Below are 130,447 nucleotides of genomic sequence, written 5' to 3'. Positions count from 1 at the left end.
CTATCAAAAATAAATAAATAAAATAGGTAAAATCAAGTAAACCTATAAACATATGAAAAACTTGAAAATGAACGGTCTAAATATGTGTTGCAAGATGCATTATTTTTTAGGATTCAAAAAAAAAAAATTTTTCATATTCATACATCTCGATGTCGAGATGATGAATTAGAAGGTTTTTCAACATTAGAACAATATTTTTGATAGATTTTTTAAATGCACCTGTAATTCTACATTTTAAGGTTGCAACTTTATATAAACTTTTTCCTGCACTGTATAAGCCAAGCTTATCATAAATATAAAAAAAAAAAACTAAATTTTGAATGGTGTTTTTGTTGGGGATATTTTTGGCACCATCCATATCTAATTTGACACCATGCGCTTTTCACAATGCCCATCTCAAAGAGTACACGGGCCCTGCACCCGCTCACTTATAGAACAAGTTAAAATGAGAGAAGGCCACATCTAACATCTTTAGTTACGGAAAATTGTTTCTACAAAATTTCTACATATACAGTTCAGAAGTATAAAGCATTCATCTTTGCAATTAGGTGGTTCATCTAATACCAATGGAAACTAACGATCTAAATATTTTTTTAATATAATTATTATTTTTAGTTTTATAAAATGTATTTATTTTTTCACATTCATGATCTCTATGTTAGAAATTACATGTCCTTAACAATTAAGTTCAGAAATCCATCGCAGCCATAGATTTTTAAGAGGTGTCACAATTTTATGTGTTCGGGCTTGGCCCGCATGCTAACCGTGTGCTTTAGTGATAAAACTCGGAGCCACAAGTACTTTTGGAGGGGCGTGTTTACAATACTCACGCATGAGCATGTTATAGACATATTCCCTCGAGTAGAAGACTAAGATGATTTTATATGCAAAATTTTGGGAATTACCTAAAAATCTTTAAAGAAAGAAATTATCTCAAAAAAAATTTAGAAATAGAAATTATCTCAAATTTTATGTTTTGGATAGATAAAGTATCTTAAAATTTTGGAGAGAGAAATTATATCAAATTTTAAAAAGAGAAACTAGAAAAAATTTAAGAGAGAAACTATCTAAAAATTTCAAGTTTTAGAGACGGAAAGTATCTTAAAATTTTTTAGAGAAAAACTCTATCAAATTTTTTATAGAGAAACTATCTAAAAAAATTTAGAGAAAGATTATCTCAAAATTTAGAAAAATAAATTACTTTAATTTTTAGATGGAGAAACTATCTCAAAAATTTTAGAATCTCAAATTTTAAGTGTTAGAGATAGAGTATCATAAAAATTTTGAGAGAGAAATTACCTAAAAAAATTTTGAGATAAACTATCTCAAAATTTTTAAAAAGAGAAACTATATCAAATTTTAAGTTTTCGAGAGGGAAACTATTTCAAAATTTAGATAGGGAAATAACCTAGAATTTTTTAGAGAGATAACTATCTCAAAAATTTTAGAGATAAACTATATCAAATTTCAAGTTTTAGATAGAGAAAGTATCTTATAATTTTAGAAAGTGAAACTATATCAAAATTTAGAGACTGAAATTACCTAAAACTTGATAGAGAGAAAAACTATCTCAAATTTTAAATTTTAAATTTTAGAGAGGGAAAGTATCTTAAAATTTTAATGAGAGAAACCCTATCAAATTTTAGGGCGAGAAACTACCTAAAACTTTTTAGAGAGAGAAACTATGTCAAAAATTTTGGAGAGGGAAATTATATCATATATTAAAGAGAGAACTCTCTCCAAATTTCAAGTTTGATATGCTCTATCTCTCTCTCTCTGGCTGTATCCAATTGTGTTTGCCAAACATGGAAAAAACATGCTTAAGTATTATTTTCCTATGAATTGTTTGCATATCTGAATATTTTTTATATAAATATTTTCATGTCAAACTTTCACGTGCACCAAATGACCTCTAAAAGCAAATCAAGTTATAAAAAAAAAGAAAAAAAAGATGGTCCAAATATGAGATTTGCATATCTTGAGTATCATTCAAAGCCATCCAAACCAAGGTTTTAACATAATCAAAGTTTGATATAATAAGGTTTTGATTCAGGTTTATTAACACATGGAGCCAAACGAGCCTTAACTTTTCCAGCATTTTCCATTACATTGTATTGTGTCCTCAATCAAAATGACCATCTTGCTTTTAATTAACCCAAAAAAAAAAAATGGCCTTCTAAACCCATATTTTCATCCACATATTACTCATAGGAAAAGCGTTACTATGACCTTAAGATAGAATCATGGGCTTATTCGCAAATAAAACAAATAGAAACCATCACGAATTGCTTAAAGAATGATAGAAAGGGATCCTTGAATCATAAAAAAACCTTCTATATTGCCTTTTTATTTTATCATTTTTTATAGCTTTGAGCAAATTCATATGAAATTCTTAAAACATGTCAGAATTTTAATTGATGTACAACTCATGTGATGAGTTGAACAAAGAAAAGACTTGGGCCATTAAGTTGTGAGAGATAATGAGCATAGAGGAGACTAGGGCTATTTAATTAAGAGCGAGATGAATGGATCATTAATCTAGTAATACATTAAAAAAAACTATGTTCAAATAAATAAATCTAAGATTTACGAGAGAGTGAGATAGAGAGAGAAAGAGAAATAGTCCAAATTTTTAACTATGGATACCCCATCTATCTAAAAAATTGCATTAATTTTGTGGATGTTAGGATTTAATAACCTTATTAGATGCGAAAACAAGAATCTCAAAAGTTGGATCCCACCAAGATCGTGTACTTATCAGGTTAGAAACAAAATAAAAGAGACCACGAGTCATAATACAAGAAATAAAGCATGAAACACATACACTGCATGAACACAAAGATTTACATAGTTCACCCCAAGAGGGCTATATCTACGAGCACAGCAAACTGAAATCTACTATACCAGTGAAAATTACATCAATGATTTTAAAACATAAAGTTACTTCTCTAGCCGTCGACAAATGCAGTCGAGTAAACCTTTTTAGAACCGTTCTCCCCGATTGCCACGATCCCACCGATCTCTCATCTTTATTCTACAGTTAAACCACTGTCCAAAAAAAGACTCATCTCCATTCCATGGCTAAATTGTTTTTTGAAAAAGACCCTGAGAGAAATCGAGACTTTTTTCCCTCTAATAGGGGAAACCGCCAAAAATTTTCATTGGAACAACTTCTATACAAGAAACCAACCTCTCAATCTGTAAGAGGCACATCATGTTGTTCTCTCCATATGAAGCTCTCTTCTCTCTAAGGGGAGGCCTTGCCTCTGATGCAGAAAAGATTATGCCTCTCTTTGTAGAGGAAGCCACATTTCCAATATGGGGACCTAAATAGGTCACACTTATTCTTTCATCTTTGATCCCATATATATGAACTCATGAGTCCAAACTAAGTAGGAAACTTTTTATAGATATTACATATATCTCAAGAACTAAGAAATATGTCACACAATCCTAATCCTTTTGGATTTTCTATGTCATTTAAAAATCTAATCAATATCAATCCCAATCCCACATAATATGAAAATTCTTTATGTGGGTGATTTTGGATAATCAACATATCCAACAATTTTCATCTTGATATCAAATTACCTGCTCACCATGCCAATGGACAGCTTTATGAATTCATCATCTTTTGCCAAATAAATTCTTTCACCATTCTTACCGGAAAGATTGTGCTTGCCATAATATTTCTCCACCTCAAATAAAACAATTGCATATTTTGTCATGTGTTTTTTTTAAGCTGAATACACAAATACTAGCCTTGTACTGAACCATGCACTCTGATACCACTTGTTAAGATTTAAGAACCCTCTTATATGCGTAAATAAGAATCATAAAATTAGATCCCACAAGATCGTGTACTTATCCAACTAGAAACAAAATAGAAGAGAGCACAAGTCATAATATGAGAAATACAGTATGAACCATATACACTACAAGAACACAAAGATTTACATGATTCACCCCAAAAGGGCTACATCCACGGGTACAACAAACTAAAATCCATTATATTAATGAAAGTTACATCAAAGATTTTGAGACAGAGAGTTACCTCTCTAACCCTCGACAAAACACAATCGAGCAAACCCTTTTAGACCTGCTCTCTCGACTGTCTCCACCCCCAATCTCTCATTTCTAATCCACAGCTAAACTAATGTCCAAGAAGAGACACATCTCTATTCCATAGCTAAATTGTTGTCCAAAAAGATATCTTTAAGAGCAACCGAGATTTTCTCTCACTAAAGGGAAAACCACCCAAAATCTTCATGGAACCGCTTATCTATATGAAATCGGCCTCTCAATCTACAACAGGCACATCCGTGACATTTCTCTTCGTAGGAATCACTCCTCTCTCTAAGGAAGGCCTTGGCACTAATGTAGAGGAAGCCCTACCTCTCTCTTTAAACGAAGTCACATTTCTCATATGGTGACCCAAATAGGGCATACAAATCAAAAACCCCAAATCTTAAATCCAACATTTCATATCACCTAGTATATGACTTTGATTAAATTATGATTTATTTTTAACATAGGAAACAAAGCATCCTAACATAATATAATTCAAACTAGGAAATACTCGATTATTGCAAATAATTCAAACAAATAAGCGAGGAATGATCCTAAGCCTCTCTGATTTGTAGATTTTATAGGCAATCAAAGAAATAAGTTCAAATTAACTCATATACAGTTAACCCAAATCCAAATCTTGCATGAAAACAACGCCCAAGAGTATAGGAGAGCTAAAAAGAAAACGTAACAACAAGAAACACCAAACATAAAACAAAATTAAATATTTAGGAATAGGAAGAAATACAGGCCATAATAGATTTCGGCTATTTGGATAGTTCAAGGATGCATAACATTTGCATGTTTTTTTTTTCTTTTTTTTGTTAAATATTTTTTAGTGTATTATTCATTATAATGTCATTTTTTTTGTTAAATTTGAGATAGTTTCTCTTTCTAAAAATTTTGAGATAATTTCTCTCTAAAAATTTTCAAATAGTTTCTCTCTCTAAAATTTGATATAGTTTCTCTCTAAAATTTTAAAATATTTTTTGTCTCTAAACTTTAAAATTTGATATAGTTTCTCCCTCTAAAATTTTGAAAAAAATTTTATAGTTTCTCTCTCTAATTCATAGGGGTGTTTTTATGGAATTAATTGCATTTTGTAAAGTGGACGTCTCCGTAATGGGGAAATCTGGCAAGAAATCAATTTCAAATGGTAAAACAATTACTGGCATAAATGAGGAAATGAGGAAAACAATTATTGACAGAAATGAGGAAAACAATTACTGGCAGAAATATTTTTCAATCCCAAAATTTCGATCCAAACGTCATAAATGTGTCCATCTCAAACGTTTCTGGAAATATATTTCCAAGTATCCAAACGTCCCGATAGTGCTTGAGTTCGCAACTACTAAGGCTTCTCTTCCAACGAACTATATCTCTCTTTTAAGGGTGGCAACGGTACGGGCTTGGGCCAGGCCAGGCCAGCCTTGGCCCTATTGCAGCCTATGTCCCCATAGGGCTGGCCCAGGCATGGTTGTGGCCTTGTGAGGGCTGGGCAACAACAAACGAAGAAGAAAAAAAGAGCGTAAGTCTGGCTGGGCCGTTCAGCCCTTTGCTAGTCCTACTCTTTTTACTGGCTTTGCGGATACTTTCTAACTCCAAGAAGTCGTCTCTTGTTGTAGGGATCATTTGGATCCATGTAAAAAGATTACCTCGAGAAATCAATTTCCTTTGAAATATATTTCGAGAAAAGTATTTTTTATAAAAATACATTAGGGCTGATTGAATGGTATGTGGATGCATGACATTTTCTTTTTTTTCTTTTTTTAAAAAATTTTTTGTTAAATATTTTTATTGTATTATTTATTATGATGTTATTTTTTATTAAATTTGACATAGTTTCTCTCTCTCTAAAAATTTCGAGAGAATTTCTCGCTAAAAAATTTCAAGTAGTTTCTCTCTCTAAAATTTGAATAGTTTCACTCTCTAAAATTTGTTATAGTTTCTCTCTCTAAAATTTTATGATATTTTATCTCCCTAAACTTAAAATTTGAGATGGTTTCTCTTTCTAAAATTTTTGAGATAGTTTCTATCTCTAAACATTTTAAGTACTTTCTTTTTCTAAAATTTGATATAGTATGTCTCTCTAATGTATTAAGATACTTTTCTCTCTAAAACTTAAAATATGAGATAGTTTCTCTCTCTAAAATTTTTGAGATAGTTTCTCTCTATTTTAGGTAGTTTTTCTCTCCAAAACTTTAAGATATTTTCTCTTTATAAAACTTAAAATTTGATATAGTTTCTCTCTCTAAAAAATTTCAAATACTTTCACTCTCTAAAACTTAAAATTTGAGATAGTTTCTCTATCTAGAATTTTTGAGATATTTTCTCTCTCTACAAATTTTTAGGTACTCGCACTCTTTAAACCTTAAAATTTGAGATAGTTTATCTCTCAAATTTTTGATATAGTTTTTCTCTCTAAATTTTAAGAAACTTTCTCTCTCAAAAACTTAAAATTTGATAGAGTTTCTCGCTCTAAAAATTTTGAGATATTTTCTCTCTTTAAAAAATTTTCAGTACTTTTCTCTCTAAAACTTAAAATTTGAGATAATTTCTCTCTCTAAATATTTTGAGATAGTTTCTCTCTAAAAACTTTGAAGTAGTTTCTCTCTCTAAGACTTAAAATTTAAGATAGTTTTTCTTTTAAAATTTTTGCAAGAATTTCTCTCTCTAAATATTTTCAAGTACTTTCTTTTTCTAAAATTTAAAATTTGAGATAGTTTTTCTCTCTAAATTTCTTGAAATAGTTTCTCTCTCTAAAATTTAAAATTTGAGATGGTTCTTCTCTCTAAAAAATTTTAGATTGTTTCTCTCCCAAAAAAAATTTGAGTCCTATTCTCTCTTTAAAACTTGAAATTTGAAATAGGTTATCCCTTTAAAAAATTTGAGATAGTTTCTCTCTTTAAAAATTTTGAGATAGTTTCTCTATTTAAAAATGTTGAGATAGTCTCTCTTAAAGTTTTGAGATGGTTTGTCTCTTAAAAAATTTAGGTATTTGTCTCTCTAAAATTTAAAATATAGGATAGTTTCTCTCTCTAAAACTTTAATTTTAATATACCTTTTCTCTCTAAAACTTAAAATGTGAGATAGTTTCTTAATCTAAAAATTTTCAGGTACTTCTCATTATAAACTTTAAATTTCAGATAGTTTCTCTCTATATAATTTTCAGGTACTTTCTCTTTATAAAACTTAAAATTTGATAAAATTTAACTCTCTAAAAATTTTAGGAAAATTTGAGATAGTTTCTCTCTCTACAAATTTTCAAGTACTTTCTCTCTCTAAAACTTAAAATTTAATATAGTTTCTCTCTCTAAAATTTTGGAGCTAGTTTCTCTCTCAAATTTGATATAGTTTATCTCTTTAAAATTTTAAGATATTTTCTTTCTCTAAAACTTGTAATTGAAACAGTTTCTCTCTATAAAAACTTTGAGATAATTGCTCTCTCTAAAAAATCTTGATAGTTTCTCTCTAAAATTAGAAATAGTCTCTTGTTAAAATTTTAAAATATTTTCTCTCTAAAACATAAAATTTGATATAGTTTCTCTCTCTAATTTGTGGGGGTGTTTTTTTGTGGAATTGCAAAAGTAAAGACAATGATACATATTTCTTTTTTTTTTGCTTGAAATGAAGAAAATAATTACTGGCCAAAGTACTTTTCAGTCCCAAATGTTCGATTCAAACACCAGATACATGTCATCTCCACTAAAACATATTTTTGGAAATGTATTTCTAGATATCCAAACGGCATTGTTGTGTTTTGAGATCCCCGTAACTCTAGCTCACAAAGAATGGATCCTTAATAGAGGAAGAATTAAAAGGGAGTTTAGGGCATAAGCAAAGCATGATAAATGGAAAAAGGATCAAATTAAATGGGTGTAGTAAATTCAAGAGAAAATTACGCTAATATCCGTTATAATATGAGTTATTACGGATCCACCTTTTAGTTTCCGTTATTACCAAGATGTTTGTTTTTTCCCTTTCACAAAGAAATTTTTAAAAAAAAAACGTCTTTACCCTTTTTTGGGTGTTGAACATCCGAATTCAAAAACATTTCGATTGTTCAACAACCGAAAACAGGAATAGCTTATTTAACCTTCCCGCTCTAGTTTCGGTTTTTCAACAACCAAAATTAGAGTTTTCGGGTATTATAAACCGAAAGCCTAATTTCGGTTGTTGAACAACCGAAACAGTGGATTTTTGGTTTTGCAGCACCGGAAAACGGGAGTTGCTCTCCCGCTATGGTTTCGGTTGTTCGACAACCGAAATTAATTTTTTCGGTTATTCAAAAACCGAAAATTTGATTTCAGTTTTTGAACATATGAAATTTTGTCGATTTCGGTTTTTGATTAACCGAAAATATGTGCGTCAATATTTTCCACGTTTTAGTGTAACATTTTTATTTATTTATTATATAAAGTTGGGGGAAAACAAGCCAAATACAATATCATACATGGATCATACTTTTTTTAATTTCCCCCAATACAGTATCCTATGAGATTGGCTCACGGTCGTGATTCGTACCGTTTTGACTCTTATCTTATATTGTTGATTATTTTTTGTTAATTTTTTCACAATTAATAGAATATTTTATTTTTATATTTGTAATTTTTATGTATTGTTGATTAATAAATAATATTTATTAAAATATTGTTGAAGTTGTTTCTTTGTATAGTTATTTGTTGTTTGTATAAATATTTACTGTTCGTATTATGATGATACATTGTATTTATTGTTTTGGTTAAATATTGTTCAACTTGTTCGTTTGTATTAATATTTGTTATTTATTTGGTGTTTGTTTGAGTATTTGTTATTTTTGTTGTTTATTGATTATTTATCTTTTTTATAGTAGTACATTATTTAAATTTGTTATGTAATACTCGCATTTTATGAACCCTAAAGTAGTTAGAAATATCCAAAGTTTTTGTATTCTTTATTGTATCAATTTATTGTAACACAAATTTTGCTATTCATTTAATATAGTAACATTGACAATGGTTATTGAGGGAGTGCAACTGGTATTCCGATATGGGGGGTCATTTGAGACAAATGCAGATGACGAATGTATATTTTACAAAGGGGAAAAATTGAATGTTACAAAGTATAATGGAAATATTTCTTTGGTGGAACTAAAAAGTCATTTTAGTAATTTAACAATGTATGATTTAAACAAATTAGCTATTATGTACCACAACACAAGTCTTTTTAGCGGGCTTGATTTGATTGATGTAAGTGATGGTGTAGATGTATTTTTTATGTTGGGAGGGGAATCTTCGAAAGTTATTGTATATATTGCCTTGACAATGGAGCCAGAACGGGAATCTATTGGTGATGGTTCATCTTCAAGAAAAAAGTATATCTACAATTTACTTTTTCATCTGTAATTTGTTGTATTTCACTCTTTTATTTATAGAAATTGTTGCTTCATCTTACACTTTATCTTTTGTCAACATTCGGTGTAACACTTTACTTGATCAAGATCAAAACATTGCAGTAGCACCTAACCTTGAGCTTGTACCAGAGCGTTATGTGGAGCATATTGAACCACTAAAGAGCCCATGTAGAGGAGTCGGTAACGAGGTTCAATTGAATATAGGACAATATTTTGAAAGTGTCAATGAATGCCGACGTCATCTTGTGAATTTTGCAATCCACAATAATTTTGTTCTGAAGTTTGACAAAAGTGAATTGGGACGGGTGTGGGCGAGTTGTAAGGCAGAGAGATGCACATGGCAAGTGTGGTACTTACGAGTTGGCAATACGGCATACTTCAAAGTGAAATCTATGGTTAAGGAGCACACATGCAATGGTCTAATGGGGAAGGTCCATCAGCCACTAGCTCATAGTGATTGAGTGGCAAAAAAAATTAAAGCCCACCTTAGTGATCAACTAAAAATTAAAGTTAAAGATATTGTAAATGATGTCCAACGCGATCACGGTGTCAGGTTTTCCTACATGCAAGCTTGGCGAGGAAAGAGGTTCCTAGAGAGATGACAGATGGATCGCATGAACAACAATACCATGACCTCCCCTTGTATGTGGAGAAGCTCTGAAGAACCAACCCAAGAACCAAAGTTCGCATCGACACAGATGAATGCAGGTTCAAACGATTATTCATTGCTTATCGTTCATGCATCATGGGTTTTGCTAATGGATGCAAGCCACTAATTGGTATTGATGGGACATTCTTAAAAGGAAAGTATCAAGGCATATTATTGTGCATCATTTCTATAGATGCAAATAATGGGCTCTTTCCATTGGTATTTGCAGTGGTTGAGAAAGAGAACTACCAGAGTTGGTATTGGCTCTTAAATATACTGAGTGAGCTATTATATGAGTTTTCTAATATGTCTGTCTTAACAATTATATCAGATCGACAAAAAAGCTTGTCAAAAGCAATAAAAAAATGACTTCTCACGTATTTTCCAGCATTCTGCATGTGACATATGAGAGAGAACTTCAAAGGCTTTATGAAGAAGTCAACAAATACCGAAGTATTGTTGATGTTGTTTTGGAAGGCTACGCGTAAAGCGACCATTAGTGGGTTTGAAAAAATTATATTTGACATATAGTGTGACGAATCAGAAGCATATGAGTGGATTAAGTATATCCCTCCCAAATATTGGGTAGATACCTATTTTCCAATGACAATATACAATCATCTTACCTCTAACATAGCTGAGTTATGCAATGCTTGGATAATGGCGGCTCGAGAGAAGCTGATCCTTATAATGTGTGAAGAAATAAGGGTATAGTTGATGATCAGGTTTGAAGAGAAGAGAGAGTTAAGTAATAGTTGAAGCGGCATGTTAGTATCAAAAGCCCAAGAATTACTGGACTTGCGAAAGATGAAAGCTAGATTTTTACACACAGTTATATCCGCCATGGATACACAATCTGAGATCCACTATCTTGGGAAGAAGTATGATGTTGATTTAACTCATTGGACATGTAGTTGTAGAAAATGGTAACTTCGTGGCATACCATGTACTCAAGCGATTGCGACTATTAACCATATGCATTTGGATCCCATTGCATATTGCCTTCAGTATTTCACAGTGGAAACATTTAAAAGGGCATGTAAAACTCCCTTTGGGTCTGTCCCGAATGATATTGAGTTGATAAGTATGTTTAACCGGACAGTGTTGCCACCAAGGATGATACGCCTTCCCAAGTCATTATAGGAGGACATGCAGAAAACCGATAAAGTGAATTATTTATTGTCAATCTTGTGTTTTTGTATGGAATTAATAATTCGATGAATTAATGAAATGAGTGATTTAGGTGCCGTCAATCTTGTATTGTAGTTGTTGTTAGTGTGAATTGAGTGATTTAGGTGTTGATTTGAATCTGATATATAAAAGTTAGTAATATGCTGAAAAAATTCGGGCAAAGAAAGTCTATAGAAATCAAGATGTAGAAATAAGAGATTCAATATGCACTACACATTGTAGAGCATGGAAACATAAGGTAGTATTCGACCTTTAATAAGAAGGAAATCCCAGTAATATAATGTTTAAAACTATGGAAATCGATGACAAGGTAATGTAGTTTCAAGCAATGGAAGTAGAAATCAATGAAAAGAGCATTGAAACAAAAGTATGATTTAATGACAAATTATTGTATTATAAGATTTACAACAAGCAATGGAAGAAGAAATCAAGTTTTAATGGCAACCATAACGCAATTCATTCAATGTACAATATTGGTACGTTAAAGGAAATTACAACCGAAATTATGATTTCGGTTGTTCAACAATCGAAAATGTTCTTCCAATTTTGGTTGTTCAACAACCGAAATTCTTCTAATTTCAGTTGTTCGACAACCAAATTGTTGACTGTGAAAATTCAGGGACTTTGGAATTTGCAATCAATAATTTGGTTGTTAAACAATCGAAACTGGCATAATTTCTGTTGTTGAACAATCGAAATGGTCTTTGCGAACAACAGAAGGTCCTTGGATGTTCACAGAGACCATTTCGGTTGTTGCACAATCGAAATGGAATGGTCTATGCGAAAATCTAGGGAAGAGACCATTTCGGTTGTTGAACAACTGAAAATGTTCAATTTCAGTTGTTAACAACTGAAATGTTTATGATTTCATTCTTTCCATGATTTTTTTTGAATCATACATGATTGTATCGTAATTCGGCTCCTACTTTTATCATTTGAGTTGGATCCAGTTTAAAGTTTTTTGTTCTTGTGGTTACTACGCCATGTACTTATTGGTTGCATTCAATATGTTAATTGAGTTGGTCATTTTCAGTCATGTGCATAGGGTAGAAGCTGCTCATGGGCTTCTTAATGTTGTTTTCGTCACATTTAGTTTATAAATTTGTTGCTTTAGATTGTTCGCAACATATGTAGAATGCTAAAATGTCAAAACCTATCAATGTCTTGGCTCTAGTTGGGGCACCCTAATAATGAACTACATAAATTAATTTCAGCACAAGTATGAAAGTCACCTTGGAATGAAATTTTGAAGTATATTTAGCAATGCTGGTGCAAACTCCTTCAATTACTTATGAACATGATCTCAAGGAATCATGAAACAGTCCAAAATGGATTACCAAATGTATTCAATACATTACAAATGTATTCAATGACCATTACATTTAATGACCAATACATTATCCTTTCATAACATTACAAATGTATTCAATACATTACAAATGTATTCAATGGCCATTACATTGCCAAATAAGACATTTACACTAGTCGCTTTCCCTTCGCCTAATACTGCTTCTTTCGTGTGTTATGTCTTCTGAGCTCTTCAACTGTAGGTTGTGTGGATGGAGCTAAGTCTTCTGAAGGCTGTCTACTGTCACCCATTACATCTTGTCCGCCCTCTTCTTATACAACTTCATTATTAACTTGACGTAAAATTTCCATCCTGGCTTCAATATCAACTATGTCGACAGGCACAAACTTAGACAGCATTTCAAACGCGTTGTTAACGTGATTATAAACTTCAAGAAACCACTTTTGTCTAAGTGTAAGTGCCTCTGCTAACATGGTTGTACTAGCCTGATCTGCACTAACCTGCAAAAACAATTTGTAGGTTAATATAAACATAACAATTGATAAGCAAGTACAAAACGAAAACAAGTTATCGGTTAATATAAAGATACCAACTGATCCTCATATCCTCGAGGTCTCATTATATACTGTGGTTCATGTTCAAGAACCACCTCTTCTTCTTCTTGGTTCTAAGGTTGCAATATGTCTTTTGGTGGATTAAAGACATTATGTATTATAGGATAGGACACTTGGTTGTACCAGACTTTGTACTCCTCTGAGGGCAACCCATTGGCAATATCGATTTCAATGTCTGCTATCATGTGATCATGACGAGACAAATAATTATGGATTTTATCTGAATTGACATTTCGCTAATCTCGCTGCCCAACATGTCTGCTAAATCTCTTACCAACAGATGTGGGATTTCTTAGAATGTCGTGTTTAGCTCCAAATTGCCGGCAAACACGATCTGGCATGTACGGCTCGACAATATCGTCAAAGATAAGCGTCGTTATTCATATTGCAGTTTCGAATGTCTGATGCCTATCTTCTGAAATGGCATCATCAAGCTTGAAATAGGGATTCCATATTACCTATTATATTATATGCAATCACACATACGGTAATCAGTCAACAATAAAAACTATAGATACTTTAATGCAATTGAAAGTAATTAATATCAAAGTACACACTAACCTCATTAGGTTGGAGGCTATCCAATTCTTGTCTAATGGGAGGCATCATGTTATGTGGATTGCCATAATAGTTCTTTAGTGGCTCCCATCTCTTTGCCCTAGGCATATTTGGAGAGATACTATGTGGTATGAGCCTCATATGCATAATATACTCATAAGACCAGCACTGCATTAGATCAAGATATGATAAATAATAAATATTATTTCTAAGTAATCTAACTATTCTGCTTGTGTCAATACAAAAATTAAATTTACCTGAATAAGAGTGGCTGAGCCACTAAAATGTCTTCGCTTGAATGTACAAGCTTTTCCAAGGGATTGATAAAGAAATACGAGGGTTGCAGCACCCCAAGCATATCCCCCAGCTTCCTCAATATCTTCAAAGAATTGCAAGCATCTCGTTAGCACTGGTGCAACTGACGCATCAACGAAAATGGTAACGCTAATGAGGAAGTGCAGATAGGCTCAAGTATATCTGAGTACTTCCACAGGGGTTGCATCAGGTGGAATTGCCTAAAATTTTTCTTTAACCATGAATGCTTAATGGTTGTCAGGTTGCCTCCAGTGGGGACTATACCCAAATTGTTTTCTATGAACTCCCGGAGGTCACTAATAGGACGACATGTAACAGACTCACCATCCACAGTCAGTCTTAGAATCTCGTATACATCAAATAAAGTTGGTATCATCTCACCAATTTGAATGTTGTAATGGAATGAATTTGTCTTGGAACGCCACCTCTCTACATTGGCTGCGACCAAAGGATGATTAATTCGACCTGATTGGATGATAGATAGAGCACCCAATCCAAACGCATTCACTAATTGAACTTGGTCATCGGTTAGATGCCAATCGTTCAATTGAAAAGTCTTCTCATCGATTCTAATTTCTTGTTTTTCCTGAAATACAACAAATAGAAAACATATGAGTCATAATAAATATACACATGTATTTACCATATGATGTTGAAACAAACTACAATTTATTAAAAAATAACAAACTAATGGAAAGAGCCAATGAATATATGCAGATACATGTCCTTCTCATATGAAATATGATGAACGTTCTGGGTGAAGCTATAGCAAACTAGGGTCTTGAGGACCTCCTGGATGGACACGACTCATATTCACTAAAATCGAGACAAAAATAACTCATCATGCATTTTAAAATAGCATCATGCATTTGCATATAGAATACTACTCTAACAAAAGAATATGATAATAAATTTACATATCAAATACGCCTCGTATTTATATATATATATATATATATATATATATATATATATATATATATATATATGTACTCTTAAACCCACAAGCATTTGCAAAATATTCAAGGTAAATAACAAGCCAAACTATAAATGGAGTTACTAACACATTTGCAACTCATATGTAATCCATATATCAGTAAATCATATATCACTAACAATAGAATAGGCATGAAGTAATGAATGCAAAAATTTTGTTCTTATATGATAACCAAAACAGTGTTCTATACTATCTCTGTACCTATTCATCTTTGTACCATCTATGTACCTATTCAAAATATAGGCTATAAGAAATTTCAACTTACAAAACCCACACCCATTCATTTATAAGCCCATATAGCTATGAGAAATCAAAGAAATCAGCAACTGAGGCACCGTTTCAGACAACTAAGATATTGGTTCAAAGGGAAAGAAATAAAGACAACTATTGTTTTTTGCATTATTATAACTCAAATGTTAATTACAACAAAATACAAATAACAACATTCAACAACACAAAGTAACATCCAACCATATGTATTAAGCTACTCATTTCAAATTACAAGTCCAACATCGCATAACTCATACATTTTCAAAGACAAATGCAACATCCAATAACATAAGGTGCTATATAAAGCTACATATTTCAAATTACAGATGGATTCATTTATATACAGTCACAAAACACAAACCCATTCAACTACAGATAAACCCCAAAATTTTCAGTTATATACGACTCAATTCAAATTGCAAATTGCAAACCCAATATAGCATAAATTATACATTTTCAAATACAAGGCAACATCCAACAACACATTTAGCTATCTTAAGCTATTGATTTCAAATTGCAGGTTATTTCATTTCGAGTTATAATAAAACCCCAAAATTTGTAGTTCTCAGTAACACCAAATTTAGAAATTCTTAAACAATAAATAAAGAATAAACATAACTCAATAACTAATGTATAACATTCAAGACACTAAAAATAACCACAAATTTACAGTTATTACAAACCCCTAATAATTGCACTTCTTAAAAATCCCAACTATCACTAAAAGAAATTGTCATCAAAGAATCTGTAAAATCTATTAAATAATCCCTAAATCGACCGCTTCTACTCAAGTATGAAATCCTAAATCATAATCTTATACAATGTTAGCTTCTAAAAATCGAACAAGAAATGAGATTATCCATACCCTCACTACATATTAGAAATTTGTCAAATGCCCTCAAAATACGTCAAATGCAGTTATGATCCATCCAAATACTTGTATCCAAATCTAAATATGTTATTTTGATTATCACAAAGGTAAGAGACAGTTAGAAATGGGGGGAATGAGAAATACCTAGAACGACAAAGCAAAAGAAACAGATCCAGGAACTTTAAACGAGCCCCGCACAATTTCGATTGTTAAACAACTGAAAATTGTAAATTCGGTTGTTCAACAACCGGAAATTGTAATTTCGGTTGTTGAAAACCTGAATTCAAATATATTTCGATAAAACCATAGCGAGAAGTTTAAACAAGCTAATCCCTTTTTCGGTTGTTGAACAACCTAAAAACCCTTGAATTCGATTCTTCAATACCCGAAAAAAGGTAAAGTCATCTTTTTTAAAAAATTCCGTTATGAGATGAAAAAAATGGACAGGGATGTAATAACGAAAACTATTTAGTGTAACCGTAATAATGGAAACTATAACGGATATTACCATAATTTTCTCTAAATTCAATTCCATAAATTTACAGAGCAATATTTTTTGTCGTAAATTAGATAGTATTGTAAGACAAAACTGGATCATTACATAGAGTGGATCAGTGCTTTGGAAGCAGTCCTAGAGTTGCAAAATGTTAGGGTGAAAAGAGATGTCCTTCACTCTGGTCAATTGATGTTCGAGTTGGTATGAAGCTCGATCTTGTAGTTGCAGGATGATGAGTGTTGTTGGGAGTGAGTTTCAAAAAGACCAGGAAAGAGAGAATTGGGGTAAATGGCATTTTGCAAAATGAAGGGACAAAAAGAATACAATACACTGCAAGTCAGTAATATTTAAAATACACATGATCATTCCCCTTACTACAATATCTGACATATGTATGGACAACATGTTGAGGCTTAAAATACACATGATCGTTCCCCAACCACAATATCTGACACATATATGGACAACATGTTGAGACCATGTCATCACTGTTATACAGGTAAAAACGCGACACAATAAGAATGTTGAAGTACTCATGTAACTCTGCCAACTAGGTAAGTCTTACAACAAAACAAATGTTTCCAAGATTTATGTTGTTAAGCTCATCAATGCAGTTAATACCAGTTTACACATTCATATTTGTATGCCTTCCTATAATTCAATGGCCTCTTGAAAACCCGTGGTGGCAACTTCTAAGGACAAATTGGACTGTGGTTGAGCAATATAGTGGGCTGCGCCCACGAGAGTCGACTCCACTCTCTTCATCATCTCTCATCATTTCAATGGGCTGTGATGACCCAATGGACCAGAGTTTTGCATTGTTTACAATTAATATGCAGTCCCATGCATGAGGGAAAAGGCAGCCACAGTCAGTTAGGGGAGAGCCAAAGTTCGGATGGTCAGGAACATTGTCATTGCTGATTGAACTAATGCACTAATGGTAACTGTGTGTCCATGACTAGTTCATCATTTTGGAGGACCACAATGACGTTTTTCCCACAGTCCATAATCCATACAATTTCAATATAGTTTCTAATTGTAAAAGCTCCCATTCTTCTAAGAGTCTCTAATGGTAGGAGCATGTTGGGTGTGGCACCCCTTGTTGATGGTAAAATTGATGATGGGCAAATTGGTAAGACATTATTCTCATTGAGGTCTCAAAAACCAGACATATTTCAATGAAAATTGGTGGTAGATAGCAGAGAGAGTTCTTATTGGTTTTGCAATAATCCTATGGTTCACCTTCCATCTGTAAAAGCGTGACCCTTGGTCCAAACAGCTACAGAGTATACCAAAGTCCCCAAAGCAAATGACAATCCAATACTAAAAATCGAATACCCAAAAGCTCTCCAAACATGGCCGCTCTCAACCAAGGAATAAAATTCTGCAACAAATGTCGAGACTGTGCTCATACAGCCCAAGAACCCAAGCTGTAGCACCTCTATAACAGTCTGATAATGTTCAGTTTTTTTCTGCAAAATGCATGCACAATTTACCAACCCTGAAAATAAATTGCACATTTATAAGATTCAAAAACATCGATCTCTAGCGCATTTCAGCCAAAGAAAGAGAGTTGGACTCAAACTTCTCATGCAAAACCCAGTTGAATAAAACAGGAAGTATACCATAAATCAACAGGCCCTGAAAGAAAGAGGCATAGCCCATTGGGTAATCACCATCCATCGAAATGACGGATGGTTATAGAGAGAGTGAGACGCCTAGAATAAGGTACGCCCCAGCTACTGAGTACCACTCTCTCACTTACCATTTCAATGGGCAGTTATAATACAGGATTTTTTTTTTTTCACCGTCCATTGAGTTACAGCATACTTCCCCTGGAGCAGAAAATGGCAACTGCTTGGCCATGAGAAAACAGGTCTCAGTATCAAGAAAATCAATGACTTTCAAAACACAGCATTTTTTGGTAGGAACTTTTCTCACAATCCCAATTATTCTGGAAACCTCATAATATAGGCAAAGAATGACTGATGAACAATAAGTGGTCAACCTCAAAGACTTACAGCTATGTTCAATGCGGATAAGGGCACCATAATCCCCGCAGCAACTACATTAGCAAGTAAAGTCCCCCATGGAATCCACATTAGGCGCTGATTAGGCCCAAAGCCTCTACCGTTAAACCGAGTAAGAAACCATCTAGTCCATACATCAAGTGGGCCAAACAACAAGCCAACCCTAATTTCTTGGACCTATGACAAGTAAGGAAAATGCTTACCCCTATGCCAAAGGCTACCATCTTATCCCTACAGCTCTTAACCCAACATTTCCCATCAAAGCAAGAGGTTTTGTAATGGCCTTCATGGTCCATGAATTGCCCCAATTTCTTTCCAGTCGCTATGCCAAACCATATTGCATCCATGAATTGCCTATATCTTTCCAGTCGCTATGCCAAACCATAGTGCATCAATCGTGATCCACATGCCTGTTGAATGTGATGGTACTTTCCAATCATAAAACAAATATTACAGTACGTTTTATCTTCAAAATGCACTGCAAGGCAAAATAGTTCTACTTTATTCTAAGTTTCATCTCTGATCAGCAAAGCATGTGATGGTACTTTCCAATCTTAACCTAAACAGACAATAAAATATGTTACCTCCCCATATATAAAAGCACTCTTCATCAAATTGCCAGAATATTATGGAGAGAAAAGGTATATCTAGATGGTTTCAAGTGGATATGTCTTTTAAACTTTGCATCAGTCGCAGAAAATAAATATGAATTTCTTTCTCGTATTCAACTGGTTACCTAATGGAAGGCCCACAAGACCATACACCCATTGCCCCTGGGTTGTTAAAGTGAGCATTTTCCGGATCCAACCGCTGAAGGTGGGTGAGGCTTCCCAAGAACCCCGTAGTAAGCCCGAGGGCTAACTCCTCCGAGAATTCCAAGATGGTGGGTTTAAACACAAACCCAAACCATCCCATAAGGAAAGATCCAAGTATATTAGCTGGGAAGTCACTATAAAATAGAGAAAAAAGATCATTTGTAAACCTTGCAACATCGGGCCCTAATAACACTTGCAAACCATACCTCAATAATACCTGAAAATTGAAAAGAAAGGGAAGAAATACAAAGGAAGAGAGAAAGGCAACGAGAGAGAGGGAGAAAGTAGGGGTACAAAGCTATGACGGAGAAGGGGAGAGAGAGGGTACAATGCTCCCATATCGGTTGGGCTAGAGAGAGAGGAAGATTGTGAAGCTAGAGAGAGAAAAAGTTGGCAAGGAGAGAGAAAGATGGCGAGGAGAGAGAGGAAGCAAAGATGCGGTGCGCGGTAGTCCACGCAATTTGAATAGAAAGAAAGTACTAAACTACCCCTACATATTGAATGACAGACGGTGGCAATTTTGTCATTTGGCGACCATGCGCGTTGCTTGGTAATAGAGGGGATCGGTCACTGTTTTTTCTGATAAAATTGCATAAACCTCCCAAAATAGACACTCCCGTCAATTTACTTCGGACCTAATTTTTTCTGGCAACTTCCCCTTAAAAACCATGTTTTTTTAGCAAATGTCCTTCCATTACAAAAGCTATTTTTTTAAAAAAAAAATACTCTTCCCTTCCATAACAAATCATTTTCGCATAAGAGGCGGTTCGGCATTTGGAAGAGGCGGTCCGACGATTATTTTGCTGGAATAGACGGTCCGGCGTTTCATTGTGACGGTTCGAGGATTATGCCATTGGAAAAATGTGCATTCCGACATTTTGAAAAAGCACTCAATCATTTTGAAGGGGCAGTTCGGCATTTTAAAGTGGCGGTCTAGTATTTTGAAGGGGCAATTCGGTATTTTAAACTGGCGGTATGGCTTTTTGAAATGATCAAGTGTTGTACAATTTCGGTGCGATGTTTCCTTCTATTAGGATCTTAATACGATTTGTTATATGCGGAAATGGTATTTTTATAAAAGTAAAAAATAAATTTTTTGTATTGGGGTATTTGTTAGAAAATATGGCTTTTAGGGGGAAGTTGCTAAAAACATTAAGAGGGGTAAATTGATTAGAAAGTTATTTTTTAAGGGTTTTATGCAATTTACTCTTGTTTTTTTTTTACCAAAGGGTCGGTCGGATGACATGCATTCATGATATCACCTTCTTAATAATTCACAGGTAGATAAATTGATCCCTTTGTTTTTTTCTTTTGAGAGAAGGTCGGTGAGATGACATGCATTCATGACATCACTTTCTTAATGATTCACAGGAAGATAAGTAACATGGATGATTGACCATCGGATATGTATGTTTATCGCCGTCCAACCAACGGCTGGACGGAGATGGAAAAAGTGTACCACTTCTGTCTATTCTTTTGGTAGGATGGCGTTTCTACGAGTCAGCTTGCTCATATGTATACATGCGGCCTCCCTTTAGAATTCCCCACAAGATAAGGATGGACTCTTGATCCAATATTTTAAGGATTCACGGACGGGTGTGTTTCCGTAAGTTTTGCAACTTCAAACAATCCAATTAAGGCCCATGTCCAAATTTTATCAAATTTTGTTATTAAAAAATCTTAGGATTATTTTAAAAGTAATGATCATATGAGACCTTCCCACACACATCACCATTAAATTTGATAAAGATTTTTAAAAAAAGTCAAGTCTTACATCTATGTGACAATGTTTTTAGACATATGTGTTGAATTTAATAGTGATCTTTTGAAATCTTATACACATAAGTGAAAAAAGAAAATCTCATAAGATCATTATTTATTTTAAATTTTAAAATCTATTTTTATATCTAATTAGAAAATTTTAAACTTAAAAAATGCTTAAAATTGAGAATGGGGTTGAGGTCATGGTGACAGCATCACTTGAACCTCAGTTATCGATTTAGGTTTCCATTCCCACTAAGGCATTCGAAAACCGTTAATTATTTCTAAAATCGCTTCTCCAAAATTTTATTCCCAACCATCTAATGAGTTTTGCATAAAAAATCTGTGAACATGTTATACACATATTTCGACTTACCGGCAGAAAACTTATTTCTACCAGTTAGAGCATGATATACACATATTCCCAAAACATCTTCTAATTATTCCCACTGAACGGTTGAAACAAATTGGGAATATTTAGGCCGTGAGTTTTGCATAATTTTGAAGGAGCGTGGTTGGAGATAAGAATTTTTGGAGGAGCGTGTTTACATAAAAAAAAAAAATCTAATTATTCCCCCTGCCAGTAAAAAAATCATCTAATTATTCCCACAAAAATGAGAGCCACAAGTATTTTGGAGGAGCGTGCTTACCATGCTGAGGCATGAGCATGTTGTACACATATTCCCTCGAGTAGAAGACTAAGAAGATTACTTATGCAAAATTTTGGGAATTACCTGAGGGCCCGTTTGCATTGGAGAAAATTAGGAAGATTAAGAAAATTATTTATGTAAAATTTTGGTAATTACTTAAAAATCTTAAGAGAAAGAAATTATCTCAAAATTTTTATAAAGAAAAACTATCTCAAATTTTAAGTTTTAGATAGAGAAAGTATCTTAAATTTTTGGAGAGAGAAAATATATCAAATTTTAGAGAGAGAAACTATCTCAAAAATTTTAGAGGGAGAAACTATTTCAAAAATTTTAGAGAGAGAAACTATCTAAAAATTTCAAATTTTAGAGACGGAAAGTATCGTAAATATTTTGAGAGAAAAACTGTATCAATTTTTTTATAAAGAAACTATCAAAAAAATTTTAGAGAAAGATTATCTTAAAATTTTAGAGAAAGAAATTACTTGAATTTTTGGAGATAAATCTCAAAAATTTTAGAGAGACAATTTATCTCAAATTTTAAATGTTAGAGAGAGACTATCATAAAATTTTAGAGAGAGAAATTACCTAATTTTTTTTTTAGGGAAACTATATAAAAAATTAGATAGAGAACCAACCTGAAATTTTTTAGAGAGAGAACTATCTCAAAATTGTTAGAGATAAACTATATCAAATTTCAAGTTTTAAAGAAATAAAGTATCTTATAATTTTAGAGAGTGAAACTATATCAAATTTTAGAGACAGAAATTACCTAAAAAATTTTAGAGAGAGAAACTATCTAATTTTTTTTAGAGAAACTATCTCAAATTTTAAGTTTTAGATAGAGAAAGTATCTTACAACTTTAATGAGAGAAACCATATCAAATTTTTGAGAGAGAAACTACCTAAATATTTTCAAAGACAAAAACTATCTCAAATTTTGGAGAGAGAAATTGTCAATATACGAAATTTCAAATTTTTAGAGAGAGAAACAATCTCAAATTTTTTGGAAAGAGAAATTATATTAAATTTTAATTTTTTAGAGAGAGAGCTCGCACAAAATTTTAAGTTTGATGTGCACTCTCTCTCTCTCTCTCTCTCTCTGCCTGTTTCCAATTGTGTTTGTCAAACATGGAAAATGCATACTTAAGTATTCTTTTCCTATGAATTGTTTGTATATCCAAATATTTTTCTTTCAAACTTTCACGTCTACCAAACGACCCCTAAAAGCAAACTAAGTTATAAAAACAAGCTTATCCAAATATGAGATTTGCATAACTTGGGTACCATTCAAAGCCATCCAAACATGTCCTACTTGAGTAACCAGGTTTTAACATAACCAATGTTTGACATAATAAGGTTTTGATTCGGGTTTATTAACACATGGAGGCAAACGAGCCCTAACTTTTCCAGCATTTTCTATTACATTGTGTTATATCCTCAATCAAAATGACAATCTAGCATTTAATTACCCAAAAGAAAAAGACCTTCTAGACCCATATTTCCATCCACATATTACTCATAGGAAAAACATTACTATGACTTTAAGAGAGAATCATGGGCTTACTTGTAAAGAAAACAAATAGAGACCAACACGAATTGCTTAAAGGATGATAGAAAGGGATCCTTGAATCATAAGAATACCTTTTATATTGCCTTTTTATTTTATCATTTTTTATAGCTCTAAGCAAATTCATATAAAATTCCTAAAACATGCCAGAAATTTAATTGATGTACAACTTGTGTGAAGAATTTAACAGAGAAAAGACTTAGGCCATTAAGTTGTGAGACTAGGGCTTTTAAATTGAGAGAGGAATGGATCATTAATCTAGTAGTACATTAGAAAAAACTACACTCAAATAAAAAAAATCTAAGAAATGCAAGAGATAGAAAGAGAGAGAGTCCAAATTTTTAACTATGGATTACCCCATCTATCTAAAAAATTGGATTAATTTTGTGGATGTTAGGATTTAATATCCTATTAGATGCGGAAATAAGAATCTCAAAAGTTGGATCCCACCAAGATCGTGTACTTATCAGGCTAGAAACAAAATAGAAAAAAGCATGAGTCATAATATAAGAAATAAAGCATGAAATACATACGTCACAAGAACACAAAGATTTATATGGTTCACCCCAAGAGGGCTACATCCACGAGCACGACAAACAAAAATCCATTATTCCAATTAAAGTTACATCAAATATTTTGGAATATAGAGTTACCTCTCCAGCCCTCGACAAAACCCAATCGCGTAAATCCTTTTAGACTCGATCTCTTGATCGCCACGACCCCTTCGATCTCTCATCTCTATTCTACAACTAAAGCATTGTCTAAGAAGCGACCCATCTCCATTCCACGGCTAAATCGCTGTCCTGGAAGTGACCCTTGAGAACAACAGAGATTGTTTTATCTAAAAAGGGAAACCACCCAAAACCTTCATGGGAACCGCTTCTCTTCAAAAAACTAACATCTCAATCTGCAGGAGACACAACGTGGTGTTTGTCTCCATAGGAAGCTCCCTTTCTCTCTAAAGGGAGGCATTGCCTCTAATGCAGAAAATGTTATGCCTCTCTCTTTAGAGGAAGTCATATTTCCAGTATGGTGGCCTAAATAGGGTACATTTATTCTTTTATCTTTCATCCCATATAAATAAAGTCAAGAGTCTAAAGTAAATAGGAAACTTTCTATAGATGTTACATATATCTCAAAAACTAAGAGATATGTCACATAATTATAATCATTTTGGATTTTATTCCCTTTAGAAATCTTATCAATATCAGTCCCTCATTATATGGGTGATTTTGGATAATCACCATATCCAACAATCTCCACTTTGATATCAAAATCACCTGCTCACCATGTCAACATCCAATAGATAGCTTTATGAATTCATCATATTTTGCCAAATAATTCATGTTACATATACCTCAAAAACTAAGAGATATGTCATATAATCATAATCCTCTTGGATTTTTATTTCCTTTAGAAATCGTATCAATAACAATCCCTCCTTATATGGGTGATTTTGGATAATGACCATATCAAACAATCTTCACTTTGATATCAAAATCACCTGCTCGCCATGCCAACATCCAATAGATAGCTTTATGAATTCATTATATTTTGCCAAATAAATTATTTCACCATTTTTGTTGGAAAGATTGTGCTTGTTATCATATTTCTCCACCTCAAATAAAACGCTCGCATATTTTGTCATATGCTTTTCTTCAATCGAATACACAAACACTAGCCTTGTACTGAACCATGCACTCGGATACCACTTGTTAGGATTTAAGAACCCTGTCATTTGCATAAACAAGAATCTCAAAGTTGGATACCACAAGATAGTGTACTTATCCAACTAGAAACAAAATAAAAGAGGGCATAAGCCATAATACGAGAAATAAAGCATGAAACACATACACTACAAAAACATAAAGATTTACATAGTTCACCCCAAGAGGGCTACATCCACGGGCACAACAAACTAAAATCCATTATATCAATGAAAATTACATCAAAGATTTTCAGACAGAGAGTTACTTCTCTAACCCTCGACAAAACACAGTCAAGCAAACCCTTTTAGACCTGTTCTTTCGACCGACACCATCCCCAATCTCTCATCTCTATTCAACAGCTAAACCAATGTCCAGGAAGAGACCCTCTATTCCACAGCTAAACCAATGTCCAGGAAGAGACCCTCTATTCCACAGCTAAACCAATGTCCAGGAAGAGACCCTCTATTCCACAGCTAAACTGTTGTCTACGAAGAGATCCTTGAGAGCAACCGAGATTTTCTTTTACTAAAAGAGAAACCATTCAAAATCTTCATGAGAACCGCTTCTCTACAAGAAATCGGCCTCTCAATCTACATGAGGTACATCTGTGGCATTTCTCTTCGTGGGAAGCTCTCTTCTCTCTAAGGGAGGCCTTGACACTAATGCAGATGAAGCATTACCTCTCTCTTTAAAGAAAGCCACATTTCCCATATGGTGACCCAAATAGGGCACACAAATTCTCAGCTATTTTATCCCATATATATGTAAAGTTAGGAATCCACATCAAATAGGAAACTTCTCATGGAAGTTACTGTTGATACGTGTGAGTGGTCATGGGGCCTCACATGTCTCATATTCTCTCTCTTATCATTTATCTTAATGTTTTAATATTTATCACTTTAAAGGCTTCTTAGAGAGAGAAGATGCCTTTATCCAATGGGTAGATGATAACTACTCACCTCCCAAGATTATAGGGCTACGTTTCTCAGAGATTCTAAGAAGAAATTGAACGTTGGAGAACGGTCTCCTCCATCCCTCTATAACTAGGCTTTTCATGGCCATGAAGATGTACATATATATAATTATTTTTGAGTTCTCAGTTGTTCTGGTAAAGCCAGATCTCTGCGATCCCTAAACTCATGACACTGTCATTAATCCTGGGAGCTTGGTGTTTTTCATCTTTTCCCATCAAAAGCTCAACATTGGTATCAAAGTAGTGTGAATATAGACTTTTTGAGAGAATTCTTCATCAAAGTCACTACCCATACAAAGTTGATAACGTATTGATTTAACTAGCAAACAACCATGTTCTTAAACACAATTAAATTTTTTAACCTTTAGGTATTATCTAAAATTTAAAATGGCATCTAGGCTATTTATGTTAGAACTATCAAAACTTGAAAAACTCAGTGGAACCAATTTTTCTATGTGGAAAAGAAAAATTGGCTATATTCTATTCCAAGATAGGGTGGACTCTGTTCTAGATCCAGAACACCAAGTTTGGAACCTAATGCCAATGATGAAACCAAAAGGCGACTTGAAAAATAGTTAGAAGATGAAAAAGTAGTTAAGACTACTATGTTGAGTTTTATGGAAGGTGATTTAATTAAAGTTTTTGAGGATCACACTACAGCTCAAAGAATGATAGGTGCCCTATCTGAAAACTATGGGACCACTTCTGAGACCCATGTGCAATTGTTACTAGTAAAATATAATTCTTCTAAAATGAAAGAATCAGACTCTGTGAGCGAGCATGTCAATAAAATGACAATGCTTGCAAAAGACCTTGTTGTGGCGGGGAATCCAGTCCCCGATCACATGCAAGTGTCCATTATCCTTAATAGTCTCCCTCTATCTTGGAAGCTTGTTGTAATTGCATTAAGCCGTTCTGCACAAGGGATAACTATGTTGAATCTTCTCACGCACCTCAGTATTGAAGTTGAGAGGAGAATGAGAAAGAAAACAAATAAGCTCCACTTTGCCCAAAGTTCATTTTCTCAGATCATCAAAAAACCTTACAATAATCAGAACAATCATAAATATAAGGGAAATGGAAGAAATTTTAAAAATCAAAAGAATAAGGTTGAAAAAACATGTTTTTATTGTAAGGAATTGGGCACATCAAGTGTAATTGTCATAAGCTGAAAAACAAAAATAGGCACCAAAATAACAACCATGCTCGAAATAATCAAAATAAAATAAATGACTTGATTTGTGTAGTCCTAGAATCTTTAGTTGCTGACCATGATATGAGGAATTGGTGGGTCGACTCAGCCTTCACTCGACATGTCTCGAGGACTAAAGACGGATTCACAGAGTTGAAAGAGATTGCAGTTGGTAATCAACGGATTTATATAGGGAATGACACCTACTGTAATGTACTTTGTGTCGGTGCTTTCAAGCTGTGTTTACCAAAATGAACACATCTCCTTTGTATGCGCCCAATATGAGACGCAATTTGATTTCTGTCCCTAGGCTAGATGATAAGGGTTATGAAATAAGGTTTTAGGCTAATCACGTCATCATTGGGAAGCATTCTAGAGCATTGGTGTATGGTACTAAAGTTTACTGATTGAATATTAATAAAAGTTCATCTTTTTCTGGTTATTTTGATGCCTCTTTTGATGCTTTTGTGTGTGCGTGAATGATTCATATTTATGGCACTTAAGATTAGGACATATAAATAAAAACAAAATGAATCAAATGGTTAAAAGATGCTTACTCCACAATTCAGGAGAAATTGTGTTCAAAACATGCAAGTCATGTATTTCTGGTAAATTAACTAAGAAACCTTTCCCTAAAGAGAAAAAGTCTAGTGAACTACTGAGTATTGTTCACTCTGATATATGATATGGAATATTTCATAATATTTATAGATGATTATTCATGTTATGAATATGTATACCTAATTAGTAAAAAATCAGATGATTTAGAAACTTTTAAATAATATAAAGCTGAGGTAAACAATCAGTTAGGTAAACACATTAAAATTCTTCGAACATATAGGGGAGGTGAATATTGCTCCACCTTATTTACCGAATTTTCTAAGGAGCATGATATAATTCACCAAACAACCATGCCATATACACCACAACAAAATTATGTAGCTGAAAGAAGGAATATAACTCTAATGGACATGGTTAGATCCATGATGAGTCATTCAAACTTACCACCTATTGTTTGGGATGAGGCTCTCAACACTGCAATGTATATTATTAATCATGTTCCAACTAAATCTATAGACTTTATCCCATATGAATTATGGAGAGGATTCAATAGATGAACCTCTAAGCTACAATGAAACTATTATTAGTTCACCTGACTCAACTGAGTGGACTCAAGCTATGGATGATGAACTTGATTCTATTAAAAGAAATCAAGTTTGGGAGTTAGTTGACATCCCTAAAGATACAAAAGTTATTGGTTGCAAATGGCTCTTAAAGAAAAAACTTAATACAAATGAATCCATTGATAAATATAAAGCTAGGTTGGTAGCAAAACGATTCACCCAAAGGGACGGTATAAGATTATGTAGAGACTTATTCTCCAATAACAAAATTTTTATCTATTAGGATCATTCTAGCATTAGATGCATATTAAGATCTAGAATTATTTCAAATAGATGTCAAAACATCAAAACAACTTTCTTAAATGGAGAATTAAAAGAAGATATATACATGAAACAACCAAAAGGATATGTAATTAAAGGCCAAGAAGACAAAGTATACAAATTTAAGAAATCTTTATATGGTCTAAAATAGTGTTTTAGGCAGTGGTACATTACTTTTCATAATGCAATCACTGAAATTGGTTACGTAGTCTATATGTTAGATCGTTGTATATATGTCTGGGATAATGGGAGCAATTTTGTTATATTGTCACTATATGTAGATGATATTTTGATAGCTAGTAATGATATTGACATGATAAACCATACCAAATCATGGCTAAGTTCCCATTTTGAGATGAAAGATATGGGAGAGGCCTCAGATGTATTAGGCATTAAGATAATAAGAGATAAAAGTTCAAGAATTTTATGTTTATCTCAAGAAAACTATTTAGAAAGTATTTTAAAGAAATTTAAGATGAAAAATTGCATGCCCATAGATACACTCGTTTGCTAAAACTTGAACTTGTCAAAGAAAATGTGTCAATTAAATGATAATGACAAAGCTGAAATGGAAAGAATTCTATATGCTCAAGCTGTAGGATGCATAAATTATGTCATGTTGTGTACAAAACTTGATTTGAGTCATGCATATGATCTTGTAAGTAGATTTCAGAGTAAGCCTGATATGGCTTATTGGCAAGCCATAAAAATGATACTCAGATATATTCAAAAAACTAAAAATTATCAGTTGTGCTTACAAACTGACAACTTAAACTTTATTAGGTACTCTGATGTTGACTTTCTAAGAGACCGAAATGATAGAAAATCAATCTCAGAATTTGTATTCATCTTTGGAGATGGATGTGTTTCTTGATCTAGCAAGAAACAAGGTTACGTAGCTTGGTATACTATGGAATCCAAGTATATTGCTTGTAGCATTGCTACAATTTATGTCGTTTGGATTAAATGCTTCACAAATGATTTGAAGTTGGATATAGCCGACGAACCTGTTAAATTTTTTTGTGATAATTATGCTGCTATCTCATCAATTAGAAATGAAGTTTATAGTTCCAAGGATATGCACATTGAAATTGATTATCAATATATTTATGATATTATTGAAAAGAATGAAATAACTGTAAGTTATTTGTTATCGTCAGATATGATTGCAGACCCTTTAACAAAGGGCTTAAGTTCAGAAATATTATCAAAGCATGTGGCTTTGATGGGACTTAGTAATATCTAAATTATGAACTTCCAAATGAGATATTTTTTCTTTGATGGTCATGAGAAGAAAAGCCGCATTAGCGTAAAAAACCGCATAACATAACTTTTGATATTTGTTATGATATAAGATGCATAACCGCATTAGCGTGAAAAACCTCATGAAAAGCATATGCTCATAAATGTTAAACCCACTAAGTGGTATAAACTTTATGATATTTTAATGTATCTGGCCCTCATGACTAAATGGGAGATGTTGGTACGTTTGAGTGGCCATGGAACTTCACATGTCTCATATTTCTCTCTCTTATCATTTATCTTAATGTTTTAATATTTATCGCTTAAAAGGCTTCTTAGAGAGATAATATGCCTTTATCCAATAGATAGATGATACCTACCCTCCTCTTAGGATTAGAGGGCCACGTTTCTCAGAAATTTCAGGAAGAAGCCGAACATTAGACTGCGGTCTCCTCCATCCCTCAATAACTATGTTTTTCATGGCCATGGAGATGTACATACAGATAATTATTTTTGAGTTCTTAGTTGTTCCGGTAAAGTCTGATCTCTACGATCTCCAATCTCACGATACTGCCATTAATCCTGGGAGCTTGGTGTTTTTCATCTCTTCCCATCAAAAGTCCAACAATTACATATATTTCAAAATCAAGAGATATATCACAAGAGTCCTAATCTTTTTGTATTTCTATTTCTTTTAGGGAACTTATCAATATCAATCCCAAACCCACATAATATGGGATTTCCATATATGGGTGATTTTGGATATCACCATATCCAACAGTTGTGCTCTCTCTGTGTGCGCCTGTTTCTAACTGTATTTGCCAAACATGGGAAAAAGCATGCTTAAGTATTCTTTTCCTATAAATTTTTTTCATATCTAAATATTTTCCTATCAAACTTTCACACATACCAGACGACACCTAAAAGCAAACCAAGTTATACAAAAAAGATTATCCAAACATGAGATTTGTATAACATGGGTACCATTCAAAGCCATCCAAACAAGTCCTATTTGAGTAACCAGATTTTAACATAACCAAGGTTTGACATAATAAGGTTTTGATTCGGATGTATTAACACAGAGAGCCAAACGAGCCATAATTATTCGAGCATTTTCCATTGCATTGTATTATATCCTCAATCGAAATGACCATCTAGCCCCTATTTCCATCCACATATTATGCATAGGAAAAGCATTACTATGGCCTTAAGAGAGAGCCATGGGCTTACTTGCACATAAAACAAATAGTGACTATCACGAATTATTTAAAGAATGATAGAAAAGGATCCTTGAATCATAAGAAAACTTTCTATATTGCTTTTTTTAATTTTATTTTTTTTATTTTTAGTTTTTATCATTTTTTTACAGCTTTGAGTAAATTCATTTGAAATTCATAAAACATGCTAGAAATTTAATTGATTTACAACTTGTGTATAGATTTGACAGAGAAAAGACTTGGGCCATTAAGTTGTGAGAGAATGAGCAGAGAGGAGACTAAGGCAATTAAATTGAGAGAGAGAGGAATGAATCATTAATCTAGTAATACATTAGAAAAACTACGTTCAAATAAAAAATCTAAAAAATTAGAAAGAGAGAGAGAAAGAGTCCAATATGGATTAACCCATCTAGCTAAAAAATTGGACTAATTTTGTGGAGATCTCTGATTGAAATCATTATGCGGAAGGGCATTAAATTGAGAGAAGAAGAATTGATCACTAATCGAGTATTACATTAGAAAGAACTACATTCAAATAAAAAAATATAATAAATTAGAGAGAGAGAGAGAGTCTAATTTTTTAATTATTGATTCCCCCATCTATCTAAAAAATTGGATTAATTTTGTGGAGATCTCTAATTGTAATCATTATGTGGAACTTATGGAGAGAACGAAACAAAAATAGTTTTGGATGTTCTGGCATAGATATAGGTGATTTAAAATCAAATTTCGACCCATGAGTGTAGAATGTGCTTCTAAACATAAGGAACACAAGTGTGTCTCAAAGGAGCAAATTATTAACTTCAGGGAAGTAGTTGAGCTCAATCATATTGTTCAAAGGACATCGTATATTTGGAATCTTCTACTGTAGAATTAGATTAAACTCAATTTTGATGAAAGACGGTTATGAAATTCTGGCATTGTAAGGATTGGTGGATCAATAAGAGATCGAATGGGTACAATTCTACTTAGTTTGCTCGATGTGGTGACTTTTACAACAAATAAAGTAATAGCGAGAGCTTTACTGGTTAAAAACTAGCAGAGTAGAATTGCCTTTTAATGGTTAAAAACTAGCAGAGTAGAATTGCATGGAGCACATGGTAGGTGGGGCCCCCTCCAAAATTAATTCTTCATTTGGATGAAATAAAAGATATTATATCCAAAGATGGCATACAACTACTATAGCATTGCTTCTTACATGCAAATAAGGAAACTAATGTTTTAGTAAAACGGTTTGCATATTAGGAATCTTTGGTGACGAATAGATTCTTTATGCTTTGTTCTTATCAATGGAGAGGCCTATGTAACTATGGCCAGCTAAGGTACAGACTTTTATTTTCACCTAATACATTAAAAAACCATTAACGATTTCAGAAAATGGGTAGGAGCCCGTCATCCCCATTGAATTACCCAAAAAAAAAATGACATATGTAACTATGTGTGAGAGAGTTGTCATCAATGAAAAGGCATATATAATTGAGAGAGAGAGAGGGAGGGAAGAGGATATTCTACCAAGAAGAAGCCAACCAAAGAGCAAGAAAAATAGGGGATGCATTTACCCAAAGATGGAATCTCTTTCCCAACATCAAGAAACCAAAAACTCACTCAAAAGGAGATGAGAAAATTTAGGCATTTAAAATGTTCATAGATGAGGTGATACTTCATATTTCACATGTTGAGAAATAAAGAGAATTTGCGACACTAATAAAGGACTCGATTAGCATGCGGCTAACCCGGATGTTGTAGAAATACTGGCTTGGCAATAAATATATTTTTAAATATAATTTGATCCTAATTTTTTAATAATATGTAATATTTAACATAGAGATCATGAATATAATTTTTTTTTTTGAAAATTAGAAATAATAATTATATAAAAAAAAACATTTGGATCATTGGTTACAATTGTTTTTAGATGGACCACCTATTTGCATCATCTTTAATATGGATGATTTATACCTCTAGACCCCAGCCCACATGAAACAATTGTTCATATCCTTAACATGTTTAGGAAATATCTCAAAAGTTACTTAAATTATTCTCACTCAAAGTTGGGAACATCAATGAGAATAAGTAATTTGGTCCACCATTGAGCTTTACTATTTGGCCGGATCTTATGTGGGTGAAATTGCTAAAAATTTACCCAGCTTGTTTGTGGTTCCAACCTAAAATAGAATAAATTAAGTTACTTTTAATGGAAAAAGTTTATATAAGGTTGCAACCTTAAAATGTAGAATTAAAGATGCGCCCAGAAAATCCATCCAAAAATGTTGTTTTAATGTTGAAAAACCATCGAATTGATCATCTCGACATCGAGATGTATGAATATGAAGAAACCAAAGATTTTAAATCTCAAAAATAGTGTATCTTGCAACCCATTATCTAGATCGTCCATTTTCAAGATTTTCATATGTTTATAGATCTACTTGATTTTAGTTATGTTTAGAGTTTAAAATTTTATAATTAGATATGAAATAGATTTTTAGATAATCCTAAGAGTTTTTTACACCAAAATTACATGTTACCATAAAATTTGGAGGTGTGCGTTAATTGGACTGTTTAAGGTTGCAACCTTATAGAAACCACACCCTTTTTTAATATAGCTTTTTATGATGTCTTATTCAAATATGAAAACAATAAAGTAAACTAATAATGTTATTGGAGTGGTTGCATGGAGCTTTCTTGAGAAAGGGGAGAGACGTGATAGCCATATTTAACACTTATATCACTAGAGCATGTGTCATAATTTAATTTAATTTTCCTATGAATCGGATTAAGCTCAAATTTTGGGTGTCCATACTTCTCACGATAATATACTTGCAATTTTGAATATATTAAATGACTAAAATAACCAAAATACTCCTAAAATTTGTATGGATATTATATATATATATATATATATATATATATATATATATATATATATATATATATATTGACATATGTATGATATTGATAGGTATGAATATGCAAAATTCAATCTCAACCCAATGTACATAAATAGATAATAAAATTGAATACTATATATGCTCTTAAAAAAGGAGATATAACTGTAAAATATAAGATGCTAAAGATGTTTTTAAAATTTTAAAAATATATGACGTAATTATATAAAGGAAAATTGTTTCATGCAGGCTGGACCTCATTTCTATTTATGCGGTCCATAAATTATAAAGCATCTATCTTAAAGATGGATGCAAGTAGGTATTCCATCTAAAAATAATAGAAACTAACCGTCCAAAAGTTTTCTTATTAGAATTATTATTTTTAGTTTCTAAAATTTGTTTATTTTTCATAGTCATGACTTTCATGTTAGAGATTACATGTCCTTAAAACATAAGTCTTAAAATCCATCTCAAAAATAGATTTATTAAGAAGCCCGCATTTCTACATGTACGGGCTTGGCTTCGTAGAAACCAGGTTCTTATATAAAGGGTGAGTCAACCCACTCATCTATTATTGTGAGTCTCCTTATGCATAAAACGTCAATGCCGTCGCCGAAAGGCAAAGTGGATCGTTGAAACAAACATTTAAGAAACATCATTTTTTACATTTTAGAAAAAAAAATTCATACTATCGTCATCATAATTGACATTAGTAAATCCTAAATTTTGAGCATAAAATCCATTAATTTTAGAAGGAGATCACGTATAAATTTTAGAAGGAGATCACGTATAAATTTTAGAAGGAGATCACTTATAAATTTCCCTAGATTTTTTAGGAGGACAATTTTTAGAAATCCTAGGACTCTTATGTACATATGCATCCCCTCTTCAAATTCTATTTTTGACAAGGAATATATAAAAAAAATAATTTTGGAAACTAACAAACGATAATTTTTTGAAAAACATTTATGGACCATAGGTTTTTATCATTTCTTAGGGACACATATAAATGTAGATATGCCCCGACTCATAGAAAACTCTTCCTTGTTTCGTGAGTTGGGGGATTCATTTCTACATTTATGTCCTCCGAGGTCTAAAGCATCTATTTTAAAAAGAGAAATGTTCATATAGTATGCTCTCCTACCGACGTGTATAGAACCCCAAAAGATCACTATTAAAATTGGTACGGATCTCTAAAAAAGTCAAAATCCCATACTCATGTGATAACGTTTATAGATATCTGCTCCAACTTTAATGGCCAGCCCATCTAAAAACATAAAACTAACTGTCCAAATTATTTTTTTATAAAATTATTATTTTTAATTTAAAAAAATTATTTATTTTTAATTTAAAAAAATTATCTATATTTTCATATCCATGATCTCCATGTTGGAAATTATAGATTATTAAAAATTAAGTCAAAAAATCCGTCTTAAAATTTTTCCTAAAGAGGGGACTCATTTCTACAGGACTCGTAGAAATCGTGTACTAACGTAAATTCCCATGCTTTTTAAAGGAGTTAGGGAGGGAGCGGGAAAAGGGGGACGGACAAGCGGTTAAAATTCTCCGGGGTTCCTACGCCAACCGGTCCCTCCCACCACGTGGTCCATTTCCTCCTTCTCGCCCCCGTCTTGCTGACCTGGCCCAATCACATCACTCCACATCACACTCCACCACCGCCCTTCCTCTCGCTTCCGGAGGCAAACATTGTTTCTGTGAAGATTGAAATGAAAGCGTGGACCGTGGCGCATCGTTTCTTTTAAAGATTGAAATGAACGCGTGATGCATTGCAAAATCTCTCTCTTGGTTGTTTCTTTTCTGAATGTTTCTCTCTCTAGATTTTGTTGCTAAGTGGAGGAATAATATGTTGCAAGCAGCGTTGGGCTTCATTCTCTTACTGTTAACCCATGGATTATAGGTATTCTTCTCTCATCGTGTTTTGTGCCGGCTCCCGTTTCTACCTACATTTGTATGCTTTTGTTTTGTTATTGATTTGAATCTTTTTCTTTTGTGTTTATTTATACAATCTCGATCGTGGATTCATCCTCTTGTGGAGGTTATGTGGAAGTATTGGCAATTTTATTTGGGGAGAGAGAAAATTGTTTAATTTTACTAAGAGTCTTCGGGGCATTGAGACTTTTCGATGGATTGAGTCTATTGCAACAAAGTTTCGATGAGGTGGCATATGATAAATATGTAATAACTGTGTTTTTGTTCACTGGTTATGTGGATGGATCTCCTATCTTTTAGTTCTTTACAGTTTGAAATCATTTCATAGCTGCCCTGGTCTTTGGAAGCTTCTTTATTTTAACTTATGTAGTTTCTAATGATTTAAAGAATATGGAACATATATAGTCATAACGACTCTGGTTTTATTCAAAGGGTTGTCGTCCAAAAAAGTGTTTGAGGAGAAAAGGTAAAATCGATTTTTTTCAAGGAGTTGAAACAGGAATTATTGTTATCACGCTCTGATTACTTTATATGTGAAGAAACTTTAGTCTCATATGTACTCTGAAGTCCCAAAAGTAGCATATATTTTTTGTTCTTGGCAGTGTTTCTGGGTGGTAGCATTACAGTTTTGGTTTCTTCTTACAGAATTATTAGTTGGTGTGAGTAAAACACTGTTCATTACATGTATAATACAGGTTTTAAAACTTGGCTAAGTCGACATGGGCTCGGCTGAGTTACTCAGGCTCGGAACCTTGCAGAGCCGAGTTCTTAGCTACAAACTTGGTAATATAAAAAAAGATATAAAAATAAATGCTAGGCAGGTTTTTGTTCAACCATAACCCAAATTTGGCTAGAAAGCTTGTTTCTGTTTGATTAGGAAACAATTTCCATCTGATGTAGTAATGTTTATACACCCTTTCGTTATCAATCAGAAGTGAGTTTCTGCGTGACTATAACCAAAATTTGGCTAGAAACATGAGTTTCTTCAGTAGAAGCCAATGTTGGCGAGTTTCAAGTTTTCCTATCCTAGTAAGGTGCCCATCTCATACCAATCTTGTACCCGTGCTGTACCAGTGTAGGACCCATATTGTACTAATGCCCTTACCAATACCATATGTAGGTTTTACAGGTACTATTATTGCACACGTATCGACCCAATTTTGTACATCATGATGTAACAAATAAAAGATACCTAATATTCAAACATAATTGTAGCATTCTCACAAAGTAGTACAACTAACAGTACTCTGTAAGCCCATACCTACACTAGATGACTATGGTTCGACTTCCTGTTTCAGTGTTCTGCAGAGATATTCTGCAATAGTTTCAGCATAATCATGGATGTTTTCAGGGCAATCTACTGATCCTTGGTGCATGTAGGGAGCCTTTGGCCTCCTCTCCATTGTTTGCAGCCATAAATTAGTTTGAAGCTCCATTTCCTGTTAAAGAAATTCTTCTTATCTCTTTCCTCATATGCCCATAGTAGCTGCTCTCTCCAGAATCCAAAGTTCATTCCTTTCTGAATGTCAATGAAGGTTGGTTTTCGAATGTGTGTATGCATGTGCATGTGTTTGGTTTATTGAAGACTTTGATCCTTGGTATCCAAGTTGATTTCTAGGATCTTATCTGGAATATTTATCTCAACTATGAGACTTTAGATATGGCCTTAGCTTGATACTTCATCAGAACGTTGCTTCGATACAATTGTTGCCTAATGTGCTTACAATAATGGCATGAGACCATGAGTCAAAGAGGGCTTGAACAACACACACACACACATAATAATAATAATTAAAAAAAAGACTACACAAGGAGTTCGTGTGAACGATTCCATTTTCTTGTTGTTACAAGTGATTCATCATAATTTTCAGTTCTTGTTGAAAAAATACTTCATGTATTGGTACTGATGGGCTTGGTCCTTTGGGGGACCTGCATCCTATCTATGCTTGGGAAAATGGAAAATATATATTTCTTAGGGGATGGGTTTCCATTGCATTTAGGTCATTGAGTTTCCAAAGGGAACACTGTTAATTATTATTGAGAGACCAACCTTTGTGACAACATTGACAAATTAGTTGGGATATGGATGATATCGATCAAGGACTCTGAACCAGTCTTTGTTTCCAACATCTTTGCCCTTCAAGGGTTTTTCAGAGTAAATTTTATGAGAGAACTAATGAATTGGTGGGGCCTATGGCCTTTAAAAGTCATGAGAGCATGTAATTACCTTTTTTATAGTGGATTATACACGTTAATGGGAGTATGTGATGTTTGACTGACCAAGGGTTAGGCGGTCTATGGTTCTGGCCGTGTCCAAAACCCCGACCCATGGGCATGTGACACTACTAAAAAGGGTTTACAAAGGGTCATCCCTTATTGTGGTCGGAAAAATGTGAAGGGTTAGTTTGTAGGCTAGGAGAGCTGTGTGGTCTTTTGCGTGAGGATGCGAGCCTGTAAGAGTAGGAGTTAAATCTTCAACAAACTTCTACATGTCTTGTACATATGACAGCCACACTACTGGGAAGCAACCTTGAAAAGGGATACTTGTACATGTGCATAGAGAGAGTCCCTCTTTGCACTATAGTGACATGTGCTTTGCTTGGGGGGGGGGAAGGGGGTATAATTTACATTCTGAGACTGTAGTTCCATTGTAATTGGTTTGAGAAAACAGTTGTGACATGGTCACTAGGTCAGGTGGAGGGCGCTTATAGACACTTTGTTTTGATCCATTGGTACTACTCCACTTCTAGGTATTTCGTTTTCGGTATTTGTTTTGTTTCTATGAACTATAGAAAATTTTTCAGAATTTGTAAAATATTTATGCGGTAATTTCCTTAAAGAATGGTATTTTTGAAATTATATGAGTAAGGAAGGGCGCATGTGGGCCCTTGAATCTAGCATGTGCCACACCATGTGTTTGGGGCATGGGGTCCATAGGGGCCCCTGTCACCCAGCACGCCCACCCTTCTTTATTTTTTTAATTCTTGTTTTAATTAAAATTGTTTTAAATATGCTAGTTGGATATTCTTTTAAAGAGAAAAGAAAAGATTATATGTGCCTATTTTCATGGGAGTTAGTTTTGACCAAGAAATATTATTTTGACTTCCTACAATTTTAAAGATAACAAAATGAAGTTCTAGAAGGTTTTCAAATTAGTTTAATCCTAATTAGAATAGAAGTGGATATGGGTCTACTATTGAGGGATAATATTTCTAATATGCCTCTCTAGATCATGATGGCTGATTTGTGGAATGGATGTCTCACATTTGTTTCTCTCTTACCTCACAGAATTTCCTAAATCTCTTTTGGTCGAGGTGAGCTAATAGATAGGCATACCTAGGGGGTCTTGAGGCCTATATACCCTTCCCATGCTCTACAATGCTCTAGCCTCTCTTTCTCTCCTATTTCTCTCTCTCCCACGCCCTAAGTCTTCTCTTTCCTCTCTCTCTCTCTCTATCTCTCTCTCTCTCCACAAAGGCACGCTACCCATAAGAGAGTTAAAGGGTCATACAAACCCTAATTGTGTTTTAATGCTCTCTAGAAGTCTAGATTAAGAGGTATTGCCTAAGGAAGTTTCCTAACTCGAAAAAAGGATTGAAGTGTACGTGTACTAAGTCCTATAGGGGCGACCCTAAGCATAATTAGTAAGTCTTCCCTGCTATTTCCATTTATTTTTTTAGTCAAATTTGCATGGTTATTGTGAATTTCCAGGAACATTGGTTGTACTTAAATTGATGGTAGAAGTTTGATTTTTATTCCTGGATTGTTTGTTCAATATGGCAATAAAAGGAAAGGTCCTAGGTTGTATTTAGGGTTCTAATTTTTGTTTACAGCTGTATGTTGTGGTACTTGTAAGTGGAATTCATATTTAATAACAAAGAACAAAAGAATTTTTTTTGATTTTATAGCCTTGAATTCCACATAGCTACGTCCTTCATTAGTGTCAGAGCTTTTGTATTTTACTACTGTAGTCTAGTTGTTTCTCTTTTATATTTGAGTCGAGGACTATGGCAGCCAAAAGTTTTATGGCTGAGCTCATTAAGTTTGAAAAATTTGATGGGAAGAGCTATGTTAGTTGGAAGAAAAAATTGGCTTATGTTAGTTGGAAGAGAAAAATTGGCTATGTCCTCTTCGAAGAGAGACGTAGCCAGATGCTTACTAAGAACCCTCCACCTGCGTCGAGAGGAAATGTTTATGAAAGAAGTACATCCGAGATACTTATGCTCAGTGGGAGCGTAAAAACACCCTACCTAAACATCTCCTTCTTATGGCCATGGATGACTTCCATGCCCTGGAGTATGAGCCCTTGAAGATTGTAAGAGAAATTCGATAGAGACTCAAGGCTGATCCACTCCTTTCTTCACTAGAAAATCCATGACAATGAAACAATACTCAGATTTAAAGATGAAAGGAGGCAAATCAGCTGATCACATCCAGCAATTCAGAGCTCTAATTCATGAACATGAGGCGGCACAAGTAAATCTGGATGACATGCCAGTGTGCTACTTGATGAATTCAATGCTAAGCTTAGGGGAAGCCTTTATTTCATCCTTATTACAAGAGAGAGCACACTGAATCTGGGCGAGATCATCGCCAATCTCAAAGCTGAAGAAGAAAGAATGATGACTCGCGACCCTTTAGCCATAACTGAATCTGTAAACCTGGTAAATCTAAAACCCAATTTTGGTTCATTCAAGAAAAAGAAGGGCAAGGGCAAGAATAAGAATAGGACTACTACGAATCAAAAGGGGGATAATGGGCTTAAGAAAAGGAAAGATTTAAAGAATACCCAATGCTATAATTGTGAGAAATTCGTCCACATTGCGAATTACTGTAAAGCACCAAAAAATACGAATCTCAAGGGCGATAGGGAGCATGCTTGTGTATTCCTTGAGACTCTACTAGCGGACCCTAAGGAAGGGTCATGGTGTTTCGACATAGGGTCCATCGCCCATGTGTTTAACACCAAGAACGGTTTCAAAACTTTCAAGCCTGTTACCATTGAGGATAAACATATCTTTATGGTGGGAACCAAGAAACTAAGATTTTGGGTATTGGAGATTATGTCCTTTAGTTGGAAAATGGAAAGAGCATGGTCGTAAAGCAAACTCTTTATGCTTTGATATGAGGAAGAGTATGGTTTCGGTTCTAGATTGGCTAAGGCTAGACATTCCGCTGTTTTCACTGGCAATAAAGTGGAGGTAATCTTTGTGGATGAATTGGTTATGAATGGTTTTCTTGTGGACGGTTTCTTTTCAGTTATAATAAAGAATTTCATTTCTTATGTCTCATGTTACAATGATGATGATGTTGCAGTCATTTGGCATATGACATTGCGACATATAAATCGTAAAAGAATGGAGAGATTACAGAAATGATTGTTAAAAAATCTCTATGGAGAGTTAACCAGAGTATGTGAACCATGTGTTCAAGAAAAGTTGGTTAAGAAATCCTTTGCAAAAGCTCAGAGAGCTACTGATGTTTTAAAAGTCGTTTATAGTGATATTTGTGGTCCCAAGAGGTATTTTATTGCTTTCATTGATGACGACTCTTGTTCTGGCCATGTATACCTATTATGAGAAAAGTCAGAAGCCCTTTAACCGTTTCAAAGAACACAAAGCCCAGGTAGAAATCCAAACAAATAAAAAAAATTAAAGTGCTGAGAACTAACAGGGATGGAGAATATTCCTCATGATTATTCAATGAATTCTATATCGAGCATGGTATTATACACCAATATACCATATTGTACATTCAGCAAAATGGGGCATCTGAGATATGGAATATGAAGTTGGCGGAAATAGTAAGAAGCATGATGGGACATGCTAAACTCTCCCTAGATTTATGGGGAGAAGCAGTTTTGACAGGCAGTTATATTCTTAATTGAACTCCCACCAAGTTTGTCCCACTAACTCCTCATGAGATTTTCATTGGTTGGGCTCCATCTATTGATCACCTAAGAGTGTGGGGATGCTCTGCCCATGTTCTAATACCCAATCAAAATAGGACAAAAACTAGAACCCGAAATTGTTAAGTCCATCTTTATAGGATACCCACCACATGGTAAGGGATACTAGTTTTACAATCCTGACATAGGGGTTGCCCTTCAGAGCAAGGATGCCCATTTCCTTGAGGAAGAGTTCATTGAGGGTCATGCCTCTCATCAACAAGCTAATCGTTATAAGATATTGAGTGACATGCGTTAGGCTTAGGATCTTGAACCACCTCGGCGTAGTAAAAGTAACTAATTAGAAGAAAACTTGAATTGTTGACCTACCTAGGAGAATTTTATGAGAGGATTGAAGAAAAATCCCTACATGAACCTTCTTCCTATCAAGAAGCCATAACCTGTCATTAAAAGGCACAATGGGAAGAGCCTTGATTGATAAACTTAACTCGATCAAACAAAACCTTGTTTCAGACTTAGTAAACCTACCTCCTGATAGAAACCCAGAGGGTACAAGTGGATCTATAAGAAGAAGTTGAACTCGGAAGGAAAATTAGAAATATACAAAGTTAGACTGGTAGCTAAAGGGTTTATCTAGAAAGAAGGAGTATATTATGATGAGACTTTCTCTCTCGTATTTAAGATCCCCTTCATTAAGATCCTAATAGCTATAGCGACCCATTTCAATTTCGAGCTTCATAGATGTATTTTAAGACTGCATTGGGGGAGCTAGAAGAAGAAATTTACATGAAACAACCAGGGGCTTCATAGAAAAGGGAAAACCTGGTTTGTAAACTTAATAAATCCCTTTATGAATTTAAACAAGCATCAAGACATTGATACATTAAGTTTCAGGAGACATTGTCAAAAACTGGTTTTTTACCCAACCAGGAAGATTATTTTATATATGTCATGGTTCGTGGGAGTTATGTTGTATTCATTTCTCTATATATGGACGTCATTTATTGCTAGTAGTTTGATAACTCTCATATTGCAAACAAAAGATTTCTCGTCACATCATTTTGATATGTAAGATCTCGAAAAGGCATCCAATGTTTTGGGAATCAAGATCACCAAAAAAAGAAGAGAGAGAACAATTCAGTTATCTCAAGAGACATACTGTAAGAAAATTCTGGAAAGATTCTACATGGAAAATTGTCGGTCCGTATTATTAAGAAGACCAAGCTAAGTCTAGCCATGTGTCCCATGACTCCAGAAAAAAAAGAGGCCATTCAAAAAATCCCATATAAAAGTGCAATTGAGTCACTAATGTACGTTATGTCAGGGATAAGATTGGACTTATCAATCGCTATGAGTATGATTAGCAGTTTCCAAAGTAATCCAGGCATGGAGCACTGGAAGGCCGACAAAAGAGTTTTGTGATATTTAAGGAGAATAATTAGTCAAGCACTCACTTATGGAGGAGGTTTGGATACACAGATACATGGATATGCATATGTGGATTATGATGGTGATCCTGATGAGATGAAGTCTACATCTAGGTATATCATCACGCTTGCTGGTGTAGCTATTTTTTTGTGCTCAAGGAATCAAGATGTCATTGCACTCTCGACTATGGAGTTAGAGTATGTGGCTTGTTGTCTCGCAACTAAATTAACAGTTTGGTTAGAGAAGTTCCTAAATCAATTCAAATTTGATCAAGTGAAGTACATGCATATAAGAATCTTCTACGACAACCAGACAATTTGTCTGACCAAAGAACCATGGTTTCACAAGAAATCAAGCGACGTTAAGGCAGACTACTACCACATTTGCAACGAGATCCGAAATGGAGTGACCGAGGTTGCTTATCTCCCAACAAAAGCTATGTTGACAGATCCTTTGACAAAAGGATTAGTGGCAAATGAATTTTCCTAGCATGTGCATAGGATGGGCTTGAGAGAGCCTGAGAGGGAGTGATTGTACGGCCTTTAAAGGCCAAGTGGGAGATGTTGGTGCTTGTGGCCTTTAAGGTTGTGAGAGCCTGTAATTACCTTTTTATAACATATCATACACCTCAATGGCGTGTGTGATGTTTGACTGACGAAGAGTTAGACAATTTATAGCCCTGATAATGTCAAAAACCCTTACCCTTGGGCATGTGGCACTGCTGAAAAGGGTTTACAGAGAGTCATCCCTTGTTGAAGTTAGAGAAACGCCAATGGTTGGTTGTTGGTCAAGAGAGCTGTGTGGTCTCTTGTGTGCTAATGTGGGCCTGTAAGAGCAATGGTTAAATCCTCAACAAACTTCTATACAACATGTAGATATGACAACTACATTACCAGAAGCAACCCTGAAAAGGGGTATGTGTACATGTGCATGTAGAGCCACCCTTTGCACTACATTGACATGTGCTTAGCTTGCTCTTAAAAGGGGAGAGCTGTAATCCACATTCCGATTATGTGGTTCCACTATTTATTGCCCAACTTTGATGAGCCAATTATGAGCCACTGCATGAGACTGTGGGTCATGGGTTTTGTTAGGTCGGTTTGACAAGATACTTATGGATCATGGTCACTAAGTTGGGTGGAGTGCCCTTAAAGTCATTTGATTTTGATCTCTTTGTACCAGTCCACTTCTAGATATTTTATTTTTTGTATTTGTTTTGTTTTTGTGAATTATAGATATGTTTTCAGAATTTTTAAGTTATTTTGGCTGTAATTTTCTTAAAAAGGGCATTCTCAAAATTATATGAGTAAGGAAGAGCACATGTGGGGCCCTTGGATCTTGCCCCACATGTGTGCCACACCCCATAGTTGGGGTGTGGGCCGGTAGGGGCCACCTGTCACCCATAAGTGTGGCACTCCCCCGTACATTTTAAGAAAAAATTTCAAAAAACACCTGGGCGCTAGTTAGGCAGAACTACTAGGCATCCTGTGTTTAGGCGCCCAACTAGGAATTCAAGGCGCCACCTACGTGCTACAATCTAGGCGGTCGCCTCATGACAGTTTGTCAAATCGCAGAAAAATCCCTCGGTGAGGGTACTCCCAAAACCAGAACCATGCCTTTTAGAGAGAAAAACATTCAAAAACCTCTCTTTTGTGCTTTATTGAGTGATCAATAAATTTTTGATTTTTTCAATTTCTTCCCAAAACATAGGCAATATGTTCGTGGCTATTTTTGAAGCTTCTAGTAGTCGATTTTTTAGGACTTTTGATGACCCAATAGATGAGGTTTGCATCGATATCAATTTGATTTTGATATTTTTAAAGCATTATCATATTTGAATAAGGGTTTTGATTTGATTTTGCTATAATGTATTATGTTGTGAATCATTTGTTTTTTCTTTTAGTTTAATTTTATTTTATTTTAAAATATATTTACATGTTTGTAGTTGAATGATTGAAGCTTTTTGTGATTTATTGAATTTTTCCTCCTTTGGACGACGAAATTAGGCTTTTGTGAATAGTCATAAACTTTGGATGAAATTGATATTTTGTGAATATTGATATCCAAAACCAAATCTTATGAATATTAATTAATAAATAATAATTACAATATAACTTTCATCTTAATTAATAGTCCACCAACCCCTGTTCCTGGGTGGCCGAGTACCTTTGCCTTTTTGAACATTGGGCATGCCTTAGATGTTCTAAAAGGGTTACTACAAACCTTAGTTGTGTTTTGATGCTCTCTAAGGCCTTAAATTTAGAGGTATTGGCTAAGGATGTACTTAACTTAATAGTGGAGGTTATTTGGTTTTTATTTCTTGGTCTAATAAGAGTGAGGGCCTTAAACATTCCCTTAACCTATCTCAAGCCTGGGTAAAGGAGGTGGGTTGTGTTAGGTAGGCAGCCAACATAAAACTTTGCTAAAACTTTCTATGAGTCCTGAATCTACTTTATCTGCTTATGCGAGAGCTTTCTTCGTAAGCGATACACTGTACCGAAATTTGGGTGCAGTGAAAAATGAACAAGGATTAGCTAGGGCGTTCCTTAGAAGTGATGTGCTGTAGCCTGCGCTGGTTACAGTGACATAGATAGACAAGGATTCCGTCGACATTCTGGATGAGCGCAGATAACGAAACTAGTCCACGAGATTAAGATTCATCTAGCCACGTAGAATGTAGGAATGCTTACAGATAAGAGTATGGAGCTAGTGGATGCAATAAGATCAGGAGTAAACATAGCTTGTCTATAGAAAACTAAGAGGAAAGGGAAAAAAACTAAAATAGATGGGTATAAACTTTAGTATATAGGAAAGGATAATAGAAGAAATGATGTAGTATAATATTAAACAAAGATTTAAAAAATAAAGTAGTTAATGTCAAGAGAGTAGGTAATAAACTCTGATTAATTGAACTTGTGCTAGGAGAAGAGATAATTACCATAATTAGTGCCTATGCATCACAAGTAAGATTAAAGGATAGAATTAAGATACAATTTTGGAAGGACTTGGATGGATTAGTCTAAGACATACAAAATTGAGAGAGGACTTTTTTAGGAGGGGACTTAAATGGTCATGTATCAAAGGATAGTAAAGGATATGTAGGGGAACATGTGGGATACTGATTCAGTGAAAGAAATGAGTGGGTGAGGCCATTCTAGATTTTGCTATGCTCTACGACCAAGCAATAACAAACACTTACTTTAAAAAGTGAGATGAACATTTAATAAACTATAAAATCAGATCATATAAAAGCCAGATAGACTTCTTCCTAGTTAAGAAGGTAGATCGACCATCATGTGGAGATTGTAAGGTTATCCCAGAAGAGAGTTTGACTATGCAACATAGGCTCATGCTTAGGACATTTGCATAAAAACATGGAAGAGAAGGGGTGAAAATATGTGTCCAAGAGCTAGGTGGTGGAATTTTAAAAAGTGAAAATAGACTTATTTATGGGTAAATTAGTTAAAGAAGGAAAATGGAACTCTAAACATGATGTTAATATTATGTGGAATGAGATGGATGACTGTATTAAGAAAGTAGAAAAAAAAGTTTTAAGACGGACTAGAGAGAAAATAAATTCTGATAAGAAAATTTGGTGGTGCAATGATGAGGTTTAGAAGGCCATTAGCGAAAAAAGATCATGTTATAAAACTTGGCAATGTAATAGAAATGATCAAAACTTAGAAGAATATAAAAATGATAAAGAATAACATTGAAAAATACAAAAATGCTAAGAGTAACGTTGAACAAATCGTAAGGCTAAATTTAAGGCATAAGGCATAAGGCATATGATAATCTATACTGTAAACTGGGAACATAAAAGGTGAAAAAGGTGTCTTCAAGTTATCAAAAATGAGAGAGAAAAAGTGTAGGGATCTAGACCATTTTAAATGCATTAAGATGGAGGATTAAAGGGTTATGGTGAAGGATGAAGATCTCAACAAAAAGTGGAGGTTACTTTAAAAAATTATTAAATGATGAACACAATGGGTGCATAGTAGTAGAAGGAAACATTAGCATAAATAAAGGCGGAGGTCAGAGATACATTTGTAAGATTAGGATATCGGAAGTGAAGAATTTTTGAAGAGGATGAAAATAAGAAAATCTTTAGGACTAAATGGTATCTTGATAGAGGTTTGGAAGTGCATGGGGTTGGAAGTGCATGGGGAGATCAACATTGATTGGATGTCCAAGCTGTTCAACAAGGTATTCATAACAAAGAGAATAGCAGATGAATGGAGGAAAAGTACTGTGTGGGGTTTTGTGGCCATTTAAATGGCTTCTCAGAGCATGTAATATGACTATAGTGATGAGATAGCTCTAGTGGAAGCATAGTCTGAATGGATTGTGTGGCATGGTCCAGGGTGAACTGTGAGGCATCTCTGATGTCGTGACTCACCTAAGTTTTGATGGGCTATAGCTCAAGTTGTTGTCAAAAAAAACTTGTAGCCCTAGGAATTTGCGAACAACCGATAAGGGTTTTACTGTAGGGTCATCCCTTTATGAGATCGGAGTTGTGCCTATGGTAGTTGGCCAAAGAGGACAACGACCAAATCCTCATTATTACGATTGCAGGACATGTACACTAGATAGCCGTCCGGGAAGCTAGTGTTGTCGTCTACATGTGCTGAAAAGATGTCTTCCTGCAACACTTTCCTGCAACACTGGACTGTATTGTAAGGACCTATGTATATTATGCTCGAATGGTGTCTGGACTTGTCCATAGGGAGGAACCTGTAATCCATGAGCTAGGATCGTATCTCTGGCTGACTTTGATAATTCAAACATGAACCCCTGCGAAGGGTTGTGGGTCATCGAAACTGTTGAGTTAGTTTGAGAAGATGACATTGAGATGCGGTTTCTAGAAGGGATGGAGTCCTCAGTATATTTGTGATGTTCCTAACTTTTTGGATCCAATTCCTATCAATTTTTTTTAAATATGCTTACTTATGTTTTAATTATATTTTAGATAATTAAAAATGAATTTTTGGATCTCTCGGGATATTTAATTTAATGAAAAAGGATTTTTTTATGAGGAAAAATTAATTTTATGGATTTATTTAATTCAGAGAGAACAATATTTGCTGGTTTTCTAAAATTATTGTTATTTATCTAAAAGTTTTTTTGGGGTGCGAGGGCCCCTTGGGACTTTGGGCCCACCACATTTGAGCCCATTAGGTAGGGTTGTGGGGCCCTCCTAGCTCACTATGTATAGGACACCCCACATATTCCATTCTTTCTTTTTGTGTGTAGCTTGTGATGGAAGCCACCAAGATTGTATTACGGTATATTTGTGAATAAAGTTGTAGTTTTGGACACCTATAAGTGTTCTAGCCGATATGAATAAAAAAAAGAAACAAAAAATTTTAACTGTATATACTTGGCTAGATCATATTGTCCTACTTTCACTATGGTACCTATTTACAAGAACAAAAGAGATATACATAATTGTACGAACTATCGAGGGATCAAACTTATGAGCCACACTATGAAGTTATGGGAGCGAGTGATTCAGCAACGATTAAGCCATGAAATGAGTATATCAAAAAACCAATTCGGTTTTATGCCAGGGAGGTCAACAATTGAGGTTATTTTCCTACTTAGGCAACTGATTGAGAAGCTTAGCGTGAAGGGAAAAGACCTCCACATAGTCGTTATTGATATGGAAAAAGCTTATGATAGAGTGCCTTGAGATTTATTTTGGTTGGTGTTGAAAAAGAAAAGAGTCTCCAAATACTACATCGACTTGGTGAGCGATATGTATGAGGGACCGCAAACTAGTGTGTGAACAACTAATGGAGAGACGAGTGAGTTTCTAGCGAAAAGAGGTCTACATCAGGGGTCTGCATTGAGCCCATACCTCTGTCTTAGTCATGGATGACTTAACTAGGCACCTACAAGATGAGGTATGGTGGTGTATATTGATAGCAAACAAAATAATTTTGATTGATGAGACCTGAAGCGGTGTCAACACAAAGTTAGAAATTTGGAGGGACGTCTAGAATCTAAAGATTTTAAAATTAGCCGGACTAAGATAGAGTATATGGAATGCAATTTTAATAATAATAATAGTACAGATAAGAAAGTAGTTAAGATTGGTGACCAAGAAATACTAAAAAGAGCGCACTTTCGATATTTTGGGTCGATAATCCAGAAAAAATGGAGAGATTGAGGTAGATGTTGCACATAGAATTAGAGCTGGGTGAGTGAAGTGGAGATATGCAAGCAAAGTTTTATGTGCTCTCTGCATACCATTGAAGCTGAAGGGCAAGTTCTATAAGACTGCTATTAGACCAGCTTTGCTTGACGGGGCAGAATGTTGGGTGGTCAAGAAACAACATACCTATAGGATGAGAGTAGTTGAGATGAAAATGTTGAGATGTATGAGTGGCAAGACAAGAATGGATAGAATTCGAAATGAATGCATCTAGGAGAACTTAGGTGTGGCTCGAATAGGCAATAAGATGAGAGAAACTAGATTTAGGTGGGTTGAGTGGCAAGCCAATAAGGGATAAAATTCAAAATGAATATATCTCGGAGAACTTAGGTGTAGCTCCAATAGGCAATAAAATAAGAGAGTAGACTTAGGTGGGTTGGCTATGTGCAACATAGACCCATTGTAGCACTTGTTAGAAGGTGCGAGTTAGTTTAAGTAGGAGGCTAAAAAAGGGCAAGGGGTAGGCCCAAAAGGACATGATTGGAAGTAGTGAGAAAAGATATGGGGACTTATGGCCTTGTTGAGGGTATGACCTTAATATAATAAAATAACGAACCATGATTCGTGTAGTTGATCCCAAATAGTTGGGAAAATGATCTGATGATCGTGATGATGATTATTTGTTTTTTATTTTTGGATTTCATTTCTTTAATTTGGCAGTAAAAGCAAAGATCCTAGTTTGTATTTTCTAATTTTCATTTACAACTGTATATTGTAGCACTGGTAAGTGGAATTCAGATTCCATAATACAGGACAGAACAACATTTTTTTTATTTTTTAGCCTTGCACTCCATGTAGCCACATCTTTCATGAATTATGGGCTAGCCGGTTTTGGTGTTACACTTAAGAGGTGATTCTTAAAGGTTTTGGGTCACCGATTCAGATTGTTTTGCTTTAGTAGAGTAGTAGATTCTTCCAGTTGGAGTTCACATTTTGGCTTTTAATTTTCCAATCCAATTATCATTAAGGGCAATTTTCTCATTGTGATCACATTACTGATGGAAAGTATCTGGAATTCCTTGAAGGTACTACCATCAATGGTGAATTCCTTTTGTGTCAATGGAGACTTTACATAGTTTTGGATGTCCTGGCTAACTTGGTTGGTTGAGGATAGTGTGGGATTTTGAAACTTCAAATGTAGTATTCTTACTTCTCTTTAGGTTATTGATCATTTATAAAAGAAAATGTACTTTAATACGCCCTTTTTTTAGCACTTGCTGTAAAATTTCCCTACTTGCAAACTCCATATCTCATTTTTGATTTTATTCTCATCTTGGGCTAGTATTCACCATTTCTGTTTGCCGCTTCTCTTTCCATTCCATCCATTCTTTTCTTGCCAATTGTGTCTCGCACAATCAGATTTTGCACGTGGCTATTTTGCACGTGGCATATTAGAAAGGACACTTTCTAAGTAGGAAATATTATATGTAGGAATATTCTTTTGTTCTGAAGCATTGGCTTAGCCATAGAAATCTTTGTTCGGGCGAGGGTGGTCAAAGGTTTGAACCATTGAAGTTTGTCCTAAAACATCATACTACTCAACCTTTCCTTTTTGAAGGATATGGGACAGGGTTTGAGTTGTTGAGAACATGGTTTGAGTTGTTAAGAAGTTGGCGATTACAAAGGTGTGTCAATGTTTGAACCCTACTGCAATGCAGTTTAGCTGGCATGTTTATGCACTACGAGTCATCTAGAGCACCTATGCCTGTTACTAATTTGTTTGTCTTAAAATGTTCTCCATTTTCCTTTCATGTTTTTATTGTATCGATAATCCAATTTGACTATTCACTGCTTGCTAGGAAGAGTGAGACCGTGTATCCAACCACTCTGCTATTTTTTCACTATATTTATTTGATGCATGATGTGATTCTTAAATTTATTGAATTGAATTATGATGCTTATGAATTTTTGGATTCACAGACACTTTGTGTGCAATAACATATTACTCTCAAGTGCAAAAATACAACTTATAGTTGCCTAACACTTCCAAGCTGGCCCCTTAACTTGATGGAAGATGTCATCAGGAGTTCTAATGACACATTAGTACAGTTATAATATAACCCATTTTCTGTTTAACACTTCACAGATGTTAGCGAAGCGAAGACATTGCTTCTGTATATTTTTGGCTTAATAACAGCGTTTTTGGCTAAATGCAGTGTATTCATGTGAATTTATCTTTAATTTTATATACCAAAGCACTACTATCGCAATTGTTGTTTTAGATGTAAGCAGTAGTTTATTGACAGTTTTATAATCTCTTTTTGAACTTGTAATAATTTTTACTATTGCAGGTGCTGAACATGTGCTCCTTAATCTGAGTAATTCTTGTTGAAGTGGTCGTGGTCTTCCTTTGCCTGCCTTAATAGATGAGCGATACCACAATTGTTGTTTATATTAGATGCTTCTGTACTTCACCTGATGAAGCCTAAATCTTTTCATTGTAGAGGACAGGGATGAATATCTCTGCCCTTCTAACTTCTGCAGGCATTAACATTGGCCTGTGCGCACTACTACTTTCATTATACTCAGTCTTGAGAAAACAACCGGGCAATATCAATGTGTATTTTGGCCGCAGGCTTGCTCAAGAGCATATCAAGCACCAGGATTCTTTCAGCTTGGAGAGATTAGTGCCTTCTCCTAGTTGGATCGTGAAGGCGTGGGAATCATCGGAAGAAGAAATATTGTCAATAGCTGGCCTAGATGCTGTGGTCTTCCTTAGGATACTTGTCTTCAGGTGGGTAGGCATTTCCTGATAATTAATGATAGAGACTGTGCTGCTTCATGTTTTTCTTGTCCTTCTAAATTTTGCTAGCCTTGTAAAGCTTCGATATACTAAAATTGTGTAAGGTTGGTTGGAGATTTGTCATATTGGTGAAGGTTAACATGTTGAACACTTTTGTGAAGCAATGTAACACTTCTATTCAGGGTCGTTTCCAAACATAAAACAACATTTAACTACTTTCTGTTTGAAGTGACATCATATTTCGTGTCATTACTGAATTCTATTGTGGTCAAATTTTTAATATGTATCGTCTGTTTTTGGTTTTTAGTTTTCGGTCTTCTTGTTTTGAGTTGTGTGGTCATTTGTTGTGGATAATTTGGTTTTTAATTTTAAAGGACATTGTTTCAAGGAGAACATTGTAAGTAGATAAAGCCATGATATATTGAAACGGTATTTCTAGTTTTGGGAAGTGATAGAGCTTATGAATCTTGTCTTTGTACATGGGACCTTTTTTAGATGTTTACATCCTTTTGGGCCATTAAAAGTTTAGCTGTTTTCCTTTACCTCCTTTTGTGGATTCTCTAGGTTCTATAGATATGATTACATCACTTAATTATATGTAATTTTTTTCTTTATGAGTTATTCTTTCAAGCTCTAATGGGCTGAAACAGTTGAACCATCTTAAGTACTTGCATGATAAGTAGCAACATGACTGTAAAAGTGTGATTTTGAGAAAAGAAGTATTTTTTCTGGGGAAGAAAGATTGAGAAAGTGTGACCTTAAAAAATGCTGCATCTTTTTGGAACATTCTGAATCAAATCCTGGTACTTCTGTAATTGTTTCTTCTATCTAAAATTGCATTTGAGAAAAAAAGCAATTTGGTCGAATCAGGATGAATCTAGGGTTTATTGGTTATATGCCCTTTTGCTTCTGTCATAGAGCTTATTTTCACATGCTTCTTATTATATCTAAATATTTCTTCGTGCTTTCATAACTGCTGTGCTGATTATTATTGTTGCTTCAGCATACGGATATTTTCAGTTGCTGCCATCATTTGCATGTGTTTCGTGCTACCATTGAATTATCACGGACAATCTCTTCATCGCTTTTATTTCAAACACATTCCTTCGGAATCATTGGATGTATTTACCATAGCCAACGTTAAGGAAGGTTCGAAATGGTATGCTTCGAAATCTGCATCTGTTATTCATAAGAAAGCAATGAACTTCCACAAAGATGAGTAATATGCATTTCATAGATTTGGGGTTCACATACACAACAGAAAAAACACAAGCAAGCCCAAACAAATATGACATCTGTTGGCATGTATGTGTGCTTATTTATAGAATGTACTACTTTTGCGAGTGTGTATGCAGAGAGCATATTATTATATGTTTATACATACATATATTTACTGTACGTAAACTATATATGCATGTACTTGAAAGTATACTATTTAAATGAGCTTGTATGTATGTGATGATACCAACAAATGCGTTTGTGGATATGTTGTGTATGTCCTTATATGCATATGCATGCATGCATGCTTTCTTGTAGGCATTACATCTGTACCTAAGAACCAACATATATGCATGCAGAGAATATTATATCCATTTGTCAGTTTGTCGAATCACTCATTGTAACTGAGATTTCATTGGACCATTATTTGCATGTTACAATATTTCTACTTTGTTGAGATTAGCACTGACTCTCACTCTTGATTGTTGAAATTTCTTTGCAGGCTTTGGGTACATTGTGTGGCTTTGTACATCATAACTTGCTCAGCTTGCATTCTACTGTATTTTGTAAGATTGTGTTTTCTATTGCTTAAACATTTTTTTTCTTGGGCTTTGGTTTTGTACATATAGAGCTGTTTCGTTCGTTTAAGGCCTTTCACTATTGTTCTTATTTTTTTATGAGGTTTAGGAGTACAAAAGCATTGCTAAAATGAGGCTTGCTCATCTTATTGGGTCCCCTCCCAACCCAAGTCACTTCACAGTTCTAGTTCGTGCCATTCCAAAATCTGACAGTGAAAGTTTTAGTGACTCTGTGAAGAATTTCTTCACAAATTATCATTCATCCAGTTACTTGTCACATCAGATGGTTTTTAAGACAGGAAAAATACAGAAACTTATGGTATGATGTTCTTTATTAATCTATTTATCACCAAAGGATTTTGAATTTGTGGATTGACATCATCTGGCTAAATTAATTGCCCTAATAGTTTAAATCCATGAGATTATTATATGGAGTCTCAAATGTTTCTTTTATGTTACTCAAGTTGATTATATGAAGCACCTCCAAATAGAGGTCAAAGTGTGATCCCTTGTTCCCAGAAGAAAAATCAGTACCTTTCTTATTATCTGAATACCCTCTTTTCGAGAATATATGGAAATCTCTATCTTTGGCTCTTGGTTTATGTCTAATGATCTTTGGAGTTTGAGTCTTTTCATCATATTATTATTCATTTTATAAAATATCAATTTATTGGTCCATGCTACTCCTAAACATGGATTAGAATTTGGAATGCACAAGTAGCATGCTTGATTAACCTCGTAATGTGTAATGTCATTGACATATCTAAAATATAGCATGATTATGAAACTATTCATATAATAAATCTTATAATATATGATTGCACTGTACATGCTGTCTAAGTTATAATCTCTCTGTCTCTCTCCACTCACACGCATATGTGTATGTGTTTGTGTTTCATGTGCCCTTCTTTTATACTCACTCACCAATGGTTATGCTTGTATGCAAGAACCTTAGTCTTTATATCTTTAAGAAAAATAATGAAATCATCCTGTCCCTCAGATGCCTCTTTCTGTTTTTCTTCCTTTTTGTACTTATTATTCTCTTCTTATGTTCTGTAACCTTTTTCACATTCTCCATTTCCTTTCTTATCTCTATAACAAACTAAATAATTGCAATTTTTCTTGTGGATACTCAATAATTGTCCTTTTTCTTCCATTACTCTGCTTCCCTAGCATGTGACTATTAGGGCAATAAAATTTTCTCCTTTTGCTACATTTGCCCAGTTTTGCTTTTCCTAGCTCCATTACATTATCTACATTATCTATGTTGTTAGTGCTAGTCTGCTGGACCATATTGCTAGTGAGCATAAAAAATAATGGAAGAAACTACCATCTTTTCCCATTTACATGTACGTGCTCTCAGTCTCACCTTTCTAACACATTTCACGAGCATTAATGGATAGAATCTGTAATAAGGAAGGAATAAGTCTTTATGTGGAACTTTTGTCAAGATCTTGGGTGTTGTTCTCTAGATCCGGGACTGCTCTATGCCCATGCCCATTCGCTGCTCCATTTCATCTCTAAAGTGTGTTGGGAATCAACTTCTTGAAAGTCTTTGCACCTTTGTAGGATATGCTTGAAATCCTTCTGAATTTCCATGCCACTGCTGTATAGTGAGCCAGTTGATCACCATGAGGGTGACTTTAAAAAATCACTGGGTGGTCCTTAGGTGCCCAGCCTGGCCTAGGGTGTCCAGCACCTAGGCAGGCACCCAGAACCTTTGACTCTTTGAGGTGACAAATTTTCAATAACATGTATATATATATATGCTGTCCAAACACACATATATGCAATATTTATGGTAATTTTGTATTTTTTTTGCATTTATATGTATTCTAACTAATCTTTTTTATGCAAATATATATGCATGAATGTTGAAACATGTTGAAAACTTCCTATCATTTAAAATTTAGTGAAGAGCACTAATAAGTCCATAAATTTATTGAAACAACTTCATTTTTCTTCCATAAATCTGCTTCCCTAGCATGTAACTATTAGGGGGATGTAATTTTCTTCATTTGCTAGATTTGCCCAGTTTTGCTTGTCCTAGCCCCATTGCATTATGTATCATATTCTACAATGTTAGTGCTAGTCTGCTGGACCATACTGCTAGTGAGCACCAAAAATTAAAGATAAAAATACCGTCTTTTCCCTTTTATATGCAGCTGCTCTCAGTCTCACCTTTCTGACATGTTTCACTAGCATAAATGGATAGTATCTGTTGTATGGAAGGAATAAGTCTTTATGTAAAATTTTCATCAAAATCTTGGGTGTTGGTCTCTAGATCCTGGACTGCTCAATGCTCACGCCCATTGAGTCAACTTGTTTGCTGCTCCATTTCAATCTCTAAAGTGTGTTGGGAATCAACTTCTTGATAGTCTTTACACCTTTGTAGGATAAGATTGAAATCCTTCTGAATTTCCATACCACTACAATATAGTAAGCCTGTTGATCACAAGGAGTGAGTCTTTGAAAAACACTAGGCAGCTCCTAGGCGCCCGGCATGGCCTGGGGCATCCAGCACCTAGGCTGGCACCCAAAACCTCAAGCACCTTGAGGTAACAAATTTTCAAAAACAAGAATATACATGTTGTTTAAATGTAAATCTATGAAGATATTGGTGTTAATTTTGTATTTAAATGTATTTTAACTAATTTTTTTAATGCAAATATACACATGAATGTTGAAATATGATCAAAACTTCAAATCATAGTTAAGGGAACCTTGTGGGTAGTGTGGTGATCCTGCTTTGGAGCCTCAATCCCACAATTCCTGCAAGGGATCTTGTGGGGACCCCACTTTTTTGATTTTGGGATCTCGCTCCTGAAAAATGGGACCACGTTCCATCCATCAGTGGAATCCAGTTCCATTTCAAAATAGATCCCCGCTCCCACATCAACCATGATCTAAGGTTTTGGTACATTAAAATCTTGGGTTCCATGTTTATGGGATATAATTTCATTAACAGATGATACCAAGTTAGAGATTGCCATTGTCCCAACTTCCTATTATTTTGGAATCATAAGTTCCATGATGGTAAAATCCAGTCCCTTTTTCACATAGCACGAAGTTCCACTATTTTAGATTCTTAATTTGAACTAAGCATAGTCTAGAGTAACTTATTGTTTTATTAAGTCCTATTGTGTAAGCCATCCCTCTTAGTTGTGAGACTACATTTTTCATTTAAAATCTTATATTTATAATGTCCTATTGTTTTAGATTCTTAAAGCACAATGATGAATCCTCTTAGTTGTGAGATGAGATTATATGCTTTCATTTCAAGCTTTAAAAAGCTTCTTTTACATCTAAGAGAAGGAGTAGTTCATCTTGTCCTCTTGCCCCTTCGAAAAGCCACGCTTTGAGAAACAATGGAACCAGAGGAGACTACATTCGAAGAAGATGACCCTTGAGTGGTAGGATCCTGCATTGCTGAGGACACTGAGGGAATGGTACGTGCCAAACTTGTGTCATGGCCTGAAGATGTAGTGGGAGGGACATGCCTTGGTAATGGAGCACTCTGACGAGCCTCACCATCAGCATCAAGGCGGTCGCCTAATGCTTCTAATGCCCCAACATCATCCTCGAGATGGTCATCATCAGGGTGAAAATCCTATCCTATGTACTTCTTTGTATATTCTGATCGTAGTCTACTTAACAACATGTCATTGTAGTGAATATAAACCAATGACTCGGAGCGTTGAGTATTTAACCTGTTAGGCTTAACACTGTGAATATAACTATACATACTCCAGAATCTCTTAGCACGTGACGAGTTGGCACTCTGAGACAACACATAGCTAGTGGAAATAATTCAGGAACCCACCACCATATAGATACCACCACGAAACAACTGACATTGTTCCTTACAAAATCGCTGATGTGTTGTCGTATTCTGCCCCTCTCATTCTCGTTTGGGTGCAATCTCTCAAACGCAGCAAGATAAGACAAATACTTTTTTATCGTGGTGCGGCTTTAGCCTCTTCTCCGCACCAGGAGTTGGCATAGTTAACCATTCTCGAGAGTGATGCTTAGGACTTAAAACATATACCAAACATAGTTAAGAATCTCGATTTTTTTTTTGATGAAGTTAAGTATTGTATTAAAAAGAAAAAGATTATAGTATACCTTCGAGAGGGCCCACAGGTCATGACTCTCCGCAAAAAATAGGCTACCAAAGAGGAGAAGCCCGGTACAAAAATTGATGTGCTTATAAGTTTTTGGCATCTCTCTCAACAATCAGTGGTAATCCCCACGAGGGATCAAACAATTTGAGTCCAAGGAGGAGAGTTGTAGACTCTGTGAACGGAGAGTTTGTGTGGCCAATATGCTTGGAAAAGGAGGCCAGAATGTTGTCATGGTGATCTCTGAAGACTCCACCCACTCCTGCTGGTCCTGGGTTACCAATGGAGCATCCGACGAAATTAAGTTTGATGACGCCTGCTAGGGTAGGAAACCAGTTGTTGGCTCGTGAGATCCGAGGGGAGTGGAAGTGGAGAACTTCTTCCCAATTATGTAGGAAAGAATCTGTCGAAATGCCGGTGAAGGCCTTGTGGTTGGATGCCCAGAAGATGACCTGAGAGGTCATCTTGTGGAAGAGGGCAGAAACTTCGCACTTGACACCTCGAAAAACCCTGAAGCTTCGTTCGGTCCAAATGACCCAAATTGTTGTCGCTATGGAAGCCTTCCATAGAAGTCTGCCCACCTTCGGCCATGAAAAATCCAAGGAGGAATTAGGAAGGGCCGGTAGAGAGGCAGGAGCAACTCAGGTGAGGTCGAACAGTCAAAGGATTTGACTCCAGAGGTTGAGGGCAAGGTTGTAATGAATAAAGAGATGGGGGTTTGTCTCTTCCTCGCAAAGGCACATGGCGCACCGGTTGGGAATGGGGATACCTTTCCTTTGTAGTTGGTCTACAGTGAGGGCTTTTCTGAGCAAGCTATCCAATTTAAAGCTTACACTTTAGGTGGTGCTATTGTGGACCACACCTTTGATACAACTGAGGTTGGTGCGAGGGGGAAGGTGGGAGGTGGGAGGTTGCTGGAGTTTTTTGTAGAAGGAGGCTACTGAGATGGAGCCCGACGGGGAGGGGGTCCACACCAAGCTGTCTACGCTAGAGAGGGTGAGGAAACTAGAATGTAGGATTGCCGACAAGGCGGTAAAGTCCAAGGTTTCAGGAGTCTGAATGAGGGATTTCAAACCGTACGATTTATGAAGATAGAGTTCTCGTCTGCAATTGTGGAGGATTTGTTGGTGGCAAGGGAAAATGGTGATGGGAATTGGTCCCTTAACGAAGTGTGGCCCACCCAAAGATCGGACCAAAAAAGAATTTTAGCACCTCCCCTATGGTGAAAACGAATGTTTTGCTAAAAGAGAGAGAGAGAGAGGACAGGAAGGACTTCCATGCCTTTGAGGCCTTACTTGGTGATCTTCCTTCAGGGAGCCAGGAGTCGGGCAGAATTCTGTATTTGCAGCAAATGACCTGGGACCATAGCTAGTTGTTTTGGGTTGCGAGTCACCACCACCACTTCCGAGTAGAGCCATGTTCTGTTTCCTCAAGATCCTAATTCCAAGTCCCCTAAGATGCTTCAGTAGGTAGACTTTGTCCTAGAAAATGAGATGGAAGTTTTGGATTCGGCATCCCTTGACCAAAGAAAGTTCCTCATTAACTGGTCAAGACGCTTTGCTACCGATGTGGGCATGTGGAACCGTGACATAAGGTAGACTAAGGAATTAGCCAGGGTAGCTTTTGATGAGTGTGGTCCTTCTTGCGAAGGACAAGAATCTACCCTTTTCCACCCTGCTAGACGACTGTCTACCTTGTCAATAATGTGAGACCATTTCCTCTTTTTAGGTTATCCTAGGCCCAAAGCTAGACCAAGGTAGCTTGTAGTAAGCGCCTCCACTTTGCACTCCCAGTTTGGAATGAGAACTCTAGTTTTGGAGTTAGTGAGTGCGACCCCAATCATCTTGGATTTCTCCATGTTCACTTTGAAGCCCGTGGCATACTCGAAGCATTTGAGAAAGAGGCGTAGGTTTCCTCCGGGGTAGCATCTATGAAGACTAGTGTGTTGTCAGCGTACTGAAGGTGGGAGACGATGGGGTCTCGAGAACTACTATGGAAACCAGTGAGAAGACCCGATTAGTATAAACGAGATATGGATTGGCTGAACACCTCCCCTGAGATAACAAAAAGGAAGGATGAAAGGGGGTCCCCTTGGCAGAGACCCCTAGAGGAAGGGAAGTAGCCCTTCGATGAACCATTCATGAGGACGGAGAAGAAGGGGTTGGAGTAGCAACCCCTCATCCACTTTCTCCAACGGACCCCAAACCCCATCCTGGACATAGCTTCGTCCAAGATCGACTAGTCGACATGGTCGTATGCCTTTTCCCAATCTATCTTGAATATCAATTCTGGTTTATTAAGAAAGTGTCTAGAGTGCAAGCATTCGTGTGCCACCATGACCCCATCTAGGATTTGCCCATCTTTGATAAAGGTGATCTGAGAGGGAGAAATCACAAAGGGCAGAACCTTTTTCAGCCCAGAGGCCAAAACTTTGGATAGTATCTTGTACGTGGAGTTGACAAGCTGATTGGTCGGAAGTCCTTCAACTCCTCTGCCCCTTCGATTTTGGGGACAAGAGCAATGAAGGTGACATTGATAGCTTTGTGGAGGATACCTCGATGGAAGAATTGTTCAAAGAAGCTCAGGAAGTCGGCCCTGAAAGTATCCCAGAAAATCTTTAAAGGGGCTACTGGGAATCCGTCTAGGCCAGGGGCTTTATCTTTACCAAGATCCTCAATTGCTGTTGCGATCTTTGTTTCAGAGAAGGGGTGTTCCAGGCACTAGACCCAATGGACAGGAGTAGTTAGGAACTGTCAGTCGTTCATTCTAGGTTTAGGAACCGTTGGGGTAGAGTAAAGGTTTTAGAAAAAGGAGAAGATGGCTGATTCTATGTCGGGAGTTTGATCCAGAATCTCGATATTAGAACAAGAGGAACCAAACCCTGTTATATGACATACTTAAATCTCGATTCCTTAACCAAGGGAACTCGTACTAGCTCTTCTTGACAACCTCATTTTTATGTATAGTGGAGCTTAGGTTCTTAATAGTCAAAAAATCGAACCCATTGACATGGGATCTCGCTCCCAACCCAAGGATCTCGTTCCTTGTCTTGATCATTGTTCGGACGCCGTTCCTAGCATTAGGGAGATTCCACTATAGGGCGGTTCAGCGAATCCCGAGCCAATCCATTTCCCGTCTCCAACAACTATGCTTCAAATAATCGAAACATGTTCAAAACTTCAAATCATTGAAAATTTAGTGAAAAAACATTAACTAGTCTAGAATGTATTAGTCTCCAACTCTTCTTATTCCAGAGTGGCGTACAATCATCCTTCATGCACATAGACTCTAAGCTTCCAATAAGACCAATATAAAATGATGCAACATAAAAGATAAGATGAAATACAATAAGATTCCAAATTGAAGAAAGAGATCATAGATTCTTCAAATCAACAATTTAATCATCATCTTCATTCATCATCAAACTCTTCATCATGACTTGCTCCTCCATCTAAATCGAGGCCATTGTCGTCATAATTATCATCCTCTTTAATATATTGCTTATCTTCCTCAGTTTCTTTTGAATCTATCTCATTCTCCTCCTTTGTTTCCTTCATATGTTGTGAAGTACGTGGAACGGTTGTTGCTCAAGTGGCCTTCCTTGGATCAGAAGCCGGACCTAAAGCCTCCTCAATCATATCCGATGTCAAACCCTTCCCAGTGAGGATCTCTTCAGTCCCAAGGTCCCAAAACAACCTTAGTAGCACTCTCCATGTCCTTGGAAGCGATGGGATCCCTCTTCTCATGCTAATTGAGCTTCTCCTCAATCCTCTGATTCCATCTAACAATTACTAAATTAGTCTATTCCTTCTCTTTATATGCACCTATAAGAAAAAAAATGCATAAGTGCTACGTGATCCATCAAGATTTTTAAATTTGGATTATAGACAATGTTCAAAAAGGTGGAGGCCTAAGGGAAGGGGTTGGGGTGGGGGCCATATGTTGTTTTTTTTGTGTGTGTGCGTGCGTTCTGAATGTGTGTGTATGTATTTAGTGTTTGTGTGTGTGTGTGCATGAGGTCTCGCATGAAATTCTTAAAGATTATCCTCTTTTTTCTTTTCTTTTGGATCTGTTTTTGTGATAGAGAGGTCTCGAACCCTTGGAGAATATGTCGAGCAAGAGAGTGAGAGAGTGAGAGAGAGAGTCTATGCGAGAGAGGGACCTCGCATCCATGTGTATCTGTGTATGTATGTGTGCGTGTGTGTGTGAGACTGTGCGTCGAACACTTGGAGTCCATCTTCTTCTTCTTCTTCTTCTCATATGAGAGAGAGCACATAGCCCCGAGAGAGAGAAAAGCTACACGAGGCCTTATTTTTGTTTGGGTGGATTTGAATTTCCTTTTCTTTTATTTATTCAAGGGATTTCTCTAGGTGGGCGCTCAGACTGAGCCCACCTTGACCGCTAGGTGCCCTCCTTAGGCATGCCCGCCCAGACCCACTGCTTAGGCTATGCCTTGGATGTTTGTCGGCCAGGTCGCTTATCGGCCGGGCGGCTGAATTTTTGTTCACTGATTCTAGATAACTAAAGTGAAATTGTAAAAGTATAATTAATGCCTGTGTCTTATAATAAACAAATAAACATGTAACAAGAAAATGATTAAGCATATCGTCTCATGCAAACTCCAATTTTGCTCACAACCAGAAGTTCTAGTTGTTAAACTCAAGACCCGAATAGTCATCTTCTGGAGGTTTGGAGCACAAGTCCCATGCTGGCTCCACCATCGGGTGGCAAATTGAGTGCAATCTCTATAAGTAATTTAAGACTCTCATAAAGAATTTTAGACAACTGAAATTTTCAAATGAAATACATTACCTGGATCTAATTTGATCCTTTTTCTAATTGCCATTTCCTTCTTGAATGACTTCAATGGACACCTGCACAAAATGATTTCCTCAACAATAATCTTATCTCTTCAATGAACATTTGCACAAAATGATATCTTATCTCTTCAATGGACATTTGCACAAAATGATTTCCTCAACAAGGATGTTATCTTGGATATCTGGTTTAAGAACTAGTCTCTCCAGGCACTCATTAAATCCATCCATAATTGTATCTTTCTCTCAATTTGTAGGTCAGCAGAAAAAACTTTGGGTTTAAACAGTACCCAACTGCATGCAATGGTCTATGAAGTTGCCTCTTTCACTTTCCATCTATATTCTCCCAAATTGGGCTATACTGGCCCTTATCATTGCCCAAACTCTCTACTATCTCCTTCTTAGTTCCATCTAGAGCATCACATGTAAAGCCCATAGAGGGCTAATCGCTATTAGCCAACTGCAAGACGTTGACCAACGGTAGAAATGCTAATACTAAGTATTTTATCCCATGTCAAAAAACTTTAGAAAGAATAATCATGGGCCCTCTTTCCTTTGGGATCTTTAGACTACTTGCACCTGCTTCAGTCCTCTGTAATGAACATAGATCTCAATGGAATCCTCCTATTATTTATGGCCTTTAGACTCAAGTACGCAATAGAGGTATGGCCTTTAATAGAGGAGAACGGCATACCAAGATTCGTGTAGCCTACCCCAATTAATTGGGAAAAGATTATGATGATGACGATGAGTCTCAAGTAAGCAATGGCAGTTCTGGGCCTTAGTAGCTCCTTTTTTGTGAACTTGCACATCATGCTGGCCTGCTTGGCCTTGAAAAGTGTCTCTTTTACTATGGGAATGTCGCCAATAGCCTGAAGCATAAGGTCTTTGCAATGTGTAGTGCAAGGCATCCAAAATATATGAGGCCTCTCCGGGCGAATCAAATGAGCTGTAGCTAAATTAGGAGCAGCATAAATGAACACTTTGGATTACATGCTCCTTCCCAACGTCCTCAATGGATTTATCAATCAAAGGGAATATGTAATTTGCATCATGACCATCCATCAATGGATTGCAAAAATACTGTACCTAAATGCTAGTTTATCAACAACTTCATAATACTCCTCCTCTTGTCACTACATGAATCTATCATAATGGACACCCCAAGCTGTGCCCACCATTCTTGGTGTACTCTGCCTACCACTTTCTTCAATAGTGGCTCTGAAAGCCCATCTGGGATTGGACCTTTCAACCCTGGCCCAAGTTGGCCAATTGCTTCTAGCATTGTATGAAAGCTACTTAAGCTAGCAACATTAAAAGAAATTACCACCCTAATAAAACCATTGAGCAATGTATTGAATTACCCTGCCCCTATCTTCCTTCTTGTATCTTTTTTCTAGGTCCTTCTTCCGTTTTCGCTTCCCTTTCTCAATTGCGGCTTGGGTTCGGGGTAAAAAAGGCATCAATGGGCCGTTTTATACAAGGCCTCTTAGATCCAAGAACCCTTTTAGAATTTTGAGAGATTGACACCCCTTCATTATCCTCCTCATCATTGTCATAAAAAATACTAACCCCCCAAGGTCAATTCTGTTATATCCTTCTCCTTTGTTACTCTTATTATTTTTCAGCTTCGATGTCATCAAGAATCTCTTTCTTCGCAAGCTTGGGAACTTTTTTACATGGGGCAACCTCCCCCCCTTAATACCGGCAAGACGTTTCTTGAACCTATTTATCTCAGTATTTGAAACATGAACACAAAAGTTGCACATTATTTTATTTTTGTATTATTTGTATCCAATTTCTATTCTGGACTCTATTTCTAGTAGACCCCATAGCAGACATCTCAAATCCAAGAAAGAAATCTCAAATATAGATTGTAAACTAACCTTTTTACTCGATCTCTTTTCTTTGATGTTTTGGATGTCAGTCAAGCTCAAAGTCACCCCAATAGTCTTCTAATACCCTCACAAGCACTGTAAAGATGATTCCAGTAAAGATAGGTTATCTTTTGGATGATTCTTCAAACTTCACAATTCTTTTTGGATTTGAAAAAGTATGCAAAATTGATCGATTTTGGGTATTTTTAAAGTTTAGGTTTGAGTTTTTTTGGGGTGGGGGAGGTTAGAAGACTCTTAAAGCACTCAATTTCCTTTATTTCATGTGTCAAAAAGATCAAAATGCTCTCACATGCTTTTTGCCTCCCACCTAAATAGCATAGGCCTTGGGTGCCTGCTTGGGCGGGCGCCTCGGAACTGGTGCCCAAAGAACCCCATCTAGGCCTAGATAAGGCGACCTAGGGGCCTTTGCCCTTTGGGCACCTTGGTGCCAGGCGGGCCATATTTTGGAACAATGAGTAGTGTGTCTCAAAAGATAATTCGAATGAATCCATGTCTTCTGGCCGGATGTATGGCTACTGGATGGCCCGATGTATGGCTACTAGAAAGCGTGAAGCTCAACATCACTTTGAGAGCATCCAACTGGTTCAACAAAGGCTTCTTCTATAAAGTAGCCATTGAGGTCTTCAAAGATGCCCTAAAACAATTGTGTCCATTTTGCTTCAAACTTTTGGTATTTTTGTCTTATTGTTGCTTGGCAGGATCCAGGCATCCAGCTAATGGTGGTGATTAGTGAATTTTCAACAGGCTCTTTATAGGCTTGAGCACTCGTGTCTGTTGGTGGTCCTCATCATGTTGAATTGCGGAGCATGGCTATTTAATTCTCCATTGGTAGCGCCTTAAGAAAGCTTCACTAGGAGTGGCCACTCCTTCAAAGATTCATAAGTTCTCCCTCCAAATATACCAAATGATGTATGTCATAGTGGTGATCTATGGGTACTAGATAGTAGTGTACAAAAAAGTGGTCTGCATCTCGACTACTTGGCTAGATCGAGTCGGGGTGGGTGCCTAAGCACCTGGCCTAAGCTGATGTGACCCTCCTGATTGTCCTGCCCAAGGCGGGGTGCCTAGGCAGCTCAGAAGGCGCCTAGGCAGGTCCTTCTTGCCTCAGATGATGCAGCCCTTCTAGGTGGCCTGCTAGGTGGGTGCAATAGTGCTTGTCATATGTGCTAGCCATGTATACAAGCTGCCCCTTGGTGGATTGGCTGCTCCCACATGGTGTTCGGTTTTTGGAGAATTTGATCTTCATGTGCTCCTAGCAACTTTTGGATGAGAAAATGCTGTCATGTTCACAGATCTGCTTCAATTAGTCCTTTGGATTGGGTTTAAGATCTAGTGTTCTAATTTTTATCCAAGCTCGAATTAGATTAATGCTGCTGGGGGCAGGGGTACTGAACGCATTTCATGGTACTTACTTTCTCTGCAAGGTACAAGTGAGCCTGTTGTAATTTTTTGGTATTTTGTGCCCATAGCAGTTTCCATTAAGTTAATAATTTGTTGAAGATTTCTCTGTTCAAAATGTCGTTCTCATCTATTGTTGTACTTGAATTGTCAAGGTTACATGATTTACTTTCTTTAAACCAAGTAACGTCTAACATGAAGAAATTTATAGTCACAATATGTGAATGTTTTATAACTTGCATGATTTTGATTATTTCGTTAAATTAGTTTGAATTTCATTTCATTGTCCAATTATTTATGAGAAGTTACTTATCAGACATGAATCAGTCTATTATGGATAAATCTTCAAATGTTCTGTCATTTGTTAATTTTGATATTTTTGCCTGCTAATCTAGAATTTTTGTTAACAATGTATTTGATTATTTGTAAATGCATTTTACTTGAGCTTGTTGCTTACCTTAGTGCAGAACGATGCAGAGAGAATTTATAAAGGGATTGTCCTATTGAAGTCTAATCAGTTGCACCCTAGATGTGTACCAAATAAATTGACATGTGGACTTTGTGGAATGTCTGATCCAATTGTAATATATTCAAGGAAACTGGAAAGTGTTGAAAGGAAAGCTCGCATTGGTGATTCAGATTCATTTTCTGAACCCAAGGTAATCATTTCTCTAGGCATTTTTACGTACCCTTTTTTTTTTTTCTGTTCATGTGGCTTTAGAACCAAGTGATGTTTAGTTATGAACGTACTTCATGAGATTAAGGAGACAATTTGATTTTGATTGGGGCATCTATTATAATGGTTGGAATTGGTTGAAATAGAATAAGTTCTCATCAAAGTCCGTTGGAAACTATTCAGGACTTCAGTTAACATTTGAATTGTTTTCTTTCCCTGTATGGAACATCTGTACTGTTATTGCCACAATTGTGTTAAGTTTGTCCCAATTTGTTGAGGAAGCTTATTTTGTTCTACAGGAATGTGCTTCTGCATTTGTTTTCTTCAAGACTCGCTATGCTGCAATTGTTGCTTCTCAAGTTCAGCAATCGTCAAATCCTATGTTATGGGTTACAGATTTAGCCCCAGAACCTCACGATGTTTATTGGTCAAACCTTTGGCTCCCATACAGGCAGCTTTGGTTCCGGCGCATTGCTACCCTTATGGCAGCTGTTGTTTTCATGTTTTTATTTCTTATTCCTGTCACATTTGTTCAAGGCCTTTCACAACTAGAACAGTTGCAGCAGATGTTTCCCTTCCTGAAGAGCATCTTAAAGAAGTATTCTCCTTTGCTTGTTCAGCCTTTTACCTTTTTAGTTAATTCAAAGTCGATAGGGTTGTTTGATTTATTTGTAATGGTCTTTCTGTATTGTTCTCTGTGCAATAAAATTCTATCTTACCAATGGCGATTTAATGGATTACTAACCCTTTTATTACATGCTCTTTTTTGTCAGCTTATCTTGAATTAGATTCTCTAACTTGTATGATCTTTGAAGTGCAATCCTTCCAGTGAAATTCCTTAACATGTAATCAGAGGTGTGCTGTTCTGATTAAGTGTCAGTTTTCTTGTGACTCTGCTAGTTGTTAGGCAGTTTGATAGATTTGGTTGCGTAATCTTTTTATTCTTGATTATTTTTTTTGATAATGTTAACATTGTATTAAAGGGGAGAATTACAAGGTCACGGGATTCCAAAGTCGCCCATGCAGGGTGACTTGGTAAAAAATGCCTAAGTCTATCATGTACAAAAAAGGGCTTATGAAATCCGCCCAATTACATCGATGTACATGAAGCATTCAAACAAATACAGCTATTACATTGATTTACATGAAGCTTTCAAAAAATTCAGCTTAGGTTGCTGAATTACAAGGTGTTTAAGCTATATTCCAGGGGTCCTGAGCAAAAAAGGAGATGGACCCGGCTAGAATTTGTCCTTGGCTTCCTTGGCTTCTAGCTCCTTCTTTCGCCAACCGATCTGTGAAATCATTGGACGTCCTCCATATATGCTTCCAGGAGATGTCTATAGCCTTTCAATTGTGATCAATTTCGTCAAAACTAGAGGTAGGTATCATGGTGGGGAGGATGTCCTACTTGCCCAGGAAAGAACATTTTGTGAGTCTCCTTCCACTATCAAGTGTGAGCCCCAAGAGTAGTTGAAACTTTTCAAGCCTATTAAGAGGGCCAAGGCTTCTGCATGTTGGGAATCTTTGAGACCAAGGTGCTCAGAAAAAGTTAGGAGGATGTTGCTTTGATGGTCTCTAAAGATCCCCACTGCCCCTGCCTTACTAGGATTCCCAAGGGAGCATCAATCAAAATTCAGTTTGATGATGCCTTCTGGAGGTGGTTGCCGGTTCTAGGGTCTTGGTGATGGTCTCGGTTGGTGATGAAGGATATTTTTCCATTGACAGAGGAAGAAGCTCTCTGGTATGCCTGAAAAATTCTTGTGGTTAAGGGCCTAGAAAGTGACTAATGAGGTTACCTTGTGTAGGAGTGAAGATGAGTGGAGTTTAACACCTTGAAAGATTATAGTGTTTCTTTCCACCCATACTGTCCAGATTGTTGCGGCAATAGTTGCCTTCCATAGGATTCTACCAGTCTTCGGCCAACAAGAATGTAAGTCATAAGAGATTAAGGCCTTGACCGTAGGAGGGATGACCCATTTGATACCAAAAAGCTGCAACACTTGGCCCCAACGATCGTGGGTAATGTCACAGAGAATGAATAAATGAGGATTAGACTCCTCCTCGCTAAGGCACAGAGCACATCTATTGGGGATCGAGATCCCTCTCTTTTGAAGATGATCCACTGTGAGTGCTCTTTGGGATCAAGCGAGCCAGTTGAAATTTTGGACCTTGGGCGATGGTGGACCAAACTTTTGACAGTATCAAAGTGGGGTTCCCTGGAAAAGTGGGATGGTGGGTTAGGTTCTTGTAGAAAGAGGATACCGAGAATCTACCAGAGGGGGCTAGAGTCCATACTAAAGCATCTTGTCCTCGAATGGGAATGAAGAGGGAGTGTAGGGTTGTCGAAAGCAACTGAAACTGATTGGGTTCCTCTTCAGTTAGGTTCCTTCGAAAAGATGGGTTCCACACTCTTCTGCCTCCTGACGTAACCATTTCCTCTGCAAACAGAGATTCTTTGTTTATAGCAAGTGGATAAAGGGTAGGGAACACTTCTCGCAGGGGAGAAGTTCCTAACCATAAATCTGACTAGAATCTCACTCTAAAGCTATCTCTAGGGTAAAGCCTAATGAACTTTCTGAACTGAGAGATAACAGAGGAGAAAGATTTCCAGGCTCCTGAAGCGTTATGCCACTGAGACCTTTATGGTACCTAGACTCCTTCGGGAATTCTATACTTGTTCTGCAAGACTTGAGCCCATAGTTAGGTTGAGTGGCTAGACGCCACCACCATTTTCCAAGGAGTGCCAAGTTATGTTTGAGAAGAACTCGGATTCCTAGACCTCCTTGATTTTTTGGTAGACAAATGTTGTCCCATGCTACCAGATGAAATTTAGTCTTTTCAGCCTGCCTCGACCATAGGAAGTTTCTCATGAGTTGGTCCAAGCGGGTAGCCACCTGGGCTAGCATATGGAAAGGGACATGAGGTAAACTGAGGAGTTTGTAAGGGTAGCATTAATTAGGTCGTTCTACCCTCCATAGAGAGGAAACGACCATTCCACCCTACCAAACTGGGGAGTTTGCAAGGGTTGCATTAATTAGTATCAAAGTGGGGTTCCCTCGTAAAAAATCAACGACCCTTCCACCATGCCAGACTTTTGCCAGAATTTTGTACAAGGAATTTAGAAGACTAATTGGACGGAAGTCCTTGATTTCCTCAACCCCTTCAATTTTAGGGGCAAGTGCAAGAAAGGTGGCATTAATAGCTTTGTGTAGAGTTCCCTGGAGGAAGAATTCCTCAAAGAACTTAATGAAATCAGGCCGGAAGGTATCCCATAATTCCTTGAATGGTGTGACCGGGAAGCCATCAGGCCCTAGGGGCCTTGTCTTTAGCTAGAGAATTGATAGCTTGTAGAATTTCTTCTTTTGAGAAAGATCGCTCTAGCCATTCGGTTCGGTCTACTGGGTCAAGGGATGACATTCTCGGTCTGGGGCCGAAAGGAGCTGAGTATAGAGCTTGAAAGAATTCAATGATTGCCTGCTCAATTTCTTCTGGTTGAGTTAGGTAGCAGTTGTTGTATTTGATCGTTGTTATAGCATTGTCTCTTCTGTGACAATTGGCTATCCGATGAAAAAAGGCAGTGTTGTGGTCACCCGCTTTCAACCAGTTAATTCTGGATCTTTAGAACCAGTAAATCTCTTCCTTTTTTAGAGTTGAAAGGTATTCCAGTTTTGTCTTGCATCTTAGATCCTGCTCTGTGGCATCCAAAGATCTAGATTCCTCAAGACGGTCAAAATTTTGGATGGTTTCCAGAAGGGAGGATTGGATTTGGGAGAGTTACCGGGGATGGAACGACTCAAAGTCTTGAGGGAGGCTTTGAAACCAGCTCTACTGGTGACTTGGGAGGAAAAGGAATTTCACCAAGTTTGAACGAGGGTTTGAAAGGACTCCTCATGGAGCCAAAGAAGTTCAAATCTGAAGGGTTTGGGGCCTCTCCTTACACCAATCGTATCAAAAAGAATGGGGCAGTGGTCCGAGGTGGGTTTGGGTAGGGCCGAAGCTAAGGATCGCAGAAAACATTCCTCTCAGTTAAAGGAAAGGAGGAGTCTGTCTAATTTAGAAAGGGTGGGGTTTGTTCCATGGTTGGACCACGTATACCGGCAGCCTTGAAGGGGGATATCTAAGAGTTCATTTTGACTGATAAAGTCTGAGAAATCCCTCATATCCTGAGAGATGGATGAAGAGGAGTTTCTCTCATGGGACCACCGGGTGACATTCAAGGCGCCTCCCAAGCACGACATGGGGTGTGGAAGGGACGCAACAAGTTCCAACTCAGACCAAAGTCTGCTTCTTAAAATGGGTGAGTTTGGGCCGTAAATGGTCGTGAATTTCCATGGGACCTCGTCTGAGGTGCTAGAGAGAAAGATAGAAACTGAAAACTCCCCTATATAGGAGGAGATTAGAATATGGTCTGAAGGGTTCCAAACCACCCAGATTCCACTGGAAGCCCCATTCGCCAGAAGAGCGACCCACTGGCAGGGTCTTCTTCCCCAGACCTGGTGAATGAGTTTGAGGTTGGGCTCTGTTTGTTTGGTTTCGATGCAGGAGAGAGTTTGGAGGTGAAGTTTGATAACGTCATTCTTGGAGGACTGTCCCAGGCCTCGAACGTTCCAAACTAGCAACTTCATGTATTGGGGGAGGGCAAGGAGGAGGAGGCCAATCTAGGGGACCTCCTTGCATGGTTTGTAGTGGAAGGAGAGGGGAGACATTCTTTAGGCTGTCCTACAAAGGAGATAGAGGAGAAAAGGTTGCAAAGCACTCTCTGGCCTTTGAATCTCACCTGCATCTTGCTCTGCGCGTCAGCTGTGAGGAACCTGTTCGCCGGTCCTTCGGGTCCTTCATACTCGAACCCCATAATTCTGTACATCTCTCTCATTCTATCTTCTGCTCTGTTAATGCCATCCCCGTCGACCTCCTTTGCCTCGACGAAGGCCGAGGAGGGAGAGATGGATGCCGCAATGCAATCTCCGTCGACCTCCACCGCCTCGAAGGAGGCCTTGGAGGGAGAGATGGGTGTTTGTGAGTTTTTGGGTGGTACAAAAACAAAATATACGGAATTGGGAACCTTGGACGGCCGCTAGCAGATACAGCCATGTCAGGTGTCTCGGTTGTAGCTTCAGTCATGGGTGAGGGTGGGTTAGAAGGGTAAAGGGCAGGGGGTAGGAGGGGGAGGGGCACTAAAGAGTCTGAGGTAAGAACCTGGGTAAAGATGGTGCAAGGGAGAGCAGGAGGAGGAGGGGAGGAGATAGGGGGCAAAGAATGAAGTGGTTGGGGGTTAGGCTCCAAGTTAGGGGTCGGTAAGAGAGGTGAGGGGGGAGAGGGGGTTCAAAAGGGAAGGGGAAGGGCAGGGGAGGGTTAGCAACAGTAAAGGATGGGAGATAAGTAAGGAAATAGTGGGTCTGAATGGAGGAGTAACTGGATACCATCATGGGGTAGGAGGAAGGCCAAGCAACATGGAGTGTCTGAACCCTGCGAATGTGGACAAGGTGCAAGGTGTACGACAGGTGAGGGTCAGTAAAGAGAGATAGAAGTAGGGTCAGGGAGAGAGTGGTCCATGGAGTGAGCTGCAACAATGCCCAGGGGAATAAGGTCTCTGTTAAAAAACTGGTTAGGGGAAAGGCTGACCAAAGGCTTGAACTTCTGGGAAGGTTGAGGAAAATCTTCAAGGTTGAGGGGGCAAAAGTCAGGGAGAAGGGGGAAAGAGTAGGACCAGCAAGGGCCAGCGAGGAGGAGTTGGGAAGAGGAGGGGGTAACAGGGCTAGTGGTTGGGGAGGGTTAGGAGAGCTGGGAGAAAGGGAAGGGGTAAGTGGATACTTTTTTTTCTTGACTATTATTAGGAGATAATCTAATATTAAGTTTTCTTTCCAATTCGTTCTTATATGCAAATAGTTAAATGAATGATCGTGCCATTGATGGTCTTCCATGAGATCAAAGACTTTAGGGTCTTTTAGTTTGATGCATCCTTGGCACCTTACTGCCCTTGGAACTGATCATTTGACAATTTGACCTGCTTCTCATCAAGATTCTAAGTAGGAAAATTGCGTTTCGCGTTCGTATTTGATTATCTCTATACTGATTTTAGGCTTGTTGTGCCTTTTGATCAATGACAATCCTGTTTTTGGGCTCCTAATGTTCATGGGATGTATTTTTTTATGCTACCACATTGTTGTCTTTGATATATCCGCATGTGAGTATTGGTTCTAGACTGATTGCTAGTATATGTTGTATAGGACGGCGAGCTTGATTGATGCATGTTTCGAGATAATTCCTTAGCTAGGTCTGCGGAGAATGCTATGGTTATCAGTTTCCCATGGCTTAACATATATGCGGTGGTAACCCTAGTGAACTGAAGTGCAAGTGAAACCTCATTATGAGTTGCAAATGGACTTGATTCTATGACTTGGCCAAGTATGACGTTGGCATGTGGGGACCAACCGCAACTAGAGTACATCCTGGTAGTGTAGTAAGTGTGCATGGTCTATTGATGTCAAGCATCCTTGGACTGTCTCCCTTTTAGTAATGACAAATTGTTCCTTTGGTTTTATGTGAAAGGTGCAAGAGAAATAGTATTGTTAGTCCCTTGTTGGTTTCCATATGCTCTTAAATTGTTGTTTAAAAAAAAAAAAAAAAAGAAGGCATAAATTGTGGATTTGTGTACGAAAATCTTGTATCAAAAAGTTTGCTCCAGATTGGGGCTTACATACCAAAAATGAAAGCTTTATACAGAGCCTTTTAGAGAAAGTTAATTATAGAAAAAGTTGAAGTCAGGCCTAGTAACTGTGTCAGAAGTCAGGCCTAGTAACTATTAAGGTATTGCTTCACGCCCCTTCCTATGCTAACAAGTCAACCACTGAGTTCACACGAAGTGTGAGTAGGATATCTGAATATCATGAGGCCGTTACTTGGTCAAACATTTCTTCCAGGTTCCAGGGGCATGAGGTCGAGGCCAAAGGGTTTACGTTCATGGAGTTTCCTTCCACCTAAAGTACTGTAACCTAGCTCTAGTTGAAGAGGGAGAAACAACCACTGCAGTGAGCATGGGTCCATCCAACCAATATATTGATGTCAAGGATGTGCTGGTTATAACAATCAATCGCATGGAAATAATGCCCGGGGGATTCTACCATTACTTCCTTAACTGCCAACTCCAACTACTAGCCTGTTATATATCTACTTTTTGGGAAGAAGAAGCAGACTCTCTTATTGCTTCTATAGATGCCATTCAAGTTTTCAAAATGCTGCTGGCTTAATGCACTAACTGAAAATCTGGACATTTCACTGCATCAAAGGACATCTTCTGCGCCACCTTCTAATGCCTCTTGGATTGGGGATGCAAGCCAATCATGTGATATCTGATGCAGGGAGGTTTTCTTTTTACAGAGGATTGTAGTCAACACCCCATCACTAGCATGCGAAATGTCGTTGTCTCCTCTTCTTTGGGTTTCTTTTCCTTGCCTAATACTTTTTAGTTAAAAAATTAGACGAAATCTTATCTTTATATCACAACTGTCTGATGATATGAAGTGCTACACGATATTTACTCCCAGTTGGGCTTTGGATGTCTCTATCTCTATATATTGATATCTTTTTTTGTTCCTTTTCAATATCTTATATCTCTCTCTATGATTCACTCAGGGATTCTAGTCTTTTCAGATGCAAACTAGGTTGGTGACTCATGCACTAGAAGATCAGTTACAGGTTAGTGGTTGTTCATGTGTAGTGACTTGGTTTCTTGGTTTACTAGAAAACAAATGACAGGGGTGAGGCAGTCACTTTTCAAATCACATGGACTAAGGGCCTTGCTATGGTTCTTGCGCTGAAATTGTGTAGTAGCTGATGCAAAATTCGTACTAGAAGAAAAAGGACACAGATTTCTAAAAAACTAATGAATTAATTTGAAATTAAAGGAAGCTAACAAGTCTAGCTTCAACAGTTCTGAAGAATACATGAGTCAGGGCCTAAGCGTTTTTAAGTGTGGTGAGCCTGGGCATTGATCTTTTGAGTGCCCTAAAAGGCAGGCTGGGCCACATATATTTGATGGGGACGAGGATTATGAACGGCACATCGATGCCAGTTATTTATGAGGAGCCTGAAGAAGGACCAAGGGTGGTGCTGCAGATTTGTACCTTGATGAAGGAGAATTCATGGTGATCAAGCAGCTATTAACAGTCCCGATGTGATAGAAGAGCTGTGGCTTCAAACCAATATGTTTTGCATAAGGTGTACGGCCCAGGGCAATGTGTGTACGATTCTTATTGACAGCAGGAGTTGCAGCAATATGGTGTTACAGGAGATGATGGATAAGCTGAAATTAAAGTGCGAAAACATCCTTAACCATACACAATTTGTGGTTCAATAGATAACGAAACTATTAATAATTCTCGTTGTTTAGTTAATTTTTTCAATTGGGAAAATCTACAAGGGGGCTGCTTGGCGTGATTGGATTCCTATGGATGCATGTCATATACCATTGGTTTGCCCAAGGTAGTATGATCACTCAGCTATACACCATGAGAAACATAATATGAAGACCTGTTGGAAAGATGGAGTTAAAATTACTCTACACTGTTAAAGGAGGATAGTGGGCCTGAATCTAAGAAGGGGGGAAGTAGAGGTTATTCTCTTGTTAAACCATTTTTTGATGTGAGCAAGGAGCAATGAGTTTTGTATGCATTGGTAGCAAAGGATAATCCATGTCCTATCTCTATTCTTTCTGCTGTTACACCTCTGTGAGGAGTTTGGGGATGTCATATCTGAAGATTTGTTGGATAGTTTACCCCTTATGAGAGATGTGCAGCATTTATATTGATTACATTCCTGGTGCTACTCTCTACTCTACCTAAACCTGCCACAATATCATATGAGCCATAAAGAACATGGGGAATTGCATAGGCAGGTAAATGAATTGTTGAACAAGAGGTTTATTAGGGAGAGTATGAGTCCATGTGTTGTTCCTACCCTTTTGATATTAAACAAAGGTGGTTCCTGGCATATTTGTGTGGATAGCAAGACTATTAATAAAGTTAAAGTAGAAAATTGCTTTCTGATTCCTTGTCTTGATGATATGCTATATATGTTATCAAGGTCTAAGATTTTTGTTAAAATTGATTTAAAAAGCAGGTTCGTTAAATTTGCATTCGCCCAAGTGATGAATGGAAAACTGCCTTAAAGACTCAGGAGGGTTTGTATGAGTGGTTAGTGATGTCATTTGGGTTGTCTAATGCCCCAAGCACTTTTACGAGGGTTATAACGTGCTTCGTCCTTTTATTGGATGATTTATGGTTGTGTATTTTGATGATATTCTAATTTGAAATTCGAGTCAAGATAAGCACCTATATCATCTAAAGCAGATAATGGAAGCACTTCTCAAAAACTGTTCTTTTAAACAGATCGTTTGGTATTCCTGGGGTTTGTGGTCAGTTGAAGGAATTAACGTGAACCAAGCTAAGATGCAGGCAATTGTGGATAGATCTACACTGAAAATAGTGGGTAAGGTGAGGCGTTTCCATGGTTCACCTACTTTTTATAGAAGATATATCGAAAATCATTGCACCTATCACTTATTGTATGAAGAAAGGGGCATTTGCAACGACAAGGGCAGCAGATGAAAGCTTTGAGCTTGTGAATGAAAAGATGATAAATGCACATGTTTTGGCATTGACTGATTTGGAGAATATCTTTCATTAAGAGGGCGATGCTTCACGTGTGGGTGATGGAGCTATCCTAGCCATGGAAGGCAAGACCATGGCCTTATTTAAAAGTTGAATCGGTAAAATCTAGGTACTCTAGCTATGATGTGTAATTCTATGTTATGCTCAGGCTTTACGACATTGGAGGCACTCCCTTGTTCAAAGAAAGTTTATTTTGTTTTCTGATCATGAGTCCTTGAAATTTTTGAATGCTCAAAAGAAATTGAATGGGCATCATGCAAAGTGGATTTCATAGTTGCAGGAGTTTGCCTTTGTGATATGGCATAGATTAGACAATTAAAATGCCGTGGCTGATGCTTGGAGCAGGATGTCGCATTTACTTGGGACTCTTGTGACTTTTGTGGTGGGTTTAAGTCCTACCTCAATTATATGCTATTGTTGCAAAGTTGTTGAAGATTGTGTGCAATTGGTTTTGATTATATTTTGCTGGATGGATTTCTTCTTAAAGAGAGTCAACTATGTATTCCAGAGTATAGTTACCGAAATCCTTCAACCTAGGTAGCAATTCCAGTTCAGATTAGCAAATTTGTATTTCAGTGAAATCTTGATTCCTTGAAGTTAGGAATCGCGATTCCACCTTTTTTAAATCTCATTACGATGTCTTTGGAATCTAGACCACTTCAAATTTTTGTGATTCATAGGTTCACAAGACTATGATTCAACGGATAGAGACCTCACTTCCAATTTTTAGGAATAACAATCAGAGATATTTGGAATCCAGATCCACAACATCAAAATGATTGCCAAAATTTTATGGAATGCTGGAAAATTTTTAAAATACCATTTGAAAGCTTTTATTATTTAAAATTTCTTAATAACTAATGTATGATGGGTATCTAAATGCTCTATAGGTGTCAACAAACTCAAGTTTACATTATTCCTAAATTTTGAAAATTTGTAATAAATTTCTTAATTTAAAAAATGTCTTATTATTAATAATGCATTATTAATAAATAAACTGAATTTATTTTCTTTATTCAATCTAAAGACTCTCAAAAAGTACTTAGTTAAGGGTGCTCAACCTTGTTTCCAATACTTCTAGAGAACTGTGGGCACTCAATACGTTGCCTCTAATGTTAGGAAGGGCTGTCAAAGACATCGATTTCAATACTAAGGGTGGCCTGAGTAAGCATAATATATGGAGTATACTGCTAAGGAATTCTTGATATATGGAGTATACTACTAAGGAATTCTTGCTTATAGCTAATCCACAACCTTAAATCTTTCGCCTTTTGGAACTCGTTTCTTGATGATCTCTAGCCTGATTCCAAGTGGTTTGGTGCACGATTCCCATAAGTTAAGAATCCCAATTCCAAGTTGATGTGATCACAATTCCAACAAGGTAGGAATCTCATTCTTATTGGATAGGAGCATGATTCCCAAATGGTAAGAATGTCGCTTCATTTGATATGCATGGTAAGGATGACGATTCTGACTGTATGAATCATCTGGCCACCCGCAATTCCGTGATTCTAATTCCTGAAATAATTTGGAGTCACAGGCATTTCCGACAACTATATTCCAAAAGGATCTCTGTGTCCAGATTGTTAGTGAGCAACATGGAGGTCTTTGTTGACACTTCGGTAAGACAAGACGATTTCCTTGGTGGAGGAGAAATATTATTGGCCAGAGCTTAAAAGAGATATTTGTCGGTTTATCGAGAGACATAGTGTATTTCAGCGAGCTAAAGGTCAGTCTCTGAACATTGGCTAGTATTCCCCTCTTCCTATTCCTATTGCCCCATGGGAAGATTTTAATATGGCGCTTAGGGTTTAGGGTTTAGGGTTTAGGGTTCTGTATAGTCAAAGGTTGGGATTTGATATTTGTGGTAGTGGACTGCTTTTCCAAAATGGCATGTTTTATTCCTTCCAAGAACACCCTTGACGTAATGCATGCAGCTAATTTATTCTTTAAGTATGTGGCTCGAGACTATTACTCCATAGAGACCTGAGGTTCGTGAGTCATTTTTGGTGTACCCTATGGAAGTAGTTACGCATAGAGCGTCAATATCATCCAGTAACCAATGGACATACTGAGGTTATGGATATAAGTTTAGGAAACTTATTGAGGAGCCTTGCAAGAGATGAGCCTTCATATGGGATCGAATTCTAGCTCAAGCTGAATTTTTCCTATAACATCACAGTCAATTGGTCTGCAAGAAAGTCACCCTTTGAGATAGTGTACGGGCATGCCCTAGTTAAGGTGCTAGATTTGGTACCATTGCCTGAGAAAGAGTGAGAGAGTGCTGATGCTGAACCCTTAGCTGAGCAACTACATGAGGCTCATCGACATGCACAAGAGAAACTTCAAGAAAGTTATGACAGGTACAATGCTGATGCTTATAAACATTCATGACAAAAAGAATTCAAAGAAGGTGATTTAGTGATGGTGTATCTTAAGCGAGAATATTTTTCCTGTGGTACGTATCACAAGTTAAAGTACAAAAAGATTGGTCCTTGTCGAGTCCTTCAAAAGATTGGCAGTAGTCCATACAAAATTGAGCTTTCAGAGGGATACAAAATATCTTCTATATTTAGTGTCCTTGATCTGTATGAGTATCATGTAGAGCCTATTGATGAAGAGGTTGCTGAATGGAAAGTGAAAACACCTAAGCAAACTATTAATCAGAATGAGAAGTTTCTGAAGATTTGGACAACACGACCTGTGGTGGTTCTTACAATAACTATTTTGGTCCAATGGTAAAGCGAGTTTGAGTAAGAGAATTCATGGATTTCGGAGGAGTAACCAAAGAAAATTGAGCCGGGAAGAAGTTCACGGATGACTAGAACTTGAGGGAGAGTTCTCTTGAACCAGGGAGACTAATGCAATGCAGCGACGCGCAACAAACTTCAGGACGAGCATTAAGGCCTTCAGAGGCATTTTTCAGCCTAGTTTGCTGGGCAAACATCATGTAGCGAGATCGGTTATAGGCTTTTTGCTGCCATTTCCGAAATGGGGTCATACTAGCCATTTTAGGTGTAAAAGCTAAAAGTAGAGCCTATGCGAAGACAAGTTATTTGTCAGGGTTATTTTAGCACTTGTTTGTCTTAATTATTTTAAGGGCAAAAGTGTCAAGTTTGAGTCCAATTTTAATGAATATATCTAATCATATTGGAATTAGAATAAGTAGGTCTAGATAAAGTCTACATATAGGGATTAAGGTAGAGTTTTGGCTAAGACATGATTTATTGTTTAAAAACACTTTTTTCTTGAACCTTCTAGAGCTTAAACTAGACGATCTTCTAATGTAGAGTTTTCTCTCTGCTGGCTATAGAATGGGTTGACCTCCGCCTCAGATTCATCATTGACATGAACAACGAAATTCCTTTGTTCAAAGCATGTGGGGTGCTCCACTCGAAGCGCAAATTCATGGACTCGTAAGATTTTAAAAAACTTCCTGTTTTGGTATATGCGCCAGCACCTTGGCCACGAGGACTACTGCTTTTATGATACCATCGTGCAAACATGTAGCGGGTATACGAATGCTTTGAGAGAGACAACTGCTTTGATGATACCAAATGATGCAAAATTCATATCGGGAAAAAAAAAAGACATGAAGTTTTTTAAAAAAATTGTTGAATTGATTGGAAATTCAAGAGAGCTAACAAGCCTTCCTTCAATGGCTCTAACTTAACCCTTATTTATAGACTGTATTGAGACCTTCTAATCCCAATTCTATTGTAATTAGAAGTACTAATTAAAATTGGAATCAAACTTGACACTTTTGCCCTTGACATATGAATAAAGACACTAGTTCTATAAATAACCCTGAAAAATACATTGACTTAGCATAGTCGGTAGCTTTTTTCTCTAATGTTGGAATCACTATTATGACCCATTACTTCTAAATGTCGCTAAGCAAGGTTTGCCCAACAAAGTAGGCTGAAAAATGTCTATGACGACCTGAATGTTGGCCCTTAAGTTTGTTACGCATCATTGAATTGCAATAGGAGTATTTTATATTGTGATAATCAAAGTGCCATAGCTATTTACATGAATCCATTTCTTCATAAAATGATCAAATACTTTCAAATAGATGTAACACTTTTTGAGAGAGAAAATTGGAGACAAAACTAAATGCAAACTTTGTTGGGACAATTGAAGAAGTGGCAAATAACTTTTAAAGAAGGTATAACTAAGCAGAGACATAAGCTTATAAAAAGGAATCTGTTCATGATTATTACCGATGTGCAACTTGAGGGGGCATAATAAGGATATTATGGGATAAGTAGTAGCATACGCGTAAAATCATCTTTAAAATCTTTTTTGTTTTTTAATATTTTTGAGAAAGGTTAACTATGTCTATTGCGTATATAAAAGTGTATAAAAGAAGAAATGGGGCATCGCACTGACTTATTGGGATTTGTGGCCATTTAAAGGCCTTATGTTTGTGAGACCATGTACATCTTAATATCTTGATTTGAGTGGGGGCTTAATATGGGAACGTGATACGGCATATGTCAAGCCTATCCTTGGCCTGGTGCTTGATATGTAGCGAAGTCCATGTTCATCAAACTGGTTTATGGATGGCCTTTATTGCTTCTGACCAACAGTACCTCATAGCACTTATGTCACTCACCATGTGGTTTTGTTGTCTAGACCCATTTGACTCCATGACTTTAGGCACTGAGTTAAGACATCCTTGGTAGCCATGGGCATTTGAGTGGTTTTATTACTATAGAGGGTTCCATTGGGCCATCCCTCGTTGAGGTCAGAGATATGCCCATTAGTGTTGGCTAGAGGCTGACTGTGAGTTTACTCCTGTGGGAGGATTATAGAGGCTCTGAGGGTGAAGGCCAAATCCTTGACAGCCGTTCCCATGGAATGTAAATATGATTATTGCATAATTGGAAGCCGCCCTTGAGGGGACATGCACATGTGCCATAAGAAGAGATTTCTCCCTACACTTGTATATGTGTTTCATGTCCTTAAATGGATATGACTTGTCCCCAAGGAGACTCCTGAAATCCGTGATCGGTCACAGAGTCCCAACACCTATTGGCCTACTTTGATGAGGGATTATGGGTTATGGGTTTCTGTTGGGTTAGTCTGAGAAACTGGTCGTAGATCTTTGCATACCAAATGTGTAACGTGCCATAACTCTATGGATCTTAAACTCAGGTATCATATTTTCTTGAATATAATTTTATCTTTGGAAGGCTTTAAATGGAGTTTGAAGAAAAGTTCTAAAAATGATTTTTAAGGTTTTTGGAATATTTAGTAAATTATTTTTCCAAGAAAAACTGAAATTGAGTTGTATAGGAGAACACAATTCAATAAATGACAAATGGTCTCTGGCATGAACTGGGATTAAATTGGGCCACACACGGACCCACTGTCCATGAGGCTCCAATTGGGACTCAATTAGACGCAATTAGGTGGGTCCTGTTGGCCATGTCACCCTCTAGAGATGATGACATCGGGGTGACATCTCTCACTCCTCTTTTACCCCCCCTCTTCTTTCCTCTCCTCCCTTCTCTTTCTCTGGAGTACACTACTCAATTGTGCACTTTTGTGCACGTGGGATTCTAGAAGAATGGGAGCTAAAGGGGATATGATGAGGTGGTCTTGGTGATATCATTTGGTGATATGATCTAGGTCATGTAATAAATTTATCTACAGAAAATAATGTTTAAAAAATATGGGATAATGGTGTACATAAATTCATATCATCTTATGGTTGAATGATTTCAGATTGGATGGCTAAGATTGGGCCCATCTCTTCACCTTAAAAGTCCTCACGGATCAATGGTTGAGATTGTCTCCCTCAAGCATGTGCCCAAGGAAATTTCTAGATTCATGAGTTCCCCCCACCACAACACTATAAATAGGGGTGAGTAGGTTCAAGCTAAACACACTTATTCTTCTCTCTGTGGAAATCACTCCCAAATTATTTTTCAATTTCCTTGTCCCCAACCAGTTCACAATTGTTGAACTCTCATGGCCAAGGAAGCATGGTAGGTGGTGCCATACTTGTAGTCAAGATCAAGCTTCATGATCTGAACATCTCTACGCTGCCATTAGGTCTTTGATAACAACAAAGAAAGGCCCTATTCTATCACAAATTCTCTGCAATTTTATTTTTATTTTTTTTATTGCATCATTGACATCGAATTTGAGCATTCGAAGAATTCTAGGCTACAGTTGACCTACAATTCCACAAATCTTGTTCTGTAGGGTTGAATTTTCATTGCCGATTTTCATCTACTGTAATAGTCCCAAAATCTGTGCGATTAGGCCTTATCTAGATTTCGATATGATCATCTTTTCATTCTAAATTGTTGCATCATTGTTGGAGCTAGATAGAGAGAGATTTTCCTCAATTTTCGTGGTGAATTGGTGATGCTATTTTTGTATCAGCAAAAGCAGCAATATTTTTTATTGATTGGACCTCTTTTTGTTGATCAAATTAATGAAATTAATGAGTAATGGCTGGAAAGGATCTTATATGGAGCTGATTTGATCGTCTAATTTCACAAATATCTCATCCAGATGATGCTGAATTTTGTCTTCTTTGTGTGTCAGTTTGATCATATTTGATTTTCAAGATTCAGCAATATGGCAACCTATTCTCTTGAGACCTTCATCACTACTCTGCTGTGTCTACTTTGCATAATAACTAGGGCAAAATTGAAGATATTGTGACATCAAAATGCTTGAGATATTGCCTCATATATGCATAAACATGTGCCTGATTTGTCAGACAGCATAAATCTTTCATTTCAGTATAATTGGTGCAGTGCCCTGGCAAATTGATTTGAAACCCATAGATAAGTGTCTTAGCTGGTTAATTGAAGACTTGGTGGTCTTATTTGAATCATTTTGGGACTGATTATTTTCTGATCTCAGTGCGCATGTGCAGTACACTTTATATATTCACACACATCGCATTGTCTTATGATATGGTGCTAGATCTTGGAAATGAGCTAGGCTCATCATATGATTTTGTTCTATATCAGTGAGATCGCTACTTAGAAAATGTTTATGCCAGTGAATAAAAAAACGGCCCGCCTAGTGCCTAGGCAGGCCAAGGGGCCTGGGCGCATCGCCCAGGCCTAGGCGGGTGTCTTGGGCGGGGAGTCCTTGGGTGGCCGCCTAGGCGGGCTCCCAACAGCCTTGAACGACCACCCAGGGCATGCGCCTCGCCTTGGGGCAAAAATGCCCCTTGTGGAGAGGCGTTTTTTGTCTTTTGTACCCCAAATGTGGGGAAAAGGGGGGGGGTTAGGTTATTGTGTAACATAAACCCCCTTGTTTATCTTTTTACGTTTAGAGTGGAAAAAAATAAAAAACAATTGTTTTTTCACATTTTTAAGAGATCAATTGGGTATTTTAGAGTTTTGAAAAATCAATCCAAATGTCATCTTTTTTGTTTGTATTTGATTTTGACGATTTTTGAAGCTTCTGAGAGGGTTATTGAGAAGTATTTGAGATTGGAAAACAGCTCAAACATTGACGATTGAAGATCGAGGAAAAAGGTTAGTTAAAAACAAAAATTCATATTTGAAATTTTAATTGTTTTTTCACTGTCTTCTTTGGGTTCTTTTAGAAGTAGTGATCTGGGTTGGAAGTATGTTATAATCGAAATCCAATTGACGAAAATCGTATAAGATGTAATTACTGTAAAAAAAAATACTAATGTGGGTACATAGACACGTTTATAAAACACCTTGCTGGTATTAAGGGGAATGTTGCTCCTTGTAAAGATGCCTCTGAAGCTATCAGAGAAGAGATTAAGCAATATATGAGTTCAATAAATCACAAATAGGAACAAAAGCCTTTTCATTTGGATAGGTCTATTTCTGGTTCTTCTAGAAGTGGTGATCCAGGCTGGAAGTATGGTTATAACCCGAAAACAGAAGATAAAAATTGTATAAGGTGTAATTTTTGTAAAAAGATAGGTATTAGCCGATTTAAGAAACACCTAGTCGGTATTAAAGGGATTGTTGCTTCTGTAAAAAGATTCTTGAAGCTATTAGTAAAACCAGAAAAGGAAGAAAAATAGTCTTATTATATGAAAATATTTTCTCCAGGTTCTTCTAGAAGTGGTGATCCAGGTTGGAAGTATGGTCATAACCCGAATCTGAATAATAAAAATTGTATATGGTGTAATTATTCTGGAAAGGATACCAATGGGGGTATTTATTGGATCAAGAAACTCCTTGTCGGTATTAAAGGGGATGTTGTCTCGTGTAAAAATGTTCCTGAGGCTACCAGGGAGGAGATTAAAAAATATTTGCGGTCAGTGAAACACAAAAAACAAGAAAAGGGTAAAAAGGCACTAGTAAAACAACTAAAACTCTTAGGGGCCTCATATGCACAAGGTAAGAGGGGGATAGAAGAAAAAGAGGAAGAGGCAGAATCAAAAGAAACAAAGGACGACGAGCGTTATGTTGAAGAGGGACATGACTCTGATGATGACCTCGAAATCGAATGCATATGATGAGGCTTACCCCACTTTTTTTGATGATGACTGAATTGAAGACACTTGACTCTTGGTGTTGGGTCTTAGATTGTATATTTTCTTTTTCTTATTTTCTAGTTTCTACTATGCACTCTTATGTGTATGCTCGCATGGTTGTATCATTGTATGGAAATATCGATTATGGAATGATATGAACCATAAGCATGGAGTATGGTCTATGGCCTATGGATTATGGATTGTGCCTGTATTATTAATATACTGATTATTATTGTATTTCATTTTTGTTTGTGCTAGTAGTCTATTTATTATGGATATACAATAGTATGGAACTTTTTGGATTGTGGAATGTTTTATATTTTATGATGTATACTCATATTCCCCTGCCCCCTGCCCCTCTTCTTCAACCTAGGTTCTAGGTCGCTCAGGTTCTGGGCGGCTAAGACCCCCTGGCTGCCTAGTTTGGAACATTGGTTTATGCTTTCGGTTCTTTGATCTAAAGTCTCAGCCCATTGCTTCCACTAGTAGGCACCGAAAGTGTTTTATAAAATAAGTGGTGTTGCTTGTGCAATTGGCTTCCACTTTGCGGCATTATCATTGCGAGTCAGCCACCGGTGTTGAGGACCTATTTGTTGTGTATCAAACACTTTACAGGGTGACCATAGAGCAATTGAAAGGCTTCCATTTGGTTCTTATTAAGAGCTCAACTTAGATCAAAATATTGTGCATGTACATGTTATTGTCAACTGTGCATGTAATGAAATTGAATTGATGTAGGGTTACTTTTGCACAATTGTCTCATGAGCTTTTGTATTGGACTTGAGACTTTATTTGTGGTCATTTGTAACTTGGGATTGTTCCTACATTTCACTGTATTCCGCTGAAAATTGGTTGTAAAAAAGTATTGTAAGTAGGCTAAGTGGATGCTTTGGTGAGAAATTTTTGGAAAATCCACCCAGTTAGTTTCCTACATAGCACTCTTGGGTGCTCTTTATAATTCAAAAAAAAATGCAAACTGCGGTATTTCTGTACAAAACTTTGGCGTGAGGCCCTGTACTCTGTGAGTGAACCAAAAGGTAGCTTGTCATTGGATAAAACAAAGCTCAATGAGGGGTCTGACTCTATGGAATCAATGCTCAAAAAGGTGGATTGTTTTTGGTGTGGGGAGCTCTGGAAGAGGCTCCTGCTGTTGCCAAGGTATTGGCAGCTTGGATTGCCTCACACCACGTATGACGAAAGGAGCTATGCATATGCCAGCATAAGTAAAAATTTTTGTCAAACACATAAAGGTGACACCAGGGCAGGTGGAGCCCTCAATAACCCATGAAATTACGTTCTTTGAATCACCCTCGACAATTGAAGAACTAGCCCACTCTGTGCGGGCTCATTTAATCCTCTCCAAAAGAATAAGTGCTGCTGCATTAGTGGAATTGGGATGACCAATGAAACCATAATAAGAGAGCAGGATACTGCTTTTGTGGTCCCTATAGAGACCACCAAATCCTGCATGACCTGGGTTCCTGAGGGAGCAACCATCAAAGTTTTCAGCTTGATTTATCCCTGCTTCAGGGGTCATCACAGTGTGGACCGAGATCTGAGTGGGTCTACAGTCTAACAGGGCTTGCCAATTTTGGACAAATTCTATGGTAGTTTGGTGGTTGAACCATTTTTAGTGCTTTGCCTAAAAGATGACCATAGCTTTGTTAGTGTCCACAAGGGAGTTTGCTGAGTGCCTTTTGCCCTCGACAATATTTAGGTTTCTTTCATTTTAAATGACCCACAGGGCAGCTATGACTGCTGCAAGCCAAAGGAAAAGCCCCAAAGCTGGCCATGGGGGCCATGAATCCTTGGAACAGATGTGGTATGGATGATGTAGTGACCCCATACCAATTAAAGAGTTATAGAAGGTCTCCCCACAGATGGGATGCCCAATCGCAGTGTAAGAACGAATGTGCATTGGTCTCCTAAGCTGATTTACATGTTATGCATCTGTGGGGAATAGGGACCCCCCTAGATTGCAGTTGATCGATTGTGAGCACCCTCTGGGAAATGGCAATCCAGCAGAATACGTGAATTTTAGGGGGGATGGAGGAGATCAAAGCGCGGGTAGCTAGGGAAGATGGGCGAAAGGAGAATTGTTGTGGGCTGCTTCAGCTTGGTATAGGAGGAAAACAAGAAAATCGCGGAGGGTATGGGCACCCAAATGATGTGATCTAATACCATCGGCAGATGAATGGAAGTAGGAAGAGTGGAGGCGAGCTAGCAAAATTTAAACCCTGGGATCTCTTGGACTGGTAGAGGCCTTCTAAAATTTGGGCTGCAAACCCTTACCTCACCCATCATCTCAAAAAGGTAGGCAACCATAGCCTCCCTATCTCTAACCAGTAGAAATAAACAAAAAAATCTCTCATGAAGGGTAGAGTTCCCTAGAAAATGAACCTCACTTTGGTGCTTGACCATTCCATGAACCAAATATTGGCGCAGAAATAGTCGAGGGAGGAGCAAAGATCACCACAACCTAGGATCTTCATGTTAGGGGATCACTTGGAAGCCACCAGAGCTCTTGTATCTTTGCCGGGCGACTAGTTGCCATAAGTGATTCTCCTGAGTAGCAAACGTCCACTATTTGCTTTGTTTTTATATGCCCATCATGTGTAATATGCATTCATTTGAAATGGCATACTTGTAATTTTACAGAACCCTGCGCTGTGCCAGTCTTAGTTATTTCTCTTCTCCTAGAGAAGGTACTGTTGGCAATTGCTTGATCTAGGGTTGTTTGTGTTTGAACAATATGTTGGGTAGGATGACCTTTATTTATTCATGAATACTCGGTCAGCCATAATGACCATCAGTCGCGTCTACTTGAATTTCAAAATTGTCATCAACCCTTGCCACCATTAGGAAACCTTCATCAACTATTAAGGTTCCCATGGACCCTAAGCATTGTGCTAGAAGATAAGTTTGGTTTCGATTACCCAGTTAAAGCCTGTTGTTGACACTGGGAAGCAATGGTTTAAAAGATGGATGGATCATCCACCCACAAATCTTGATCCGAATCGGAAGAATCGACAATCTGGATCGGCAATCATGGAATTTTTTTTTTAAAAAGGAACAAAAGTATAAAAAGTAAGATATATGATGTATATTTATAACAATTAAGCTAACACGTCGAATTAGTTACGCCGTGCGGTCCAGAAGTGCAAGGTCACAGGTTTAAATCCTTCTTTTTAAGGGATTATATATATGTATCTTATGGTTCAAATCCTCCCTTTTGTTATGAGTTTCGAATCCTCCCTTCTTTTTACGAGTTCCTTTTATGGGATTTATATGTATTTTCTCTATAAATACATTTGCATGCCATGGGAATCAAACCTCAAACCTCACTCTCAAGGTTGATGCATGTTAACCACTAGCGGCCTTTACATTTTTTCAATAGAGCTTATCTATGTTTATTATAATATACAAAATGTTAAAAAACCGATCTATCCCAAGAACCAGATTGGTCTCGAGTGATTTCCAATTTGGAGTGGCAATTTCTGATCCGGATCAATATTTCTTAAACATTGCTTATGAACATTCATGTCCAAATTGAGCATAAGCATGCAAGTAGCACCTGGTCCCAAATAAAATGGAAATAGATTATTCTTTAGATTTGGAAGTCATTTTGTTTTAAGAATTGATTGGGGACATGTTTGTGGCTAGACAAAGGAGATGTGAATTGATTTGCTTAAGTTGCAATGCCTCCATGGCTCCACTCACATTCAAATCTAGAAAAGTACGTAAATGCTTTCTTGATATGGAGCTTTTTAAGAAAAGTCAAGAATAAGTCTTATGTTCAAGGATGTGTAGTAAGTGACTAAATTTGATGGGATGAGCCGAAATCCTAAGCTTCTAGATTGATATATAGAACGATTAAGATTTGTTTGGCAGATCTACGAGCACGACCTTATATGTGAGGTAGATTCAAGTTAATTCTTTAGATCTTCTACTTTTGCCATAATTCCTTGTTTGGGAAACCTTCTTGAAAATCGACGTCCTAGGCCTTATGCATATAGGGTAGACATTTGTTCAGTCTGACCTTAAAGGTGAGATGGATCCTAGTTCATTCTTAAAGATTAAAATCTTCTATTTCTGCAATAATTACATGTATGGGAAACCCCAATGAACTTGACCATCTTGGTTTTATGTGTGTAAAGTGACATTTCTTGTAGTTTGATGATATGCTAATCCTTAATATGAGGAAGAACTATAGTTATTCGAATCGCGTACCAGGGTTGATTCTGGTTCGGAATCGCAATTCCATAGTTTCCAGAATCGAAAATAGGAATTGTGTTCCCCAGTGTCATGGAAAGTGTTCTAGATTATCATCTGACTCTCGATTCTTGGAAGTTTGGAATCTAGATTCCATATCACAAAATCTACGATTCATAGTTGCACAACAATGCGATTCAACGCGTATGGGACATTGATTCCAACTTTTTAAGAATTATGGTATTTGGAAGCGAGTTCAACATCATCAGACGGCCCAGTTCTTAGATGAACCGAATGATGTTTTGATCAACATTGAGTCAACTTCTAATGAAATACGTTCACAAATTGTATGTTGTGGGAGGAGCTCTAGGAACCGATTCTATGTTGCCGGAGGAGTTCGAAGAACCTTGTGTATCATGTTACAATTTTGTACAAGGTTGAATATCCATGATTTGGATTTCAAGACTGTGATGTTGTGAGAGCCAAAAAGCCTTAATAAACTTTTGAGATGAATCCATGCACAATAATCTCTGAATCCATGTACAATAATCTCTACAAGTTATCCAACAAATTTATCAATCTATAAGTCACAAAGTGGGTGGCAGTCCCACCTCAAGGTAAGATGTGGGTGGAAGCCCCACCTCAAGGTAAGACGTTCCTTTAGGATGCGTGCAATAACCAAATGCTTGTTATTGATCATTTACTGTACCAAGTAAAAGATTATGTGGGGCATGTTTGGTGGGTGATCAATAAAATACTTATTACTGATCATTTGCATTACTAAGTAAAATTCTTATCATTTGTTGCGTCATTGTATATTTGGTGGGGCATGGACTGGAACCCTAGAAGAAATAAAAAGAGAAGGAAATGGGTTAATGATGATTGAAAGCGTGGCCATGTGCGGTCTTTGGATTATGCGAAAAATGCGACATCTTATTATTTTAACCTAATACCAAGCTATGATGCTCTATGGTAATTACTTGGTTTTATATATAGCTAATTTGGGTTAAACTATGGTATCATCTATGTCTATCCTCGGTCATCTATGTAAAACTTTAAATCTTTGCTTTGCAAAATACTGCCCTGCTATATCGGAGGGAATGGGTGCACAATTCCTGAGTTGTGGGAATCTCGATTCCCAATCGATGGGGACAATGATTCTAGCAATGTAGGGCTCACGATTCTTATTTGTCGGATCGCGATTCCAGAAGTCATTCAACTGTATGGGGTTATGTGTGATTCCTAAAAGGTGGGAGACTCGATTCCAACATGATCGGATACCGATTCCTACAATTAAGAATCACAATTCCTATTTTATTGTATTGCGATTCTGATTATTAGGAATCACACCTCCAATGGTTTTATTGTATGAACGGTGATTCCGAGATTAAGAATCATCAGGCACATGCGACTCCGTGATTTGGATTCTTGAAACGCATCAGATTCACATTCATTTCCAACAACTAAGGAAGAACAGAGAACTCTTTAGTAAAATTCAATTCAGCATGGCAGGAATAACCCCAAAGTCTTTCGTCAACTCCACTATACATTGAGTTGGATATGCATAAGCGCAAGAATATCCTCGTTTGGATGACTGTATGACATATCGCACAAAGCAATGGTATATTGAGAAAATTACTAATAATTTAACTGTTTTCCACAAGCAATACCAATGACAGTGCTATAATCAAGATACATAACTACAAAACATAATTGTATAGAACATGAGTTCATGAATCATGGTTAGTTGATTGTGATGTTCATAGAGGCCATTTGGATCTCCTAAGAGTCGCCAGTAAGGTTGAGTCATTCTTCCTAATTGCGGTCTGCCCAGCACTTAGGCGTTCCAGAGGGCCGAGTCGAGCCCAGGTCTAGGCGGCTTGCTCCTGGCAGCCACCTAGGCACTGGGGCACCCGCCCAGGTGGGTGCTAAGCGCTCAACCATGGTGGCTGCGCAGGGCCTGCGCCCCACCTATGGGCAGAAATGCCCCTCTTGAGGGGCAATTTTTGGGTTCTTTTAGAAAAATAAGAGGGGAAAAAGGTGGGTTTTAGATTCATTTCAAACCTAAATCCCATTAGAGCACATTTTAGAGGGAGGAAAACCTCAAAAAACTAGATTTTTGTGATTTTTATAGGATCAAAGAGCTTTTTAAAGTTACGAGAAATCGATCTAAATATCACCCATTGAGATCAGCTTTAGTTTTGGAGGTTTTATAGGTCTATTGGAGGGCTTTTTAGAAGACTTTGACCTTAAAAAACATCTCAGAGGTAGAAGTTTAGAGATCGAGCAATCAAAGCTATTGAAAGTTTTTTTTTTTCAAAAGGGTGTTGCTTGTATTATTTTGAGTTGTTTTCTTCGGGATCTAATAGAAGTGGTGATCCAGGTTAGAAATATGATTATAACCTGAATCATTTGGATAAAAATTGCATAAGATGCAATTATTGTGAAAAGGATACAAATGAGGGCATAATTCGTTTTAAGAAACATCTTGTTGTTATCAGTGGGGGATGTTGCCCCATGTAAACAAGTTTCTGATGCTATTAGAGAGGAGATAAAAAGTTTTATGAGTATTTTAAAAAAGAAAAAAAAGAGGAGAGAGGCATCCATAACAGAGCTGAGGTCTGGGGTTCGTGTCAATTTTGATGATGATGATAGTGTTTGGAGGGGTACAAAGAGGTAGAACAGCTTGGCCTATCCTAGACTATGGGGGAAGGGGAAAGGGAAAGGGAGTGGTACTTGGTTCTGGGAGTGGGGGGTCTAAGAGACCTCGGGTTTGAGGGCCTATGGATTGTCTTTTGAGTCTTCAAGTTTATATTTCTTTCATTTTTGTTTTCCGCTTCTTGGTTGTGTATTGTGGTTTGGTTTGTAAACTTTCAAGTTTTAACTACATGTGGATTACGGATGATTGGATATGGACTTATGGTGTATGTGGACTATAGACATTTGATGTGCCCCCTAACTCTTATGTGTTATTTCTTATTTACTTTAATTTTCTTGATGATGAATTGATGTTTTGTTAAGTTGCTATCTTGGATTATGGACTAAAATATAACTCAATATGTTTTTAATATGTCTCAATGTGAAATGCATGGAATTATGGACTAAAATATGTCTCAATATGTATTTTTTAATTTTTTACACAAAATCTGACCCTTAAAACAACTTTTCTTTCTACTGGGCCGCCTAGGTTTTGGGCACCCACCTAGGCTTTGGGCAGCGTGGATCTCCCCGGCTGCCTAGGTGCCACCCGTTGGAACACTGGGCTGACTTATATGCATGTGCTGTTCTATTTGAATCATTGTGCAGTGCTTATTGCTACAACAGTCCCCTTGTGTATGTAATGGTTAGGGTTGAAACTTATAATACCTGGTTTGCCCCATTCGCCCATAGAGCTGTTTGGTGTGGTAACTTATTCCACATTCAAACCAGGCCAAAGTTTGTGAATCCATTGAAGTAGTGTGGTTGCTACATCCTTTGCTGAATGCTTATTTTTAGCTTCCAAATTTTTTTTTTTCCAGATTCTGTTCTTGCTTTTGGTATAGTATTTTTAGTTTTGTATTTGATTTATTTGGTTGATTTATATATATATATCTTCCGTTGATCTTATTCATCATTTTAATTTGGCAAAGTATGTTACTTGACCTGTGGCCACCAAATTAATAACTACAATGAGATCTTCTTATTTCAATCTTTGACATGCATTTCTGCAGGACCTTCGTAAGCCAGATTGTAACAGGATACCTTCCTAGTGTCATTCTCCAGTTGTTTCTATATATTGTTCCTCCAACAATGATGTTATTCTCAGCAATTGAAGGTCCAATATCTCATAGTGGAAGGAAAAAAAGTGCATGTTGTAAAGTACTCTACTTTACCATCTGGAATGTGTTCTTTGTGAATGTGTTGTCTGGATCTGTCATTAGCCAGCTGAATGTGATATCCAGTCCGAAAGGGATACCTACTCAGCTTGCGAAAGCTGTCCCAAGGCAGGTGATTACTAATCTTTGTTTTATCTGTTTTTTGACTCATGCTAATTTTATATGAGTGAACTTGCCTGGTCAAATAGGTAAAATAAAAAAACATTCAAGCCAGCTTTTCAAAATTTGTGAGGAAATAAAAATAGACTGTCTTAAATGAAAATCACTGACTGATTATGACATTGGTCATACTACAATTCTGGCACACCTGAAAAGGCCATATATTTTGAAATCATTATAGGACATTATATAATGAAAAACTTGGATGCATCCTGACTTTTTTCATTTATAAAACTCAGCTAGTTAAGTACTGGGTGAGTTTTTCTGAATGAATTCTAATGTTCTGAATGGAAAGTATTTGAATAGATAATTTTGTTGTATGAAGAGATAATTCTATTTACCGCAGTTTTCAATATGAGGGCATAATTTTGTCACTAATAGTTTTTTATTGCGCTTTTTTTTCTATATTTGGACAACTGATGTTAATTGGATGCGTTAGATCTTGTGTGTAATACCAGGGAATAACCTTTTCCCATTGCTGCAGGCAACTTTCTTCATCACTTATGTTTTGACATCTGGTTGGGCAAGTTTGTCGTCTGAAGTTGTGCAACTCTTTGCCTTAATTTTGAACTCGTTTAAAAGAGTATTTTGTGGAGGCAGTTATGATTCAGATTCCACGCCAAGTTTTCCTTATCATACAGAAGTTCCTAAAGTTCTCCTTTTTGGACTCCTTGGATTTACGTGTTCAATTTTGGCACCCCTAATACTGCCATTCTTGCTGGTGTATTTTTTTCTCGGCTATGTCGTCTATCGTAATCAGGTAAGTGTCAAATGTTTTTGGTCCTTCTAATATTTTTATCATCCTACAATAATGGTTTTAGAACAAGTTCTGTGGCATTTTTGTTACTAAATGACACCCTAAGAAATGTTTCCCTTCCGTTTGAGTATTTTTTTCGTACTTGTAAAACTTTTGTCATTTTAGAGAGAATATTTTTAGAACAAGCTCTTTGGTGATTGTCTCCGAGTCCGAATGACACCCTTGATGTATGCTTGATCTTTTTGTCACCTAAGAAAGTTAACTTGTTATTGGAAGTAAAATTATTGGTGTAGATTTATTTAAAAATAAAATGTCTTATGTTATTATAAAATCCATGAAACTGTTTGGTGGTCTACTGCAAAACTGTTGTCATGGAGGCCTGATATACCAACAATCACCTGCATACTATAGCCTCTCCTTATTGTTAAAAACATATGCTCCTGTTCATCTTGGGTGCGTAATCAATTGCTTTGTTCTAACATGAAAATTTTAATTTCAAAGGTTTTTTAATATTTTGTTCTTGACACTAGTAATTTCACAGTTTTTAATGGAATTTGGTTTCCTTTCTTGAACTTACATGTGCGATACGCCTTAGGGAGGATCAGCACCCGCATAATGCATTATGCAGCTGCATTGGGTAACACTGACAGAAATTTATCTCATATTAACATATGACACCAAGTAGACATGGTGAGGAGTATGTTGTTTTTCCACAATGGTAGTTGCTGAAAATGTTTGCTTCACTGGTTCTATGCCTAAGCAGGTGTGTGTCACATGAGTTTTTGAAATGATGTTACGACATTTTTTTTTCTTTCTATTAGTTGGAAATATTATGGATTGATGCAGCCATGCCCCTTCGTGATTGGGCCAAAGAAGGGTCGCAGAACCCAAAAGGGAAAGAAAGGGCAATGATATAATAAGGAGAAATTATTAGGGTTATTTATTTGAATTATTTTAATTATTCTTTTGTTTAGGGAGTGCATAGGGATAATTAGTTGGGCGACTTTAGAGTTTATATTGTGTTTATCTTGTATCGATTGGGTTAGTTTGAGGGATATAATTAGGATAAGGGCAAATTTAGAAGAGAGTTTATCTTTATCAACAATAACCAACTTGGAAGGTTGTTTTTGGATAAAACATGAGAGAGAAACGTGGTTTTCTAGAATCCCATGAATATGAGAGAGAGAAAATAGGGATAGGTGTAGAGAGAAGCTTTTTATTAGTTATCTTATTTAAGTCTATTTAAATGGACATCTTCTTTCATTGTAATTAGTCTATGAATTGAATAAAAATTGGTCTCTTGGAAAAGATTGTTTTGGGGGTGGATTCCCTTGCAGACCTTTGAGAGAGGGTATTTTTCTCTTAACCTTCCTTCTTTTTATTGTCAATTTTCTGGTTTTATTCTCTCCCTGCATCAATTGGTATCAGAGCGGGTTCCGATGGCTTCACAAGAGACACCCCTCGATGGATTAAAGGTATTGACTGGATTAGTTCAAGCCTTAGCAGAGAGAGTAGACCAATTCATGCCTGTAGCTGCGAAAGTTGATGAGCTTACGCAAAGGTTCGCTCAGCTTCTGGATGGAAGGAATCTGGAGACCGGCGTTGGAACTCAAGGCAACAAAGATGAAAGAGGTATGCATCTTGTTCCTAACCAACCTCGGGTGGCCTCGGCTAATAACGAATTCTATGAACGAATTCTTCGGTTGTTGGAAAGCCAAAGAGAACCTGGAATAAAAATTGGTATTCCTGAGTTCTATGATCGATTGCATGCAGATGATTTTCTTGATTGGCTAAGTAAAGTAGAGAAAGTGTTTGAGTACAAAGATATTGCTGATCACAAAAAAGTAAAATTAGTAGGCACAAAATTTTTTGGCCATGCATTGGTTTGGTGGGATGATTTGCAACAAGATCGTCTTCGACAACCCAAGGAAAAGATTAATTCGTGGGAAAAGATGAAGACGAAGATGCACAGAAAATTTTTACCAGTAAATTATGGCCGAACTTTGTACCAAAGGTGTCAAAACTTCAAGCAAGGTGAGAAGTAGGTAAGTGACTATATTTAAGAGTTTTATAGTTTGACATCTAGGGCAAATTTACAAGAGTATGAAGATCAAAAAAATAAGTCGTTACTTGAATGGGCTAAATCAAGGCATTCAGAATGAATTGGCCTTCAAAGATGTCTATAAGATGTCTGATGCCTATACTTTGGCCCTCAAAGCAGAGGAAATAGTCAATCTGGGCCTTGAGAGAAATAGCTCAGTGACAAGAGGCTCTATTTCAATACAAGGGTAGCAAGCTTTAACCTTTAGAAGACCACTTATAAGGCGTGGAAACCAAACCTCTCATAATTTCCCAACTAGGCCAAACCCTAATATGGGGAGAGGTGGTGTTGGGAGAGGGTTGGGAGCACCTAAAAAACTTCGTGATAATGCACAAATAGTGTGTTTCAAGTGCCAACAGCCTGGACATATGACATTCAATTGCCCCTCACGTCAACTCCTTGTCAAAGTTAATTTGGCTGAAGAAAATTATGAAGAAGAAGTTGATGAAGGATACACCTATGAAGGCTAAGGTGATATTGGGACGCGTCAGTCTTATGAAGGATTGGGCCTTTTAAAGGTGAAGCTGAGGATTTGTCTGGAGATGAAGTGGGTGAAGTCTTAGTTGTCCAGCGAACTATGTTATCAACCCCAATACCTAACGAGGATGAGAAGTGGCGGCGACATAATATTTTTTGAACAATTTACACATCAGGAGGCAAGTTATGCACTATACTAATTGATGGTGGGAGCAATAGAAACATTGTGTCTAAAGAGATGGTGGTTAAACTTCAATTGAAGGAACATAAGCACCCACGCCCATATCACATCCAGTGGTTCAAGAAAGGAGGTGAGGTACCAGTTCTTACTCGTTGTTTAATCTCTTTTTCCATTGATGCTAATTATAAAGATAAAGTGTGGTGTGAGGTAGCAACTATGGATGCATGCCACATATTACTTGGTAGACAATGGCTTTATGATCATGATATGGTATATAAGACTACGCCAAACACTTATTCTTTTGTTAAGGATGGTATTAATATAATACTCCACCCTATGAAGCAACTTCCTACTCCCAAATCCACTAAAGAGGAGGGTTAAAAGTTGCTTAATGTTCAAAAATTAAAAAAGGACAGCAAGGATATGGATGTGATTTATGTATTGGTTGCAAAAGAAAATTTTGCACCGACTGCAATTCTTAGGTCTCTTGAACCTCTACTTGATAAGTATAAAGATTTGATGCTTGAAGAATTACCTGATGGCCTTCCTCCAATGAGAAATATTCAGCATCACATTGACTTGGTGCCCGAATCTAGCCTACCAAATTTGGCCCATTATCGAATGAGCCCCATGGAACATGAGGAGTTGCACAGACAAGTTGTTGCTTTGCTTAAGAAGGGATTGCTTTGAGAAAGCATGTCACCATGTGCCGTCCCTGCATTACTGATTCCAAAAAAAGATTGGTCATGGAGGATGTGCGTGTGCAATCAACAAATTCACAATCAAGTACCGATTTCCCATACCTAGACTCGATGATATGTTAGATATGCTTAATGGAGCCAAGGTTTTCTCAAAGATTGATTTAAGGAGTGGGTACCATCAAATTCGGATTCGTCCTACAGATGAATGGAAAACTGCATTCAAAACTCGAAATGGAGTATATGAGTAGCTTGTGATGCCATTCGACCTTTCTAATGCACCAAGTACATTCATGTGCCTAATGACTGAGGTACTTCGTCCTTTTATTGGCAAATTTGTTGTGGTTTATTTTGATGATATCTTGGTTTTTAGTGCTAATCCACATGATCATCTTAACCACTTGGAACAAGTTTTTGATGTGCTAAGGAAGGAATCACTTATTGTGAATTTGAAAAAAATGCTCATTTATGACAAACAATGTCGTCTTTCTGGGGTATGTTGTTTCATCTGAGGGAAATAAGGTGGATCAAGAAAAAGTGAAAGCCATAACTGAGTGGCCGGTGCCAAAGTCACTCATTGAGGTGGGTTCCTTTCATAGCCTACCGACCTTTTATCGTTGATTTATCAAAAATTTCAGCACTCTAATAACACAAGTGACTGATTGTATGAGGGCTGAAAAGTTTTCATGGAGTCCCGCTGCTGAAAAGAGCATCACTCTAATTAAACAAAAGATGATGCAAGCACCAGTACTTGCCTTACCATATTTTTCTAAGGTGTTTGAGATTGAAATTGATGCATCAAATGTTGGCATCGAGGCAGTTGTAAGTCAAGAGGGATGACCATTGGCCTTCTTTAGTGAGAAATTGAATGATGCATGTAAGAAGTATTTGGTTTATGATCTCGAGTTTTATGCAGTTGTGCAAGCCTTACGCTACTGGAGGCACTACCTGATTCATAGAGAGTTTGTTCTATACTTAGATCATAAAGCATTTCGGTATTTGAGTTCCCAGAAAAATTTGAATGCACGACATGCTAAGTGGATGGCCTTCCTTCAAGAATACACCTTCCTATTAAAGCACAAGGTTGGAACCCAAAATAAGGTAGCTGATGCTTTAAGTAGAAGGGTAGTGTTGCTATAAACTTTGTCTATGGAAGTGTTGGGGTTTGAAGTGATAAAAGATCAATATAAAGTTGAACCAGTTTTCAGCAAGATCCTTGAAAGGTGTGTTGATGGGCGAGACCCTATAGTTGAGTATCTCGTGCATGATGGTTGTTTATTTAAAGGTGTGCGGTTATGTATACCTGATTGCTCCTTAAGGGAGAAGATAATCATGGAGCTTCATGGTGGGGGCGTGGGTGGACACTTTGGGAATGACAAAACTATGGCTATGGTTGGAGAAAAATATTTTTGTCCACGTATGCGACGAGATGTTGATCTATTTGTGACCAGATGTCTAACTTGCCAAGTATCTCAAGGTCACACACAAAATACAGGTCTTTATACTCCTCTTCCTGTTCCAAATGCCCCATGGGTTGATATTTCTACGAACTTTGTACTTGGACTTTCGCGTACCACACGAGGTATGGACTCTATTTTTGTTGATGTTGATCGATTTTCCAAGATGGCACATTTTATTCTTTGTAGAAGAACTATGGATGCTACACATATCGCGAATCTCTTTTTCAAAGATATTGTAAGGCTACATGGTGTTCCTAAGTCTATTACATCTGATCGGGATACAAAATGTTTAAGTTATTTTTGACTCACTTTATGGAATCGCATGGGAACCAAACTTAAATTTTCTAGTGCCTATCATCCTCAAACAGATGGGTAGACCAAAGTAGTGAATAGGACCCTTGGTAACCTCTTTGAGGAGTATTGTTGGTGATAACATATCTCAGTGGGACCACGCTTTGCCTCAGGCTGAGTTTGCTTACAATAGTTCAATAAATTGATCTAAAGAAAAATCACCATTTGAGATTGTTAATAGGCAGACGCCTGATCATATGTTGGACCTAGTGCCATTACCCATGCCAGGCAAGATAAGTTATGATGCCAATGCTTTTGCTGAGCATATTCGAGATTTGCAAGCCCAAAAAAAGAAAATTGAGGAGAGCAATGCAAAGTATCAAAAAGCCTCAAATGAGCATAGAAAAGAGAAGATTTTCAAGGAGGGTGACTTAGTAATGATGTATTTGCCAAAGGAAAGGTTTCCGTTGGGAACCTATAATAAACTCAAGTCCAAGAAAGTGGGTCCTTGCCTCTTCTTGAAGCGATATGGGAACAATGCATATAAGGTAGAATTACCAAAGGCATTGGATATCTCCTCGATATTTAATGTTGCTGACTTATTTGAGTTTCATGGAGACCCTCTAGAAGTCGCAGAAGATGCAGTTGATATGATGAAGAAATTACCAAGGAAGAAAGAGGATGAAATTGATCAAGTTTTGAAGACTGAAAGCTTTCAAACTCGAAAGGGTTCCTATCGTCAATTTCTAGTCAAATGGAAGGACAAGCCATACTCTGATAGCACGTGGATTTTTGAGCCAGAGTTCAAAAGAGTGGATCCAGACTTATATCGTATATATACTGAAGCCAACTCACCGGAGTCGAGTTCCTTTCAACTGGGGGGAAATGATGCAGCCATGCCCCTTTGTGACTGGGCCAAAGAAGGGTCGCAGAACCCAAGAGGGAAAGAAGGAACAATAACGTAATAAGGAGAAGTTATTAGGGTTATTTATTAGAATTATTTTAATTATTCTTTTGTGTAGGGAGTGCGCAGGGATAATTATCAGGGTGACTTTAGAGTTTATATTGTGTTTATCTTGTATCGATTGGTTTAGTTTGAGGGATATAATTAGGATAAGGGTAAATTTAGAAGAGAATTTATCTTTATCAACAATAACCAACTTGGGAGGTTTTTTGGGTAAAACATGAGAGGGAAAACGTGGCTATCTAGAAGCCCATGAATATGAGAGAAAGCAAATAGGGATAGGTGTAGAGAGAAACTTTTTATTAGTTATCTTATTTTAGTCTATTTAAAAGGACATCTCCTTTCATTGTAAATCAGTCTATAAATTGAATAAAAATTGGTCTCTTGAAAGAGATTGTTTTGGGGGTGGATTCCCTTGCAGACCTTTGAAAGAGGGTATTTTTCTCTTAACCTTCCTTCTTTTTATTGTTAATTTTGTGGTTTCATTCGCTCCCTGCATCATGGATGTAGATATGATATGTATAATATGCTTAACTCATAATTTCTTTATGTTACTGCAATAAGAATGTCATTTTCAACCCTTGAGGTAATTTCTACAATTTTATATATATTTAGGTTAATTTTGTGAATTTTGCAATGCTCTAATTTTTTAAAATGTATTAAGTTTTAAGTGGAAGTTCCATTAAAACCCTAAAGTAATTCATATATAATATTATATTATGAATGTATGTCTCCATTGGGATGTCTTCCTTACTACTCCTTTCTCTTGTGTTGCTACCAAAAAGCTTGGGGAGGTTGTGCTATTTCTTGTTTCTTTCATGGGATCAAGGTAGGCTTCAATGATCTTCTTAGCACAAATACTCAGTCAAGGTAACTTGTAATCTCTCCTTTTTCTTCTCGTCTTCTCCCTCTCTCTTATGCCTGCTTCTTTTTCTTCAAAACTGCCCTAATCGATCTGCCTAGACCCTTATATCTACTTCTCTAAAACGCTAACCTGAAGTTCTTTATGTACAAAACCCTGACCAATAAAAGGGGGGTTCTCTCAATCTCAAGTTCTCTACATCCAGACCCATCGAATCTTGTGAACACTGGTACCCCAGTTAATAGCATTGGCAGAATTCCCTTCAATTATCACCCTTTCATGTGTCGGAGATAGATGTTGGAGTCCCTGTTTGAAGGACAACAATTCAGCTTAATTAGCAGTGCATATCCCACATGGTGCTAAATGAGAAAGAATGGTATTGCATTACAATTACCCCCATGTGCTTCAAAGTTAACATCAAGCCTTCTTTTCAAATCGCTTTAAACTTGTTTAGCCTTGCCCAATTGGCTATTATGGTTTGAATCTTGCATCTGATAGAGCATAAATCCAGGACTCTGCCTTGAAAAGCTGTGTTATTCCTTGAAAAGCTGTGTTATTTCTTACTTCCCTAGTCAATTGCTATTCTCCAGAGTTACATCAATCTTAGGTAGTGGTCGAGAATATAGTTACCAGAATCGCATACCAAGGTTGTGATTACGAATTCCCAGGATGAAACACGGATTTGGAAGATAGGAATCACATTTCCCAGTTTCATGGAACGCTTTCCAGACTATTATCTGAATCTTGATTCTTGGAAAGTTGGAATCTGGATTCCATATCATAGAATATGTGATTTGTAGTTGCACAACAATGCAATTCAATATGTGCGAGACGTTGATTCCAATTTTTTAGGACTTGCGAAGCCATGTTGTTTGGAAGTGAGTTCCACATCATCAAATGGCACAATTCTTAGATGCAATGAATAATGTTTCGATCAACCATAGTTTCAAAAAGCGCTAGGTGGCACCCAGGAGGCCATGGGGAGGCCACCCAGCGTCTAGGTGGGCGCCCAAAACCTGGGCGGCCCAGTTGAAAAAAAAGAAAAAAAAATATTCTGATTTTGATAATTCATAAGAATTTTGATATTTCATAAGACCATAATCCATAAGAATTTTGATAATCCATAAGACCATAATCCCAGTTGAAAAAAAAAAAGATAGAAGCTGAGAAGAGAATTTTGATAATCCATAAGACCATAATCCATATTTTCATAAAATTGCTAAAAGCCTAAAACAGTAAAACCATACAAGCATACACTGATAGTCTAATACACTGTAGACTGTACACACAAATACAAGCATACACTGATAGTCTAATACACTATAGACTGTACACACAAAAGTTAGATAGTAGAACTAGAAACTAGAAAGTAAAAACTAAAAATAAGAAAAAGAAAATGTACAAAAATTTAAAAAATATACAGACTACAGTCTAGGACACAATAGTCAAAGTCAATAGTCAACCGTCAATACTCAACAGTCAACACTCAACACCAAGAGTCTTCAGTCATCATCATCATCAGAAGGAATAGGGTAAGCGTCATCATATGCATCAGATTTGAGGCCATCATCATCAGAGTCATCTCCCTCTTCAATATAACGCTTATTCTCCTCTGTTTCTTCTGAATCTGCATCTTCCTCCTAATTTTCTTCTACCTCCCTCTTACTAGTATGTGTAGATGGGGCCCTAGGAGTTTTGGCTGCTCTATCCTTTTCTATCTTTTTGTGATTCCTTGAACTCAAATATTGTATAATCTCCTCCCTTGTAGCCTCAGGAACATTTTTACACGGGGCAACATCCTCTTTAATACCGACAAGGTGTTTTTTAAACCTGTAAATACCCCCATTAGTATCCTTTCCACAATAATTGCATTTAATACGATTTTTGTTATTTGGATTCGGGTTATAAGTATACTTCCAACCCGGATCACCACTTCCAGAAGAACTTGGAGAAGATATTTCATAGAATAAGGCTCATTTTCATCATTTTCTAGTTCTTTTAAATTAAAAAATTGTCTAATCTCATCCCGAATAGCTTCAAGAACCTTTTTTCAATAAGCAATATTCCCTTTAATACCAACAAGGTGTTTCTTGAATCGGTTAATAACCCCATTGGTATCTTTTTCGCCAAAATTACACCTTATGCAATTTTTATCATTTGGTTTTGGGTTATAACCATACTTCCAACCTGAATCACTTATTCTAGAAGAAGCAAAAATAGATCTATTCCAATGACAAAGATTTTGTTCTTGTTTTTGTTTTACAAAACTCATATATTTTGCTTAATCTCCTCTCTGATAACTTCAGGAATATTTTTATAAAGGGCAATGTATCCCTTAATACCAGCAAGATGTTTCTTGAACCGGTTTATGCCCATTTTGTATATTTTTCACAATAATTACATCTAATGCAATTTTTGTCATTTGGATTCGGGTTATATCCATATTTTCAATCTGGATCTCCACTTCTATTAGATTCGGAAGAAGACGTCTAAAAATAAAGCAAGCAATCTAAAAAATAAAGTTTTGCACTTACTTTGATTGCTCGAACTCCAAACTCCTACCTCTGAGATGTTTTCAGGTTCTAAAATAATAAAAAATACCCTGTAATAGGATAATAAAATTCCAAAACTAAATCTAATCTACCTTGGTGATGTTTGGATCCGTTTTACGTTACTTTGGAACCGTTTTCTTTGAAGTTTCTTTCTCTCTAAAATGGGTTCTTGCGGGTTTAGGTTTCAAATGAACCTAAAAGCCATCCTTAAAAGCCTTTATGTTTTAAAAAAAATAATAGAACAAAAAAAATAAAAAATTTCCGCCCCTAGGCGGCCGCCCAGGGATTGCCGCTCAGTTTGACCGCCTAGGCCCCGCCGATGAGCCCAACCCTTTTCGACTGTCTAGGCGTTGGGCGGTCCGCTTTTTTGAACACTGCGATCATCATCGAATGTTATTCTGATGAAACAGAATCAAGATTCAAATGCAAATGTTGAATGAAATATGTTTACAAATTATATGTTGCGAGAAGAGCTCCAGAAACTTATTCTACGTTACCAGAGGAGTTCCAGGTATCTTTTCGTATCATGTTACAATTTTGTACAACATTAAATACCCATGATTTGAGTTTCAAGTCTGTGATGTTGTGAGAGTGAAAAAGCCGTAATAAACTCTCAAGATGAATCCATGTACAATATTATCTGTCAAGTTATCCAAGAGATTTATCAATCTATAAATTACGAAGTGGGTGGTAGTCCAACCTCAAGGTAAGATGTTTGGGTGGCGGCCCCACCTCAAGGTAAGATATTCGTATAGGATGCTTGCCATAATCAAATGCTTATTAATGATCATCTACAGTACTAAGTAAAATACTTATTGCTCATTGTCTCATTGTATATTTGGTGAGCATGGACTTAAACACTTTAAAAAAAAAAAGGAAATGGTTTAACGGTACTCAAAATTTATGGCCAATTGCGGTTTTTGGATTTTGAGGAAAATGCAACATCTTGGTCTTTCAAGCTACTAACAGAAAGCAATGGTATTATCCATGGTATCTGATTGGTTTTACATAGATAATTTGGGTCAAGCTATGGTATCATCTAGGTCTATCGCGAACCACCTATGTAAAACTTTAAATCTTTTCTCGCAAAATACTTCTTTCCTATATCAGAGGGGATTGGTGCACGATTCCTGAATTGTGGGAATCTAGATTCTCAATCGATGGGGACAATGATTCTAATCATGGAAGAATCATGATTCTTATTTCGTCGGATTGTGATTCCGGAAGTAATGAATTGTGTGGGGTCATGTGTGATTCCTAAAAGGTAGGAGACTCGATTCTAATATGATGGGATACTGTCATACTGATTTCTACAAATAAGAATCACGGTTCCTATTTTATTGGATCGTGATTCTGATTATTGAGAATCACTTCTTTGATGGTTTTTATTGTACAGACGATGATTCCAAGATTGGGAATCATCTGGCACATGCGATTCTGTGATTTCGATTTTTGAAACGAACCAGAATCACTGGCGTTTCCAACAACTCTAGTAGAGAACTCCACTGTATTAGTAGTTGCTTGACTGATGCCAATGTAACCCAATGGACTCAAAAGCTCGCAACAACCATTTCCAAAGAGCGCTGCTGTAGGAGCCGTGGATAAAGGTGTCTGCATTTGTTTCTTCTTCTGATTTGCATAAGAGTCATATGTTTGTTACAATCATACCTGGGTCAACAATTAGTGCTCTATTGCTGATGGCCAGCGAGGTGAAAGCCAGGTCTCTGTGTGCCGTTGGTGATACCCAAACTTTAGCTGCCCCAGAATTCGCTGGATTTATCCATCCATCACTATATGTTTGTAGAGGGACGTAACTGCGCATTCACCTGAGGGATGAAAGTCCCACACGACCTCGTCAGGTCTATGATAGACTCTTCTACTAAGATCAGCCATGAATTCCATATACTGTGCCCCTATAATATTGTCCACCCTATGGCATTTTAGCCCCATATTCCATACAGTTTCCATGCCAGAACCAGTTACTAAATCTTTGACGGTAATATAGGATTGAGAGCATTTTGTAAGAGTTTCAGGAAACTGAATTTTAGGACGTAACATCGTGAATCCACTTATTAGATCAGAACTTGCTTTTAGCGCCATAACTTATAAAAAGTGTTTATAATAGTCCATGCTTAAGAGGCTGCCCTGTTGGATGTCAACTTTCTAATCAACAAGCCATCTTTATCAAAGTCATATTTTCCTTGAATTACTGATTCCCAGAGGGAAAGGGTTTATTGTCTGCCACCATCCACCACAACTTAATGAAGAGTGCCTTGTTCATTGGTTTAAGCTTCCTTATTTCCAAACGTCCTACTTTCTTGGGAGTGCAAACTGAATGCCATCCTACAATATAGAATATCCTTTTTTTTCCCCTCCCTCAAAGTGATTCCAGAGTTAATTTCTCATTTTGCCTTTCCAATCTGTTAATTACTATATCCTGGACTATAAACATTGAAATGTAATACATCAACGGGTTGGTAAATGTTGCTTTAATGAGAGTCATCCTACTACCTAAGGATAAAATGATAAATCTCTCATTTTCCCAGTGTAGCTTTCTCTAAAATCTTTTTGTCAGTGCTATCAAATGCAGGATGCGGACTTGATGCAGGGGCTGGTCCGATGTGCTATATGGCTATGATGCGGTACCAATGCGGATGCATCATTTTAAAAAAATTAATAAATTATAAAAAAAATAAAAATGCATAAAAAAACACAAATGTGTGATTTAGGTGAGCATATGATTTTTTAGTGTGTGATTTATGTGATTGTAGGAATTTTAATTTAGTACTTATTTCTAATACATTGGTTGTTCGTGTTGCCTAATAACCTGATAGCCTCATAAAAAGCCATATAGTTTGTCTCTATTAGTCTCTTATAGTCTAATACAATTAACATGCAAAATAAAGTAATCCATTCATTCCATTGATTAAATTACATAAATAAAACTAAAATGCAAAGTAGTCAGGAGTCATGACTCATGAAATAGCACCCAAAGATGATATTACTTCATAATCACAATACATAGGTACATATTAACATCCAAACTCCGAAGTCTAAATGCTGAATTCCAAAAGTTCATGAGATAAAATAGAAAAGATAATAAATACACTCAATGTCTCAACTCTCAATCAGATGACTCCTACTTGATTAATCCTTGTCCAAAAACCTTCAAAGCAATATGAAAATACTATCAAATTACCCAAAAAAGCCCCAAATTTATTTTTGATAATTTTGGGTTCAAGAAAAAAAATTAATTTCAATCTCTATGTTTAAATCCCCCCACTTAGAACCATTTCTAGGGTGTTTTTTTTTTGTGAGGATGGGGGAAGGAGGGGGGGGGGGGGGGGGGTTTGTTCTGTATTCCCCCTACTCGTGAGCAGTGCACATAGGAGGGTGCATCCTTAAAATCCCACAGACACGGGGCTCCTCGATTCAGTTCATGTTGCGTAATGCTTAACTCAGCTGAATTTGATAATAACGCTTTCTATCATTGGATCCCAAATGGCTCTTTGTTGGTCTTCCATTCAACAATGGTATGGACGCAATATTTGGTCAGAAGTGGCTTAGTCTCTATGTCAAAGCATTGAACATAAATCCTAACCTCTTCTTCCTCAATTTAGCTTGTTCATATATATTCTCTTGCCTGAAATCACTTCATTACACTTATGGAAGAGCCATAATTTCTTAGTTTAATTTATGGTGGCTTCATAAAATGCTAAGGTGTCATTTACATTTTGCAAATGAGAGATGACTGGGCCTTCATTAGAAGTTTTACTTCTACTCAACAGCCCATTAATATTGATTGCCTGAGGCGTTAGGCTGAAGGATTCTATAACAAGGGTTAATAAAAAGGGCAGAGGGTTCCCCTGGTGGGTTTCCCTTGAGCCTTTGAGATATCCTATAGCTCTGCTGTCGATCAATATTGAATAGTGTGAGGAAGCATACATCCCTATATCCTGTTCTTCCACCTCTCTGCAAATAATCCAATTCCATTCTATCAGACGCTTTTCCAAAATCTAGCTTGCAAATTAAATCTACTCCCCTAGTTCTAGAGCGTATTGCACTCTTTAGCCACCAAAATACTACTCGTCGTGAAAAATTTGATGTACTATATTTTATTTTCAACTCAAAAATCTGAAGGCCAATTGATTCATACAAAATCCTTGGTAGGCTACTGACTTAGTTCAGTGTTTCCTCCATTTAAATGCTTAGAAATATGGTTCATACGATACAAATTTTGTGTATGTAATTTATCATGCAGGGTTACCAAATTTGCACAAATGTAATTTAATCAACATTATTTTAGAATCTTCTAGGTTTAACAAGGCCTTCTACCTGGTCTTTGATCAATCTTTGAGGATAGGCGTTGTAGATAATAAAAAGTCTGTACGTGTATACTTGGAGATGGAGATACTTATATGGGAATTTGTGTGCTGTGTTGGACATGATCATGGTAACAGCATGATCATAGGGGTCATCATGCCATAAATAGTTTCGATGTTTATGCAGAGTGGGTCCCACCAAATACGTATTCTAATTACTAAACTAATTCAAAATGTATGTGTGGGTCCCACCAAGTACCTATTCTAATTTCTAAACTAATTCAAAATGTATGCGTCACTCTCGTCCATCTCATGGATTCAGCAGCAATGATCATTGACCATATTGATTCCATGGATATTGATTCCATGGATAATGGTCATACTGTGTGCTGTCCCTTGTTATAATCCTTTGGTGCCATCTCCATCAGGAGGTTCCAACTGATAGTCATATCTTATGGTACAGATTCTCAATGTATACTGCTCGAAGTACGAGACAGGGGGACAATTCTGGCCTATTGTGCACAACACAACCGTTTTCTCTCTGATACTGACACAAATCATAGCATTGGGAGTGTTTGGCATAAAGCACTCCCCAGTGGCCTCAGGTTTTACCATTCCCTTACTTCTATTCACTCTCCTTTTCAACGAATATTGCAGACAGCGGTTCTCTCCCATATTTCATAGCTATTCTGCTGAGGTAATGGCTCATCACGTGTATCTCTTCTGCGTTTAGGTTTCTATTGTTTCTAGTTTTAGAATCTCTCTCTCTCTCTCTCTCTCTCATTACCGTGATGGCATAATTGGTTGGTATTTTGTGGTCCAATGGTTCTTTCCCTTTGCCATTTCTTGTGTCTGATATGTTACCATCTTTATTTTAAGCAGGTTCTCATAAAAATGGACAGGGAGGATGAGGGAAGTGGACGATTGGATGGGATTCTTGAACAATTGCAAGCAGCCTACTGTCAACCTGAAATGATGGTTCATGATATCCTTGACTGTGAGGATGGGAACAGTGGTGGGGGTGAGAGTATCAGATGTTCTCAAGAGTTGCATAAGGCTTTCGTTCATCCTGCATTAGGAAGAACTTCATTCTCAAGACTTCAACAGGTTTTGTTGTGGCTATCTTTGCTTGTCACCTTTCAGGAGAGAAATGCATCCAAGTGAGCATTCTATTAATTCTTGTCACAGTTTGTTTGGCCTAATCATTCTGGCCTGGTGATCTCCCAAGTTGTATTTTCATTAGTATTCTCATTTTATTGTAAATAGATTGTCATATATATATATATATATATATATAGAAGACTCTTAACAATGTGCATTAGGTTAAAAATTATATGGTACATTTATCTGGATTATATTTCTCATGAAATCCGATCAAACTGTATTTAAAATTTGGTTCATTTCTTGTGGCAAACCTTTTTAGAATCCTCATCGTGCTTGATGCATTCTTTGCTTGGCTGAGGTGTTATGATAACCTTGGAAGGTGCCGCCTGGTGCTTTCCTGCTGATCATGCTCGCGTAAATGGCATCATCTAGTTGGACTTTAGAAGGCCGCCTAGGGCATTTTGTTCGGGGATGACGATAGCATTCTTCATTGGGACTAGCTGGCGACGGCCCTAGGACGGGCCGAAATATTTTTGGGATGGGACTGGGCGACTATTGGCCGACCTGAAAATTTTATGTTGTACAATATGTTTTTTACTTCCCTATTTATAGGGATTTGCCAGATTTTTCTTCGGTTTGGGCTGGGCTTGAGCCTTGTTAACATGAATTTCGTCGGGCCAGGTCAAGCCCGAAAACTATATTCTGGGTCCAAGCTAGGCCCAGGTCTAACCTATACGTTTTTAGTTTGAGCTTGGGTAGGGCAGGCCCAACCTAACTTATAGTATGATGCAAATTTGTACCAAAAATAAATAAATAAAATAAAAATAAAAGGAAGCAAGCAATATCAGTTTTAATGGCTATGCGTAATTCAATACAAGTCAGAAAAAAAAAAATTGGGAAGAAGAATTCAAGGAACAAAAACTTTTATTTATAGATTCTATTTAGTCCTAATCCTAATTCCATAATTAAAAGGAGAAAAATTACATAAGGTTATGCTATTAAAATGTAGAATTAGGGGGTAAATAAAAAATCCCTTAGAAAAGGGTAGCGAAAAATGTCTAATTGATCATCTCGACATTGAGATGTATAGATATAGAGAAAAGAAAGATTTCAAGTCTCAAAATAATACATCTAACAATATATTATATGGATCATCCAATTTCAAGATTTTCATGTGTTTATAGATCTACTTGATTTGAACCATATTCGGATATCAAAATTTTATAATTAGAGATGAAAATAGATTCTTGCCCCATCATAATAATTTTTAACACTAAAATTGTATCATGTGACAGTTTGGATGATTTTCATGTGTTTATAGATTTACTTGATTTGAACCATATTCGGATATCAAAATTTTATAATTAGAGATGAAAATAAATTCTTGCCTCATCATAAGAATTTTTAACACCAAAATTGCATCATGTGACAATTTGGATGTGCGCATATGAACTCAACATTCATGGTAGTCGTATTACTGTAAAGAACAATTACGGTACTTAACTACTATAATGAATACCGAATGTTATGCGGTACTTAAAATAACATGAGAAAACCTTTTGGTATTACGGTACTCGAATTATCATAATACTAATTAGGCATTATAAACCCTTCCTTGAAATCCTTTTTTGATTTAGGATAAGGAAGAGAGAGAGATAGAGGAGAAGAGGCAAAGGAAGAGAGATGTAGGGTTAAAGAGAATGGGATGGGAAAATAAGATTTTTAGGAGGGGTTAGAGAGAGTGGGATGGGGAGATAGGGCCTGTTAAGATGAAAGAAATCGTATTAGGATGAAAAAATAGTGAGAAAACGCGGAATTGTTTAGAAACAATCACAGTTGTGTATGAAGTATCAATGTGCTCACGGTACTTTAAGTACCGTAATACTTTTAAACATATTCACGGTATTGAAAGTACCATAATGCAACCCTGCTGCCTATGTAGTATTATAGTAATTCGAGTACCATAATACCGAAAGGTTTTCTCACGGTATTTTAAGTATCATATAACATTCGGTACTCATTACGGTACTTAAAATACCATAATTGTTCTTTACGGTAATATGACTTACGTGAATGTTATTTTGGTCACAAGACGTTCAAAATTGTAAAAAAAAAAAAGGTGTGGACAAGGTTTATGAAAGTTGGGGTTGTTTTTTTTAAATAGACGAAAATTAAAGTATATTTGTGATAATTTCCCTATATATATACCTCTCCGTTCTTCTCCCTATTTTTTCTTTTTGTTTTGCTTTCTTTTTTTCTTTGTTCTTCACTCTTCTCCTCAAATCCCCCTCCTCTCTTCTGTTCTGACCTCTTCACCCTCCCTTTTTGGGTCCCAGATTCAAGTTCCTTGCCTCTGATTTGATCTTGTTATTTGTGTACATTGCTTCTTCAAATCTGAACTCTTGCCCTTAGATCCGTTTATAAATCGGGTTTTTCCCTTTTGTTGTGCCTTTTCCTTTTCTTCCCTCCCCAACGTTTTTTCTTCTCCCTCTTCTCCCCTATCCTTTTTTCTTTCTTGTATTTCACAGTTTTACCTCTCTCCCTACTCACTCTCCCTCTTTTTCTATTTATTGTTCTTTCCCTTTCTTCTCACTCTCTCTTCCGGGTGTACATAGGCTTTAAGTGGCCCTAGATTTATTAGGAATAGGAGTCTGAGGAGATATATTTATCTGAATTTTACTTTTGACCAAGAATTTAAAATTCTAGGGCTACTTGGAACTCCCAAAATTTGTGAAAATCAATCCCGAAGAAGTGAAGCTAGAGAGGGAACCTTTAAAGAAAAATTTATGTTGTTCTCTAGAAAATCATTGGCTAGGTTCAGAAGTGTGGGGCGCGGCGCATTACTAAGCCCATTTTGTCTAGCAATGCGCCACGTATTGCTTAGGCATAACCTTGACAGGATTGCATGGAGTTGCCATTGAGTTCAGCCGTGGTGATCTAATTGAAGTTGTATTCTTCTTTAAGTTTACAAAAATTCAAAGGGTTGTCTATAATTGTCCTTATTTGGCAGGCCTTATTCTTCGAAGAACAATTGGGGGGCAAAAAAAAATAGACACCTAAGACAAGAGTTTTGGAATAAAGGATATTCATTTGAATATCTAGCACTTAGAAAGTGCCTCTATTTCAACCCATAGGACTTCAACTTCTAGCGTTTCGAGGTGGTAGTCATTTTTTGTTGAGAGGTTTGCCTGTCAGTCATTTTGGTCTATTGGACTTCAACTACCAATTCTTTGAAACAATGGTCATCTTTTGAGTTGAGAGGGCCCCATACCGTTGTTTCGAGGTTATGGTCAGTCTACCACCGCTTTGAGCTGATGGTCACTTGGTTAGCTTGATATGCCGGTTCACCTTGATCTGCGTTTTAGCTTTCAATAGAACCAAAGAAATACGAATTAGAAATGTTTATAGAAGAAAAGTTCGGCCAATAGAAAACCCATCATTTTTTCTAGGGCAATGGGATTTAATAGTTGGTTTTTCTATAATGGGTTTAGTAAAGGTTTTACTTACTTTTGGTTGATACTTCTTTGCTTAAGCAATCTTCTAAGATCAAGGATTTGAATTTTCATCAACAACATTATGTCCACATCTTCCAGCACTAAACTGCTTATCAGCTGAACAGTCTTTGGCAAACCCTCCCATTGCTTCGTTTTCGAAAATATTTTAAGAAAACTCTTAAAAATAGGGAGAAATTATTAAAACAAAAATTGGTATGAGGTTTATGATTTTAACAAAAAAATTAAGGTTTTTGAAATCACAAGATTACAAAGTTTGAAACAATCAAACTTAGGATTGCTACTAAGACAAAATTTGAAAATACAACTTAATAAATAAAAAAGTATAGAATTTTGAAGGGAAATTTTTAGAAAACAATGAGGTTAGTAGTTTGAGCTCATGCCGGCATTGAGCATTTTCTAAACATTTCTTGGAAAAGAATTTTCAAAAGGGACGTTTTTGAGGGGCTTTTTAACCTTTAAAAAAAAAATGGGTCTTACAATTTGTCCGCCTGTTAATACATTTATAAGCTTGGCCAACCCTGGCTAGGATCATCAAGACCAAGAATCAGCAAGTACTCTCTCATCTTCAAATCTTAGTCCTTGTGTTGCAACTCAAAGAGGAGTTCTTCGAAGTTTTCAAATGAACAATATCTTGAAAAATAGATGATATTGCCCCTAGTACTTGGGAACTCTTTCACTTGAAGTTTGGATGGTTGAGGTCCTTCAAATTTACTTAGAGAGATCCTAAACCATGTTCCGTCGAGCTAATATCCGTTGACTACTTTTGGGGACTGAACCAATATTGACTTGAAGAACTGTGAGCGTCTTCTGGCTTTCTTTTGAGACTTCAGGCGTCCCTTTTTCTTTCTTTTTCTTTTTTTTTTTCATCACACACGGTTCCCAAAGGGTTTTTCATCACACACGGTTCCCAAAGGGTGTTCAACCTAGGTCTTTTTCTTTTTATTTCCTTTTCTACTTCAATTTTTTTGTCTTATTTTTCAACCATCATATGATTTGACTTCATGGATAGTTAAAAATTGGTAGTTGATTTGGTGGCTGTTTCTTGACTTTGGTGGTTACCCCTAGTGAATGGGGTTCTTTTGACTTGCGTTGCTTAGAGGATTGGTGGTGCTTCTTTTTATGGTAAATCAACTAAGGACCAAGTCAGGAATTCGTCAAATACCCCAATGTAATTAGGGGGTTTCTAATGTTTGTTACCTTGGATTGCTCTTGCCTCTAGATTGGTATCCATTATCTCTATGATGGTGGTTACCAAATTTCCGTTGAACCCTATTTGAGTTGCTCGACTTGAACCTTGAATGTTCAAACTCATAATCTTTCAACCTCCTAGTCCTTCAACCTTTCTCATAGGTGGTGGCTAAACTCATTTTATTTTCCCTTTCAATAAGATATAATTGTAGGTTAACTGCCCCAATGTAGGATGTTAAAAGATCTGGGCACATGGGCGCTTTTAGAAGGTATTTGTGCTAGCATGACCTCGTGATGCATGTTGATGCTTGGACCAACAACTCCAGAGATATAAGATCAAGATAAGTGGTCTTGGATCCTGTTGTGCTCGTCCATATTTTAAAATACTAGTTTTGAAAACTTGTGGATTCGTGCATTACGGTACTGTTTTGCGCTTTAAGCCCTAGGGTATTGAGCCTAACAGGGTGTGAATGCCTCATTGGCTCTTAAAATGACAAGGGATCACCCTACTCCTTTTCTATGATATATTTCAGTTACAACCTGGGATTGCACTTGAGGGATTAATTCCATCTCGAGTTCCCCATAGATAGTCGAGCCTAGGTTAGAGCAATGGCGTTAACACTTTATTCCCATAAGGCATGTTGGGACTATTTAGATGTGGCCTCAATCGCACCTATTGCTCTTATTACATTATTTTTTTCGATCAAGGCTACCCTTATCAACTCATTGGATGGGGCTCCCCCTACTGGGTTTTCTTAAACGGAGGGGACTTGTGCCATTCAAGTTGGCCTTGTTGATCCTGGGACGTCCCTGTCAACTAAGTCATTCACCTATCCTTATCGACTTCTGGGGATTCTACTTTTGAGTCTTCGTCCTACATAGATGAGTCATCCATTGGGTCCACCTAGATCTTTTTATCTACACTTGGCTCTTCATCTCACTTTGGAGGATTATCTGGATTGGTCCCATTAGAATTTCTTGGAGATCAACTGCTGGCTCATAAGGAGGTAGATAATCTGAATTTGAACTTGGGAGAGTGATTGGGCTTGCCTATTCTACCTCTGTGTCACCAGCCATTTGATTCCCCTTTGAGAGTAGTTCGATCGCATCCTCTAAGCTTGGCTCTTTATCCCACTTAGGTGGGTTTGCTAGAAACCCTGGTGAAGGGACGAAGGTGAACCTCTTAGGATTTTAAAAAATTCAACTTCCAACTTCTGGTGAAGGGAAGAAGGTGGACCTCTTAGGATTTTTAAAAATTCAACTTCCAATATGAAGATAGTGTCCTCCCCTTATGGTTTTATCTTTTTTAATGCCAAGGGAGTTCCCCATGGAATGGTTTATTCTTCACCATGGTCTTGAATTATGGACATGGGTCAAGGGAAATACTCTTAATTGAGATTTTAAGGATCCCTAGCCATAGGGTCTTTGGTGAGCTTTTGTTTGTCTTGGTTTCCTGTGGATAAACTTTCAAATCGATTTCTTCTCATGCCCCAAGGCCATATTTGGTGATCTTCTTATTTGGATAGAGTTTTTGTCTCATTAGCCTTAATTAAGTCGATCTTGACTGTTGTTAGGGAGGCCAAAGTCATCTCTTCCTCCCTCTCTAGTTGAGCAATGTTATCCACATTTGGATCGGTAGAGATGTCCTCTTCCTTGATAGGGGTGAAGGCATGCTTAGTTCTCTCTTTGATGCTTGTGATATCTTCATCAAATAGGTCTAGAATGACATGCTTAAGGGAAAGACATTCCTCAGTGTCATGGGCGTGATTCTAATGCCACTCACACCGCTTTGAGGTATCCCCGTTAAGGAGTGTGAGAATCCAAGATATGGGTAATTCGATGACCTTGTTCTCGAATAATGGCCTAAGGATATTGTTCATTGGTTAGTCGAAGTATATGACTTCCACAGGCATGGTAATTTGTGGCCATTATATATATGAGTGAGATTTGTCTGTCTTAAGGGCGTTTCAAAGGAGATTCAACCATGGGTTGGACTTTTGGCTCATAACTTTCTTAACCTCTCCATTAGATGAAGCTGCAACATTGCTTTAGTGGTTGGTTTGCAGTGGTCTTGTCTTGGCCCATTCTTCTCAAGCGTGGAGTCAAAAGAGAAGGGGACATGTTGTCAATAATGATGTCGGTCTTTGCAGGATCACTTATTGTACACTGGTGACTCGTGAGGAAGCATTTCGCAATCGCTTAACAAAGTTGAGAAAGGATATTCACTAGTGTTTTTTTCTCATCAAAGTGAATTCTCCCATCAAGATGGGTACTACCTGAAAGAAAGACCTATGTGATCTTTTATCGGGAAATATATATATATATATATATATATATATATTTTCTTCACCCCTTTCTTTTGGCAAAAGATCATTTACATGTGGTCATTATTATAATAAGATAAATTTCAAAATAAAATCAATATAACAATAAAACCAAGATCTTAATAACTTGATGCCATTGAAACAATTATGCACTATACTATAATAAAAGATAAGATTGCCAAAAGCAAAAGGAAAAGTGTCGGAGATTACCTCAACTGGGCTTATTACACCCCACACCGAGTCACCATTATCCGATGGTGAGGGATCAACGGTCTAGCTTCAATCTCGAACTGAGAAAGAAAATTTTGGCCAAGCCACACCAATGGAACATCAACCCTTTTGATCACAAACTCAAACCCTAGATGAATTCTCTTAGCAATATAGTTTGAGAAAGATGGATTCTCTTTTTGCTAAACTCTAAAACCCTTAGCCATAAATCCATATTTGAGAGATAGGAGAGAAGAACTCCATAACCTAAACCTTTAGGTTCTTTTACAATGTGGGAGAGAAATCAAACATGAGAGAGATAAACTTTCTTAAGAGAGAAATAGAAAGATAAGGCGTAGAGATTTTTTGGTAGAGACAATCCTTTTTTATAGGCTTTGAATAAGATTAGGGTTTCTTAGGATTTTCTTTGACTTGCCTCTTCTTGTGAGATTGAACATAGACCGTCGATCGAGAGTGACTTGTAGGGTGAGAGATCTGAGTCATCAATTCCATAGATGGGCCGTCAATATTATGGAAGGTGCATGAACCATTATCGCCTTTTATTAAATCATTTTATCATCAATAGAAATTAAATAAATTAAATCTAATCAAAATATTGTGTATACCATAAAATAGCATAAGTCTACTCAATCTTTTCACAAATTTTTTTAAAGATATATCAAGTCAATATTTAGTAAATATCTTCCAACCATATGGCTACATGCCATATCACCAAAATAATAGGAAAGAGAATAAGGGTGGGGCATGCCACCCAAGGGAGGCACTCATGGGCCCCACCTTCTAAAAATATGGCGGGCCCATATGCACAATGAGCCCCCATGATATTTTTATATATTTAAAATTAATAAAAATATTTTGAAATATTATTTGAATATTTAAACAGCTGTAAAATCAATATCTTTAATTTTATAAATCTAAAAATTATAAATAAAATATCCAGGGGTTCATAAAAATTCAAATAATAATCTTAAAATAATTTCTATCATAAAACAAACACAATTAAATTAATTTGATGGGAAAATGATCTATATGGTTTAGGAATCAACAATCATGGGGCACTTCACTTTCAATTGTGGAATACATACCATATTTGCTATATCAGACCGACCTAATGTTTCTTATGACCCACATTCCAAGCAGAGGCTCATTTGCGGGTCATCAAAGTCTGGCCGATGAGCCAAGGGATTGCAATCCCAGTCTGTAGATTTCAGGTCCTCTCCGAGAGATGAGTCAATGTCATCTAGATCTGATGCGACTATTACTTCTATGGTGCATAGGGGTATCTCTCACACATACATATCTTCACCCTAAAAGGTGAATTTTTTGCTTTCCCGAACGATCTATCGATATGCATGCCGTGTAATGGTACATGGATGAGGCTTTGGCCCCCGTCTTTGTAGGCCGCCATCACACACAAGGGTCACACAGTCCCTCGGCTCACTCATCTAGGCATATTCTCCGACCTCATCAAGGGTTAACCCATAAACCCTCATCGGTTTGTTCTTCATGCCCAAGTAACATGGGTTTTTCCCAACCGACTGGCCTAGATCGTTAAGCACAGATCGGTATCAACAAATCATCGTTTGCTTAGTATGGTTCACGAGGGACCACACTCCCACTGTGTTCATGTTCCACTATATCATTTTATTTTATAAGCACTCATAAGGCCTTTAAAGGCCACATGAATCCAACACTACCACGATAATGGGATTCAAATCTTAGGAATATTTCATCTAAGGTAGCAGGGGCATTATCCCTCATAACCTCTTGATACATTGTGAGAACATCGTCTGTAATTGATTGGGTCGATCATGTAAGTTGTAGATTGAAAGCAAGTAAGCAGTTACATGCATTTCTGGGTCATCTTTCTCAGATAATTTAATTTCGCAAATGGGGAAAGACAAATCCAGGTAGAATGTCTTACTATGTCCCCAAGGGTCTCTTGAACATAAGATTTAGGTGCTAAAATATCGTAGACCCCAATCTTGCTAAAGCATTTTGGAAGTGTTTCATGTTGACTTCGATGTTGGCGAACTGAGCCGTTGGACTTAGAAAAATTTGACTAGCCGGCCAGTTGCCTAACATAGACTGATGTGTTTGACTTTTGGGAATAACTTAAAGTAACTGGACCTGAGGTTTTTAGGTCTAAGCCATTAGAATGGCTTTGTATGGCTGGAGCTGAAGAACCGACTGACTCACTGTTTCCCTCGTGGGCTAGGAGAGTCGCTTACCTATTGGGCTCATTGCACTAAAGGTATTGACTAGTCAATAGACTGGTTAAACTGCCTTAGGGGCTGACCATGAGGAATGACTAGCCAATAGGGATACCAAGGTGCTCAGCTTGAACTTGGTTGAGTCTATCATTTGGCACTCAGATGGTACAATTTTGACTCACTTGGCTGAGTCTATTACCCCTGAAATGGCTGGTCCAACGCATTATCCCACTTTTATTTTGAAACTCAAAATTAGATTTTCCCTCCTATTTTAAAGTTTTTAAATTTTTGATCTATTTCAAAATAATGGAGAACTTTGGTCATCACCTAAGTACACTTTGCAGCTTTTAGAGAATGAGCTCGCACCTTGGTGGTAGTACCATTCAGCCCCATGAATGAAATCTTGAACTTTATTCTCATCTAGGATAAATAAATAAGAATAAACCAAAAAAAAAAAAAAAAACTAACTTTGCAACTTTTACTAGCTTAAAGAGATGCAAGCTATTATACCCGGAACATAGTTTAGGGCACCTTTAACATGGATTGATATTCGTTATGTATAAGCTTATTACTACCAAATGACAACATAGAAAATTAAGAAAAATGTCCAAACCAACCAAACGTTTGGTTCGAAGGATTTTTTATATGACAGAAGTTGGTTTTTATTTTGAATGTTGTTGTTGTAGACAGGATAACCAGGAAATGTGTGCAAATGCGTGAAGAGCAGAGCCACACGCCTCAGCAAAAAGTTCAAGATCTATTATCGGAGCCACACACCTCATCAAAAAGTTCAAAGACCTATCATTTTTTATTTTATTTTATTGTATAAAAAAAATAAACAATGACATCATTTACCTTTGATACAAGATGGTCACCTTGGAGGTGAAATTGGACCTATTATTATTTTTTATTTTATTTTATTGTATAAAAAAAAAAAACAATGAGACCATTTACTTTTGATACAAGATAGCAGTCACCATTGGAGGTGAAATTGAATGGTTGCATTCATTCTATTGACTATTCAAAAACTTAAAAAAAAAAGCCAAATTTTTTTTCACACTGCGTGACACCCAAAATATCAAACTATCAAATTTCGCATCAGATGGTTAGAAATAATTGTGACCTTATATCAAAGATAAATGGTCTCCCCGTAGACAATCCCTTATTTTATTTGGAAAGCTACGATCATTACTATTTGAAATTTAATAGGTTAGCATGATCACTCTGCCAAATGAAAATGCGTATATAAAAGTTTTACATAAAACATCCGTGACCTTGATCGCCCATCTAGAAATGTAGTTCGGTTCACTAAATCAGCAATCTGGTCAAGTGAACCAGGCAATAAAAAATTTAAACAAATTAGAGAACAAACAATTGCAAAAATATTTAAGAAATAAAAGGTGAGGTCGGTTCTCTGATAGAACTTACCAATTCATAAAAAGAACCGACTGATTCCTGATATTTTAGGGACATTAAGCCAACTCCTCCAATTCCAAATCATGATCAGCTAGTTTCGATCTGGATCTCCATTTTCTAAAATCCTTTGTAAACCAAAAACTCCCCATAAGGAACATAACGACAATTTCTAAGATTAAAATTTAGAGTGTTCCAGCTCATTGGTTTGGATTCCAACTTAGATAAGAATTGGGAGATTATATGGCAACTTGAACATGTTGGAAATGTAATAATCTGAAAGGGAAGGGATTGCTTATTATGAGACGATCTATCTTTCTTTTTGTAAGAGGTTACAATTATTTCTAACCATTAAATATTAAATTGGATGGCTGAGGGTTTATCACAAAGTTTGAGAAATGTTTTTGGAGCTTTGAGTTTGATCAATGACATTCTTGTAGCCACCAATTTGAAATCTAATGGATAAGTGTAATTGTAACTCTCTTTGTACCAAAAGTAAACTTTCTTCTTATTTATACCAAAAGTAAACTCTCTTTTTATACTTTTCCATCAGGAAAAGAGTAACCAAAATTTCCCCAGGCTCCCTTTGCATGTCAAAACCATGTGATGCTGCAAGTAGCACCCTAAACAAAAACTCATGATTTCACAAAGTTTATAAAAAAAAACTATACCAAGCCCCAACTACAAAATTGCTAAGGGCCAAGATGAACAATATACTAGCTAGGGCACTTGGGAGCATTTGCAGAGAGGCAAAGTAACCATAGCGCCACCATTTCTTCTTTCTTGAAGCTTTTTTATAATTGAAAGGTTTGTCATACTTCTCATTTCTTGCCTTGCGGCCTCCACATTCAATCACTAGATACATTTTCTACCTCATTTCCAGAATGCATTTCTTTCTGCAACCTCCACCACAGCCACAAGACTTGCATCAACCCACCATTGTCAATGTGAGAAAGGTATAAGCTGCCTATGGTAGTTAGATATGGCGAGACAAGCTTGAGAAGTACAAAAAATGAACCAACGACTATTAGTTGCTTCTGCCTTGACCCTCCCTGTGCCAACATTGAATTAGATTTAACATATTAGGAGGAAGCAGGTTGAGAGAGAAAATGACTAAACAGAAAGACAAAATTGAGAGACAAAGCAGGATGAAGTATATCAGAATTATTCACCTCTGAATTCTGGAACAATTCCAAAGATAATTCTTTGAGAAACTCGGCCAACACACCCAATGAACAGGCACACGGGGACAATCACCTCACAGTTTTTCAAGACAGAATAGTATGTATCAGATACAAAGCTCAAGATGAAAAAGATCATTAGAGAAGACTTCAATGCTTCCTTTCCAAGAGAAAGCAAGCGGAGAAAAACGATGCCTTCTGCTTTCTTCCATGGGAACTCTTTTACTGGTTTAGGAACAGCTTCCACGAATTTCCCTCTCAAGTTTTCCACATGTGTCTTGAAGTCCGATGATTCACCAAACTTATCTGCAGTGGATTGATTCACAAAACAGGGTCTTAACCATTGTTGGATCAGAGAATGAGAAGTTGGGATTTGGTGAACGAAGAGTGAAACAATCCTCTGCTTTTGCAATGGCTTTGCCTACAAGAGCAGCCATGCACGAATAAGTTAGCAGGAAAGAGTGTGTCAAGAGGCAACTGCATGACAGACAAAAATGCACATAGGAGATTACAAGAAGGGATGAAAATAATGCATCATTAAAGTAAATGGAGAAATATATTATGGCATAAAAAAATTGCAATAAAAGATTAACAACCTGACTACCAAGCCAAGAGGGTGAACACCAAAACTGCGTCTGCCTAGCTGGACTAGGATCTCTCGTATCAGAAAACGAAGTATGAACTAAAGGTTGATTTCTAGTGTTGATGTCATTCCACTGTCAATACTTTCTTATGGTTAACATAACATGAACTCTGTTAAAGGCAAGAAGACCGTGGAAAGAGTTCATTCCTTGTTAACAGAAAGAAAGTTGGCCTTACCTTTATTTCAAAATTTACAGTCAATATAATAAATTATTTTAAAAAACCAGATTTAAGATGGCAGAGGATACTGTTTCAGAAATTTCTGTAGATAATAATCCGTCGTCTAGTATAAATTTTCGTCCTATATTTTCAAAACAAGATCATCTTTTTGAAATAACATATACCCAAGAAAAGTTTTCTGAAACCAGTTCTCAGTTAATTAATCCTTATCATGTTTATGATAAATATAGCTTAAATTGGACCAAAAGAATCAAAAAGCTGTGTGGAAAAAAGAACCCTGAAGCTATTAAGGAATATGTTCAAGCCTCTTCTTTTGACCAACACCAAATACCTGCTACCCAAGCTGAACAATATATTACCATTACCTTACCCAGTAACCTATTTCCCCAATGGCTAAAAGAAGGTTATACCCACATTCACTTTGGAGCCATAAAACTAGCCTTGACTTTTCATAGGAGGAAAGGAATGGAAGCTGTTTCCCGAATTGCTTTGTTAGATTCCAGATTTTTAGAATACCAACATGCATGTATTGGAACTGTGCAAACAACCTTAAATTCAGGAACCATATTTGTTATCTTTTTCCCAAATTTTAATATCTCAATTAAAGACCCTCATTTGAGTTTTGCCTTTAAAGTCCAGTTACAGATCACAGGAACCAAACATACTGAAACAGCCACTGTAGCTACACTCCATTATCAAATGGTGTATACATTACAGAACCATGCTTTTGATATAGTTACCCTTTTACCCCCTGAACAAGAAAATACAACCTTGTTTATCAAAGTTGATAATAATTCCCAACCTGTCTGTCATTATATTCCTAGACAAATATCTCGAGAAAGGTTGCTTGAAATGATTCCGTCTACATGGGTCACAAAATATGAAACTTTTCAAAATCAAAGTCAACCAGTAATGCAATCTGATTCCAGAATGACAAGAATGCCTGATGAAACCGTACAAATAAGTTTTCAGACCTCAAAAGTCATTGAGAACCAGACTAGAGAAATATTTCCTACTCAATTCCAAGGATTGCTTGAGAAAGTTCCAGTAGTTGCTTTTGATAAAACAAGAAAGCCAATTTATGAACAGAAGACTTCTGATGGACATAATTGGTTTGACTCCTATAATTGCTCTACTTGTCTTGAAGATGATTTGGATGATTTGCCAAAAAGAAAAAAAAGAAGAAAAACTCATCTCAACGAAACTTTCATCAGAGATACATAGAAGGTGATCCATCTGTTTGATTACTTGGAGAGAGTTCAGGAAAATGGGATTATTATGTGACTTATGGTTGTCCAAAATCCAAACACATTGATTCAGAAATCATCTCTACAAGATGGGATGATAAAAAGGATCTAGAAAGAAATCATATTCCATAATGCCTAGCCTTTAATCCTCAAAGTTCAACCAATGCCTCAAATTTTCCTCCATTACATGATTACGAAAAACTTCAAGAAAATGAAAAACATATATGGAAGATAAAGAATCCCAATACTAAAGATGTTACTGGAGCACAAAAGTCTATTTCTCTAGCTGAAACCAGCCTGAATTGGCAAGCTGAAAATGCTAAGTCTCAAAATTTAGCATTACTTCAAATAGCAGAAAAACAAAACATTATGTCTTCTCAGTTGCAGGGATTATCTGGCATAATTGTTCAATTAAAAGAAAAAATTCAATTGTTGCATGAAGAATTGATGCAAATTTTGTATACAGTGAAATATATTCATGAATAGTCCTATTTGCTGAGCCAGAAAGGAAAAGAAAAAGCTTTTTTGGAAAAACAGTAGCAAAGCCTTGAAAGAGATCTTTGGATGAAATCCCAATATCTTCAGTACCAGTACCAGTCCCAATTCCAACCCTTGTTAGCAAATCCATATACCCAGAATTACCCTACATTAAGAAATCATGATCCCTTTCCACCCACAAGAACCTTTTACCCGCCTACTGGTTTAATTCCTCCCAGACATTATGGTTTTAGGGCATTAAGTTCTTTTGAAGAAGAAAGACGTTTTCCTGAAGAATTGTTCTTTCCACAATTAAGAAAAAAAACCAAATGTATCAATACCCAGTTCATCCCAACATCCAATTCCCAGACCTCCAACTACTTTACCACCAACAACAGTTCAACCTCCTACTGATCCCAATTACCAAAATATGAGACCCAAATGTTTGAGAAATCTGATACTGAATCAGAAGTTGTAGCCTCTTCTGTTCCAGCGCAAACACATATCCCCTCTGAACCCTTGAATAATATGAGTTCATTTCTCAAAAATTTGAATAAACAGCCTGAAGTTAGTCTTCAATCTGAAACTCAATCTTCAGATGATATGTCTGATACATCTGGAACATTTATTGAAGATAAATCTTCTTCTTCCATGGATTCAGAATCTTTATTGATGATGAACCCTCCTGAACCTCCTCATGAACCTGACCCAGTAATGAAAGAATTCTTCCAAACCCACAATTACTTAGATGGGCAAGTTGGTTTTCTCAATGGAATTATGAGTATAAACATATTTCTAGAAAGAAAAATATCTTAGCGGATATGTTTTCTCGGAAGAAATTTTCAGAAGAAACCGTTCTTCAAGTTGTCCCTTTTATAGGAGTAATAATCAAAATTGATGATGAATCAAAAGATGTTTCTGATGAAATATTTGACATCATTCTCACCAAGACAATGGAAGCAAGAAAAGAGATTATGCAACAAAAGATGCATGAAATATTAATAAAAAATCATGGAGATTGTTTTCAAGGAATTCGATGCCATCATATATATCCATTTTTATCCTTATTTCGGACTAGACATTATTATAACATACCTAGAGAAGCTCTTTGTTTCTTCTGGTATCTTACCCAAAACCACCATATTTGTTTCAATTTCCATGTTAGAAAATTATTATTTTATCTCAGACACTGTCATTTCCTACAATGGAACAATTACATCCATCCCAATCCCAGAGCTTTCAACTTTTACAAATTTCCTTTGAAGCATTACCATTATAATAAATGGATAGAATCCTTTGGTTATCCACACCGACCCTTTATCAGTATAGCCTTCCACCTAGACCTTAGGCCACAAATTTATCCTGAACATACCTTTTTTACCCAACACCCCCATATCCAGACCATTGGATGGTATGATTCTAATCTCTTGAATTTTTGGATATTTCAAACAGAGCTATGGAAGGAATTAAAAATCCTCATGTGCTACATTAACAGAATCCAGCCAGTATGGATTCCTTTGGATGTCTATACAGGAACAACAATATGAAATGATGAGACTCCCCGAGGAGCTGCACTGCTACACCAACTGCATATATGGCTCACTGATCACCCTCCTTTTGCTGAAGCACCAACAGATAGCTCCAGTGATGATACCTACATTGGACCCTCATATAGCCCGTCCAACCATTCTTCACCAAGTTATAATTCTGATGGCTTACCCTTAGATTATGACACGGATTAAAGAATGGAATCACTGTTCAAGTTGAGGACGAATCATTGTTCATCGACTTTTTACTATTCATGCTTTTTACTATTCATGTCGGCCACCTGTCTACTGTTCATCATCAAGGGAAAACACAGACTCTAGATCATCATCAATTTCTTCATCTAAAACTTGTGACAGCAGGTGTATGATCTTTTTTTTCTTTTTCTGATTTGGGCAGTTTCTGGCAAAATGCCATTTTTTTGCACAGACAACATTTATCTCCTCTCTTGTGCCTGGAACCTCGAAATCTTGAGCTTCGAAGATATTTGAACTTTTTAAACTTCTTTTTTCTTTTTTGTTCAAACTTGTTGTTGCTTTTCATATTAGGTAGACATACACACTGTTTTTCTAGATCACATTTAATCTTGAGATCTGGTTTATCACAAGATTTTCCCAATAAATGCTTGTTTTTTCCATTTGTTTCACAAATTCAACTTGATTGCAAAGTCTTTCCAAAGCATGGAGAACAAATTGATACAATTCACCAAAACTAGTGTTTTGAATAGTAAGTCCTTGATTTTTCATTGTTTTTGTTGCTTCTTTACCAAGAGTAGGAGGTATGGATTCAAGAAAAAATTGTTTTAAATTTACATCATCAATTCCTCCCATCTTATGATATCTTTTATTCATCTCTGAAAAATATTTTTCAAGATCTTGTCTATTGAAAGAACAACATTTGTGCTGAAAAAATTCTTTTCTTACAGCAATTTGCTCATGTTTCACCGGGCCTGAGAATTCAGAGACTGAATAATTAAGAAATTCAACAATGGACTAACTATTTCTTAACTATGTTTGCCTGTATTCTCCAAGACTTATATACCAATCAAAAAGGCGTCCTCTTAGCTTAACAATAACTTTAGAAATTGTACTGGCTAATGTATTTGCTGGATTAAGCATTTCTGAGTGCATCCATCCTCGAATCTCTCTGAATATGTCATTCCATCGTGATGGTGGAATGTCATCAATTGTATACATGCTTACTCAGGAATTTGTGGCAAAGGATACCAAAAGCCACAATAATGATGATAATTCTAGCCTAGATCCTGTAGAACAAAAGAAAATGAAAGAGAATAGCAGCTGTCTTATAAGGCCAATCACAGTTGAAGATGCAAGCATCAAGTAGTCCTGATCATCAACAATGATACCGGGGTAGACAATCCATTTAACTCGTTTTTCCAAGTGCATGTGATAGAAGATGACCCACACACGTGGGATGATGAATAAAACTCGCAAGGGATTCGAGATGAACCCGAGCATAAGCTCAAACAAGGTTTTGAAACTAGTGGTTCCTAGAATCAAGGTGACAAGGGTAGATCAGGGATGATCATTCAAAAGGAAACAAATGAACAAATTTTTCAAGAAAACTAATCACCCCAAGAACCAGAATCAACAAGGGAAGATGACCTATGAAACGTTCCAATGGGACCTCCTGAGCTACCTTCACAAGATTTCCTAGATGATCCACCCATTTGGAATAGAGAGTTAGATATTAAAAATCAAACCTTGTTACCTCCTCAAGAGGGTGGGTGTAAGGTCCAGGACTTTTTTGGTCGTTGATCTTGTTTACATCTTGAATCGTTTTTGATTAATGCTAATTTCAATGTTCTTTTGGATTTGTTGTACAACCTTTGTATGGTGTTTTGAGTGATATTGTATTATTGTAGGGATCACTATTTGAACGCATATTTCAGCACCTTGGTCCCTGATAGGAAGCAGGTCAATAAAGCCTACAAAATAGTGGAAATTTTGACATCCTCATAATTGCCTCAGAGTTGGTCAGGATCTTCATCAGCACTTCAAAAGACCACCGGCCAAGTGTTATCGCGATCTGACATGTCTAAAGCAGTGAACACAAAGAAACAATTTCAGCGAAATCGGTCTCTAGCACCTTGAAATGGTCCCCGTAACTAGAGATATACTTTTGGTGTGTCAATTAGTTGTGAGACCACCGCCATTAGATCCGGCATGATCGAAAACCCCTATGGATCAAGTTTCAGCTTAAGCGGGCACTCCAAGACAAAGTTATGCGTAAAATACCGAAAATGGTTAGGCAGCACACTTCCCGTGTGGCCACCCTGCATTAAAACACCATTAAAGGTGACCGTTTTTACAGTCATGGGCAGTCACTTTCGTGGCCTATATCTAACTCCTTCCAAGTCGGATCGCTCCCAAATTTGGTGAACGTGTTTGTCTCATCAAGATGAACAATTCGATATGTGGTACGCCCTGCGACGACGCCGAGCAGAGAGAAAAACTAGAAGAAAGTTGTTGATCCTTGAAGAAAGTTGCAAAAAGTTCAGCAGCAACACGTCTCGTTCTAACAGCCAGATCACGAAGCTCACATACCCGATCGGCACGAAACCAGTTGCATTATGTGCGTGAGGTCTGAGGCTATCTCTTGTCTGAACCTTGTATACGATGAACGATTGGATTTCACACACGAAGGCATCAAAGATGCTGTAAATTTCGGCCACCGGATTTCAACATTTTGGCCAACAACTCAAGATGACAAAATCTTCATCCGAACACGAAATCAAACTATGTTTGTTGCAACATGATCGTGACGGCATGCTCTATGTGATTCAGCAAAGAAATCACGAAGAAACATTAAGGAACAAGCACACAATCGATTCGAAGTTTCCAAGATTCATTCAAAATTCGTCCCATGATCATGGCTCAAAAACATGATTCATGGCTCGAAGTTGGTAAAATGATCACCATGTCGAGCCCTTTAAGAAAACAATAATCTTTCGATGAAACAGGTATCAGAGCAACCCCCGGTCAATCATGAAAGATCACGCAAGTTCACTGGCAGTAGCCAAGACTGTTATAAAATTCCACACATTATTAGGCAGGGGCAAAACAGTCATTTTGCACCCATTTTTAAAATTTCTTTTAATTTATACACCCACGTTTTAGCCCAGTTCTATATAAACAAGCAATGCCTCATTGTACAAAGGCCAGATTCATTTTTCTTGGATCAATCAATAAAGTTCTGAATTTTTCTTAAGCTTGTGGATACGTCTTGGAGAGAGAGAGAGAGGAGAGAGAAGAAAAGGGCCGATACTCTTCGAGAAGGTAACTTTCTCTCTTCTTCTCGTCTTTATCTCTTTCTCTCTCTTCTTCTCTTCTCATCTCTATCTCTCTCTTTCTCTCTCTTCTTCTCATCTCTTTCTCTTTCTCTCTCTTTGTCTCATCTTTATCTATCTCTTTCTCTCTTCTTCTCATCTTTATCTCTTTCTCTCTCTTCTTCTCATATTTATCTCTTTCTCTCTCTTCTTTTCATCTTTATCTCTTTCTCTCTCTTCTTCTCATCTTTATCTCTCTTCGTCTCATCTCTCTCTCCCTCCATTCTTCCTCTAATACAGTTGGTGAAGCGTAGCACCGGCTGGATTTCTCTCTCTCATTCTCTTTTGTCACAGTCGTCGAAGATTAACGTCGGCTGGATTTATCTCTCTTTCTCTTTTGTCACAGTCGATGAAGCCTAGCGTTGACTCGATTTCTCTCTCTCTTTCTCTTATGTCACAACCGGCACAAGCCTAGCGCTAACTGGATTTCTCTCTCTCTCTTCTATCACAACCAGAGCAGGCCTAGCGTCGGCTCGATTTCACTCGCTTTCTTCTCTTCCATTGCAACCAACGCAAGCCTAACGTCGGCTTGATTTCTCTCTCTTTCTTCTCTTCCATCACAACCGGCTCAAGCCTAGCATCGGCTGGGTTTCTCTCCTTTTTTCTGTTCTGACACAATCGATGAACCCTAGCGCCAACTGCATCTCCTCTCTCGTCTCTGTCTAATACAGTCGACGAAGCCTATCGCCGATTGTGCCTTCTCTTCCTTCTCTGTTTAACAAAGTCGTCAAAGCCTAACGTTGACTGTGTTTTCTCTCTCTTCTTCTGACAAAGCAAGTGAAGCATAGCACCGACTATGTTTTTTCTCTCTTCCTTTTAACACAATCAGCAATACCTAGTGCCATCGACTGGATCTTCTCTCTCTTCTTCTGAGACAGTCCGTGAAGCTTAACATCGATTGCGTTTTCTCTCTCTTCTTCTGACATAGTCAATGAAGCCTAGCACCGACTGTGTTTTCTCTCTCTTCCTTTTAACACAATCGGTAATGCTTAGTGCCGACTGCGTCCTTTTCCCCCCTCTCCTTTATTCTCTTGTCTCTCACGCTTTTCTCTTCCTTTCTTCCCCCTCCTTCCTTCTGTTCCCTTCTTCTCTTATTTCATTTCTTATTCTTTCCTTATGACCTTCATTCTGTTATTCTTTCATTCGATTAAGAGGGATCGAGGTTAGCCTCTCATGATAGTCCTCTCGTCTAGCCGTAATGTTGTTGTGCCAAGATTACTTGGCCTGCTTTATTGCCACAATAGACTAACCATCATGCCTAGCTAGTCGGTATTGGTAATGACATCTAGTAGTAATCTTGTGAGCCGGTCTGAGTTACCGAGCCCGTTTTGCTACCACATCAAGCCAATTATTTACCAGCTTAGTCACTGCTCTGATCTTCCCTCTCAGTCAAATTCTTCTCTCCCCCATCTTTCTTCTCTTATTCTTTTGAATGCGCATGCTTGTGTACGTTCACCAAATAGGAAAAGGGTGAGGTGTGACCCACCTGTCTTATAACCTTTGCCATATTGTGTGATTACAGAAAACAGAAGAATACAAGCCAAGGGAGGCGATTCCAAACCAATTTTATTACTGGGGGGCTTTTTTCATGATTTAA

General features: G+C 36.9%; 2 protein-coding genes across 19 annotated transcripts in view; one reads left to right on the top strand and one right to left on the bottom strand.

Annotated features, from left to right (window-relative positions):
• The first annotated feature begins 35,903 nt into the window (after positions 1 to 35,903).
• Positions 35,904 to 109,533, top strand: LOC18445565 (hyperosmolality-gated Ca2+ permeable channel 2.1). 13 transcript variants are annotated; one of them, XM_088854336.1, is made up of 12 exons: positions 35,932 to 36,134; positions 52,011 to 52,203; positions 52,295 to 52,453; positions 53,466 to 53,621; positions 54,183 to 54,246; positions 54,368 to 54,577; positions 66,960 to 67,151; positions 67,468 to 67,766; positions 93,256 to 93,532; positions 94,064 to 94,339; positions 108,708 to 108,941; positions 109,127 to 109,533. In XM_088854336.1, the coding sequence occupies exons 4-12, from the start codon at positions 53,500 to 53,502 to the stop codon at positions 109,406 to 109,408; spliced, it is 1,956 nt and encodes a 651-aa protein (XP_088710462.1). In that variant the 5' UTR covers positions 35,932 to 36,134; positions 52,011 to 52,203; positions 52,295 to 52,453; positions 53,466 to 53,499; the 3' UTR covers positions 109,409 to 109,533. The 13 variants fall into 13 exon arrangements, 11 of the variants coding, with proteins under 11 accessions (XP_006855764.1, XP_020530032.1, XP_088710464.1 ...); XM_006855702.3 differs by having other exon boundaries at positions 35,904 to 36,134; positions 52,011 to 52,453; XM_020674371.2 differs by lacking the exon at positions 52,011 to 52,203 and having other exon boundaries at positions 35,913 to 36,134.
• An 11,179-nt stretch (positions 109,534 to 120,712) lies between these two features.
• Positions 120,713 to 130,447, bottom strand: part of LOC18445566 (uncharacterized) — a 20,215-nt gene continuing 10,480 nt past the window's right edge. For all 6 annotated transcript variants that reach the window (XM_088854330.1, XM_088854328.1, XM_088854332.1 and 3 more), the window contains 2 exons: positions 121,402 to 121,831; positions 120,713 to 121,281 (listed from right to left, as the gene is read on the bottom strand). In XM_088854330.1, the coding sequence (XP_088710456.1) occupies positions 121,172 to 121,281; positions 121,402 to 121,831 (540 nt within the window). In that variant the 3' untranslated portion in view covers positions 120,713 to 121,171. The remainder of the gene's footprint in view (positions 121,282 to 121,401; positions 121,832 to 130,447) is intronic.

The sequence above is a fragment of the Amborella trichopoda genome, chromosome 12, assembly GCF_054954075.1.
Source record: "Amborella trichopoda isolate Santa Cruz 75 chromosome 12, AtrichopodaSantaCruz75HAP2 v2.0, whole genome shotgun sequence".
In the NCBI taxonomy this organism is placed as follows: domain Eukaryota; kingdom Viridiplantae; phylum Streptophyta; class Magnoliopsida; order Amborellales; family Amborellaceae; genus Amborella; species Amborella trichopoda.
The sequence above is the reverse complement of the archived record's forward strand: the minus strand, read 5'-3'. Positions and strand labels throughout refer to the sequence as shown.

Bases quoted from the DNA above. Each gene is read 5' to 3' on its own strand.
- LOC18445565 (XM_006855702.3), top strand. From the start codon at position 52,173: ATGAATATCTCTGCCCTTCTAACTTCTGCAGGCATTAACATTGGCCTG. The intron at 53,622-54,182 runs GTATGCTTCGAA...ATTTCTTTGCAG, and splicing joins GTTAAGGAAGGTTCGAAATG to GCTTTGGGTACATTGTGTGG. The intron at 67,767-93,255 runs GTATTCTCCTTT...GCATTTCTGCAG, and splicing joins CTGAAGAGCATCTTAAAGAA to GACCTTCGTAAGCCAGATTG.